The sequence below is a fragment of the Myripristis murdjan genome, chromosome 11 (assembly GCF_902150065.1).
Source record: "Myripristis murdjan chromosome 11, fMyrMur1.1, whole genome shotgun sequence".
Lineage (NCBI taxonomy): Eukaryota > Metazoa > Chordata > Actinopteri > Holocentriformes > Holocentridae > Myripristis > Myripristis murdjan.
In genome coordinates this window covers 13353387-13493748 of record NC_043990.1, presented here as the reverse complement: position 1 = coordinate 13493748, position 140362 = coordinate 13353387, and the positions used below count along the sequence as shown (strand labels likewise).

Here is a 140362-nt window from a genome sequence, read left to right as displayed (position 1 = left end):
GTCACCACTTACCCTGCAGAATAAGCTCTTCATGCGAAACATATAATAAGCTCATAAAATCTGATTTATTTTTAGAGTTTAAACGACCTGCCAAACTAACTAACTTACATTATAGAGAGTAGATAGACATAGCACCACCTGGAATGCCTACCATTAAAATTAAAACATTGAAATAACTCCAACAGATAACTAAATTACAGATTTAATACTATGAAAGGAACCTTTTTTTTTTTCAGAACAAGAACTTGTGCTTTGATACTTAAGTCCATTTTACTGAATTTCTATACTTATACTTGGGTAAAATTTTAACTGCTATTGCTACTTTTGCTTAAGTACTATTAAGTACTAAGTACTATTACTTAAAGTATCACAGTATTTTTTTTTCACCCCTGTTTTAAATATTGTGAGCAGATACCAAATAGTGTCTTTAGGGTTCAGGCTTGAAATCCATGCAGAAAAGCATATATACTTAACAAAAATATAACTGCAACATAAAACAATTTCAGTGGTTTTCTTAGTTACTGTTCATGTGAGAAAATCATTCGTTTGATAGCAAATTGTGCCGGACAAAAGTCAACAGATTTGTTCACTAGATTTGAGAGAAATAAACTAAAATGGTCTTTATTTTAGCTCATGAAACATGGAGCTGAGATTTTACATGTTGTATTGATGTTTTTGTTCAGTATTTATCGGGGAGCCTCCTGCGTGTTGCCTTGTGTGGTTTTAGTTTCCAAATCAGCACCAGACAGCATCTGGCTAAGTCTTTTAGCATAATTAATCTAGTTTACATCTGGAAGGACAACTGGGGAAGAACAAATGAGACCATCATGCTGCCGTGTTTAGATCTCTCACCTGTGTGACCTCCCTTTAAGTACATGTTGTCTTCAGATTATATAACACCTTTCTTTATCCTCTCCCATCCTGCTATGCTGTGCCTACTCTCCTCCTTGGGTCCCTCCGTTTGGACGGATCTCTATTATCTGTCGACCCATCTGTCACATGGATTTAGATAAATAACGGTGAACGTCATTGTTATGACTTTACTGCTTAATACTCCACCCCCCTCTGTGCATATTGTTGGGTTAAAGGGGTGACTTATTTGATATTTCATAAGCTCATAAGTATCAGAACTCTGACTCCCAGACTTGATTAATCTGGGATACTAATCTGCTGAATTGATATTGAGGACCATCACTCACTCTTGAAGATTAAAAAAGAACAGATAACCCACTTGGAATGCTCCCACGACGAAAATGTCAGCAACTGATACAATTATTAAGTGAAAAGTGGCACAACAATCATATTTATTCGACAGTGAGAATCATGTCGGCCTGATTTTTTGACATAAAGATGTCAACATCCAAACAACCCCACGAAACCACACATTTGCATGCACAAAAATGGATTTATACACACATGGAATGAGGGGTGGGGGGATGTCTGCTGTCCGATCCCTGTTGAGAAAACTCTGACAGATGACACACACTTTCCCTTGCTCTCAGCAACATCTGCAACTTAAAGTCTTTGCAGTCATTAAGCCCCGGGCTTTGAGGAAGATGTCATGACTGTGGACACCGGTAATACAGGAAAATACGGGAAAACAATAAAATAAATGCCTGAAAATGCACTGGATATCCATGGGTATTTGCCTCAAATGCTTATCATATGCGGGGAAGTTCATAACCTCTGCTTGAATCCATGGGAGGGGCTCTGTGATGCTGAGGCTGATAATGGATTGCTTGGAAGTTCATACAGACAGACCGGGGAGATTTGGAATATTTTGATCTGGACACACCGGAGCATAGTGTTGTTGTGTTTTCATGAATTTTTCTCTCAATTTTCGCTTTGTTTGACCTTGAGTCCTGAGTGGGAGCTGTTTCTAAATGAACCTTGTGTGTTTGTGCCACCTTAGAAGATGCAGTAGGATTTTATTGGGAAGATCGATCTATGTCTCAGGCAGATGTGACTTTCAAGACCACAAGATTTGTTACTGGGATCTTTGTAGAAATTGAAAAATAAGATAGTTGAGTACTTAGGAACCCAGTTTTCTCTCTTTCTTCTCAGCGGACTGGCTGGAAAGTGGAAAACTTGATTGCGGAAGTCCATTTAAGGTAAGGCTTTAAACCAAGATAAACTAGAAGAGTGCTGTGGAACTGGTGAAATAGGTTCACACAGAAAAGAAAAGAAAAAGAGAAAGAAAAACATTTTTGCAACTTAAACCTCAGCGAGCTTGGTGAATGAATCTCAATTACTTTGTTTTTAGATAAGCAATTTCATTTTAACAGCACCACTTCTTTAAAATGGATATATTGGTTTCACTTTGGTTGCATTTCAGATAATCTCCACAAATTCTTAAAAAAAATGTGATTGTAGTATAATACACAAGCAGTATTAAATCATAAGAGCGACATATGAGAGAATGATGTAGGTCTGTCCTCTGTGCTAATAATGACTGAGCCTCTGCAGTGTGATGCCACAGTGCTTCTCTCATTTGGTTTGGATTGTTTTCCCTGCCTCACTGGCCTCGTCTTATTCTGACCATCTGCTCTCCTCTCTTTTGTTCCCTGTCAACCCAAATCTCTTAAAAAAAGATTTGGTGACTCATCACCTATAAAACTTCCCAGCATGGAGCCCTCCCCCTCTTTGAGCTTGGATGGAGATGAGGTGAGCGACCAGAGCGCTCTGATCCCAACCAGAATGGTACCTCCACTTCAAGCCTGCCCTCCCCAGTGTGGCATACACCACACGGTCCTCACTGCAGTCGATCACAAGGTATGGCTGGACAGAACCCAAGCCATGGCCACGACTCCTTTATACAACGGCCACCTTTACGTCACACACTCACCCCATACCCACAGGAGGGCAGACAAACCAAAAGCCAACCAGAGACAGGACAGGAGAACAGAGAGAAGATCAGTGGGAAGTGGACAAAGCCCCAGACATGTGGGCTGTAATCAGCTGTGCAAACCCCAGAAGACAGGAGCTCACAGACTCCAGCAGAATATCACCTCTTTCACTGACATCCCCATCTCCCCCTGCGGCTCGCCGTACAAGGCTCCCCACAGGTCCCTCATCGACCTCAGCGACTCGGAGGTCAGAGGGGCGACTGGAGACAGAGCGGCTCGACTGTCGGGTAACATTTCCCTGCAGTCTCTCCCAGAGATCATCATCACCACCAAGGATGACGACTTCCCTCCACAGCTTTACAATGAGGCTTCCCAGTTTCACAAGGACCACGCCCAGTCCAAGGCTAAGGGCCTGCTGCCTGGGGCTGCATGTCCCAGTCCCAGTCACGGTCCAAGGCCCAGTCTCTGTCCCAGTACAATCCCAGAGCCGAAAGATGCCACAAAAGACGACCAGTACTGGAAGACCCACAGCATCGGCTGGCGGCTGGTCCGCAGGAGGGCCCTGTTTGAGAGGAGGCAGCGGCTGAATGACTTGGCCCTCGCAGTGGGGATATTTGGTGTGGTGGTGATGGTGATGGAAACAGAGCTCTCCTGGAGTGTCTACAGCAAGGTCAGCACCAGGGTTCAACCACACACACACACACACACACACACACACACACACACACACACACACACACACACAGACACACACACAGTAAAATCTGAGGGGCTGATGTATCTCACTAAGGCACTGAGCAATAGTTCAATAAAAATGGATGCAACTTTGAACTGCAAAACATTTTTTGGGGAAAAGAGCTGCATTGTACAACTGAAATAATCATCATGTTTTCCTCCAATACCAGTCACTGTTTTTTTTTTGTTTGTTTGTTTGTTTTAAAGTCTAGACTTAATTCATGCCTGAGAAATCAATGCTGACTGTCTGACAAAGTGAAAGAAAATATTTTTAATGGCTTAGTGATATCCTTTCATTGTTAGCAGTGAAATGTAGAGAAAATAAGTTTTCCTAAACGTGTTCAATAGACAGTTTGGTTTTCCTTTTTAAAAAACACATTTGAAGATTCTCCCATTAATACGCTGGTGGTCTTTATAAGTGAACTATATTGGGAAATTATCAGTTTCTAAAGGGTTCACATTCACAGTTGGAATGGGCCTACCGGGCATCGCGTGAGAATTTCTGCCTATAAGATCATGTTCATTAAATCAAGCAAGTGGATTATCTAAATGGAATGTATGTGATAGAAGATGAGGAGATTACAAGGGATCACCGATGCCATTTCATAGATATCCAGCTTTGTAACGGTAACCAGTCGTCGTTTAAAAATGATGTAACGTATACGTGCACGTGTGTCTGCGTGTGTGTGATCCACAGAGCTCCATCTTCTCTCTAGCCCTGAAGTCTGTCATCAGTTTCTCCACGATCATCCTGCTTGGCCTCATCATTGCCTACCACTGTTGTGAGGTGCAGGTAACTGGCCTCTACATCATCAGGTTGTTGTTGTTGTTGTTGTTTGTTTTTCCAAGTCCTCTCCAGTGACCTCATCATGCCATTTAAATGCGTAAGCCTCTCCGTAACCATCTGTTGCCAAGAATTACATTTGATCATCTCGATTCTGTTAAGAGTGAATTTCCGGTGTGCAGCAGAGGAGGCAGGACTCCAAACCCCACTAAAACAAACTTGATTTACATAGAAAAACACAACATTAAAGAGAGGGAAGGAAAAGACAATAAAACACAACAATGCCTATAAAACTTGCCATATTTCAGCATAGTAATGACTTTCTATGCCTATAAAACTGTAAAGAAATATGGAACAACCTCGATAACCTCTATACAAATACACTTCCCTTGTAATATAGTATATAACAGACCACACCCATACAGTTTTACTTATATTACAGTATAAAAACAACACTCTATACCAATAGGAACTGCCAGTATGGCTTGGAATTGAGCATGGTTTGGTACAGGGAAAAAAAACCTTCCAACTAAATAGATAAACTACAAAAAATAACAGTTTAAGAGTAAATGAAATGAAGTTAAATCAAAGTGAGAGGTAAAAGATAAGTATATTTTAAAGGCTAACGCTGAATTAAAAGAAAACAGTCAATAAAATTAGGCAAAAGTAAGAATCACTATGAAAATAGTTCAATTGAGCAGGATCGGTCATCAGCAGTGTCTTTGTCATTGGGCAGAAATTACGTCGTTAGGGAAATTAGTCATTTGCATCCGAGGCGTTTTTGAAAAATTTACAATCCATGGTTTGTGAGGTCACTCCATGGGGAACTTAAAGTGGCTTTCTATTTATTAAATGTCACCAAACCCCTGTTGAACTGATGAGCCCACTGTAAGTCTTTACAACACTTTGGCTCATTTTCACTGTGGTGTCATGAACATATTAATGCTCGTCTTAAATGCGTGCTCCTCATCCTCACTGGTATAGCTCTACGTTCAGGACAGTGGTGCAGAGGATTGGCGGATTGCCATGACAACTGAACGTGTGACCTTCATAGCTCTGGAGCTGGCGGCGGTAGCAGTTCATCCCTATCCGGTGGGTCTGCTCGCGTACTTCCAGCAGACCTCTGTGCGCCCATCGCAGAGATCTGAGACGGAGCTGGAGATCATCCTAGCTCTGCCCATGTTCCTGAGGCTGTACCTGCTGGGCCGGGCCATGATGCTGCACAGCCGCCTCTTCACTGACACCGCCTCCCGCAGCATCGGAGCGCTCAATAAGGTTGGAGGTCAATCCGGCTTTGGCCTTGGCCTCTGGTTTTGGATTTGGATAGTACTGTGGTGTGATCATGAAACTTGTGAAATTAAAAGGGGAACTTTTAAGAGAACTTTTGCACAGTTACAAGGTAAAATTAAGTTTTAGTTGAATAAAAAAAAGTGTGCCTGTGGGCAGGACTGTGTGATGTAATCTTTAAGGTAGATGACTATATTTAGGAATACCATTTGGGCCAAGCTTCAGTTCTTGGGGCTGGCATTTTCCTTTACGATAATCCTTTCATGTACATGTTTTTATGTCTTATGTCTAGGTGGGCCGAGAGGTCAGTAGAGGTGTGTCAATCGAGGTGTGACCATCACACTTTGGCTCCCATGAATTCCAGTGATTTGACATTCTGATTATGTCCCTTATTAGCTCTCCTATGTTTTTATACTTGCTTATCTACAGTTTTCTAATATCCGCCCCTCCCTTCCCTCATTAATGCTATTTAAGAGTGGCAAAAATAACCTTTTGTCTCCCCTCTGCAATACCAAACCTACTATCCATGTATCAAGCCAGATGGAGAACAGGCTTTTTTTTTTTTTTCTTTTTATCCCTCATGCCCTCTGTATTATATAAATATAATCTGACAGGTGCTCTCCTAAATACTGTCTTACTAAGTAGGCTGTTGTTGTTGTTAAAACTATGACATAGTGCATTCTGTTTGTGATCTTCAGATACACTTCAATACCCGCTTTGTGGGGAAAACGCTAATGCACACGTACCCTGGGACTGTGCTGATGATTTTCAGCGTTTCTCTGTGGATAGTGGCAGCGTGGGGCTTACATGTCTGTGAGAGGTATGTAACACTGAGTGAGTCTGCAGCTCAGCTACTAAGGCCTATATATCTGATGAATATAGATGCAAATAGTGGCATATACTGTACAGTATAATATGTTTAATTTCTGCAAAAAAAAAAAAAAAAAAAAAAAAAAATCGTGTTTTTCAAAATCACCTCTGGATACATTATCTGCTGCATTATCTGAGACACTGGCTTCTTTTATTTTTATCCTACAGACATCACAACTACAGGGATCTGAGCAGTAACTACATGGAGGCCTTGTGGATGGTCTCTGTCACATTTTTGTCCATTGGTTATGGAGATGTGGTGCCTCATACCTACTGTGGTCGGAGCATCTGTCTTCTCACCGGGATAATGGTTGGCACATGCGATACGACTCCAGTTCAAACAGCAAGCCACACTTTAATCTTTTCTTTGTTTGAATTTAAAACGATCTTTGTGTTTAAAATCACCCTGCACACAGGGAGCGGGCTGCACAGTCCTGGTGGTTGCGGTGGTTGCCAGGAAGCTGGAGCTGACCAGGGCAGAGAAACATGTCCACAATTTTATGATGGACTCTCACATCTCCAAGAGGGTAATTATCAGCAGACAACCTGGGAGTGGATACAAATTATGAGTTTATCTAAATTAATTAGGCCCAAAATGTCAAGAAAGGAGCACCCCAAGAGAGCCTCTGCAAAAACTCCCCCACTGGCTTGTTATGCAGCATTCATCAAAATGTGTGCAGAGCAACATAACTGGGGTTATGTCTGGCCAAAAGCTTGTAATATGCATTCAGACCTGCCTGGTACTTTCCATCTATGGTCATTTTACTCAGTGCTTTGCAGATCTTGGTATAGCTGTAGTGCAGCATGCCACATTTCATGGTAATCTGGGGATCAATTCAAGCAATGGGCCCAAACAAAAACTACCTCTCTGGAATGTTTTTTTTTTTTTTCATATTCTTTCACCAGATAAAAATTGCTGCAGCAAATGTGCTGAGGGAGACTTGGCTTATCTACAAACACACCAAGCTGCTAAGAGAAAGAGACCATACCAGAGTCCGCATGCACCAGCGGAAGCTGCTGCTGGCAATTCACAAGTAAGAAACCCTTCATCATTATTTATGCAGTCCCTTTATGCAGTCTACCGGCAATGACATTAAAGGTGCACATTTCAAAATCATGAGATGGGTTCCCCTACATAGACATTAATCTGAAACAAAGGACAAAGGACATACATAAATTATAGGGAGCACCTTATAATAGTGAGGTAATGTAAGCCTAATTGAAACTAAATGATCAACTAGCGTATGACCTCTTGAACATATTTAAAAAGTAACACGTACAAAGTATAGGTCAGACTTAGCTCCTGTAGCAGCTTAATAGTATTTTTTTATTGCTAGACTGCGCAGTGTGAAGATGGAGAAGAGAAAACTGGCAGACCAGGCCAACACTCTGGTGGATCTGTGCAAGGTAAGCGAGGCGAGTGAACACTGTGTATCTACAGAGCTGGGAGACGGGGGCAAAGCTGCTTTGAAAGCAAAGTTTTGTGAGCTACAAATTACTTCACAGTGGAAGGTGTTGAACTACAGCAAAGCTAGCCTCAGGAGAAATATAGCTTGGTTAACTGAGGCCACTTAGAAAATGTTGTTCAACTACTGCGTAAAAAACTGATGAAACAACAATGCAATACAAAATTATAACAGTGACATGCCACCAAAAAAAAGCAACTACTGAGTTTATTGAAAAATGTGCCAACTTGTGCACTTAAATATTCTGTCTGCAGGTCATACATACATAAAAATATAAATAAATAAAACACCCCAGAACTCAGTGAAATGTGACAGGATTGGCAGCTTTAGTTTTGTGTGCAATGTCCATCATTTGGCTGCCTGCCCTCCACAAATTGGAGCCTGGGTAGGAATATTATACCTAGCAGGATTACTCAGGATTACAGCTTAAAATAATTTATTTCTTTGCTTTCATGGTCCATGGTCGCAATATTGTAGCTTCAGAAGTTCACAACACCAAAAATTGACTCACTATGCAAATATGAATTTAGTTGAACTACCAGTTTAATTGTATGGCGTAAAAGTTGCCAACACTGCATATCTACAATACAGCATCCTTACAAAATGTCAGTACAGCAATATCTAACATCCCCCCATACCTTTTGTCTCTCCTACATGAACCAACATCACCACCACCGCCACCATTACGGACGCCATTCTCCATGCAGATGCAGAATCTGATGTACGACGTGCTGTCCGAGGTGCAGAGCTGCCGGGGAGACCTGGACACGCACGTGCACGGCCTGGAGAAGCAGGTGGAGGAGCTGAGGGAGGGCTTCAGGAGCCTGCTGCCCCTGCTCTCCAACACTCTGTCCACACAGAACTCCTCCATCCGCCACCTCCTCAGGGAGAGGGAGAAGTCTGAGACCGCCGGCACCAGCGAAGTGACAGGCAGAGAGAGGGAGGGCAGGACGGACGACGGCCAAGTCTCTAACTGAGGGTTTCAGCTTGAGGTGTATCCCTGGAGGAGTTGTGTTATTTCAGTGTGAAAGAGGCACTGCCCTCAGAAAACTGGACAGGCGGCTGCTAGAAACAAGGTGTAGACATACAATTGTGTAAATCTTTATTGTAAAATGTAGCTTTATTAGCAGAAGTACTTGATAAATAACCTGTAATATAGTTAATAATTTACTTTGCTCTTTTTTCAAAAAAAGGAGCCACTGTAGAATAGGGAAACTTTTTCTTTGGTGAAAAAAAACAGCCATCAGTTGATGAAACTGAGCCTTTACAAATAATGATTGAGCTTGTGGCACTAGATCACATTTTGAGACAAACTGTGTTGACTCACTTAAAGAATCTACATTGAGTTTGTTTCAGATGACAAATATTCCTTTTGTTGTTGTATGATAGAGAACTGTAAAAAAACAAAATCCATATGTAAACATAGTACAATTACTGTTAAGAAGCTTGCCTTGGTGTGAAATACATTGATGAACAAGAATTGTGCCCTGATGTTCAATGGCTTTTCCACACACAGCACAAAAAAAAATTAATAAGAACACACACAACACCGTTCCTTTAGCCAAAACAATATTTTATTAAGAGAGACAGAGTTGGAAGGTGGAGTTACAGCAACAAACTGATCTGTCAAGACGAACAGAGCAAGTCAGGTCTCGTGTCCAGATCGAACTGCTGGGTCTTGGCTGAGGCAGTGGCCACCACAATGGGGCAGGTGACGCTGATATCAACCGGTCCAATCCCTCCTCTCCCGTTCATCACCGGGGAGAACAGCTAGTGCTGCTTCCTCCTGAATGAGCACCCTGAGTGGACAGAGGAGGACAGCCACAGTCACACCACTGGTATCAAAAGGGAGGCCTTAGTGAACGGGTGCAGCACAGCCCCTATTGTTCTACATGCTACTGACACAAACCAGCTTCCCATCATGTGAGCGACTGTGTCAGTGTCGCCCCAGTGATGTTAAAACTTGCCACACATGGACTGTACACATTAAGAGGCTCTGCTGATCAAGTGTCACTTGATGTACAGCTTAAACAGAATACCAAAGAGTAAAAGTGTTTGTCAGAGCTCTAGAGCGGCTGTTTGTTCTCAGCCTTCGAAAGGGGGGAGCCAGCAGTCTAGCCCAGCCCTTCTGCAAACTGAGGTCGATCTGGCACTCGAATGAGATTGGAAAACCACGGTGGAGGCAGTCCAGTCACTTTGCAGTGCGGCCAACAACTTTACCAAACAGCTATCACATATAAATGAAACAGTAACTCAGAAAAACATGTCCGTCACACCAAGTGTACAATTTTACGCGCAACAGACACCAAAAGCTAGTTAAAAAAAAAAAAAAAAAAAAAAACACATTTAACTTGCTCCCTTTCATACAGTCTTTGCTCTGTGCCTGTTAAACTGTGTCCTGCTGGCCACTGTACACTCTGGCTGCAAAAACGTCAAAGCAAAACAATTACGCTGCACTGAACAGGTTCCCGAATGTTCTGCTGCCCTGTGCAAAGCAAGACCGTCTACACATCAACCCATGAAAGGTTCCCGCCTGGACTCTTTGACTTAAACTGACGACACTAAATGCTACTGTCAGGCGGCGACATCTGCCATGTCACCAAATGGCAAAACTTAAAACAAAGGCAGAAACTCGCTGTAGCGCAAGCAGGCAGTTTCATATCGAAACTAGACTTGTTCATCTCCTTTGGATGGCACAAAGCAATTATGTAACACTGAAAATGAATATTTTGGCTTATACTAGTGTTCTTGTAGGCATTCATTGCCTGATGTAGTGAGGAAATGACTTAGGTCTTCCATTACAACTCTATCTGTGCTGTACCAGTTTCTGGAAGCCAATTTACAGAATCAAAAGGGTACTGTGAGATTTTTGGTGAAAAGTGAGCATGGTTCAACTTAATTTTGAAAGGGTTAGGGCTTCCATTCAACCGAGTGAGCTCTAGAGCGCAGGATTTAGATTCATGTACTGTATCCCTGGGAAAAATGGTGACGACGGGACGATACTGACCCTCTGTGAGACGTGCTTTGCCTCCAGTGGGCTGACACAAGACTGTGGAGCAGCCGACACACAGCACCACTGTCTGGGCGTGGCTGAACACCGTCGTGATCTTGTAGCATCCTGGAAAGGTGAGAAACAAAAGTTAGAGAGCCCCGTCTGTGGACCCAAGAGACAGAAGTAACACTGCGGTGTATAAATGCCAAGTTTCTCACACAGCAGCCATTACAGATGTGTGATAAAGTGCAGTGTGTCTGGAGGTACCTGGACATTTCACATCCATAAAGTAAGAGTTGGGACTCTGAACGAGCCGCTTCTTCTTGTGCCTCCTCTTCTCCTCCTCAGGGGATGGGTGCAACAAGTCTTTTGCGAGCTGCCAGAATAGAAAAGAGACAATTAACACCTGAGCCTTAAAATTTCATGAGAAAACCGAGCGGCATGGTAGTTTTGTGGTGGATCATGTAAGGTGGCGTGAAAAACAACACCCTGTCCACCGATGTAATAGGATTAAGAGCAGGAATAAGGCCAATTTAGCGCATTACTTTGCTAAAAGCACCGAGATTTCAATGTAAATGTGTTCTATCTCTTGCTATAACGTGATGATCAAATTCTGTGGAAACATTTCGTGCTGCTCGGCTGGCCTACATTTCATGGATTAGGTAACGGTGCGCATTTTGTGCCATCACTCGCTAACAAAATGAAAATACTGTGGAGCCGATGCAAAACAGCAAACCCCATGATGTCGAGTAAGTCTAAATTATCACTGTCGACCCCATTGTTCCGAATGAGTTTGGTTACTAGAGCTTGTTTGGCTCTCAGTTCAAGTGTCTCCATGTTTGCGGTGTGTACGCAGCCATCTTGTATCACAAGGCGCTCGCAACGCGCTCGGATGTGGACATTATGCGACTAAAACTGTTACAAAAACTCGGCCTAAGCTCCCAAAACTCACAACGCCCGCTTCGCTAATGTCTTATGTACAAACTGAGCGAAGTGGAGCCCCTCAGTCGCCCCAAATGTGTTAGAAATGTCATTTTCCACTCGCTCCCGTACTCACAGGCATGTTGGCGAGGAAATAGCCGCTGCCGAAAAGGAGGCACTACCGGAAGCGAGGGGTTCATATCGATGGTTCCTTTGAATACGGACCGGAAGTGATGACTTTGAAAGGCCGTGGCAGACATGTTGGTGAGGTCGAAACTGCGCACGTACTTACTGAGTGGTTTTTGTTTTTCCTTTTGTTTTGTTTTGGGTTTTGTTTTTGTTTTTTGTTTTTTTAGGATGACGGGGGGCTTTTGTTATTTTTTTATTTGAGTAAATTCATTTCAACTCCATTAAGTATACATGTTGCATTTTTTCATTTGAACAGTTGCTGTAAATATAGTATAAAAATAATATAAAAATAAATGACAATGAACCACAGTGAACAGAAAATAACAATGTAGGGAAAAGAAAGAAAGAAACAAACAAACCATTAAACAAACAAACAAAAAATCTCCAGGGTCTGCTCACAAAATAAGCATAAATTTGAAATATCTAAGTCATCTAATAGTTTTGGCCAACTTGTGATTTCTGAGTTTTAAATTTTCAATAATAAAATATGTCAAGTATGTTTTAAAATCAGAATCACAACAGAAGAAAATCACATTGTTTTATAGCCCCGGGAAAAGTAGCTAGTCTGGAGAGTGAGCTTCACTTCAGGCGTGGCCCCTGTCCCTCGTCCTCTGTCTGTCCACAGCTGGGCTTCCTCAGTGGGTCTCTGAGGCTCATGAGCTCCTGTATCTCCACAAAGGACTCACAGGCAGGAGAGATGCGGTTTCTCTGTGGCGGGGATGAGAAAACAATTGAGAGGTAAATGCTGCTCCTTAACTACATCTTAGTGTATTAACAGTGGATGGCCAGACACACAATTAGGTGCAAATTGTAATTGCTTTGCTGTTTGGGCATCAAAACAGAGGTTGGTGTCAAGTCACTTAAAATCCAAATTCAGATTTAATTTAAAACTTCTCGCTCACTCAACAGTGAGTTTGTGTTTCCTTTGTTTACATTCCCTTTGTTTGGTAAAATTGCACATGTTGCCACCCGAGGACAACATTTGGTGTCAGCTAATGTAAAACAGGAATGCTCCATCATTAACACGGATGGAAAGAGAACTACATTATCCTACTCAAGTGGGAATGCTGTTACTTTCTTGAAATGTGTCTTGTAAATTCTTCATTATCTTTTTTTAAGTAGGTTAAAATATACTCAGAGTAAAAGTTATTTTAAACAAAACAGACACTGTTACGTATGATTTTCATATGCTCAGTTTCTTCTTTCTGTATTTACTGTTGTAATATTTTTGTAGGATTAATGCACATATTTACACATAATGCACATACTTTTTAAAATACATTTCTAATGCACACATTTTTACATTTATTATTTCTCTTTTCTATTTTGTATAATTTAATTCTTCTTTGAGCAACTGCAGCTCTGCAGTAAAGTACTTCTGATTCTGATTCAGAGGACTATACTTTTTGTGTCTTGCCTGAGAAAAAAAAGTGAAGGCCCAGACAACTGGCCACTTTAGGATGAGCCAGTTTCAGATGTGATGCTTTCGAAACAACAAAATACAATACTAATGCTAAAATGTATTTAAGTGAAAGTAATAGCACAAGTACAGTGGAAAGTTGCTCAATTATGTCAGTTATATTGTTAAATCGCCTGCACCCTAATAACGCAGTTTGGGTTCATATTTTGTGTGTGTGTGTTTGTGTGTGTGTGCCCCACCCTGCCATACACACAGCTGACATGAGTGTGTTGTGAGTAACAGACCTGGAGGCAGAGGCGCCGGAGGCCTTGGCCCTCAGGCTGCGTCTGCAAGATTGTCAGCAACAGAGGCAGCAGCTGCTTGGTTATTCTGTTTCCTGCACAAGGGAAAAAGACACAGAAAAACCAGATGCATTACATTTTTGTTAATTTAATGTCCGTGTTAGATTTCTTTTTTGTTTTACTTAGTATTGAGACTGATGTTGCGCTACAGCGACTGACCCGACAGGTTCAGGTAGGCGAGAGCCGTGTTTCCAGGCAGGATGACTTGGCCATCCCTGTGCTGCACTGCAGGGTCCAGTAGGGGGCTCTCTATCTCCACCAACCCCGTCTGGTGGTGGCAGGGGAGAGAAGCAGCACAGGGCATGTCGGTGTCTGTTCAAATCATATTTATTAGCGTTACAACAGTTGTGTTTCAGAGTTGAATTGTGTCATACAAACCTCATTAGGTAAAGCACTTGCCTTATCCTGCAGGAAAACAAGTCATTACGAAAAACAAAAGAAAAAAGACAAAAGATACAAAATTATTAAAAAATAACAGTTGTGTGTATGCATGTATACATTTACATAGTTTGATTGATCAAAATCAGTCTTGTAGTGTAGAGTCTTTTCATACCTCCGGTTCAATAGCAGATGGTGGTTTCTCTTTGTTCCCTAATTTACCCCCTTTTCCTCGAGGCATCTTGGGATCAGTGGCTACGAGACATTGAAGCAGACAGCGGTGAAACCATAAATATCTCTGCTGACAGAGAACAATGGTACAAGTGATTAACTATGACAGAAGCAATTACATTTCTTGTTAGTTTTTGGGTCTTCTTTCTTTCCTGTGCCCCCTGCTGGGTTGGCAGCCGGTTTCTCATCTTTTTTAGGTGTATCCTGCAAGGAAACAGATCCCAAGGTCATCTGTTACAAGGTTTACTGTCTCAGAGCCTTGCAATATGGGCACCTTTATAGTGATGCAAGTGGTATGTGGAAAGAAGAGGAGCAGTGCACCAGGTTTATGAGAAAGAGCAAAGGCATGTCATTGCAATTTCTTTTGGCTGTCCATTTTTCATTCTTTTTTTTTTTTATTGTTACCTTTTTTTTGGAGGTGCCTGTGTTCGCCCCTTTGCTGACGGCCCCACTGAGTGAAGTGCTGCTGGGAATCGATGTAAGTTGGTTGACGGGAACATGTTCAGGACTGACTCCCAGAGATGTCTGCAAAAATAGAGGAAGAGAATTAGAAGGTGTGTTAATATGTGTGAATAGGTTTGCCATGTGTTTGTTTTTATGTGTGCCTGTCTGTGTGTTTGTTTGTACTTATAACCTTATGGGCTTTAAGCCTTTTGGGATGAGGCCATTTCTCCACAGTGAGTCATTATGGAAGGGCCTCACTATGTCCAACTATTTGCTACCTAATGCTTTAGGGTTAAGATCAGAATTAGGATTAAGTTGAGGTGAGATGGCTTGACTGTGCACTTGCAGTTTGGTCCTTTTCCAGAAGCAGCTTCCTTCTCGCTATGATTTCCTCATGAGTTAGAGCAAACTCACCAAGTGTCTGAAAATAGAAATGGACAGGGAGCGAGGCTTTATTAAAATAGATAATATAATGCAGCATACAATAACGTGATTTAAAACAACTTAGCTGCTGATATAAATGTATTTTCTTATTAGTCTATGATGTAAATGGATACCACAGCACAGAGTAGCTCTCACTTTGGCCAGATGAGCAGCGCCTGTGTCTCCAATTCGATTGTTGGACAGTGAAAGTAAGAGCAACGCGCGATTCAAACGCAGGCCCTAGGAGACAGAACAAGATGTGAAATGGCGAAATGGCTGTCATGTAGGTAACATTTGGAGACGCAGATCCTGTTCTGGGTTGTACCTGTGCAATATACGCAGCACCTGCATCACCAATAGAATTGAACGCCAGGTTGAGTGACATGAGATTCTTGTTGGCAGACGTGGGTGTGGAGAGAGCTGACCCAATCAGACGCGCTCCCTCGTCTCCCATCTGGTTATGTCGCAGTGACAACTGAGCGAGGCTTGACGACCAAAGAGAGACGTTAAGCTGGTACACACATGAAGCAGGCAGATATGTTTGCGTGTGTGCTTGCAAAGCAGGTTCATTGGAGTGTGTGTATGTGAGTGGTATAATGTCTCAGTGACTCACACACTGTCCTCAGACAGGAGAAGGTGGTAACTCTGCTCTGGAAGAGGGTTGCCCTCCAATATCACACTCCTAACATGCACAGAAACGGATCAGGAAAACATTCATGTTTGATTCATCACATTCAACATATGATGATTCACCTTTCTCTACAACTGTATAGCTCTGAAATATTTTAAAGGAACAGTCCACCCAAACTACAAAAAAGACATTTACCCACTCTCCCCTAGTGCAGTTTATGCATCTAGGTAGTTTCTGTGTCTAGGTGATACATTAATATCTAATCGATATTGTGACATGAAACTAGATATCACCTGGGATTTTAGATATTGTAATGTTGTGATATGACATAACCCTCTTGTGTGTGAATATATAATGAAAACTCCAACAGTCAGCCCTACAGCATCCTCACAACACTGATTTGATCAAAAATATTGTGATGTTTGATCTTGTGCATATCGCCAAGCCTTAGTCCAGTCCCAGTACAACAAGACTGAATGGATATTGTTTAGTGGAGCTCACAGCGGCAAAAATTTACATGTGAAAAACTCAGCGGCAACAGTTCTTTCCAAACACAATGACACAGATGCCTAGTATAATCCACAGACATCAGGGGTGAGGGGTTTTGTTAGGGACAACCAAAAAACATCAGGTTTATCTATCTGGCCCTAACAGAGCAATAGAATATCCATCCAGCCTCACTGTATTTGATGAGCCTCACTCATCAAATCAGACTCAGCATCTGGGCAAATATACTGCACTAGGGGTAGATGGGAAAATATCTTTTTTTGTATTATGGGTGAACTGTTCCATTAGGACTTCGGGTCAAAAATAAAATTACTTTCTCATTCAAGGACCAAAGTTTATTTAAACGTAGTGAAGGTGCTTGTCATGTGGGGAGCCACCAACAACCCAGTGAGTCAGTTTCCAGTGTGAGTCATGAGGCTCCAGTCACCTGAGGTTGGCGCACACACACACTGTGTTCTTCAGAGAGATTATCATTCGATCCGACAGTCTGGCCTGCCACAGCCTGCAACACAGTGGATTCCCCATAAGCATCCTCAAAGCTAGAAAAAAATCTGATATACTGTATATTGTACAATAATGAAAATAAATAGATGTGTTGTCTATCATTTTATACACATTTCCCTATAATTCAGCAGAATATATTTGGTGTCTTTAGAAACACTGGGTTCTCCACTAAACATCTGTCGGCCTGAGCACAGCAGCATGCATTTGTAATACCAAACCCAGCGGTGGGCCCAGCAGATCTGAAGAGGTTAAATAAGCGAACGTCCAACAGCTCATCACTTACTGAAGGCTTTGCAGCTTGCTCAAGGAAGGAAGCATCTTGTTAAGCACTTGAGCAATCAGCTCGTCCACTTTCCACCCTGTGTTTAGGAGAAAATTTTGTTCTGTTACGTTCTTCTCTGACATCAGTATATACTGTTCACATCTGCCAGCACATAGATCGGCACTATAATGTGGTTCTATAATGAGATGTACAACATTTCTGCCCTATGTACAATGTTTACTGATGTTATATATTATTATGTTATAAATATCATTTTAGTAGAAACACCAATAGCTGGTGAATGTGGTAAAAACATGATTTTCAGAAATGAAGTGAAACATGAGTGACATCACAGATAAACTCAGATGAGGATGAACAACCTGACAACTCTAAATGTCAAACCAAAGTGAATGTTGTTGTGAGTATTTCTCTGTGGTGTTGGCTTCTCACCAAAAATCTTGATGCTCTTGACGCTACAGGGGTCTTCACTCTCCAGCTCTGCACAGAGGCATGGCTTACGCCACAGAGTCATAGCATTTATCTTGGACTTGCTGTTTTCTGAAAATTCATATGTGACTGGTGAAATGAGTTGAAACTGAAATGATGAAAATGACAATTAAAAAAGCATGGATGAAGAGAGCATTTAGGTAGAGTGTTACTTCTACAGAAAACAACTGTCAAATTAACTTAATTAAATTAATTAAGTTAAATTCTACCTAATTAAGTTAAATTAAATTAACTGAATGTATTAGTCAGCATTACATCTGCACCCACATCAGAGTTAATTGAAATGTTTTAGATAGAATACCCACCACAAAGACATATCAGCTGTGTGAGTGAACAAACTCCTATCAATAGTGATGGACACTGTATCAACTCTGTAAAATTTGTGCTGTACAATTTTTTCTAATCTTTGACTGATCAAGTAAAACTTGTTTACCTGTGTTTCCTCCATCAGTCTCTGACTGCTTTGCACTGACAGCTGGGATATCATTCATGCCCAGAAGAGCACAAAGCCTAGGGAAGTCAATCTCCACGTTACCACAGCACTGATAGTCATCTGGAGAAGGAGCAGGGGAGGCAGAATAGGGTTTAGAGAAATGACCGTACAAATCTCAACTACAATCAAGGCTGAAATGGGATGTATCGATGGCTGCAGCCTTGGAAATTGTAAGGTGGCTCACCAAAGGTCTGAGCAGGCCCCCTTTCGTCTTGGTTGGGTCCTTTGAATGAAAAGGGCACAAGCTTAATCAAAGGTTCCTGCACTCACTGCAAAGTTCCCATCGAGCTTTCCCCTTTCTTAAACCAGGGAATGGTTTACCAAGAGTGTGTGTATCATCGCTGTGACACAAGCTGCTGATTCAAAGGCGTTTCAGTGCTGACGTCTGCCAAACTGTCACCTTTTGACCAAATGCAGACAGGGTAGCCTATACATTTCATCTCAGCCAATGTAAAGATCATTGCTTCAGTGCTGTGATCTCCATTTCTAGGTGGAGTTTGCATGCTCTCTAATTGTGTATGTGGGTTTCCCAGACATGCAAGTTAGGTAGATGGGAAACTCAAATTGTCCACAGGTGTAAATGTAAAAATTAGCATTTTGGACTGGCAATCTGTCCAGGATGTTCACCTGCCCACTGCTTAATGCATGCTGGGATACACGCCAGCCCCCTGAATAGGAAATGAGAAGGTTTAAAAAAAAAAAAAAAAAAAAAAAAAAAAAAAAAGAATGTCCAATAGGCTGTTATCCTAAAGATAGATTAAAATAATAATAATTCAGCTTTTATAATGAGATGTAAAATACAACAGCGTTTCCAAAACACTCATTGACGTTGCTAGTTACTGTAACGTAACCTTAACCCTGAATTTTCATGCTTATGGGGGAAAAAAGACACCGTACCTGTAGTTTTCGATGGGTCGTCCTCGGCTCCAGCATTCCCCCTATCTGCCTTTTTGTTTTTTGCTTTGTCGGCTCGCTTTCCAGACATTTTCTCCTTCAGATAAAGTAAAAGAAAACTCGTCAGTTAGCCTGTGTCGATTCTGTGCTAACGTTAGCTAAGATAACCGCTACCATGGCAACCGAGTTCAACACCAGGGAGGTTGAATGAGATAAACGTTTCAACACACTCAGTTTGTGTGGTTTCCATCTTTTGTACGTGATAATGAGAAAATAAAATACATGAAAAAGCAATTAGATCGTTTTATGAGGACTATACTTTGATTTTATGTTTTAGACTTTTTTTTTTTATTATTATTATTATTTTAAAGTATCGTGGAAATGAGAAAATGCAGCAATCTCGCGAGACTTTCATGGTCTGACTGATCAGATTCAAATCAGTATCTAAGGCTTTTCTACCTGTCCATCCATTTAGTCAGTAATCTCAGAAGGCCAGCCTGGAGAGCTGGGTCTCGCTGGAGAGAGGGGTTCCTGTACTTTGCTGCTCCCGGTGAACGGCAGCATCCTGGAGCCGGCATGGGGTGGAAAACTTTCGGGAATGGCCACTTCGCACTTAGGAAGCTCTGGTGGGGCCTGCTGAGGGCCCGGCAGGAAGGAGAGCCACTCAGGGGCCACATGGCTGCTGAGAGGCACAGATGGCAGATGACAGCAGCTCAGAGCAGCTTCACTGCCCCACACACTTCTGATTTCATTTTAATTCTAGCTTCCCGTGCCGCTTCAACACCTGCATGTGCATTGCATGGGTACCTGCATGGGTACCTCAAGCGAGTCGACCGAACCACCCATCTGTATTGTTTGGGAAGTTTTGATTTTTTTTTTTTTTTTTTAGCTCCGTCATCACAAATTCACACTGACTGAGTACTCAGGATGTGGTTTTATCAATTATGGATCACTGAAATATGATTTGAACCTAGTTTCAAATATTTGAAGAACTTTATGTGTCTGTGATTTTGCAGTTTTTGCAGAGATTGGCTGAATGCTGGCACAAAATAATGTCCAAACTCTTGTAGAACTTCACTATATTGCAGTGTGAATGAGTCTAAATGTAAGCTCTATCGTTTCACAGAAAATTACCATACATGTGAGATTATTACACTCTATTCTGCAGTTTAAACATGGATTTGTTGCAACACTATACTAAATTAGATGATGAGCTCCTCTCAGATTTTCCCTTGAACACAAATTGAAAATGTTAAAATGTTACCATATTTTGGTATTCATCTGATTTCATAACACAACAAAAATTCTATTCACAATAATGTAGTGCTTTTTATTAAAAAAACAAACAAACAAAAAACAAATATAATATAAAACAAAAAGTAAAAACCAACAGCATTTTTTTCATGACTTAATAATCATAATTACAAACTTTCAACGAGTGGAAGAAGTTTTTTTGACAAACTGTACACATCACAAAATGTCCGCCAGTCTGCCATTTACAATGCTTGCATCTTATTTTGTGATTGTCTAAAAATAACTAAACAAATCACACAAAACACACAAATACAAGTACAAGCATCATACCATGACTGCTATCACAAAACGGAACCATATCTTATTTGAAAGAGGAAAAAAAAAGAAAGAAAAAAGACAAAAAAGAAAGAAAAAAGGAAAAAAAAAAAAACATGATATTGAGCTGACAGCTTACTTTTTGTTTCTGTCACCTTTTAAAAATATCATAACATTTTTATGTTGGTTTGTTTTTTTAGTGTTCAACACTTTGCAGCAAAAAACAAGGAGTATATTTCTCCTTAAAAGTAATATTATTAACAATAATCAGTGACAATGGTGTCATTGCGGAGTCACTGTCACGTCCCAATGCCTTCTGTGTCCGTTTGACATTCTTCTCGTTCATGCAGTACGTAGGTGAATTTCATTTATAGGCAACAAAAACTCAGCTTAAGTTTTTATGTCGTGAGGACAGGTATGGTGAGATTTTCTGGACAAAAAAACAAAAACAAAAAAACAAAACAAAAAAAACTCCTTTCCCTCCGAGCTTAAGTGTCTTCATTATAGTAATACAAACGGAAGAAATTATAATATTATCATTATTATAATAACCATAATACATTTAGGGCTGAGTCCTGTACAGTACAATAATAGACAAAATCCATTATCAAGATATTGCTTTTGGAGACACTCCTCATGTAAAGTTTGTATTTACATAACTTGGCACTGTACAGCTTCCCATTTTCTCTCTCCTTCCGTCAGTGTCTCAGTCTAGTCTCTTCTCTGTCAGTTAACTGCACTGGGACATTGCAGACTGTCCCTTCTTAGCAGAGGCATTTGGGGAACAAAAAAAATCTCATCGAATATCACAATTTATTTTAAAACATTCTCCATGGCAACCAGGAACATATTCTGAAGAGAAAAAAAGGAAATCTTAGGTCCCGTCCCTCCCAATATACAGTATACACCACCCCGCCCGTCTCACAGAATATAAGAAAATATGACCATCACGATACATTTCATGTTAAGTATTGTTTTTCCATAGTTTTCTTAAAACTGTTAATTGCCATCAAGCCCTTATTTTTTTCTCTTTTTTTTTTTAAAAACGTATATCTTCAAGAAATCTGGCAGAGTACAGACACACAATAAGTGTGTACGCACGCACACACTCACGCAAGGCAGTCGGGGAGCACGGCTGTCTAAGGCGTTACAGTGAGAGCCGGTGTTCCGCCGCCTGATTTAGTTAAGCTGGTGAATCATGTTACTTCAAAAAGAGGGGCGAAGCTGACTGCCTCACGAAAGAAAAAAAAGTTACTCAACAAGACACTTGACTGACAAAAGCGCACACTCAGTCTTCCCAAGGGCCCCCTCCCCTCCCTTTACTCTAAAACAAACACAGACCCCCGTCGTTTCTCTGTTCCTAAATGAGTTACTACAGTATAACAGGAAAAAAGATAATAGCCTTTTTTTAACTTGCTTTTTTCAGACTGCATCATCCAATACTGTGAGTGTTAGTGTGTTTTCTTTATAGATACATTACAGCTTCACAATATCCATGGTACCAAAAGTGCAGTTGACCCACCTCACTAACCTCCTAACCCCTCCCTTTCTCTCGCTCTCATTCTCCAAGTTCGTCGGTGTCTGAGCACCCTGCTCCACTTATGTTGCTCCTATGTCATTTCAGTCCCATCATGCATCTTCTGGCATTTGTTACAGTTTGTCATTACAACTAGGTCCCACTAGAGGGCACCGTTCTCCAGCATTCTCATCCCCCTATTGACTAAAACTCTCCTTCCCTCCAGCCATCCCTACTGAGTACCACTTGTTCCTTTTTGTGATGCTCACTGAAATTTATAGTCAGGGTGGAATTCATTTACCCATGTGTGCATGGATAACACCGCACCTTCAGTCTTCAGTCTGTCCCGTGCTCATCGCAGGCTGTCTTTGTATATTTGTTCAATGCATTTAAGTGCATGGGGTTATTTCTCCTATACTCATAAAAACACATTTTGCATCATACTACTTAAATAAGCAAGAAGTCTGGGTTCACTTCCCATTATCACTCCTCGTGAACCCTTAAAAAACTGTAATCGCCGTGGAATTCCTCACTTCCAGCCTCCTCGCCGTCTTGGTTTGCTTTGTGTCCAAAATGACAGTCTTGGAAGAGGTACACCTGAAGGCCCCAGGAGAGCATTGTGTTCCTTTAATGGTCAGATCGCCAACAATGCTCTCTTCCCTTCCTGCTGTCTTTGCATTTTCTGCTCCTTTCTCACACTGAGAAAGGTGGTGTGCTTTCCAGGCACATAGCAACACTATTTTCTGCCCACAAAATCACCAAATCCGAGTGTCCGTCGCCGTAGTCGTCGCCCCGCGCCCTCCTCCAGGAGATAAGTGACATCTATGGCTGTTGGAAGAACAAAGAAGAAGGGGCTTAGGAGCTGAGACAGAAAACAGCTGGCTCTCATCTCAAAAAACTTAACAGGAGTTAGAAAAAAAATGAGCCTTTCTTCTGCTACTAGTAAGCTTCCACATTTAAAAGGTACATTTTTTGAGTTCCCTAACCCTCATTTGTCTGTTGACCCATCCCTCTTCCCTCACCATTCTTGCTGGGTGTTCTGTGCAGCAGATCCAGCAGGATCTTGTTGAGCCTCTCCCTCTGTGCCTCCCTCCTTCCCAGTCCAGGATGGTGGAACGGTGATGAGGCCGAGGAGGAGGGGAGCTCCAGCATCTCCCCAACCCTCTCTGTTGAACCTTCCTCCAGCTCTTTCCGCTCCTCCGCCTCCTGCCCTTCTTCCTCCTCTTCCTCCTCTTCGTCCTCCTCTCCTTCCACTTGCCTTTCTGATCTCTGGGCCTTGCCAGTTAAAAGCGCAGGATCCTCCGAAGCCATGTCCACGTCATCCTCCACACCTCTCCCGTCTTCACCCTCAGGCGGGAAGTCGTCGCCCCGGTCGCAGGAGGAGCCGTCATCCTCGCAGCCTCCCGCTCCTTTGGGTCGTTCGCTCTTCCAGGCCGAGCGTCCCCCGTTCCTCTTGTAGTTGTCAGGAACATAGTGCGGCTGCGATAATGTTATAGGGACCATACAATGAGGGTCACACATTTTAAAAAACACAGAAAAGCATCTGAAACTCACTTTAACATGCTTTATGAAATGAACAACTTCCCTGACACTGACTTGGATTATCCTGATGAAGTAATCTCTGCTTATCCATGAAGGTTAAAACAAGCACCAATAAACTAATGAAAACATTCTGTGGCTCACTTTTGTTGATAGAGCAGATACATATGGATCATCCAGGTACTTTCAGGAGTAAAATAGTGCATCAAGTAAGCAGATACATTACTCACAACGCTGCCAGTTTCTCCTCACTTCTGTTAGCACTACAAAGATATTGATCCTTACCAATTTACCATCAACAAGTACAGTCAAATGTGCCTATCAATCAAAAAGCTAGACACATATTTAGATTTGGCTCACTGTCCAGTTCTAAATATGTACTTTGGATTGGAAACTACAAGTGACTATAGTGCGTACTTCCCACGTGTGATTTGCCCCATTTGTTTCTGGTTAGCTCTGCTCTCTTCTGTGTATCTGCTGGAACGTAGTACAACCAAGCGGGCCTGATAGGTGCTGCAGCAAACTGTGCATTACGCTGTAACATTATCTCTAGTCTTAAAATAGCTTTCAGTCTTTTGAAACCACTGATAGATCCCTGCATTCCAGCCCCACCCTTAAAGGACTCCCATCACTCTCACCGAGAAGTCTCTTTTGGGAGTCAGCCGCTTGGGGAAGTGGTTAAAGGCGTATGGCTTGGTGCAGACCGGGTAACGGTTACGATGGATCTTGTAGAAGAGGTGAGCTGACTTGTCCAGACGGTAATCACAGATGTACACGTCCTGCTCTTTTACACCCTTTGGCCGTCCTGTAGGAAGACACACATTCTCCATTAGTCAGGCATTTTATACCTTATGTCCTTATTTGTCAAAAAAGTGAGAAAGCAAATATCTGTTTTTTATTATTTGTCTGAATGTGTATGTCTCTGTATGTTGGCTAGAGCTCAGCTGGGGTCAGAGCAAAGTTGTCGTGTGTTTTTAACCTTCATTTATCCTGAGAAGGTTTGCTGAGCACACATCCTTTTGTTCTGCACTGACCTGCTTCACATTCCTACAGTTGCATGCAGTCACACCTGGGAGCTGACCACCACAAATGCAGTTTCTACTATTAGGCACTGAGCTGCTCCACTCAAACAATAGGGGGTTAAGTCCCTTGTTTAAAGGAACCTCAGCAGTAGCTGCTGCTGGAGGAAAGCTATTTACTTGCTTGCTCTTCTTATTTACAACCTATGAGCTTCATAGCTGGCCCCATACTCGGTTTGGTGTGTGTGAGCTGTTCTGTGTGTGTTCCCTCACCCTTGCAATACGTGTAGAGGTCGAGGACACAGCAGGTTCCCACCACAGCCTCTAAGGGGATGATCTCGTAGAGCGGCATGCGAAACAGCTCATTCTGGTAGAACCGCCGTGACGGAGAATGGTGTGTCTCGTGAGGACGGAAGTAGTGGTGGCCAAAGGCAAACCTCTCACCCCTTCACAGCACAAAACAACAAAGAAAAGAACAGCATGTTACAGACAGTGACAACATGAATTACTTTTAAAATGTGAAAAACTGTGTGTATTATCCTTTAGCTTATCAAAATGATTACTTTAGTTTACTCTTTTCAAATCCAGTAAGAATCGGTTTCAATCTTTGACCACCTAACATGCAAAATGAACATTCAAAATAAGAATAAGAATATCCCTAAATGCAGTGCTTAACTTTTCTTTTCTTCATTACTTATTTCATTTTCATTTTATTAGTTCTTCGTGCAGTCGTTGGCCATACTACACTCTGACTGACTTACTTTTCATTCTTCCAGAGTTTCTCAATGCGGAAGATGTCCAGTTTGTCTCTGTTGATGTGAGACAGGAGACGGTAGGACTGTCTGACCAGCTGGCCTTCAGGGGTGCGTCTGCTGTCTCTCATCAGATACACACAATCACCTGTACACAACACAGACACCGATGGGTTGGTTGATAAAATTTCATGAGGAACCGATCGTTTGATATTAATGTAGCTTCATGAGTACTGTTGGGTTTTAAACAGTCCAATACAGGAATTCTTGTTTATTTTCCAAACGTATTCATGGTTGTTTTACATTTAGCTTTAGGTGCTGTGACACACTAAGTGGGCAGTCACACCTGGTGTTTGTCATTGTAGTTTAAGAAAATAAAGACCAAGAACTGTCAACAACTCAAAGTATATTTGTGAACTACAGCAACCATTAGTCATTGCACCTCTGACACAGAATATGGCACTGGTCTGAGATTCAGTCATGCTGGCAGTGCCAACAAAAACTGAGCTAAATTTTGAAATGCAGCCTCCACCATATGCTGAGGAGTACCCTGTTTGTGATTAGGTGCATGTTGTATTTGCACACCAGAACTGGCTGTAGTCAGCTGGGAGTGTAACACTCAGCTTATGTTGCAGTATCAGGTGAGCTAATGCTAACCTTAGAAAAACATGAGATAGTGGGCCTGCTGAAGGAAATGTCAACAACGATGCAGCCCACTCAGTAAACTGTTTATTTTAGAGGCCTGAAGTTCAGATAAACAAATACAAAGAAAACATTTAAGCTTCTACTGTATCCATATAAAGATTTACATGTGTGAGTAGCTGATAAAGACTTCCCTTTGAAATATTATGATCTACTTAACAAATTTTTTTTTATCAAACACTGCTCTCCTTTGTTAAGTATCTATTAGCCTATGAGTGTTTGTTTCTGTACCTTGGTGTAGCAGCAGCTCATCTCTGAGGAGGCAGATGTAGTAGACAGAGCCAGACTGTGCGTAGCTGGGCTGGGGCAGCATAGGGACTTCCTTTACCAAGAACAACACAAAAGAAATGTTAAAGATTAAATGGAAACGACTGGCGATAATTACACCTAGAGAGGGCCAGTGGAAAGGATTTGATTTAAAGTGGTGGTTCAAGTGGTTTGCAGCATGTCAACTGAGTGTTTGAGGTCATACATTATCTTGTCAAAGTGTGAGGTTAACTTTACTGTCCTTAGAGGGAAACTGTCTGGACAGTTTGTGGCTGTTTTGAGGGAAGGGGAAGCTGACGTACCCTGTCCACAGGACGAGGGTCACACTGCTCACACAGGTAGTGCTCCACCTCCGTCTCAAGTCGCATGCAGTCAAAATGCTGCCACACCTACAATGACAAAAAAGACAACAGTGTTGATAACCACTTGTACTGCGTATCACATGGGTGTGTTTCATGCACCACCAGCACAGTATCAAAATAAAGGTAAAATAATACGACCCAATCAATCATTCACCCACTTGTAATGACTGTTATTTCTCTCTTCAAAAAATATTAGTGTTTTTAATACCAAACTGTCACTGAGAAAGATGTTGCATTGCGCTCAATCTACTATATTAAAATGATTAGAATGGGAAATGACATTTTTATTACACTTGCCAGGCAGGTGAATCTAAAATTTTCCCTGGTAACTTTTAATTTTTTACCAGTGTACCATTTTTTTAATGCTCTTTTTTAATGCTCTGCTAAGTTCTTAACCAAAACACAAAAGCATGATTTTTATTTCCCATTCTGGTGAGAAATTTAATGCTCTACAATCCATAATCAGAGCATGACCTCTTGTATTTACCTTCAGATATTTTTCCATTAAGTCAAATACTAAGATTAACAAGCAAGATAAAAAAAAATTCATGCATTGGTATATCAAGACTTGATTTTTATTAGTTATCTCCAAAAATGGTGGATTGTATCAAGAGATCCTGTTTGCACTTTGCAGTATCGTTAAGCTTAAGCCACCACTAACAAAGTAAGACCCATTCATCCTGGCTCACCACAAACCACTCGATTCAATAGGCGTAATCTGACACCACATTTCTTGCCTCCAGTCATTTTGAGCCTGGGGTTTAATTCAATCATTTTGGAGGGAAAAAAAAACAACAATTCATTTATAAGCCACTCTTTTCTTGGATAAGAGTGTGTGGTGTAGTCTGTAGGGCTAGCAAGGACAAACCCATTTGTATCAATCTCGTTCTGTGGGCTGAGGTTTGACTCATAACTTTGGTACTTTCTGAACTCAACTCCATCTATATTGGTGAGCCTCCCTGTTTTCACTGTCTAAAAATAACACACACAAAGGACCGACTGCATGCTCTCCTTTGGAGGAAAAATCTTTCTCCTTTTGCTATACTGACACAGTACTCCTTAGTTAGATGAATTCCCAAGAGAAATGCACAGCCTAAAAAGGTGTACACTATCAGTCAATGAGTAAAAAAAGAAATGATGAAAAATCCACTCCTTCCCACACTAATAAAACTGATTTTTTTTTGCTAAAATACCTCTGACAGCAGGCAACCCACTACTTCTTACCATACACTTTTCACACTGGATCATCAGGCCCTCGTCCTTGTACATTCCACATATGCAGCGGATGACGTCATCGTCTTTATCGTGGGAACCCGGCCCACCCCCTCCGTGGTGGTGATGGTGGCCGTGGTCCCGGTCCAGCGAATCAGAGCTGTCTGCCTCGCTGGCCGTCTCGCCCACGATCTCATCAATCTGGACGGCGGCCTCATGGCGAGCGCTGTAGTAAGCCTTCCTCAGTCGACATACGTCCCTGCCCACCGATGACTTCCTGCCGTAGTATTTCTGGTGGGAAAACGAGATAAGCACAATCTGAATTACTTAACCAAAAATAAATGTACAGGAAACTGGCTTAGTTAAACTGACACTGACATATGCATAGTGACACATGGTGCAAGAGCAACAGGACCTCACAAACAGTGTAAAGAGACAGCACAAGCCACAGAACAAGACTATACACACACACACACACACACACACACACACACACACACACACACACACACTCAACATTCAATCCCTAAAGCAAGACTAAAGACTGATTTGTCTGCAAGTCTGTGGGCAATTCCCTGCACAGCAAAGGTCAATGTTGAGAGTACACTGAAAAAAGGCATTCAAGGCAATGCTGTACACTGCCAAAGCTCCACTGACAAGGGTACACCCCTGAGCTCTGAGTTTAACAATACCCCCTCTTTCCCCTCACGTTTCTTAGCCTACTAAAAAGGACCTTTGGAGCAAAGGGTGAATCTAATTTACAGGTCCACTTCAAACCTCTGTGACCCTAAGAATACGCTCCCCTGAGAGGTTTCAAGTGGCACTTTTTTAAACTGCTAAGCCATACAAATGTAAATCAAAGGAGTCTGCACTGAGTGTGTGTGTGTGTGTGTGTGTGTGTGTGTGTGTGTGTGTGTGTGTGTGTGTGTGTGTGTGTGTGTGTGTGTTGGGCGGGGTGGGGGTTGACGAGAGAGTGTTACAAGCTATCATTTTGATTATAGTAGGATCTGGGGTCAGAAAATAGAGACTCATGGTGTTCATACTGCAGACATTTTTGTAGTGTGAAAAGGTCATGGAGTGGGTGCTGCAGCAACCTTGACCTTTTACAGTTTTTTTTTTTTTTTTTGCAGTCTTACTGTGTTTGACATCATCTGGTTTGTGACCAAAATATTTCCAAACGATACAGGATGATCCACTTACTTCTAAAAGGATTTCTGTCAAGATTTTGTGTTCTGACTCATTCAAACAGTGGATTTATCCATTATTACCCAATATTTGGACTGATGATATACCAGCTAACTTTTGGCAGTTTTACTATTGCGTTTCAAGTGTTAGAGTTATTTGTTTCTTCTGCTAACAACATGTACAGCTCAGTAATTATTGTTACATGCATGCAAACTCTATTCACATGGACTGGTGGATGTAAATACAGAGGAACAGAGTATATGCTAGGCACTCAGCTGTTGTGTTGCCTGCAATGTTCATTGTAAATAGCAGGGGAACATTAATGGGAGTGACTGACAAGACAACCTACCTCAGCATTGCGGAACACTTTGAGCATGTCGGTGTCAAAGGCCTCCACTGTCTTGTAGTGGCCGGTGAGGATTTGCTTCTCGATGGTACTCAGATCCAGAGGGTCGGACACCTTCTCATAGTATTGGCTGTTCCTGATGGCACATAAAAAAACAAGGCTGGCATTTACAAGAGTTACAACCATTCTTTTTTGGAGTTGGAATATCAATGAAACTGATACTCACATGTGAGATATGGCCTTTGGCACCTTATGAATTAATGACTATATTTATCTCAGGGGTGGACTCAGTGAGAATAAACCTCTCAACACCAATGATATTACCAACTGAGCTAAACAAAATAATAATGAGCAATGGTTTCTTTGACAGCCCATGAACATGTGACAGAATATGAAATTTTCCTAGCGCAATGTATTCTCTGAGGACACCGTACCCTAATATAGCCTTGTCGTAACACATTACAACTTGTGTGAACCAGACACCGTGTGAACCAGTCAATATGTGGGTTTGCACTTTAAAACATTTTTACCTCTTCCGTGATGGGAGGTTCACCAGCGGAGCAGCAAGGGTCTGGCCAGCTGAATCTGAGGTAAGAAAAAAAGAATGAAATTCCTGTCATCGGTATGTGATTTTACAATTTGGAGTGCATTATTATACAGGGAATATTAAATTGTGTACTGAAGCACTGACAGACATGTTTTAGAGGCCTGACTTGACCTCAGGTCAGACTAGAGGTCATTTATTAGAACTGTCATTCTGCAGGGTAAAATATTTAGTATTATGGACTAGGCTTACATACAAATCAATTGATAAATCAGATATTAAACTGAAGCAAGATGCACCAGTAGTGTTTTTGCACATGGTCTTCATGCCTCTTGTGACTCAACACTGGATAACTTGACAGAAACACAAACTTAACAGAAGCACTACGACTTTAATCTTACCTGTTTTTAAAGAGGGAAATGACTGATTCTGCAGATAAAAAGCTCTTCATTCAACATAATAATCAACATAAGAATAATAATTACAGCATGTTCATGTATGCTTACACACAGCTGATCTCCACTCGTCAGAAAAATGCCTTTAAATAGCAGTCAAGTAGCTACACTTGTCTGTGTGTGGAGTTTAGATACAATTTAGAGTATGAAACTACTGTAAAACTGTTTACAATAGAAGTGGGTTTAATAAAGGTTAAGTGTGTGAGTGTGTGTTGAAGAGTGTGAGTAAGAGACAGAATGAGTGAATAATCAATGAATGAGTATCTGAGAGCACATACAGATGTTTATTTGTTTGTGTGTGTGTGTGTGTGTGTGTGTGTGTGTGTGTGTGCGCACACTCCACCACATACAAACTCACCCTTGTAGCTTGTGATCATGTCACAAATCTCCTTGAAGATGTGTGCTAGGCGAGCAGTGCGTGTGACTTCCGTGTTTTCCTCTGCAGCAGCGAGTCTCCGTGTGCGCACTGACCGGGACGTCTGCAGCGCTGAGAACTGCGTCAGGAACACATCTGAAAACAGGACACAAGCATTAGGCATCAAAATGTATGTATTTACTTTGTTTTTAGCCATTTAATCACCTTTTTAAAAAAAAAAAAAAAAAAAAATCCACCCCTCCCCCATTTCTCCCACACTTTCTTCTCTAACACTTGTATAATGTGAGTTCTCTAGTAACGTTATTGTACAGTGAAAGCTCAATATTTTGCCCTTTTTGCACACACACCTGACTTGATGTTTCCATCATCACGGATGACCCCTCCCCAGCGCGTGTAGATGGACAGGCTGCTGGCATCCCTCTCTCTCTCCCCCTCTCTCTTTAGCAGCTCCTGCTTCTCCCTCATTTTCTCCCAGTTCCTCAAGAGAAATACTCGGTGCTTCAGCACAAAGTTCCTGAAGATTGAAGAAGAGAGACACAGGTGAGCAAAAGTATTCACCTTGGTCACACTTAATGTAGCAAATGTTTGGCTCTGTGATGGAAATTCATTTATGAGAAAATCTGTTCCTGCTACATCCCTGTATCAGTGATGCAATTACTTTCAGGGGATACGCTGCACAATTTATCGGCTTTTGTGCTGATTATCAACGTGGAAATCAAACCAAAAAAGTTTAAAGTTGTTTTGCTTTCTGCAATGTTTCCGGAGAGCCAGTGAATCAAAGTTCTGTTGAAATTTATGTTACAATATCATAATGAATGGCCATGCCTGATCAGTCAAGTGTCACTACATTTGAGCCACAGGATCCTGTTGTAGAAGCCTGCACGTTGTTTGGAGCAACATAAATGCATTACAGATTAGGTGTGGCCATGTGTATCAAACTGGACATACTGAAAGCACAGACACTAGCTAGATAGCACACTGAGCAAATGGTTAATATGCTAATACACAGTGCCACAACACTCCACTAGTTGCTCTAAAACTTCTGTTGAATATTGCTTATGTGTGTGTGTGTGTGTGTTTATACCTCTCTCTGTTGGACATGGGCTTCATAAGGTGAGGGTAAAACTTGTTGCTGTCACTCGACTCCTCTTCCTGGGAAAGTGAAAGGTGTGTTTAAATGTCAGCAGGAGCCTTAAGAGACCATGTCTCTGTCTTAATGGGGAACACCACTCAATACGAACTTCTTTTTCTTGCAGCCTCGGGCAATTCAGTCAGAATTTATCAGCTTGGAACTATTTTTATCCCAAAGCTAGAGCCAATAGATCTGACACTCTAAAGTGTGATATCATGCTGAAGCACAGTCTGGTGCTACTGGGAGACTGACTTTGTGGACACACTAACAACAATTGCCTGAATAATTACTGTACATCTAAGTTTAATATAATATTATCATGTTATAGTATCACCACCAAACCAAGAGGTCTAACCCGATCGCCAAAAAATCTCCTCCGAGTTACATTATTATCTTTTCTAATTCATTGTCTATAGAGCTGTATGTTGGTGTGACATCACAGACCACTGGGAGACAGGTCTTTATTGTTTCTGGCTATAAAAGACACAGGTGCCGTTTTCTTTTTCTACAGAGAATATAGGCAAAACTGTCCTAGGGCAAAAGAGTAACACAATTCCAAACTGAATTTTGCTGCCATACCCTTTAAGGTATTTTGAGTTGCTTTTTTAGAAACCTTGTGGCCCACTAAAAGTTCCTTTGAGACAAAGAGACACTCGTGCCCTAGATAGACATCACACCTGATATTCCACTAGGCAGTGCCAGACTTGGACAACCTTTCGGTTTTTCTTTTTTTCAACAGGGCAGCAGCTTAGGCAGAAAACGTGGCTTTCATTCAATTAAAAGCTTTACAAATAGATTACTATCACAGTTCACAAGTAAAAAATAAAGCCTCTGAATAAAACACTAAGGACACAAAGAACAGTTTAAAAACAGTATTTTTGATCAGTTTCTTAAGTATATTTTCTTCAGTCTACTTTGAATTTTAAGAATCTTTTGTCTCTTACATAAACTATTTGAGTTGCCCAACTAAATTTCAAGTGAACTGATAACAAGGTTTTCTATAATCTGAATGGTTTTTTTTTTCACTCACTCTTTTTTTGAGCTGGTGTTTGGACTTCCGCTTCTCCTTGAGTCGACCCAGCCGCCGAGTACCACCTGCTTTTCCAGGCAGGCCATTGACTCGCTGGCTCTTCCCTCCGATGATGCCCCGGCAGCTCTCCGAGCCGCACTTACACACTTGCTGTAGAGCGACACAGAACGTGAACAAAAAGAATTATGAAGAAGTTGGAGTTAAGAGTACGGTCAAAATAGGCTTGCTGTGGTCAGCGTTCTGAAGATCACATATCCAAAATGAAGGTAAAATAATAAATGTTATTCCTTGAAAATATATAGCTATACATGATCCCGTGAGGAGGTCAAAGATGTTTGTTGGTGCCTCACCTGTTCTTCTGTGTTGAAGGAATGGAAGTTGTAGTCATAGGTGAGCTCAGTGCCGCTGCTCATGTCCTTGAGAGCAAAGAGACCAATCCTGTACACCCCATTCACCGACCTGCGGGAGGAAAGTGACAGAGCACAAAGGAGGTGAGAGAGGGTGGGTGTGTCCCGTTTGTCTTCACTACCGCTTGTTTCTTATCTTCCCTTACTACCACTTCTCTCCTACCAGGGCGTAACTTGGAGGAGAGAAGTGAAAGGAATGGAGGAAAGTGAATCAGAGAAAGATAAGTCAACGGATTATGAAATGTGTTTACTTTAATCATCATAAAACTATGAGTGTATTACAGATGAAGTAGCCCCATCACAAACTTGTGCCAGAGCATATTGTTTTATTGCACAGTGACCAGATCACATAACACCTAGCCTATAATCTAAGGGCATATCAATATTTGCCTGTGATATTCCTGCAAGAAATCAAGCCTGGCAGTCTCGTCTGTTATTGTTGCTGATGTTGGCTTAAAATTTTAGTTAGACAGAGCACTGTGTATGTGATAGGGAGCGTGGAGGAAAAGAGAAAGGATAGTTTCATGTTTCCTCCACTGAAGCTGCTACAAAGGAGACGGTGAAACATCTTATTTTTGGTTGCTACAATAACTGGATAGAAAGATAAAGGGGCAAACATCAGATCCCAGATCACGGAGGAGAGGAGGAAGCATTTCCACGGTAACGGAACACACTCAGTCAATGAATGAATGAATGAATGAAGGTGAATGAGTGAGTGACAGAGTAAAATTACTGGTGGACACCTATTTCCCTCTGCATTTCCCTTCTTTATATTGAAAAAGTCAACACAGGCCTTCCAGCAACATTATGTATGTGTGTTTAAATATTCTTGTTGGTATGCCACATTATAATGCCACAATTAAGACATTTTATAACTGGGACAGAGAGAAAACGAGTGCCCTGGTTTTCATTTGTGCGATCTGGCAACCACTCAATACGTTCTAACCCCTATTTTCCTCTTTTGCAAACCAGGCGATACTCCGGCTTTTTGCCGAATGGAGAACACAACTCTATTCACCAGCCTCTTGATAATTTATTCCTTCTATAGGGGTAAAAAGCTGTTTCAGCGTATTGTCTTCAGGCGCTACAGCTGTATCTAAGGCCCCAGTACATGTAATCTCTCTTCTGTGACAAGATGGATGACTCGTCATGCTTTGTGCTGAAAATCTTCCATCCTTGTAGAGTCTTTTATTTCAGCCCAGCCTCCCTACACTACATACACAGGCACGGACGCACACACACACACTCAAGCACATACACACAAACATAGACCAGTGCCCTAGATTATGGGCTGGTCTACGCTGGAGGGCAGCAGGAGCAAGGAGACGTTTGGGTCTCTATGGTTGTTAGCTGTCTCCACTCAGATCCTCTGGGGTTAAATGGTGGTGGCACATGTTGCATTTCACTGTATACGGATAAACCACAACTAAATAAAAACCAGGTAGGTTTTTACTTGTGGCAGTTGGCAGCAAGGAAGCGTGCTTAATTTGCAGTTTATTTACCCCCACTGAGTGAACAATCCTTAACCGATCAGGAGACCTGCCAACTGTTTAGTGCGGTTAAAGGCATTTATCTCTCTGAATTCTGGCAGAGTGACCACAATGATCTAATCAGGTTACAACCACACAACCGCATGACAGGGGGTTTAGTTTCTAATTTACAATGAAGGGCACCTGCTGTACCTGCCCCTGTTAGGAGCTACCAAACAAGATACCCAAGACAGAGCTGCACGATATCCACAGAGAAATAAGCAGATGTACAAGGTCATTTTGTGGCTTGTCTGGCCTTGTTTATGTCTGAATCATATCATGACAGAATGATGATTTCTATGCTAAACATCAACTGTGATTGTTTTGTGGTCCTTTAATTCATAGTTATACTATTTTCTACTGTACTACTTTGATTCAATCTTACAAAGTTAATGTGCACAAAGCCCACTTCATCCACACGGCAGTCTTGTATCTGTCTGGATGCACATCTGTTAACTTCTGTGTGATCTCTGCTGTGTCCTATAGCTGTGCTGATTGAACAGCACAGCCACACAGCACCTAAGAACCAGGGAAAAAGCCAGGGAATACCTGACATCCTCAGATATGCAAACAGAGAGCAATAGTGAAATATCTCTTTATTAGGGTACCTGGTAGTTTAATTAATCAAATAGCTAACCTAATAGTTGATTACTACTCAGTATCAAAATAATTTAAACTATTTAAAGTATAGGTTATTTGGTTTTCCAAATCCTACTGTATTTACCACTAGAGACAACCACTGAATAATCAAGTGGTAGTATTTTCCATCTCATGGGCTCCTCCCACTCTCCCCTCACTACAAGCCAGCCACAAATTCTCATCTCCACTTGTTCCATCACTGCCTCTGCCTCTTTAGTTCACTTTCAAATAGACAGCTTAGCTGATAATATCTAAACTATCTGAATGTAAACACCGCACATCAAGGATTATCAACTGGTTATAACAAACACTAACAATTACCGATCTGTGCAGACTGTCCTGCTTCCCATAGAGAACCTTTCACCTCTACGTAGAGTTCAAGAGAAAGCAGCATTCCTACTTTCTCATCAGCATCAAACACAAAGAATCATTTGGAAATGCAATTTATCCTGGACCTCGTCTGTCCAAAACAGCTAGTAGCAACTGCTCATGCCCATGTCTGAAAAGGCTTAGTCAAATCTGGGCTTTGGTGAGCATCCAAAGCACCACAAGGACATCAGGATGAACTGGGGCAAAGCTGCCATGACACCCACCACTTCTGCATCTCACAGTTGGGCTCGCAGCTGTGGTTGATGAAGCGTGCCTCGTTGCCCATCCGGTAGCTGTCAATCACCATGCCGCTATCCAGGTTCAGACAGTAGTGGCCACTGTGGGAGAAGTACTGTTCCATCATTCGGTTCCTGAAACATAGTAGGAGGGTCAGAAGTGGGAAAAAAGATTGAAAAAGGAAAGGAAAAAGGAGAGCAAGAGAGAGAGGTCAAATATTATTTAAGGCTCCTTGGTGAACAACCTATATTTTTCTTCCTCCTCTTTCAGTCTTTTATTATTTTCTATGAGAAAAATAAATGATGTCCTGAACTGAGAGAGGAGGAGGAAGAGAAAGAGCTAGATAAAAAAAAAATGCCAAAATTTTTATATCTCTGCCAACCATCAAGATATTTTTGTGAATTCTATGTGGGTTGCATTACTTATGCAACATACTGGTGAGGGTGGTCTCCCTCACCTGAACTCCTGTTCGCTGACCACCTCTCCAAGGTACTCGATGATAAACTGTCCTGAGCGAAGGGGCTCCTTGGTGCGGATGCCCCAGCCCTTGCCCTCAGCACGGAATCGCTCCAGGCACTGGACCCACTCATGTCTCTGGATGTGCTGGTTGTCACACTGATCCCCACAAGGGCAAGTGCTGGGAGAGCACTCAGCAAAACTCATCCTGCAGTGAGTGGGGAATTAAATAAATGTAAATTGAATCTGTCAATCCACTTTCAGGAAAGTCTGAACAAATACGGACTGAGCTCTGATTCCACACAGAAAAACTGTCTGCTTGGCGTTTTATCCAAAGTGCGAGAAATTAGCCAGTGGAAGTGCGTAATTCTTTATAGGCCTGTGACTAGACTAGTGTGGACTGACAAGTGGTAGCCTAAAGCAGGCTGTGCAGTGACTAATAAGGATGGTTGTGAGTAAGTCTTATCAATGATCTGATATTGCACAATATCAGTCAATGTAACGAAACTAAAAGATTTAAATGAAACACAACTGAGATAAGTTATTTAAATTGACCATGTCCAATAACATAATGTAAACAGTCTGTGCTTGCTGGTTCAAGTGTCAGACTGTTTGGATCATTTGTCAACACCAAGATTACAAGCTTTGACCTCAAGTGGAAGTCTGCTGCCTAAACAAGCAAACTTTTTTGAAATTTTACACTACTACACTGCAAAAACTCAAAATCTTACCAAGATTATTTGTCTTATTTCAAGTCAAAAAAGTCTTATTTCTAGTCAAAATATCTCATTACACTTAAAATAAGACATGATCACCTCAGAAGTAACTTGTTTTTAGACAGTTGTCTCTTGTTTCAAGGGAAAATTTGCTTGAAACAAGTGAAAATTTGCTTGTTTCATTGGCAAAATTTGTTTCTTGTTTCTAGCTAATTTTCACTTATTTCAAGTGAATTTTCACTTTTTCCACTGGCAAATTTTGCCAATGAAACAAGCAAATTTTCACTTGTTTCAAGTGAAATTTCTCTTGAAACAAGTGAAAATTGTCTAAAAACAATTTACTTCTGAGGTGATCATGTCTTATTTTAAATGTAATTAGATATTTTTACTAGAAATAAGACATTTTTGACTTGAAATAAGACAAATAATCTTGGTAAGATTTTGCGTTTTTGCAGTGTACTACTACACCACTACATTTCCTACTAATTCTTCCCATTTCTGTTATTTACTTATCACCCACACAAACACATGCTATGCCATCTTGATCAATTTTAACACTGACTCTTGAAATATAATGAATTCATACTCTCTTCGATGGCACGGCTGCCGAACACCACATTTTTATGTGTTCATTTCCTTGTACCTGTTCAGGCAGTCATCAAGACAGCCCTTTTCACTGGGGTCCTCAGGAGATCTGCAGTTACACGTCGTTGTTTCATAACCGGAAAGAGGCTTCACATCCACATAGACATCTGTGACACGTAGATAGGATGGGATTAACACTTCACACTTACAGTTTCACACTTACACTATCATCAGCTACGACTTACAATCAGCTTGTCGTTGCAATATGCTTAAAGTCTTAGATTGCAGGGTTGAAGCCACAGCTCAAAGATAATAGATGTAACAAATAGTCCTGTGTTACATAGATTAAAGGGGAAATGCACCCACAAAAATCAGTCAGGCCCTGAAACTATGTTATGATATTTGCATCACTGGAACAAGGCTGAATACTTACTTGATCTGATCTTTTTATACAGGGGGACATCAGGCCTCTTGTAAAGCTGAAGAAAAAAAAACAGTGCAGTTAGCATAGAGTTGTTTCAGAGGGAGACTAATGTTTATGTGGGCTGGTATAGGAGCTCTTGCTTTTAAAACTAACCTTCGATCTTTTAATCTAAGTGTGGAAAAACACTAAAAACACTTAAGTACTGGACATGACTGATCACCTGATCATGTTTCCACAGCCACAAGATGTCATAAGGCAACTGGAAGTCAATGCGCTTCTGTCTCAGGTACTTCCCTGCAAAATGAGAGGAGGAGGAAAATCAGGATGAGGAAATAATACTGTTAAAGGAATATGGGAAGCAGAAGTCGCAGAAGGTATCCTGCTCATCAAATTTCACTACTCTTCAATGACTATTTCATCATATATAAAAAGACATGACAAAAACATTTCACTATTTCAGGCAAAAAAAAGTTTGCTTATGCATCATTTTCCATTACTTTACAAGGTCAAAAAAAGCGAATGTTTTAAATTCAGTGACTCCCAGATTTTCCACAACCACAGAAACCAAGAAACCCTTAATCCACAACTCCTGAGCCAAATTACTGTATTTATTGGATGTCAGAACACTGACTTAAAAAACTGACAGCGTATTCCGTGTAAGACTTACCAACATGGATAGGGGCAGGAAACAATCCGTACTCATGCTCCCCAGGTATGTATTCTAGCTTCTCTTTCTTCAGCTGCAGAAGCTGACTCCTTGGGCTACAAGAGAAAGTATAAAAATAGTAAAATGCCTGTGTGGGCAGATTATAAGCAGGCTAGAAAGACTGTGTATAGTATGTTAGCATCTAAAATAAATGTGAACATCAGCAAATTGTTCCTGAATATGATGGTGCAGCTGCTGGTTGAGGCAGGAGTTTTTGTTCAAGGTTTCTTTTAGACTCACTCCTCAGTCTTGTACACATCAGAGTAAAGCCCCGCCTTCTGGAACTTCTTCTTTGGAGGTCTGGCTGCTCTCTTCTCTCGCTGGCTGGGAATAGGCATGGGCGGAGCTTGTTCCCTGGAGACGGTGCCCGGGCGTTCCGGAGAGCAGTGGCCATCTGGCTTGCCTTCCATTGAGCTAAAAACAGAAACATGACTTGGTTTCTAGTGATGACTGGGGTTGATAAATGTTCCTATATATACCCCTGCTAAATTCTAAGATTAGTACCTGCTGCAAAACATACATTTCAGTGGCCCACACTTCAGATCTCTTAAAGGTTAACATGGGACCGTACGGTGAAAACTGGCTTACCCGCGAAAGCGCTGGAGCTCGTCCTGGGTGAGCCAGCCTCTTCCACCCCCAGCTCTGGGCCTCATCCCCAGGTTCCCCAGGTTCTCCTCTCTGTCCACCAATCGTTCCTCAGTCTCTTCTGCCTCCCCGTCCTCTTCCTCATCTTCTTCTTCCTCATCCCCATCTCTATCCCAGCGCTTCCTCTTTTGGCCTTTCCTGCGCTGGTCCTGGACTACCGACTCAATGGCATCCGTAACAGTGTCTCCCTCCCACCCCCGTCCCCCTGTCCCTCCACCCCTATCTGCGCCTCTGTCCCTGTGCCTGGGCTGGGTCACCTCCACCACAGGCGGGGGTGAGGGTGGCGGGGAGGGTAGCGGGTGCTTCCTGGGGCGTCCAGGGCCCCTCTTCTTCACCACGTTGTTTCCTGTACGAGCCTGTCTCTGCAGCTTCTTGGCACGCAGGATTTTGTTGACGTGGTGCAGGCTGTGTTTGGGAGGCTGCGCTCGATGGGAATGGTGAGGCAAGGAGGCATCCAGGCAACAGTCCTGGGAGGGGGAAAGGCATGAGGCGGAGGCAGATCCATGGGAGTGGAACAGAGAAGTTTGGTGGTGGTGCTGCTGCCGGTGATGGAGGGATCCCTCAGGACCCTCAGTGGTTGAGAGGCCACCACCTCGTGTCTGAACACCTGATGCTCCTAATCAGAGAAATACAGGGAGAATGAGATTATAATGCTTAAGATGTAGCCATAAGGTGCATAAGGTGTTTTTCTGTGTAGGATTAACAATAGTTCAGATAGTTATTAACCATGGAAGAGCATGTTAATTTGAGTTACAAATAATTTCCTGTCATTGTCTTAACTACTTATTAACTCCAATGTGGCAAACAAAACAAATGCTTAAAATCATTTACAGATATTGTTTTACCTAGATCTGGTAAGATCGGATGCAACTATTTTTTTTACTTTTCACATCAACCGCTGAGCTCCACAATAAATTATTCTTGCACTTGACAGTTACTCATGAGTAGCTTTGTTAAAAAATAAATCAGAATGAATGAAACTGCCATCAAATCATCTTGAGGGCCACAGTCACATCGTCTTTATAGCTTCACAAGTCTAATTTGAAGTAATTACATAAAACAGCATCAAAGACCACATTAAACCCATCAAAAAGCTATTTAACTTCCCATGCTCAATAAGATGGTATTTTCAAAAAAGCATTCAATGGTCGCTGAAGGTACACAGAAGACCTTTCTCCACCATTCACCATCTCTTCCTTGTTTTTCATTTCCCCTCACTCTAAAACCCTCATTCTCTCTTCTCTTTCATCTCATCGGACCTTTTTTTTTTTCACGATCTCTCTCATTTCCACTAATCTTCAGTTAAGTTACCACCCTTTGGCTTTATGTTCATCCCATCCTTTAACTTAACAAGTCTCCACCATTACTTTCTCAGTGTTTGCACAGTTTCCCCCATTCACATTATTTTTGCAGGCCCTTTTTCATCCTTAACTTTCTCAACTTCCCCTCCCTTCACTTGACCTCACAGGACTTTCTGTATAACTCCACATTCACATACCTATCTCTTCTATTTTCTCCTGTTGCCTCATTCACATTTTTTCTTGAACACCACTTTCACGCTTACCTTACTTACTTTCCCCTTCCTACTTCCCCTCCTTTTACATTAAAAGACTTGTCTTCACTTTCCATCCCTTTTACTGTCAGTGATGATCTACTGAGCACAATTCACTGAGCGGCCAGCTCTGCCTCCATTCCTTTTCTATAGGACGCAAGCAAATCACTGTTTAGGGCATGCTGAGATAGATTGCAGCGTGGCATGAGCATTCATGGGGGCAAAAGTTGAACTCAAGTCATCTTTTTGTAAATGAGCGAGGTGAGAACCAATAGATTTGGTGAATTCTTTCTTTTCTCTGTCTACATGGCTGCAACCCAGCTATAAATATGTCTTTTTAAAAACAGTTTAAATATTGCAATGTCATATTTTCCTATTATATATGTTTCCTATTACATATATTACATATACTTTCTCCAAACATATACTGCGGGCACACTCACGAGACATATTCTGCCTGCATTTTGCACAAAGGCTTTCATTCAACAATCATTAGGCCACAAACCCTGTATTTGTTTAATTTTACTGGCAGCAAGATTTTACATTCCCGCAGTCACCTCATTTACTGTGCAAAAGCGATGCCAGGCAAATTCATCACGTTCAGTGGATCATCACCATCTCTCTTCCACTCTCTCATCTCTTTCATCATTAACATTATTCTTATGCCTTTTTCATCCTTGGCTTTTTCACCCACCCCTTCCTACCTCCTTGTTTGACCTCACAAACCTTCTTCCGTTTTCATCTCTGCTCCTCTCTCCTCGTCCCTTAATCACCCTAGTCTTAGGTGACATCCCGCAACGTTGGCCATGCACTCCTCCTACCCTCCTTCAACTTTGGATGACTCTATGCTTCACTCCCCCCTCTTCCATCATATTCATTATGCCTTTCTCATCCTCTACTTTATCATCTTTTCACTTAAAAAGATTCTAAGTTATTCCTGCATCATACTCCTCACTCTTCCATTCGCTTGCCTCTTCGCTCATTCACACCCAGTCTTTTGTGTTGAACCTCATCCTACAGCCCCTCAATTACCTTACATTACACTCTTCACACCACACTACATCCATCTTCTCTCAACCAATGCATCTCTCCTCTTTAATCAATGCACACACAGTCTTGTGTACCAGTGCCTTAGCCTCCTGTACCTTCACAGTGCAGTCTGTGACCGCTGGATGACCCCATGTCCTGATCTCTAATCCAGGATTACTCAGGCTTGGTCTAAGCTGCGCCACACCACCTCAACAGGGACCTTCTCTACAGCTCTCCTCCTTACTCTCCCACACACACACACACGGACACACACATAGAGAATACTCACATGCAAACACACACAAACACAGCGCTGCACTGTGTGCACAGTTGTAAACATACACATCAATCTCAGTCAGTGGAAGTCACCCTGATGAAGCAAAATCGCTGCAGAAGCACTCTGTCTTGCCTGAGTGACATTAACTGAGCCCAGTTGCCATGTGTACAGAATGGGGATGTAAATAATGAGTAATTCAGTAACCAACCTCTGACTTTACCTAAACAAAAAGTATTTGATAATTTTTTTTCCAGTGTGTTTTTTTAATTGCATCTTTCATTGATGTTAGACTATGTGGAACAGCTTGACTGGCTGCACTGATTTCTCTGCATTGTATGATTGGTTGGTAAACAAACTGGAGGAAAATGGAGCCACATTAATCTGTCAGAAAAATAGCAGATTTTTTGATAGATAATTTCTGTCCATTGGGGGAAACGTCAATGAAAAAAGAAGGGACAGATTAACAACAGAAAACCTACTATCATCCCAAAATTATCCCAGGCTTTCTCCGTTGTATCTTCATACAGCGTGGGAAGGTGTGAACTGTGTTGTCTTAAAACAAAAGTATGAATGCCTCTAACTGGCAGAAACTGATGGTGCCACATAAGAAAAATCAAAAAAATGGACAGGGTTGAACTTTCTGTCTATCAAAATGGATGGATATCTAGACCGAAGCATCAGTTCTATCTTGACAATGGACAGCTGTCATTGAAAATAAAGTGAAATAAATGTGAATGGACAGACACAACTGATCAATGATGGCACCCGGCAAAGTTACTTGCTTAATATCACTCTTCTGTATTCAGAATATCACTTTATCTCGCATAGTTTTAACATGCAAATTTTTCATGGGAATAATGTTTTTAAGGAAATTTGGTATTCAGTACTTGTTTGCATCTTGTGAGTATTAAATTTCCAACAGGAAACCAAATTATTGTTTACATTTCTAATACTGAGCAACAGGACTGCTGTGGACTGATTTACGGAAATGATGATAGCCTGTTAACAAAACACTCACCCCAGAGTGACAAAAAGAGCTCTCTCAAAGAAATAAATTATCCACTGTGACCAGCTGAACAGTGAAACTGATGCTCACAGTGGAGCTAGTTTAAGACATTATGTGGGCTTTTCCTGGCAAGCCCTTAATCACTACTAAGGGCTACCAAATGTCAAAGACAGTGTACGCACAGGGGATGTCATTGCATCTTTCCAGTCGTTTTAAAGAATATGGGCAGTCCGTTCTCTTAAGTAACCTTTGCTCAGACAGAGGGACAGCTAAGAGGGCGAGAGACGTAAGACAGACTGTTCTAACAGCATCTATGGTTAGCCAAGGTACAGCCCACGTGGTTCCAAAGGAAAGGGTCTAAACCACCACAACATTTCTGGGTTCTCTGAAGGATTTTCAAGAGATACACAGGCTTCACTGGACAGACATCAAGCAAGGATTGAGTGCTGACTGCCATATGGCAGCCTTTGAAAGGGTTATTGCACAAATACAGTATATAGCCCTGGAATCACTGTAGCCACTAACTGATTGCACACTCTGCCAGTTCTACCACAGTTGTGCCAAGCCATAAAGCTCATCAGACATCATCCAATCATACTGAACCACAGAGTTCTTGGGGCAACAGAAACAGAACTATTTTTGGAACATGAATTTGGTGCACAATTGACTTCAATAACCTTCAACAATGTCAAATTCAATTTGGGTCGAAAGATTTTCTGTGCAGAATAGTCTATATAATTCCAAAGCTTATAGGACTACATAAATCACAGGGGATTCAATGCTGTGCAAGGAATCTCCAAGAACAAATTAATGCAAATAGCCTTCCAGCTGCCTAATACTCTTGATACTGGTTATTATAAATGCAGGTATTTGTATTTTACTTTTTTATGAACTATGCACTTTATATTAGTTTATCAATGGATGCTCTGCTGTAGCTGCCGTATTTATACAGTTCCTTTGTAATATCCTTGTGTGGATGACTCACCAGTCTCTCTCCTCTCTGCTGACGTTGAGCGGTCCTTCCTCAGTGTCCGGTCCATACGGGAAAAGCTGGAACTCTCCGTGGCTCCCCCAGCCTTTCTGCCCCGACCAGCCCTCAAGGTATTGCGGGTTAGAGCAGAGGCAAACAGATTTGTATGGTTTGGAGAATCCTGGGTTCCAGGCTCTATATCCTCCAGGGGTGTGAGTGGCTCCTCATCCTCACTGTCTGAGCAGCCTACTGGGTCTTCAGTCCGTCCATCTGAGAACGGTCCTTGGCTGGGTGCCACTTGACTCCGGGACAGCTTCGCATAGTCTGCCTCAGCGCTGCCCATCCTGAACCAGGACTCTACCGGGTGGTGGCCTTTTGTGCTGCTGCCCAGTGTAAGCCGGGAGGGCCCCAGACAAGACATGGAACTGTCTTTGCGCTTGTATCTCTCAGCAGACGAAGATGAAGATGAGGAAGGGGAGTTTGCTGAGGCAGCAGCTGCTTGCTTGCTGGCGCTGGTACTGGAGGAGTCTCGTCCAAAGCGGCAGCGCTGTAAGGACTCTGCCATCCCCACACTGCTAGCTCGTTCTCCTCTCACTGAGCCTCCACTATCAGAAATCCCTGCACCAGTCCGGCTCGCTGCTCCTCCTCTTCCGGCTTCCTCCCCATCCTCCTCAGTGCAGCGCTCTCTGTGTTTGTGTCTGTGTTTGTGTTTGTGATGCCAGTTGAAGGAGAGGTCAGAGGACATGGGTGGGTAGAGGACAGGAGACCTGCCTCCTCCCAGGTAATCTTGCCTTAGCAGCTTATGTTTTTTCTTGTGAAATTTGGAGGGGTTCAGCAGGAGATGAGAGGGGTGGTGGTGGTGCATATAAGATGGAGGAGGGGGAGGGGGGAATGATGGTGAGTGGTGAGTGTGGTGGGATGGGGCTGTGTGGGGTGACTGATGGTGTGGGTGGGGGTACAGAGCACTGGCTGGAGGATAGCCTCTGTAGTAGCCCAAACCAAGGGGCCCAGAGGAGTAGGGAACGCCATAGGAGGGATGATAAAACCCACCACTGGAGAGCGGGAATCCAAGCCCAGGTACAAAGGGAACCTCAGACATGGACTCTCTCAGTTTGGCAGGCCGTCCCCGTTTCTTCTTCATGTCTGGTTTACGGACATAGTGCAATGGGTCACAGGGGTATGCAGGATGAGGGGAGTAGTAGCCACTAAAGTTAATCCTGAAGATTGTAGGCAGGAGGTCCCTGGGTAAATAATGATGTGGTGGAGGTCCACCTGTGCCTCCTATGCCTCCACTGGCCCTGCTCCCTGCTCCTGGTACCCTGCCTGCTCCCGTTGCCATGCCTATCCCACTGCCCAGCCGGTGCCCTGTGGTACGGTGTGCTATCCGAATTTCACTAAGCCTCACCACAATCTCGTCCAGCTCAGCCAGAAAATCTGGGTCCTGCCGCCGGGAACGCAGCTGCAGATACTTCTTCTTGCGTTTCCGCTTCTGTCTCTTTAGCTTGTCATAGCCAGGGCAGCCATGGCTCCTGCGCTTGCACTTGTGCTTATGTTTCTCTTTGTGTCCCATGAGAGAGGAGGTGGGAGCTGCTGGGTGAGGCCTTCGGGGGTCAGGCGAGGACCTTGCCCCAAGAGGTGACGGAGAGGGAGAGGGATGTTCCATAAGTACAGAGGACGAATGCCGCCGCCTGCCTCTGGAATTAAGTCCCATCCCTGGCCCTATTGTTGAGCCCATTACCCCTGGCATTAATAAACCACTGCCCATCCCCGGTGGCATCCCCATTCCGCCCAAACCGCCTGCTCCTCCAGCCTTCTCTCCACGATCAGAGGTGCTGTTGTTGTCTGTTCCTATACCGCTGTCACTGGGCACAGTCTCCTCACTATGTGACTCACTCACTGGTGAAGGTGTGGCTTCTTTTAGCTCACTAAGGGGGGCAGGGGAGGTGGGATGTAGTGGCCGGGGAGGAGAGAGCTTATGGTAGTGGTAGTGCTGCCTGTAATGATGGTGATGGTGATGATAGCCACGGCAAGATGACTTCTTCTGGGAAGCTGCTGTAGCCACAGAGGATGACGAGGAGCCCAGCCCTTGGGTGCGAGGATTTGGAACTGAAAAGGTTGGGGGAGGGAAGGGAAATGAGTGATGGCTATGATGGGGGTGAGAGTGATAGTGGCCTCCAAAGTGCACTGAACCTGGCTCCACAAAACTGCCGTCACTGATGGGACTGTGGCCACCACTGGACTGAGAGAGGGAGGGGGAGGGGAAGACCTCTGAAGAGGAAAGCTGGTGTTGTTGAGATTGGGATTGGTGGTGATGAAGAGGAGAAGTGGTGTTAGGGGACAAGAAGGGTTCTGGGGGTGGTGTTGGAGCTTTGGAAGTGGAGCTGGTGACTGCTTTTGGTTTTCGGCCTCTCCTCTTCCCCATGTATATTGTGCCCTTTTTGCTTACATTGATTTGTGGCCCCAGTTTACCCCCGAAGGAAGCAGCCAGGGAGGATAATGACTGTGTTGCAGCTTCCACAGAGCCAACCACTGCACTGGGGGTGCCTCTAGGGGCATCCTCTGTTCTTGGGCCCAACAGGATTTGACTGAGAATGCGTTTACGCTTCACACTTTTCATCTTATTGATCTTGCCTATGATGGTTTTCATGATGAGCTGCCCGTTTCCTTTGCTGCGGAACCGTTTGTCTCCTGCATCCCCTGCCTCTGGAGCCAGCGTGGGAGGCTGACCCTCCTGTGGTAAGGTAGGGGGAAGGCGCTTAGGACGTCCCCGTTTTCTAGGCATCGGTTTGGGGGGGTTCAGGTCCACCTCTGGGTGAAGAACAGGGGGATCTTGTTCCTCTTTGGACTTCAGTAATGATGAGAAGACCTTGGAGGGGGGCAGTTTGTTAGGAGGGCGCCCACGGCTAGGTGCATCCAGCCTTGGCATTTTAGACTTCGGCCTCCCCCTTTTCTTAGGCTGGGGAGGAAAGAGTTGTGACACAGGATTTTGTGGCACTGGATTTGGTCTGACCTTATTTGGGTTAGGAGGCCTGCCTACAGGCCTTTTTACCGGCGGAGGTGTATCCAGGCTTGAAGATAAAGGCATGGCGGTTTTGCTCGGGTCAAAGGGACTGCCCTGGCCTGCTCTTTGAGTTTGGTTTTTGTTCACAACACGGGTCCAACGGGGTTTCCTACCCCTGCGTTTTTTTAGAGGTTTGCTGTCCTGCTCTGGGGGAGAGTCAGGGCATGAATCAGGAGAATGGTCTCTAAGAGGCATCGGTGAGCTTTCTCGGCCAGCAGGCTCTGGCGGTGAAGGTGCCCTTTGTCTCACAGTCTCAGGGGGGCTACTGGTCCGACCAGGCCGACTACTGTCCCGGTTTGGACTGCGTTTACTTGGGCTAGAGCTCTTCCCCCTCTCTACTCGGAGTGACTGATTACCAGTCCCCTTGTCCTTCCCCTCTGGCTTTCCTGTTCCTGATGGAGGAGGGCACTTGGTTAAGTCTCTGGGGTTATCCCTGTCCTGCTCCCTCTCACTCACACTGCTCTCCTCTGCCAGAGCAGGGCTCTCTCGTGCATGGTGTCCTTGGGAAGGAGCAGGGGAGCCCGGATGACTCACTGTACTCCCTGTCCTCTGCTCCACTGAGGTGGTGGAAGAAGAGGAGGATGAAATTAGACGAGAGGGTGAAGATGTGGTGTGGGGCGGGCAATGAGTGAGACGTGACTGTGGCTTAGCATTGTTGTTGTTGCTGTTGTCATTGCTGCTGTCCTTCGACATGGTCGTCAGGCGGCTGTTGCCATAGGTGAGTGCAGGGCTGTTGCTGCGACTGCTGTTGTTGCTACTGTTAATGTTGATGCTGTTGTTGCTGCTGCTGCTACTACTTGACTTCCCAGTCCCATCTGTGTCCTCTTTCCTTGGTGGTGTTAGGTTAGACAACTTGTCCGTAACACTGTCTTTGTTCCGAGAACCATAGGGTCGGCCAGGTGGTCGCGACACGGGAGGAGGCGGAGCAAGGTGAACAACTCTTGAATATGTGTTCCTATTGGCCATAGCCCTGTCTCGTTGCTTGGCGGTGGGAGCCATGAAGCCTGAGCTGGGGAGGGTAGGGGAAGGGGCCATTTTTGTGGGTTTGGCCGGTTTAGGGGTCTTTGATGGTGGACAGGTTGCTATGAGTTGAGCTAGTTTCTCAGTGACTGTGGGCGCTCCCCAACTTTGAACACCCCTATCCTTGTCTCTTTGACTTTCAGTGCTGTAGGTGTACTGAGGAGGTTTAACCCCTTCAAAAGTGGGTTCTTTTGATGCGGGTACTGGTGGAGTGGGTGAAGATGTCCGTGGGTTGGTTTGAGGAGTGGGTGTCTTCTTCCCAGAAGGGTGCGTTTTGCTGTCTGGTGAAGGGCGGTGAAGATTCAGGGGTCTCTCAGACGTGGTAGTGGCTGTTTTTGTGTCTGGCTTTGTGTCTGACTTGCATGCCATCTTTGGTGGCCCCTGCAAAAGAAGAAAACAATATGGAAACCCTTAGTGAGGACAATGACCATGATATGCTGTAGGTAAATGGAATATTATCATGAATATATTCTGTTACTAAAAGCTTTGCTCATTTGAACACTTAAGAAATGTACACAGATCAAGCTTTTTTTTTCTTAAATATTTTACATCATTTTCCAAGTCATGTGCTAAAGCTGTCAACTGATATCTACAGAGAAAAGTGTTGCAAAATCATGAGCAGCTTTGGTTAAAAATAACATCTGGCCCAAAATATGGCCAGCTCAAAGCACAACCTATCAATCAGCAATGGGTTTGGGACATAGAGGCCAATCTAACAAGCGTTTTCTTTATCCCTGTGCAAATTGCAGTTCATTGATAAGATTTTCTGTCCACTGCTGCTTCCCAGGCGTGCCTGGGGGAAAGCTCCTCTCAACTCAATAACACTTATCAGGGTCAGACTGGGGACAGCAAGGGAGAGCTAGAGAGAGGGGTCATGCAGAGGAGGGAGGGGGGGACATGGCTGGGCAGAAACAGAAGACAGACGACACAGACACAGGGAGATGGGAGGGGGCGGTCCATGATGGATAGAGACAGGCCAGCACAGAACACAAAGAAATCAAAAGAGCAATTTATGCTCTTTATCTGTGCAATAACATGGTGATTACTAGGGTAACCAAGTTGTGGAGCACTGCATTACCAACAACTGACTGATAATATCTTAAAATGGAAGCATAAATAACAGTGTTCCCGAGTAAATAAAGGCACAATTCATGAACATGTTGGCAGACAGCACTGAATATTCTTTGTTGGCAGCGTGTGCAGCCAGACACCTCTTGTGCAACTCCTAATGTTCTCTTTGGCTTGGCTTCTGTGTTTAACAGAAATATGTTTTCTCAATCGAAATGTATCAACCCTACATGTTTTTACTGCTTACCCTTTTAGCTGGAGCACTCCCATTCACTGAGGAGGGTGACGGGGTGGTAGTGCTAGCAGGAGGAGGAGCAGGAGGAGGTGGTGTAGGAGCTGCAGCAGAGGTGGTTGATGAAGATGGTGGGGCTGGTCTGTTGTTGACACAGGGACTCTTCTCTCTCTCTCTGCCATGTGGAGGACTCTGGTTCTGACTGCTCGGCCCATCACCTGTCACCCCTGCACGGTTTCCTCTTGCACCGCCTCCACGCCCTGTGTGCCTCACAGTGGCCCTGAAGGCTGGTCGACACACATAGTTCTCCAAGATCTTAGGGGGCTTTTTCATCCGCTTTGCTTGAAGGCCAATCTTGAGTTTGACATTGCCCTCAGACAGGCTGCTCTCTTTGATGGAGAAGTGGGACTGGTCACCACCTGCACCTCCAGGCCCACCTCCTCCTCCTCCTGCTGTAACAGCGGAGACTGTAGGAGCTCCCTCCTTCTCTCTTTCCCTCTTCTTCTTCTCCTCCTCTTCTTCTTTCTTTCCACCCCCTCCCTCCTTGTCTCGCTCCCCTGTAGGAGCACCTGTGGGAAGAGGGGGTGGAGTTGCAGTTCCCCCCTGAATCTTCTGATCCATCAGAGATTTAGGGGGTGTGTGGGATGACTAGGGAGGGGATGCTTAGGATACCAGGTAGAGTTTTTGTTAGGAGAAAGGCAGTGGTCCAGAAGGAGACGGGATAGGGATGAGGGGGGAAAAGGGGGGAGGGGGATAATGGTGAATGTGAAGCAATCCTTGTTTTGTGATGGCTGCTCTCCCTTCCTTGGCTGTCCAGCCCTCTTTCTCCGTCCTTCAGCTGTGAAAGTACACACAGGTAGAGAGAGGGGGGAAGGAAAAAAACAAAGCCAGAGATTTTCACATTAGTCATCACAACACAGATCATCAACCAAGCAATGACAGTTTAGACAGTGCACTACAGATCACAACATAAAAAGATAAAATGTCTCATAATGAGAGAGGGAAGGGAACAGGAGGAGGGCCAACGGTTTTTATCATCTATTTGGTTAGAGGCTGTCCTTCATCCTGTCTGGGTGACTTTTTACGAGGTGTTCGTCCTCACAGCCTATAACAATCTGTGACCCATTTACACAGGCAAGGTTGTACTACCCGAGAAATGTAACCCTTGCTTTTAAAAAAAAATCAGAACTGTCCACCTGAGATGTACAAAGAATACGAGGTCCAAAGTCAATGGCTAAATCCACACCGCCACAACATTCTTCCAAGGTATTATGGGATAATCTGCCAAATGAGCAATCCCTGAGCTTCCCTCATTAGATGAGTGAAAATGTGTCTCTGTAAAAGTGGCTAACCGCTCCCAGTATAGGCTAGTACAGCATCAGCAAAGAGCAGCATGTTTCTTAATTGTGCTCCTTAGAGGACAGCCCAATTCAATGAAGTCGTCTGCAGCTCCCCAAGGCCACTGAGTGATTTAATGCGGATTCGCCCCCAAGCAGGTGCTTTCTCTGGGTGAAGTCATTTGGAGGCAATTCAGAACTGTGACCTCAGCACATTGAGCCCTCTGGGACTAGACAGAGGATCCGGCCGCCTTTCCCAGCCGTCCACAGCAGCAACTGAGAGTAAGTGATAGAGCGTCAACGTGCCGGCGGTTTCTGTGTGCCCTACATTAGTGAAGAGCACTAAAGGAGCCACTTAATGGAGCCTTGGGAAAGTCATACAAGTCATCAAATCTGTAAAGCTTCCTGGCGAAAAAGATGACATCTGCTATATACAGAGCCTTACAACCAGGGCTGCACAATATTGGAAAAACCTGAAATTAGGATATCCTAATAAATATTGCAATATGGAAAAATAAAGGAAGTTTCACCAGATATATGCAGTGTGTTATTCAGGTAAACATATTAATTAGGCAATTAACACGCAGAATTAACAATCCGAATTTTCATCATTTGGGTATTTTAAAACGTCTATCCTCCTCTAACAAAACAAAAAAAAATCCCCCTCCTACTCCTGCCCCTCTTGGTTCAGCCCTCTGCCACCCCTCTGTAAATCAGCTTGGACTCCTCCACTTAGGTATCACATATGCAACTCTGACACCGGCATGGACAAGTGGAGAGAGAACAGGTGGAGAGGTATTTTGAAAAACAACATAAGTTTCTTAATAAACTTTACAAATTGTTTTCAGTGTCACAGTTGCGTTAGTTACATGTAATCTAGTATTTCTCATGATGTTCAATTGTTTAATCTGCGTGGTGGAAGATTAACAGGACTCCCAGCATGGCTAAGGATGGTAAAACTTTCAAACTCAAGGAACAAACTGATTTTTCGATATGCTGGCAAGATGTGCAGATAGATGTGGATTCTGCAAGTTTTGTGTGTGTGTTGTGTGATGAGTATTTCATACACTAGGGCAGGGAACAAACCTTGACATTAACTTTTTAACTTTTAACCAGCACTGCGACAAGGTGCCGCTGTTCGTATCAAACAGCAAAAACGTTGTAGCATGATGTGTTTGTTCATCTGTATTGCTTATCACTGTGCATCCTGGAGTGTGACTATTGCACATGCACACATTGTGATGTCGATGCTGAAACAATATATTGTTCAGCTCTACTTGGAAACATGCTTGTTTTGGATTACAATTGTGGGAGACAGTAGTAGCAATGGAGGAAGCTGCTTTTTTTAATTGAACCACACAGTAAAATGCAGCCCGATTCTTGGAGTCTGGCCTGTAGTTGCCCACGCCCTCTTCTCTGTGTTTACTTCAATTACTCACTCCATTTCGCCTCAAAACTCCAGACTCCCCCTTGCTACACATACCACACTCACATCACACCTCCCTCTTTTCTACAACACTCCATCAATCTCTGTGTTTTCACCCTTTTCTTTAGGCTTTTCTGTCCTCTTCCTCCTCTATTTCACAAACTTGGAAAGCAGTAGTAACAGCAGACAAACCAAAGTCACTGTGTTCCTACTTTAATCGAAAACACATTTCACCCGCCACCCCCCTACTCAGTTCCCTATGTCCTTCTCTTGCAGAGTGACAAATGTTCTCCTCATTCTTTTATACTAGCTGAACGCAGTGATACTAGCTGCTTCCACTACTCTGACAGCAGCTTGGCCAAAAATAAGCCGCTGTAGTACCTGGCTGTGTAAGAGACTGACACGAGAGTGGAGCAAAGCCTCTTGGGGAGTCAAAACACTCCTCTCACCTCTCAGGACTAACAAGCTGAGTCGAATTATTTACTGGCACTTCTTTCTATCCTGTAAAGGATCTGATGCTAAGCTGAGCCTCTTTCCGTTTTGTGAGCAAGAGTTCAAAAACCTTGATTAGCCCCGACACTAGAGCATCTCCTTTCCATGCATTGCATTGAGTTACTCAGAAAGGATGTAGGACACATTACAGTCATTTCACCTTTTACAGTCATACTGCAGTTAAAACTACCGGTTTTCAAGACATATATCTATCATGTCTGTCAATCTGTCTTTCAGTTTTACTGTCTGGAGTAATAACCAGAGGTTTAAGTTGCAACAAGGGCATATAACATGAAACCAACTGCCAGTAATGATTAAACATGTTCAGAAAAAAAAGTCTAGATAACTAAGAAGACAAGGAGCAAAGAAAACGGTGGAGCAGTTAAGAACGTAGTAAACAACTTCCCGCGCCCCCTCCCATTTCTCTCCTCCCCTTACTCTCCCTCCCTCCTTTCACTCCTTCCTCACTTTTGCACACGTTGTTCATAACTGCTGATTTCCCTTTGGCCAGAGGAATAGTATCCAACCCACCCCCAACATCATTCACATGAGGGCTGGCGTCTGGCTGCACAGCTCCATGTCATTTCCATAGCTGATTCTCCATCGGTATTAGCACAGAGCCTTTCTCAGGGGGGACCCAAATTCCTTCACTACTATTCAGTTTGTACAGTCCATCAGCGGATAACAATAGCCGCCATGAACTGCCTTAAACGGTAGGGGCGGTGATAAAGCATTAACATCAAAGCTAAACTTGCAGCAAGGCGAGGATGAAATAAACAGAACCGGAATGACAGGTGTCAGTCAGTAAATCCAGCGCCACCCACTCATCGCCTGTATGAGGCCACAGAAGTTCATGCCTTGTCCTAACTAGCTTGCTTATTTCCTATGTCTGGTCGCTAATTACAACAGAACGGGTCATAGGAGTATAATTTTGATTGCATTTGATTGTTTATGTTTGCTCTACAGTTATGCAACACATTGTTTATTTAACGGCAGTTTACAGCCAGGCAACGTAATGTGCTTTCGGTTTTATTACTAGTCAACACACACTTGACTCCAGATGGGCAACTCGTGCGTCTGCAGTTACTTCACGATTACTCTGATTTTTTATTCTGAGTAATCATATTCACTTAGTGCACAGTCACCATAGTTTGATAGCGCTCATTATAAGCCTACATGCTCTGCCACAAAAGCAAATTGGGGCTCAAAGGCATGCCCTTGCGATGGCTGAGGAGAGGCGAGAGGCTGATCCGGTGCTATGCGTGCAATCACAAAATAATTAAAAAAAAAAAAAAAAAAAAAATCCTGCTCCTGCATGCATTAGACTGGTGTTGATCGCATCAGTGATTCAGTGAGGCTACCACAATAAAATCAGCAGATCAAGTCAAGATGTGTCGGAATCTAGTTAGTTCACTCACCTCTGAAATTGTTCAGAAACGGTGTTCACATTATTTGGCTCTGTGTCCTCCCTTCGTGCGTATCAACATGGTGGCCACACATTTTATGTTCCAAGCGCTGATTTGCCAAAAAACCAAAACATGAAAAATGTCACACAGATTAGTTGTTGGTCTTGTTTTTTTTTTTTTTTTTTTTTTTTTAACTCTGATATACTGTACAGCTAGGAGTATAATACAGCCCCAAATCTGGAATGACTACCCGGAGTGGCTATCATGCTCCACGTCCTCAAGCTAGAAATCCCATAACAAATGTCTTTGTAGGCTACTGTTTTCACCACATGTGTTATATCACAGTAATGACCCTGAACGTTTAATACCACCTCATAACACTACACAAAACAGAGCTGCCAACTAAAATTTGGCTGTTAACCTTGCCAGCATGTAAATAAGTTTCAATGATGTGAGTAGACCTGCAACGTGCAATTCATTCGCGCAAATGTTTTCCAAAATAACGGGGATACAAAAAATGTCAAGACCACTGAGAAAAAGGGGGATAGCGTCGCTACTTGTTCCTTTTTATAACCCACGCAATGAGAAAAGGTCTGTGTTTATTTTGTTAACAAGCTAGTAGCTACCAAGCGTCAAATAATAGACAGGCTGTGCTACATTGTATCAATGGCACTGGCAGCGGCTAACTAGCCATCTATCAGGCAGCCTGGTGGAGGACAATTTACGCCAATTTCATTCAACACAAGCCACACTGTGTGTATGGTGCAAATCAATGGCACAAGCGTGTGGCTTTTCGGAAAATGTGGCGAAAATGACAGAAAAACACAAGACGAGTGAGGTGCCTTACATCTCCGTTACATTCTCGTACGCACTCGTGTTACTACATCTCAGCTACGACGGCTAACGATGCACTAGCAAGTCAGCTAAACCCAGAAACACCTTCCCCCCACGATGTTTCAAAGACAAACACACCATCAAAAACGACTAAATTACACGCACAAACACGCGGCGATTCGTATTTCGGTGGTATAACATAATAGATGCAGCGCTGTGTACGTTATTAAAAAAAACACCAACTGTCAACAAAATGGCGGCTGCGTTGAATCAACAGAGACCCGAAATGGATCTCCCTCTATTTCTTCTCCCTCGGCCCTAAAATCCGCGTTCCCTTACAGTAAATAGGATCCGTGATATCTCCGAGAAGGTCCGAAATCCTCCTCCGATACGCCGTTAGCTGAGCCTGGATGTGTCAAGATGGGCCTCTCGTTAATCGGGCCTCCATGTCTGCTCAGCCCGTATCGTTACTGTCAGTACAACACGGGCATTCTCAGTCCCACAGAGGAGGGAGGGAGGGAGGAGGACGGACCGAGGAGGAGGAGGAGGGAGGGAGGGAGGGAGGAGGGAGGAGAGTCGAGCAGGAGAGAGGAGGGCAGATGTCGGTCGAGCGCGGTCCCTGCGGTCACTGGTCACCCTCTCTCTCTCTCTGTGTGTGTGAGACAAAAATCTCAGTGTTTCATTATTTTACTATTTCCCGTTCCCACACACGCAGAGCTAGAGTCTCTCTCTCTCTCTCTCTCTCTCTCTCTCTCTCTCTCTCTCTCTCTCTCTCTCTCTCTCTCTCTCTCTCTCTCTCTCTCTCTCTCTCTCTCTCTCTCTCTCTCTCTCTCTCTCTCTGTGTGTGTGTGTGTGTGTGTGTGTGTGTGCTGGTATGCAACAGTCAACTGTCAGCCTGGCACCGTTTGCCCTCAACAGCGACAAGTCTGGACCACCGACCGAGGGACGGGGCCACTGACAACATATATGTGGAGAATACATATGGGAGGGCAACGAGGCGGAATCAATTATCAATAATTAATTGAATGCTGTTCTGTTCCACTATTCTGATATGTTGCGTTCCTCTAGTCTATTCCTCGACCACTGTTTCCCAATTCTGTTCGACTTATATCAATAATTTATTCATTTCTGTTTTTCTGTTTAATACTGATCTATGCTACTCCAATAATCTCTTTCATTCTGATTTATTCTAGCCTATTCCTCGACCACTTTTCATTGCTAATATTATTCTACTGATTTTTTATTTTTAATATCCCCCTCACTACTGTTTTCTTTTCTGTTCTATTGCCCCACTACTGTTTTACCTTATATTGTTATTCTGTGTTATTCTATTGCACCATTCTGGTCTGTTCCTCTAGTCTATTCTTTACCACTGTTTCATCATTCTGGTCTATTGTTTGTTTGTTTGTTTTTATTTTATTTTATTCATCCTACTGTTTTCTTTTATAAATTATTAATTTAATTTTGTTCTGTGCTGCTCTATGTTATTCCATTCCACTATTCTCTTCCAGTCGGATCTATTCTGGCCTATTCCTCGACCACTGTTTCTTAATTATCTTCAGTTGTTTTCTAATCTATTCCCCCACTGCTGTTGTGCATAATATTCCATTTTTTACTTTACACTGTGTTGACTGATTGAATGAAGCTAAATTTCACATAATAACACAGGTACAGTTCTTAAGACAGAAGACAGCCTATATGAATTAAAGGAAAAGGGTTAGAATAACAGTATAGCTGAGGAGCCTGTTTCCAATCCGGTCCCTTTAAGAAAGGATAGAATTGACTGGATCAGTGTGCAATATGAACTCTCTTCTATTCTATTCTGCTCTCTTTTCCGAGCCTATGCACAAGCATGAGGTCTACAGATGATTTGACTAAATAAATAAATAATAACTGTTGGGTATTAGGCAGTTACAACAACACAGACTGCAAAATACAACAGGCCAGTGGAATAAAAACACAGATTTACAAATATGCAAAAGCCTCACTGAAACAAAACTGCTATGTTAAACCAACATCCGACTAAAGGGCTCAAAAGACAAGTCTGCACAACAAAGTCTGTATCAGAAATGAAGGAGAAGAACGGAGGTAGAGAGGGAAAGGATCACAGAGTTAGGCTTTAATAATAGCTTTTTCAGATCAGTTGGGAGAATGAAGGCCAAAGAAGACTTACAAAATTGTCCTAGGAAGAGCCTTCATTTGGAAAAAAAAAAAAAAAAAAAGTGTTACTTCATAAATCTGTGAATTCCCATCATTTTTGAGAATCACCGGCAGCTCAGCAGTTATAAGTTCATGACAGCTGCGTCAGTCATTCAGAAAACCACATAAGAGGCCAGCGTAGCGAGAAGGACACAACACTTCCAACAACATCCTGTCAGCAAAATGTCGCGTCCATTTCTGTGTAGTGTAACTCAAGAGGCAGCACTGGAGTAGAAAACAAAGTTCTTTGGCAGAGTAAATCGAGTGGGTCTGAGAGTTAAAGCCACAAGTTATGATCATGATGCATGACGTGATCTATCATTTTATTAAACAAGCAGTCGACGTGGGGTGAAAGATGAGGTCTGCGGCGGTGAGCCTCTTGGAAGACAGAGACGGAGGGAGAATCCGTCGGCCCTGTTTCTCAGATCGCCTGCCTCTCCTGCTGCTCTGTCCTGATGGAGCGGTGATCTGGCGGCTCTGATGTGGGAGGGAGGCTGTTGTCGACGCCATCGAGGCTTTTACGGCACACTGGACAGGTATCATGCTGTGGGGAGGGAGAAACATTCAGCAGCGTGAGGCCCGGAAAGCGCATCAAGCTGCAGGCAAAATATCAGTCGTAAGAAATTATCTATGGTGCAGTATTAGATAACACTAGAACACCCTCGGGTAACAAAATATTTCCTATTTTATCTCTGAAGCCCCTGGGTCAGGATGCATGACATAATAAAGAGCCCTCCATGACAAATCTGATAGATGTTATGTAAAAAAAAAACTCCTCATACTTACGAGTTCAAGCCAAGGCACTATACAATCATTGTGGAAATAATGGAGGCAGGGTAGCTGTCTGACAGATTCCCCTAATGAATACTCCTCCCTACACACCGGACACTCCAGTCTGCAGTCTACGAGAGAAAAACAAGAAACACAAAGAAACAGGAAGAGTGAGAGTGCTTGTATATGTGTCAGGGCCCGAAAGAAAGATGGACTTTATTAAACAGTGGAAACAAAAAGCCTAGTCATGGGATTTTTAATGATTCATCACATGTGAAATGTGCAGGGGTGGGTGTCTAGACCATCACAGAGCAACACAGTGATACATTTGTAACACAGATGCCTGTCCAATGTGTGCGCTCCTTTTTAGCTGTTTCCACATTACCGACCCAATCAAACGGTGTGTGAACAGGTTTAGCTGCTTTTAAACACAAACTCCACATTCAAGCCAAACCCGTTCAGACAAAGCTCTGAGTTACAGGTTCTGGTATGGGACTGAGGCATGTCATCTAGGGGTGAAACAGCTCAGTTAACCCACGGTTCGGTTTGTAGGGTGGTTTTTGGGTCACGATGTCGGCTTTGGTTCAGTTTGCGTGGTACATTAGAAAGAGAGAGAAAAAAACACTGCCATTTCCTGGTATTTTCTCTGTATTTTGTCTTATTTGCAAAAATATTTGTCTCTTTAGACTATTTGAAACAAACATAAAAAGACTTTCAGCACATTCATTAATTGATCAGCTAAGTGTGCGGTTGTATGGCTTTCATACAGACACTCATGTGTCTGTAACACGGCACTTTTCATCTTCCAATTCAAAGTACAACGAACATTCACAGTCAAGTAACTCAGTCGCCCTCAACATGAGACTTCGTTGGGTTTATTGTGTTTTGAACAGGTTTTTTTTTTTTTTTTTTTCACATTTCTTTTTTGCACCCCTGATGCCATCCCATGTATGCATATAGTGATGATGTGGCCATGCTGGGAACCCAACCTGTCTGCTCTTGAGAGACACAAACTGTGGGCAGGGATGAGATCATCTCCTTCTCTGCAGGGGGTGGACCTGTGCTCTCCAACTGTCCCAACAGCTAAAGGAGTGGAATGAAAAAAACAAAACAAAAAAACAAAGGATATATACATAGAGGTATGGGATGGCAGGGATTGGGGGAGAGATGGAGATAGCCTGGAATGAAAACAAGTGTAAGGCAGAAAGAGAGTCCAGAAGAATGAAAGAGAACAAGAAAAATAAACAGCTTATAACTCGGTAACAACAGAGTGTAGGGGGTTGAATGCAATAACGTGGAAATGGGGAGGGAATGTAGTTACAACTCAGCATGCAGCCACAATGCCTGGATATTATCAGTGCTGACATCACTGACCTCTGTGATGACAGCGTCCAGACCTCCCTGACCCCACGCATAGTCCCCGGGGTTTGAGTGCAACTGTAGCATGCTAGACCTGACAGACAGACAGAGAGAGAGGGAGAGAGAGAGAGACTATCAGAAAAAAAAATTAGAAATTCTGAAAAACCAATGATGTGAATGGAAAATGAAAAAGCATTTACAGAGAAGCTGGTGCGGCGCCCGGGTTTCCATTGTTGGCAAATAGGCCAGCCAAGAACTGCTGCACAATCCTTCATGAGGCAAAGACAGAGAGAAAAGAAGTCTATTTTAGTGCACTTTCAAAAAAGACATATTTTCATTCAACACTTCCAATTCATGCCATGCTTTTATGATTTCACCTGGAGCTACTAAACCCACTGACAGAGGTATAAAGTTGTTCTCTTTAGCCAAAATGACTGAGCACAAGACCAATTACAAATGTATTATTACTGCATATATCAGCCCACAACTGAGCCTCAAAGTAGGGCTGGGTGATATGGCCAGCAGCTTTTTCCCACCCACAATATAACATACGTAGTCAAAATCTTGATTTTACAATTCAGCTATTTTTTTTGGATCTATATCAAACCTAAATTCCAATAATGGATTCATCGCCCAGCCCTACCTCATAGTAAGATTTCTGAAATACTCTTATATAAGATGAAAAATAATGAATTTGTGTATTTGATATGAAGCGATGAATTGGGTGTCCTTCAAAGAAACTCTTTTCAACACAATACACATAGACCAATCTTGTATTCTTGGCCTTATAAAGCAACAAGTGACTCAATATCGACTCTTCAGCTGACATGGACAACCACGGGTGGAACATCACCTTGAACAGGGACAGTATTATTTTGATTATGTGGAAAACATAACTCGTCATGCAAATTGGGGGTAAGACCCAATTACCCACATTTTGAAGCCAATAAATCTTAAATTCATTGTCACCATTACAGACAGCGGTATCACTTACGAAAGTCACATGAAAATGGGCTCAGCTATAAATGAATTATTATTTTATTATTTTTTGAGACTGTCCTAATACTGTTATTAATTCATAGTGGTAGCTGTTGGTCTTGCAGTGCTCACTAACTGGAGTTCACCTTTTTGTATCCTTGCACATCACAATAGACATGAAACTGAAATTAATATGACAGGACATTCACAGCAGATGTTTCAGTGTTAACAAGTGCTGATTTTCAGTGACAGCTACTGAGCTGACAAGTGTTGTTCTCCACATATAGAGCTGATATGGCTTTGGGGTGAATGTTCAATACAATGTAAAAGAGGTAAACAGACTCCAATGGGTGTGGACATCAGTATAAATACTGGCATAATGCTGAATTTCTCTCAGAATTTAACCAGCACTGCTGATTTTTCTGTGTGCCATCTCCACCCACCCTTCCACTGCAGGCATCTGCTCAGGCCGGGATGACCTCCTGTCCCGTCCAGGCAGGGAGGGAGACTCTGGTTCCCCCGATGATGGCTGAGGAGGACAGGCTTGACCTGCAGGTACCTGCTCTCCGGCATCTGGGCTGGACTCTGAGGCGGGGGGATGCGACAGCAGCGCCGAGCGCTCCATAAACAGCAGCTGCCATAACTTGGAGGTAGACCGAAGAAGCAATTGATCACATGACAGTGTAAAAGAAAGAGGATCATATTCTTTTAAACAACATTTGACTTGTGTAAGGACATACTTCTGAGAAGAGCGTATTTGAATCTTCACTGGGCACTGTGGAACTGTCCTCCAGGAAACTGGAAAAAAGAAAAAGAAAAAGTTTTCAGTTCAGTGGTTTAAAGTGGAATATGCAACACTTAAAAGCATATTGTCTGGTGAAAGCCTTGTATTCCCCCAAATCCCCCCAAACCAGGCTTGTTTACAGATTGAACACCATGTGATTAAAAAAAAAAAAAAAGCTTATCCTTTGACTGAGTTTAAATCATTAAAAACACACAAAATGTAGTTGCATGGTTTGCAATGTAATAAACTGCAGGCTACCTGGAGTCTTCTGTCACCTCCTCAATGAAGCCAGACTCACACCTGGGGCAGATGAAATCCTTGATGACAAAAAAAAAAAAAAAAAAAAAAAAAATTACTAACCAATCCAAAGTACATCTGACAAGGTAAACAGTCACAGTGATTTGCCTCTCACACATACACACATGTGCCTCACTGGTCTGTCATAACAACATACTGGTGCGCACTCACGCCCTCACAGAGTGTCAGCTGCGCGACAACTGTGCCACAGCAACAGTGGCTCCCACAGTGGGGTCCCGGACCTTAGGGACCCCTGAGGAGCGCTGGTTCAAATGCAAAATGAAGGAGCTTAATCTCACTATTATTTGATCCACTGGACAAAATGATTTTATAGGCTTTACCCACTGATGCCTCCCCAATTATAGTAATTAATTCCCCTAAAACATCTAAAAACATCTCCGTCAAACTCTTAAAAGAGAAAAATCAAACTGGCCTTCACCGCATTTAATCTATTCACGGATCCGTGACATGACAAAAAGTTTGGGAAGCTGTGCGCTGACTTGCCCGGCCCCTTCCTCCTTGCGTCTCGGTTGATAGTGGACGAGCTGGACACAAAGTCGCCTTCAGTGGCGCTTCTAAATATGGCAACACGAATCGCCAAATTTGTTCTCCTTAATGTTAAAGATCTTGCAGCTTCCTCGTGCTCACACTATTCTCACAACAGCAGCCGATTACAAGACCGCGTATTTTCCATAATTATCTCGCAGAATGCTTTAAAAAAAAATCAACCTAGTAAATTATAACTTTGCATGTTTAACGGGACGGAGCTTGTTTGGTGCCTTTCCGCAGGCGCAGCGATCACTCCCCAGGCCGGCACGGCGAAAGTGATAATAAACACACTCTGCTAAGTCACTCACCGGGAGTTTGGGGTCTATTTCACATTTACAGCAATGACAGAAAAACCGGTGTTGTGGTGTCGCGGCAGCCTCCGCCATCTTCACGGTAAAGCCCAGTCACTGACGTCGGTATGGTAGCCCACAGAAGTCTCAGACGCTTTCCTAATGGTCACATCAGGCCAGGAGGCTTCAGCGGGGATGACATGTCAGAAATGCTGCTCTGGATATATGCAAATAGCACCAGTGTCACTGGCACTACAACACTGCCAGTGAGCGAGTGTATATTAGTAACATTTTTGCATACAGTGTTACCGTTTAGATAGGGCGTATATAGACTCTAACAGTTTAAAAAATACAACTCTTTCAACATTAATGATCTGGACTCATTGCATTTTTCCAAAGGATGGATAATAATTTCCCACGAACATCAACTGCACTTTGGATCAGTGGCAAGTAAATCCAGAAGCCAAAAAGTAACAAGTTGCCAGGATGACATCATGGATGTTGTTTCCTTCAAAGAAGTTGGGGGTCGCCAGAGAATAAAAAATGTTTTCTGCATGCTCTTGTAATACACAGAGCACAGATCCCAGATAACTACAGTGCAACAGCATGCAAGTGCATCGTCTTGCTTACACTGGGCAGCTAAAGCATAAACACAGCAATAGACAACATTTACATACAGTATTAGGTAAGTCCACACCTCCATCTCTGAAAATCATAAGGATGTATTAAACTCATTAAGCATGACAATATTTTTATTAAACCAAGACAGTGACCGGCAATAACATAAGAACCACAAGCAGCAACAACAGAACAGTGAGAGCAAGAACAACACAACAACACACCTTCAACATTTTGCAGTTACAGTTATGACAGATTTTGGCAATAAGGAAACTTGGCATTCTCATTTGGAATAACAATAATAATAATAATAAAACAACTTGTTAGTTTTCATATAGGCAACAGAAAAGCAAGATTGGCCTGAACGGTTGAGCAACTTAACTGTGAATCAAATGTTATATAATGATAATGCTTCAGTGTTTACATACTCAATCAGCAGCTCCCTCCCATAACCTGTATATACATAACTCTCAATAAATCATAAAAAAAAAAAAAAAAAAAAAGGAAGAAGGGGAAAAAACATTGTAAAAGGAAATGTATCCAGGGAAATACTGCTGCAATACGTTCAACTTGGCACAGTTTGACTTCTCATACAAAACAAAATGAAACAAAAAAAAAAATCCCGCATCCAACACTCAGTATAGCAATACTGTATTTCATCAGCCGGTATTTTACTCTCAACATTTCATTGTTTTCACATCAACATTTTCCTCAACAAATACACCTTGACCAACGTCTGGACTTGGTGATGATCCTAACTTGTCCTGTACACCCTTTACAAATTACACAACGCCACCATCACCTCATGCACTTGTCTTGGAGTTTCAGTGGCCTCGGGGCACTAATATAGCCTCAGTTTTCCCTCATCAAACTCTAATCATCAGTAGGGGGAAATAAATTGCAAACTGGTCCTATATCAGCCTCTACCAGGGCACTCCACCACCTCTCATACCCTCCCAAACCCCTGTGGTCCCTCTCTATCGAGGTGCAGTAAAGGCCCCCTGGGCAGCGGTAGCAGCGGCCTGGCGCACAGCCTGATTGGACATGACTCCGGTGGCAAACTCAGCCTGGGCCTTCTGGAAGCTGGCATCGGTCTGCCTGTACAGAGAGTGGACCTGAAGAGGGGAAGAATGCAGGGCGTTGACACACCACACAAGCACCAATTCACCATCATATTATGCCCATTATCAGGGTGAAAATGATAGCCAGAACTTGATATTGGCGCTATTCAACCGGCTGCTTGTTACGTGCTGACAGCTCCGTGGTTGGTGCAGCACCGGGCCACCACAGGTGCAATTATTTGCCGAGACCGAGTGGAGAGTGTGAATACAGGTAGACAATTACACTTTTGCTCTCATCCCTCGTTTTATACCCCAACAAAGGCGACGTACCAGATCATGTCACAATATTTCCAACCTTACCTCCCTTCAGTCTCCCATTCTGTTTTGAAAGCACCTACTTGCACAACACGCATTATTGTACCAGCGTTATGTGGAAAATCCATGTTGTTGTCTGTTTGAAAGTTAGTATGTGTGAATGGCACATCTCCCTTTTCAATAGCTGGATCAATCTGTTTTTGATAAAAATTAGATGTGATAATTATATGACAATATTAACAGGGCTCCTACACATTTTCAGTTTTAAAATTCCATTTTTTTTTCAACAACTAATTTCCTGACTGGATTATTGTTCGATATAATGTACGCTGATAGTGGCAGGTCAACCAGTTAGGTACACCATATAGGTAAAGATGGTCCAACAAATTGTGAAATTATGCTTTTTAGAACTAGATAAAATTTATGGTGTACTGTAGTACATACAGATATTTATCTATTTTTCTGCCTATGAATCCATCTATTTATAGTAATTTTCCAGCCTTTTTGTGCAAAACATTGAGTTTCCAAGATCTGTGAATTATCAAAATTTCCATCCTCTTTCAGACTTTGCAGGTCTCTGCAGGAACACAGAATACATATATTAAATGGTGAAATAGTTTAGGGCAATTTGAGTAGCTGTGATTGGTAGGGGTGAGATGCCTTTTCTTTTGGTTACATTTTCTCCTGTTTATGTTAGGTGACCAGGTAAGAGGCCTGTACTGTTAGTTTTTAGATAGAAAGTTTCATATTTAGGCTTCATTTTGTTTGTTATTTGGCTGTGAGTTTGTTTTTGGTAGCATTTTATTTTTTCCTACTGAAGAATAAACCCACGCCTGTTTTGGACTGCATTTGTTGTGGCACAGGTCCTGTTTGGGAGTGGGGAAAGAGGGGGGTCACTTGATGTTATGCTCAGCTTCCCCCTAGGCCGGGCATAACATGAATTAAAGGCTTGTCCGATTTTTTTTTTCATCCCCTCATGTTTCATCGGGTAAGTTCAGTAGGTATTTTTACCTGTGTTTTTTCCATATTTCTATATTTTTTTCCTGCAGTGGCACTATGGATATTAAAATACAACCTTGTTTTGAGCTACTATCTGGAATATTCTGCACATGTAAACAAACTCACCTTCTTCAGCATGACAACACCCATGGCAGTTTGGGCAGTAAAGAGGATGGCATTGATCATCATGATCACACCGACGGGAACACTGGTCTTCAGAGCAGCCAGGCTCACAATCCACCCACTGAGGGCAGGAAAACAGAGAGACAACAAGAGATTCGTGAGGAAGGAAATATGTAATTAATGTCAAAAAGAAGGAGGGGACAGAATCTGGATGGATTTAGAAAGCAGTGTGATAATCATGTGGCAGCTCCAGTCCAAGTCAGTGATGTTTGGTTGTGGCTCATACCTGAAACCCCATCCAGGGATCCCAATGGTCATGATGACATAGACAACCACTTGGGCAAAGAAGATGAAGAAGAAGGCAAAGAAGTTGAAGGAACTGTCACTCCTACAAAAGAGCAAGCATATATTAACTCCCCTCAAGGCACACTGACTGAGGCAACAGTTCAGTTTCTTTATACACTTTCCACTGATCACAAATGTTGCCCCAGGCTCATAATCTCAACAACCGTTTGTGGAAGTCAGAGATGGTACACACCTGAAGGCTTTGTACACAGGTCTGTACCAGCAGACGAAGGAGCAGGGGGTGAATAAGAGGGCCCAGAGGATGGCGAGGCCCAGGCCAACACCACCAGAGGGGTCCTTGCAGAACATGGCCAAGGAGGAGACCAGGTTGAAGAGCAGTGTGCAAGCACTGACTACACAGTAGTGAAAGAGGAAGCCAGAGTAAACAGAAGGGTGAAAGTTTGTGGTAGAACAAAGATGAGATAGAGACAGCACTAAAAACCTAGCCCTAAATTCAATTAGCATTGACTCTGTGGACTTGTACAGTCTGTAGACTTGAGCTCAAATCCAGCCTTCCCTTTGCCCTTTCAGAAAAACACTGTTTTGATGCTGATGGTGGAGCAATGCTGATGACTGGACAGCATATGCCAATATCAAATGGCCGTCATGTCAGGATCTGTTCTGGCTGACTCAGCTAATTTCTGCATGGACTGACTCAACTAATTTCTGCATGGACCTGATTTCATCTCCCTGTTAATGTACAGCCTCAAATCCTTATGCAGCGCTCTTCTGGCCATTCCAAAGGCCAGATTAAATCTGTATCAGACTTTTTTTAAACTTACCATTGACTTGCTTTGTGCGATTCTATTGTCCTGTAAACTTTACAATCGTCTCTTTTTTAACCTTGTGTTGCCTTCCTACATTTGTTTTAATTTTGTGGATCAAATTTGTGTTTGTTTTTGTTTGATTGTTAGCAGTTTACTAAAAACAAACTTACAACTAAAAAGTGTATGAGACTCACTCCTTTTATCTTCACACATTGATCTTAGTGCACCTCTTTATATGTCTAACATATATCGCAAAAAAATGTCAAGTTGATTAGGTGCTACAGTGTGTAGCTACATAGCTGAATGAGGCGGGCAGATATAATGGTGCCAGAGATGAGGAACTAACAAGCCTTGCAGAAGCAACAGGAAGTATGACTATACTGGTCAAATGATGTTTACAGCACTGCTTTAGTTGCTACCAGCTCCACCTGTTCAACTGCCTAAGCAAACCACCTCTAATGAATCTGAAGACTTTGTTTTGTTCCACAGTTAACAAGTGGAGTTTTGAAAATCAGCATTTTTTTCCCCCATTCAATCCAATCAAGAGTTTCTCCCTCCAACACACTTACACCCCACCACTTGAGTAGCTAGAAAGAATAATATTAAACTGTGACACTGAAACACTCACACATCCGCTGGTAAGAAGTAATATAATAATGACGCGGGGAATGTGGCAAGTTGCGGGGAACTCACACATCCAGAAGTAGTACATGATGGTGACGGTGCGCTGGAAGTTCTGGCTGATCTCGAGGTTGATGTCCTGGTAGAAGCAGGGTCCCACCGGACAGAAAGATGGCAGCGGGGGCCAGTTGTTCTGACGAGCTGAAGGGGAGAGCAGGCAGGAAAAGTGACTGATGATGACGGTTTGATACTTAAAATGAATGATACTTTGCTATCTGGAAAAAAAATCTGCACACTGGATTATAGCTCCTAAAACTTTACTTGACTACCTACACCACATTTCAACCCACCACGGTCTTCATCAGGCAAAAAAGATGATCCTGTTGGGCTGAAAAACATTGCATAGGTAGTCAAAGAAAGTGTTTCAAGCTGTAATCCAGTGCACAGATGTTATTCTCTTTCTAATTCCATGTGTATCTTTATTCTTCACCTGGCCCAAAAAATGTGTCACTCCAGTTTTAGCCCTTTTATTTGTTTTGCAGGGGCTGAAATTTTAGAATGTCATTTGTGGGCAGGATGACCTCATGAATCAAAAAACAACTGTCAATAAGAGAGAAAAACAACTTTCTCCTGCTCTTTTAAAGACATATTGCATATGCAACACAAATTCAATTTCTGTACATTGAGTTCATATTTATAAACAAACCTTTACCTGGCATGACAGAATCACCTTGGACCCTGAACAGTATGGTTTGCAGGGAGCAAAGGTTAAGTTTTCTGCAATTAGCTCTACATCTTTACCACAGTCTCCTTTTACAACCAGTACTCTCAATTCTATATCTTTCTTTCACTTTCTTTCCTCCTCCACCACTTACAGGCTCCAGGTCCCAGGCTGTGTGACTCCAGCTCCCTCTCTCTCCTCTCCAGCTCTCGGGCCTTCTTCTCCAGCTCCTCCTGCTTTCTCAGAAGTTCGGCTGTGGTGGCATTCACTGCAGTCTGATACAGTAAGACACAAGGTTAGGGCCGGTACGGACTGGATTTTTTCTTTCTTCAGTGAAAAAGCCACGCATCACCACATTTTGGTACAACCACTGGAGGAGCAATAGGCCCATATCTCTAACTCAGCCTCCTAGCAGCTCAGAACAAAGGTTGGTCTGGAGATTTCCAGTGACTCTGAACACACTGGTCCTGGTTCCCTGTCTGTGTGACCCACTTTTATAGAGATACAATTTTTTGACTGCAATAGGCATCACATGACTGCGATATTGCGGTCATCCTCACAGCCCACCTCAAGTTTTATTAATGCCTCCGATCTGCATGTAAAGTTTCAATGACATAGTTTGCTCCTGTGTCCTAAAGTAATGGGTCAGTAAAATCCCAGGCACTGCATGTGTTCCCATGAGATCAAATGATGAAAAGGTGCACCAGAATGAAAAGTAAAACCGTAGCACTGAAATGAATAGTGAAACCATATTGAAAGTGTGAAAGTGAAAGGCCTGGAGGACACGTACCTGGGAGTTATAGGAGCCATAATTGCGAGGCTCGGTGGGTGTCGTCCTGCTCGGTGGGGTTTGTGCAGGAACAGATGGAGCGGAGGGAGAGGTGGCCTCATACGGCGGTGGAGGCTAGAAAATATTTGATGTGAATTATCAGTGACAGAAACCATACACCAATATGTTGACGTGAGGCACAACCTGTGAACCATCCTTTGTTTGGGAGCACAGCAGTGCATCATCACGTGTTTATTTCTTACATTTTTAAACACATGAACTACACAGGTGTTCAGTAGGCATACAGAAACACTATTTTTGTCCTCGGTCTCTCAGTGATGAATCAAACATATTTCTTACCCCGGTTTTATTGTCAAACGGGTTGTAGAGGTCCAGTGTGGCGTACCCTGTGTTGCTGCTGTGTTGAGTCACCGCAGGGTCCTAACCGGACAAATGAAACAAAGCTTTACTTCATCCTGACCTGTAATCCACTTGACTTGGCTCGCAGTAACAGAAGCCTTACTTGAAAATGCGCTTGGGCTCTGTGTTGTGTGGATTTTTCAATCAGGGTTAGGGTGAACATATTGGCTAAATATATTAAGGAGGACAGGCCTGCCACATCACATCACATGAGCAACAACACCCCTGCTGTTATGGCACATACCAACATCAGTGCCTGTCATCCAGCAAACAGCAACAAGACGCACTGACATTAATTCATGTTAGCAGTTCATCATAAATCACCTGGAACGGGTTGTGGTCGTCCACTGGATCAGGAAAGCTTGTGTACTTTGACATCCTGATGGAGAAGGCTTGGCAGCGTTTGACAGAGGAAAAACAATCGAAAGGATGTGGTTAACGATAAGATGTTCGCTGCTTGCTGCTCGAAATCTGTATTTTTGCTCCTTTTTTTGAGGCAAATCGCCGGTTCGTCTGCGTTTGTTTATCCAGTCGGCTAGCTAGCTAACATTTTTCTCTGGCGAGTTAACGGTCAGGTATGCTAGCTAACGATAGACCCTATACGCAGTTTTAGCAAGCTACTGTTAGCATACTCCGTAGTCAAAATAACCATCCACCCAGGCTGCCTGTCTCATGTGACAAGCCGCCATACACGGCAAAACCTCTCGAGTGGACACGGGTTAAATCTGCAGGCCGAGCCGCTCGTCGCATTCCCTTCCCTGGCGCCTTTTTCCTCCCGGTCCTCGGTGTCAGATCCTGCTTTGACGGGTGGATTTGCTCGCCAGAAGGTTTGCGATTCAGGGAAAAAAAAAAGCAGAGCCTCCTGTTCCAAATGTTTGTGATCCGGGAAGTACTCGGCTACCGAGCACGGAGCGCCGCGGTCATGTGACTGCTGCGGCAGAGAGGGACAAACACGTGGAAGGGGGCGTGGCGCGGCCGCCCGTGTTTGTTTCCTCCTAATAGATAAATAAACAGATAAACATGAAAAAATATCGGTGATGATTCTCCTCAGGGCTGTTGGAGCAGTTTGATGTTGCTTGAGCTTCAAGGACGCCTAAATCTGATGTGAAACACCTGCAAAACACTGTGCTGTCGCCATAATTAAAAATAAATAAAATATTGATATAATTTGACATTTTAAACGATTAATTAGTGATGACTACATTGTGTCCTTCCGCCAAACAGCAACCTATTGAACGGGCTAGTGGCTAGAGAACGTAATAATAGTGCATAATAACATCAGGTTAAATAAAATACATATGTGTTGCAAGGTGTTTATCTGATATTTCACAGCAGCCTCGCCCCTAACTCAGCCAGTCATACCTGAGCACCGAGGTGGTTTAATTATTAGCTCCTGAATTTAGCTGACACCGACTGTACAAAAGGTTAGGGGCCGATAAGGCTCTTTTCGTGAGGTACAATGATAAGATGAATCCAGGTGAGCCCCTCATTTCCAGCCGCAAAGGAGGTGAGAGAGATAAAGACGAGCGCGTCTTTAAAGCCTTGAGCCTGCTGAGATTAACTGGGCAAAAGCGGCTGCAACTAAATATCAGGAAGATGTCACTAATATTTTGTGCGTTCAGGTTAAAGTGTTCCGTTAAAAATAACACCAGAGGCTATAATGACCATGACTAACCATTATTGACTATATTTAACTAGCATAACTGTAATATAACACCATAATCATAATATTGTTAATCTGTGTAAATTGGTGTATCAAAATACACATAAATTCAAGAGAGTGATTCCAAATTATTGTGGCATCCTAAAACAAATAACAACAACAACAAAAAAGGAGAAGCGGGATTTATTTCTCCTCGCTTCCTCATATTGTCTTTAGTGCAATTACCGCCCTCCCCAGTAGGTGTCATTGTTGCGTCAATTCTTTGCTCAATGACTATGCGCGTGCGACTCTTTTCAATAGGCCTCTGAGGTGGGTGTATGTGCATGTGCATGTGCCTACCTGTTTGTTTAAAGTCTTTGTTTTAAATCAGGCCCCTGTGTGTTTGGGGGTCACCTTGTGTTTGACATGTCCCCCCATCTGTACATCAACAGTTTAATCTGAGTTGTGCCACAGTTTGCGTGCGCCTACATGGTGTCAGCACTCTGTCAGTGTTCAGGCCATGGCTTAATCCCCTGGTGCAGCCCAATTAGTTCTCTTTCAACGTCTTGGCCCCCAAGTCACGTGGGGTCACATGGGTGACTGAGGGGCTGTCATATGATAGTATTACAAACACATAGGTTAGACCCTCTCTCCTTCACACATACACACACATGCAAAACGCACAGCAGACCCCACTCCCCATCATTTATGAGCAGACTTGTTTAAATAGCATCGCCATGTTGACTCTATTTGTGTATACTTATATGCCCTTGTGTTGTGGCATCTGTGTTTGTCAGCTGCCTGTGAGTCATCATTTCCCATAATGGCCCTCTGTCATGATTGGTCCAGATGGCGCCAAGTCAAAAGTCGGTGTTGGGTGCCTCCCGGTCCTAAAACCACAGCATTCCACAGCCAATCAAGCGACGCAGCGCTCCATGACATCACTGCCTGTGGAATGAGCTGGCCTAACAGTTGTGTGTGGAAAGTGACCGGGGTAACAAGGAGGGACCGGGTGGTTTAAACTGTTCCAATGAGGATAATAATCATTCATCAAATGGGGCATTTAATCAGAATCTGGCACTTCATGGCAATGTGTGCATGTCGTGTGTGTGTGTGCGCGTGTGTGTGGACCATGCATGCTGGTTTTTTATTGAGTAAATGGCAAGAAACTTTCCATTCACCCCAGAGTGCAGTTACAGCACTGTGGTTTTGTCCGGGACAAACACACACACACACACACACACACACACACACACACACATACACACTAGCATGGGCTGCATTGAAGCCATTGAAAACATTCTTTCTCTCTATGAACTATATAAGAATGCACATGATAATTGATGTTGTTTAACCCGCACATACTTGGTCACTCACATAATCTTTCACTCACTCTCTCTCTCTCTCTCTCTCTTACACACACACACACACACACACACACACACACACGCACACACACACACACACACACACACACACAAAGACGCTCACATTTACCCGGTGAGGTTACTCAGAGCTCACAGCCTGGAGGAGGCCCAGCAGTCCCGCTGCTTGCTCAGCACAGTGCGTATAAACTGGGAAGAACATCAGAGGAGTTCTTGTCTGCTCACCGTTTGAAAACCTGGAAAAGCCATCACTGCTTGTGAACCGTAGAAGTGCTCTCCACAGGAAGCGCCTGAAAGACCCTGAAGAGCCATTTTTCACAGCCAGTTGAAGTCTGCCTGAGACTGAATCATGAAGTACAACAACCTTTAGGTGAACAGGGGCGTACGCCGTGTGGATTCAGAAGTCTGTTAAATCCATCATATTCTAGATGATGGCCCCGTCTCCTTATATTTTAAATATGTTAATATATTTTGTTTGCACCCATCATGTTGAAATAACAGTTTTGAGGGAGAGCAGCTGGAAGTCTCCCTGCACAACTTAAGTAGAAGTCACTTAACACTTTGTAAATGGGTGCAAAGCCAGGGAAGAAAGGGTGGAGGACGTTTTATTGAGCTCATTTAATAAGTAGGTACAGCTGGGGAGAGAAGCAGGGGGAATTGTACTTCTCCTGATACTTTGAAATTATTTTCTTATGGCTAGCCTCTCTCTTTCTCTCAGTCTTTCCTTACCACTCCCTACACTTTCCCCCTCGTCTTTGCCAAATGTCGCTCAAAGTGCCGTTTATAAAATATGGATGTCTTAAGGGGTTTGCTGAGACTAATTGGGCACATAGTGTTTGCGCTATGATGAAAGAGCACATAGAGGACAAGGATCAGAATGGAGGGATGGAGGGGGAGGAAAGGGTGGGGATAATGAAGCAAGTATGAATGGCAGATAAATGATGTAAAGCAATACACAGGATGGAGGACAAAGAGAAGGAGGTGCAGAGTTGGGGCGGCATAGCAAATGCCTCTTTAAATGGGAACATAGCTGTGGTTTCTCAGAAAAAAAAAATCAAGAGAAGGATCATAAATTCATATAAAACTGTGTGTATTAACAATCTGAAAAAACAAAGGCTTAAGATACTGTAACAAAGTTGTAAAAACAAGGAATGTATGACATCTCTATGTGCTACATAAAGAGTAAATGCAGCTTTGGTGGAAGAGCAGTAAGATGTACAATAAAACAAGCAATTACAGTGCCAGCATACGTTCATGTAAACTGATGCCTTTCCCCAGAGTGTGCTGTTTGACAAGATTTGACCAAAATCTGACTGCTGGGAAGAATGAAAGAGTAAATGTAAACCATACATGAGGCACAAAACAGAAGTACTGTGTAACAGTCCCGGAAGTTGCTCATTCTCTCTCATAAACTCTGGTGCACACAACATCCCCAGCGCTCATAGTCTGAAAGAAAACAGCAAAGAAAGACAACTGAAAGACTTTTTTTCTAGCACCAAACAGGAACATTTTACACATGCACCAAAATTGAAGCAGTCCTGTCTCAGTGCTGTAAAACAAATGCTTTAATTACCAGTATGAGCTCTCCATCATTGGTAAGTTCACGGGTCCAAGCTGTTTTGGGTCCATCCCCTTTTTGCAAAGTCTGCTCACAGCTGATCTTGCTGCTTGTCTCCCACTTTGGAAAACTCTGCAGGGATTCATACAAGAGGAGACTGACAGTGTACATGAATGACAGCTAAGTTTACTGAATCTTGCTGTGCTCTCTATCCAAGAAGGTGTCACATTTGACAACTGGGGTTCTAGGGAAAGAGAATCTATACACCACTGCTCAATATCCTCTTGCTCTTTTTTTTATTGAAGTCCACACCCAAAACCTGACATTTAAGATAAAATCAAACCTGCCTAATATTGTCTTTAGAGTCCTGGTGAGTTACGACTCTCAGGCAACTCTTAAGATTATGCCAAAGAGTGAAAATCCCAGGGAAAGTCCTCTGGTTGTGTCCTTAGCTTTAAGTGTACCAAACTTTATGGCAGAGGTTAGGTTTTGTGATAGCTACAGCTTGGCGTCTGGATCACTACATGCTATTACATTTTATAGGCCGTCAGAAGCTATGTCTTCCACCACTCACTCAGCATCAAGAAATGAAGAACAGATCCCAGTATTATCACCAAGAATGACTCTCGGGTTGCGCTGAAATGATTTCCATATGTTTCTGCGCAGAGCTCTGGCCGGGTTAGCTTTGCTGTCCTTGGCCAAACAGTCTACTGGTATGCACGTTATATAAAAATGTACACAAGAGGAGCTGCAGGGGAGTGATTTCTACCGTGCAGGGGCGTCCATCCACCGTGGTCTCGTTGAAGGACTGCCCGACGGTGAAGGAAACATGAGTGGTGCGGACGCTGGTGGACGTCTGGATGGACAGACTCTCTCCCTGCTGGGTGATTTCCACTGAGGGGCTGGAGGCCGCTGCCACCGCAATCTTCCTCAGGAACACATTCACACCTGACCGCAGGCAGCCGTACACAAACAGAGTGAACAGCAGGATGAAATCTGTGATGAAAGCCTCACTTGCATTGATTGAGTGGGTGCTGATTTATGAAAAATGGAAAGGATATCATTATAATTGTTTGGAGCCATCAACTAAAGGAATACTACACCCCAAAATCATGTGTTTTGTATAATTTACTCGAGTTGTCTTGGATGTTTGACAAAAAAAAAAAAAAAGTTTTACAAACACACCTCAGTGAGAATTAAGCTGCCACAAACTGCATCCAGTTTTTGTCCAAAGGGAGTTTCAGTGACTTCAGCACACAGCAGCAAAAAAGATATGAAAACGTGTGTTTCAGATTCTCAAACTCTTGTGCAACATAATCCAAGCTTTGACTCTGCATTCAGATGTTCAGCATGTCCCAAACCAATGTATTTTCACAACAAAAAATTGCTCAATAATGCACTTCTGGAAAATGCCCCATGCAAGAGCAGCTGTGCACGCTGGCCAGGAGTCCTGTTCTGGAAGTGGTTTATTTAACAACATTTTGGCAAAAGTACATGGGTTTAGGACACACAGAACACAGGAAATCTTTTCATCAGACATTCAAGACAACTCAGAGTGAGTAAATAATATAAAATATGTGGTTTGGGGGTGTAGTATTTGACCTGGTTAAAGGAATAGTGCACCAAAAGTGAAAAATTAAGTCATCATCTAGTCGACCCTATGTCAGTCAAAACTCCATTGAGTTACAATCAAGCCCCAAACCATTTAAGTCAACAGGGTCATGTTTTATAGCCCCATAAAAGTAAAGTAAACGAATAAAGTGCCAGTCAAACTTATATCTTTTCCAAACAGATCCTGGAGAATGATCCATGTGTTTTGCAGACTCTCCTCACAGACACTGCCCTGGTCATCGCCCACTGTTCAGATCTTGCCAATTTCTTGCACAAGGCATTGTCAGTGAGGAAAATAGAGGAGCTAATGAGGTAGATACTGGACTTTTGGACCCACAGTGTAATTGCTTGGCTATGAAATGCTTGGATTATGCTGCATATAATGAGACAGCTCCATTAACTTCAACAGTTACTCACTCACTTGGTGCTCCAGCAAATGTAAGTGGAGTTTTGACTGACAGGAAGGTCACGTTTCAGTCACACGGACACGTTACAGAATATTTTTCCAACATGGGCCAGACACAGAGAGAGACAACATAACTGGACCTGATATGTAGTGTAGACAAGATGCACTGCATAAAAACAGACTTGAAGAAAAATTGTACCAGTGTAGTGACAGGGGCATAATTGGTAGCAACAACGCCGTACTCACTGATGTGCAAAGTGCAACCAGACTGAATATCTTATACCAACACCCATGTGCAGATTAGCAGGGTGGGGTCAGTGGGGATATGATGCTCCTCTCCTAAAGCTTTCATTCATCCATTCTGAATGTGGAAAACATTGCAGAAAGGTGCTGCAAGCACATGAAAACTGCCTGACTTTTATCCCCTTGTGCCATCCATTGATTTCAGCTGCACCGGTTTCGGAGCAAAAGTTCAAGACTGCGCCACATATTTTATTCAGTTTTCCCTCAGCCAATTCCATATTTGATCATGGAATGGTATACCAAGTAGGCAACACACACACACACACACACACACACACACACACAGCCCTGGAGAGGGGTAGGGAGGGGGGCTCTGGGCATGATGGAAAGTCAGGCTGGTTGAGGGGCCCATTTCAAGGCTTAGTTCCGTTTACACTGGCTCTAATTACAAGCGCATGAGCGGGATCTTGCTTCAGATGAGCAGAAATCTAGTATTCTTCCACAGGCTATTTGTCTTCAGATTTTTAATGGATGCCACATTCTGCCCCTTCACTGACCTCTCCTGCTCCCTCTCTCTTTCTCCTGCCGCCTGCCCAAAGTAGGACTCATAACTTACTGTTCGCCTCAGCCGCATGTAACCCCTGGCCACTGACTGTAGGTTAAGAGGGAAATGCTGAACAGTGGAGCAAACAGGAGTCAGCCTTTTTAACCACAGAGAGCCACTTGTGCTCTCTAAACCCCCTGTGATCCTGCATCTGACCACCAAGTCAATGCATATCCATCTGCCAATGTGATGCGCCCAGTGACTGACAAGCCTTTGAGAAGCTGATACTTCCTGATTTTTTTGTCTCAACAGTGACCTAGATTTGGCTGTTCAGCTCTATAGTAGCCTATACATTATTTAGGTAACTTTCATATTGAGATCAAAGTACAAGGAGATGTTTCAAATTTGCTCTTAAAACGAAAAATATGAAAATATGATGTAAACTTTGCTTTGTTGTGACTTTGGACAAATGGTTCTGATGAGACTACCTCATCATTCACCTTTTCCCCCAGCAAACAAAATAGTCAGTATAGGCTACAAGCGCTGCAGCAATTAAAAGTTGATCGCTGCAGCAATTAAAAGTTGATCGAATAAAAATGTGCCAAATATGTAATAGACAGTCACTTACCCAATGCCTTCAAAAGTTCTTCAAAATTCTCCGAGGATTTCATTTTCCATTTGCCCGAGAAATCTGTGATTTCTGTCTCCATTTCAACACACACGGTTATCAAAACGACGATGGCAGAAAACAGAAATTTTAGTTGAAGTGCAGATCGTGTGTCATCCGGTGGTCCGTGTCTGCCTCTGTCTTGGTTCAGCTGGTTGGTAAAGCGGCTCCTTCTGCCTGCATCTGCGCTTCCATTCATTGGCTTATACCTCGGCCGGGTCTCGCTCTGGGCCAGCCTGTGCAGCCGGGGTGGGGTGTGAGGAGAGAGAGAGGGGGGGCTGCATGGCGTTCCCCTCCAATGCATCCTGATTCCACTGTTTTCTCCACCGTGACACTGTATCTCAGCCTGGTGACACATTTGGATACGAAGTGAACAAATTGTTGCAACATTAGATTGTTCAGAGTGTCAAAGTGAATTTACATTATCCAAATGTGGCAGTAGTCCAGTGAGTCTTTGATGATGATGATGATGATGATGCACAGTGGATTAGGATTGTGGGTGTCAAAGTAGGGACCTTGAGGGGCTTCCAAGGCTCCTCAGCAAAATTAGTAATTGTCTCATTTCACTATATTTTGTTAAGATAAAAAAAAAAAAAGTATCAGTGATTACGTCAACATTAAGTTGTAACCTCGCCATTTTGAATCTACTTGTGAGTGTTCAAGTATGACATCTAAACAATTTACTAATGAATAGGCTACAAATCAAACTATCTTCTCAGGATCGCTGGGAGAAAATCACTTCGAATGGGGGTTTGTGACTTAATGAAAGCCAACTTGGGGGTCCAGAACTTGAAAAGGTCTGAAAACCCCTGGATTAGGAGGCTAATAAGGCTGATGAAAGCGGCCTTCGACAGCGCCAGGAGAAGTGTTTGGGCCCACTTTACAAAACCTGGAAAACCAATGAGTGATTAACCTTTTCACTGCAAAACTTCCACCTTGGAGCTCTCCAAAGAGAGATTAAGACTTTGGAATGTGACATCAGATAATGTGGTTGAACTAAATACTTCAAGCTCCCAAGAAACGGGGGTGGAAAGTTAGAAATGACAGAGCAAAAGATAAAGCAGCTCCTATAGGAAAAGCCATCAGCATGAGATTACCACCCTATTAACCAATCAAACAACACATGGAGATATCACTTTACTCGTCAAAACAGACAGCTGATCCAAGTTGTCTTGTCTGTCTGCCTCTGGATGAATGACAAGCCGAGATCCTTTTCCACTCTGGCAGGTTTCATGTCTTTACATGTTGTGTTTGTACACAAACAGAAACCTAAGACACTGTTTACCTTTTCAGCCGTGGAATCAGCAGAAATACAAAATACCAAAATGCAGATGTGCACCATATGCTCCAATCATAATTCCTGTTGATTTGCCTCAAATACAATGTTAATGCATACTTTTATAATTTTGGAACAAGCCTGTTAATAAAATGAAAATTCACAGTCTTATTTTGTGTTGTCTTGTTGTGTTGCTCTCAGTTTGACTCTTTCTTAAAAATTGAACTGAACTGACTGAATGGTCATTAATTAATTAGACCAAGTCTTACAAAAAAAAAAAAAAAAAAAAAAAAAAAGTAGATGACTGATTTTGCGAGACATAAAACTGATTTTCCAGGCTACATTTTCTAACCACTTTCATGAATTCAACTGCTTCTCTTGATTTGCCATCGCCTTGTATAGTGGATTCTTAGCAGCCCAGTATGATCTGCCAAACAGATAAAATGCAAATGGAAATAGGACTCCTGTCTCTGGCTCTGCCCCAGAAGTGATACCTCATACCTCTGGAAACATGATAATGAAGTACATTCATCCAACAACAACAATGAAAAAAAAAAAAAAAAAGAGTCACAATAGCATCTGTGCAGGTTGTCTGAGCAGCCCATTGCATTCACATCTGCTTTCTCTCCCTGTGGCACCACTTAATGTGCCAGAGTAACTACAGCATTACCATAAAGCAAGTGAATTAACCTTGGACGCTATTTCACAGGAAGAACGGACAGATAAAAGTAGTTTTTAATGCAAAGTAGATGCATCCAGGCCAGCGTTCACCGTTGGCTGACCTCGGCCGGTGCAATTATCTGTCCAAGAATATGAGATTTAGAGAGGACGAACGCGCAGAGATGAGAGAAAGAAGGGGAGAGAGCCGGTGATGATGAAAAGACAACACTCGACACCCAATCCCAGTTTCTACGGTGACGGGTTTAGTTTCATAAAGCTGCCGGATTGTTGATATTCCCCTGAATGCTGTCTCACTTTACATGGGCCGGACCATGATAATAGCATAATGATCTGTGAAGAGTCAGCCGTGCACAATGTCCCACATGCCTTCCTTTGCCTCCTGCCTGGCACTGTAGGCCCTGAGAGTGAATATTAATTTGTCTGTCTGTCTGTCATTCCTTTGCTTGTTTTGTGTGTGTGTGTGTGTGTGTGTGTACTTGTAAATACAATATAGTGAGGACCAGGATGTGTTTTTAAGCAAAATAGTGGTGACATTTTTGGGAAGTGAGAACATTTTGGCCAGTCATCACAACCACAAAGCCAAATGCTGGTTTATTGGTTAGGGTTAGAGTTAAGTGAAGGTTGTGTTAAGGGTTTGGGTTAGGCTTGCATTGGTTATGGTTAAGATTAAGGAAAGGCTGTAGAGGGCTGTAAAAATGAATGGAAGTCAATATAAAGTCTTCACAAAGATAGAAGCACAAGATGTGTGTGTGTGTGTGTGTGTGTGTGTGTGTGTGTGTGTGTGTGTGTGTGTGTGTGTGTGTGTGTGTGTGTGCGTGTGGCTGTTGCAGGTAGAAGACTCATCTCTAAAACTAATATCATGTATTGATTTAATTTTTCCATCCCTGGCCTAACTTAACAGAGAATTTGTTAGATTTTTTGGATTGTCCTAGGATCCAGTGGATATGACCCATGGGGCAAATTCTTAATATCCTCTACAAGAGCAATAATCATAATTTTGTTTTGATTTCTTCCCACTCCACTTTCATCTGCAAAGCCACACGCAAATAAAAGAGGACATCAAGGATCAGAGGCACATCTTTGCAGGTCAACGTGAATTTTGGCTTTAATAAATCTTTGAAAGCATGCAAACACAAAACGTTCAATAAAGCACCAATGTCGGGGAGAAGAGGTCAAGTACGAGGGTAGTTGAGTGAAGCGCCACCTAGCGTTGATTTTCCGCAGGCTGCAGGGTTTGCACAGGAACGTTTGATGGTTGTTTCCGCCCGGCACACATTTCTGCAAGCACCGGCGTCAAGATGGCGAGACACCTCCGTTTCATCGCTCGGACGGTGATGGTCCAGGAGGGCAACGTGGATGATGCGTACAAGGCTTTAACCAGGTCACACACACCACATCTTTGTTAACATTTTAAAAACATTTTTATCACTGAATAAAATGTGTTCGTGGTACCCAGGTCCTAATTAGCCAGCTAATGTTAGCTAGCTTAGCCACCAGCTCAATGTCAAACAGCCGCAGCTGCGCAGTGATACAAGTCATATAACGCTTAATTTTGACATTATTTACATTTATTTTTTGGCTTGTTTGTTTATTTTAGATACATGACGTGCCTTTCTCTGTCCATGTGTGTATGGCAGGTAAACATTACAGTGAGAAAATAGTTACCTAACTGAAAATCTGTATCCTTAGCAACATAGCTTGGTAATATAGACAAAATCAACCACCATATTTCCTCTACGTCCATTTTGTAACAGTTCTGCCCTCGTAAGCTACGCACACACGAGATTTTTGATAAGCAGTCATTAGTAATATGGATATGATGACCAAAACAGAGCAGCTACAGTTACTATGTTCAGGAAATTGCTTCCCTTCACTGTGGTGCAGCCTCTGAAACCAGGAAAACACACCACTTATACCATATCACAATGTAATGGTATCCAGATCCAGAATCCCAGACGATATCTAGTCCCATGTCACAGTATTGAAGTAATATCCATATGTAGTCCAGGCAGAGGATATCCTGTAATGTAATCTGTCAGTCTGCTGCAACAGACTGCTCTCCAGTATACTGTCTTGCTGCTGTAATTGTTGAAATTAATTTGTACAGAGACAGTTGCAATTGAATAATTTCTGTTTTTACAGTTAGCCCATACCCCCACATACAAAAAAGTGGGGTTTCCAAAAAGGCCTAATGCAACCACAAAAGTGACAGAGAGCGAAAGTGACACACTGCAGTGTGTGGAAAACTTTTTATTACAGCCGTAAAATACACATCTTTCAGTGTTAAAGGCTAATGCAGAAAACACACACACACTCACAAAAACACAAAGGCTTAAACCTACATGCAGACTGCTTGCATGGCAATGTGTTTTGAGTTGCACTCTTCTTGCTGCCTGAGGGAGAGTGCAGCTTTTTGTGTGTGTGTTTTCTGCATAAGCCTATAATGCTGTGACAGATTTGTATTTTAAGGCTTCTGTACATTGCAGTGGTTTCCCTCTCCATCACTTTTGTAATCCATAGTCTCACACACCTTGTCATGGCTGGAGTCAGTTCTTTCTCTATTGGTCAGCTGAGGAAGTTGAACTTACTTAATTAAAACAGGAACTATTTTGCCCTTACAAGCTTCTAATTTACTGTACAGTCTGCTCTTCCTCTGCTATTTGTACTCCTTGTTCTCTTTTACACAGTGAACAGGGTGGATTGGATCTGACCTTAGTCCCAGCTGTTCACACCCTGTTCCTCTGTGTCTTCCAGGGTCCTGGGTCAGGACAGGCTCATTGACACTGTGAGAAGGAAGCGGTACTACGAGAAGCCCTGCCGAGAGAGACAGCGCAAAAACTATGAAAACTGCAAGCGCATCTATCATGCCGACATGGCCAGGAAGATCGCCTTCATCTCCAGGACGCACAGGCAGGATCCCTGGGTCGGATCTTGAGACGGAGTGTGATTAAACAGGACATTTTCTATGGACCAGTTCAGACAGGACCAGCAGTGGAAGAATAAACCAGAGGGAAAACAACAAGAACAACATGAAAATGAGAAAAATCAACAGACAGTCAACAGACTTCCGGGTGGTCACATCATTGTTTAAAAGTAAAAGGAAGACGTTACAATATTTTGTTCAGTTGCCATTTTCAGGTTGACTTGGCATTTTTCCTCTGAAGTCTAGCACATCTATTTGGAAAGGAGGGAAAAGTTGTGCTCTTTTGTTGTTGCTGTTAGCATGAAATCCATGAAATCTCGGTCAATTATATTTTCTTGTGTTTTTCATTTGAGATCTACCCACACAATCCTCAGTGATGAAAAACAATTAAATAATAAAATGATCATCATTTTCTGAGCATTGTTTCAGTTGTTGAAGAAATTCTTTGATTTGCTCTGGTTCATTATTTCACAAATTCTTCATCATTTTATTTCAGCAACAAAGTAAAACAAACAGTATTTAAACTGTGTAGAGTAATACAGACACAATTCAGTGTGCATACAGTAATATTTTACCAACATCTGGACATAGTCCTGAAAATAGTCAATATAGTATATAGTCCTGAAACAGTCAATTTTGACAGTAGATTAATTGTTTTAGTCATTTATTGTCTAATAATTCCAAGCATTTGATAATTCTAGCTTCATTAATTTGCTTAGATTTTCTTACTTTTCTCAGTTTATATTATAAAAGTAATGCCTTGGGTAGTTTTAGAGGTGAATCTATAGACAATTTATAGACAAAATTAGAACTGAATTAATCAAAAATAAAATAAAGATTAACAGATTAATATTAATAAAAAATAAATAATTGGAATAAATTGTGGCATGCAGCCCTGGTCAGGTATATCTCACAGAAAGTAGGTGCACATGAGTGTAGGGAATTTAAACAACGATGTGAGTGTTTTTGAGCCCTCTACACATTATTGAGGTCACCTCAGCACAGTGTGATGTTGATGTACATTCATGATGTCAAAGCTTGCCTCCTGCAAGCCATTTGGAGCGTGCCTACAGGACTGAGACACATCAACCACGCATGGCCTGTCCCACCAATAGCTTTCACCCCAGGGTGTTTGGATGTGTGTGCACTTACTTTACCTCTCCTCACACAGCAAGTTAAACATTTGCATCGGGATCAGCTTCTCTGTAGAGGTTACCAGGTCATGCTGATATCCTGTGCTGTGGCTTTGATCAGTAGCTGGCATTATGGGATGGGTGGGTTTTGGGGGATTCAGTAGGTCACCTATATTTTACACTGAAAGACATCTGATACCAACTCTGACAGCTACGGAGAACTAAACAGCTCTGCAGTATGTAGAATCACATAATCAGAGAGTTAAAACTAATTTAGTCGAATTTATGTGAAAAGGGAATATAGACTATGGTGTATCCATCAGTTCAGTGTCCTGTGACAATCATCGGCAGAACGTGATAAGAATGGGCCACAATTTTTTTTTTTTTTTTATTGTAACCTCCACATTCACATAGACAGCCTATTCTACCACCTCACTTCCAAACTGGCAGGCCACTGCTCCACCTCTTTTCGTACCACAACCCTGATCAGCACCACAAGCAGCATTCCTCAAATGAGCACAGCCTGATTTTCTGATTTTCCTGATCATACAAACCTCCAGTTGTGCAATGCAGGACACCCAGGACTGCAACACACAAAAAAGATTGTCCTCCAAAGCTCTCAAGGACCCAGTGACAATAATCGCTCAAGAAATGGCCATCAAAAGAGCATGACTCACAGTCGTAGGCCGAGCCACAGGATATATGGACCCCTTGGAGCTCTGTGCACCTTCACTGGAAGTAATGGCATCACTATTTGTTTTGAATAGTGCCTCAAGGAGATACAAGGGGCTCTGCACATCCAGCATGATCCAGGCTGCATAGTTTATCTCTGATGTTAAATCTCGTTCCATGGAATGGTATTAAACTGAGACAGAATGCTTTTCTCCTCCTCGCCCAGTGTTGCGCCCAGCACTCAATACGTTGCATGTCTCAGATCTCTCACCGACTCTTCCCCTCACTCTCAGTCTGACTCACCTGTCATGATCTGTTACCCATCCCTCCAGTCCCGTTCATTGAGCCCCCTTTGGGTTAGTGCAAGGGTTTTACATTCTCGAGATGCAAGATATCAGATTTTTTGCAGACAGCTGACATGCTGATATTTCTAGCTCTTTTGACCAATTGTTGATGCCAATACCGTTATGTACATCTTTTCAACTGCAGAGAACATCGAGTCTCTTCTGCAGAGGAATTAACACTTTATAATGCGTTCTCTTATTGTGATGGACCATTGGCAGATCCAGACATAAAATGCAATACTTTTCAAAATGTACACATTCACTGGGAAAAAAAAAAAAAAAAAAAAAAAAAAAACTGTTTCAATTTAGGTTATGTAAAATATACCATATTGATTTTTATTCAGGATGCATGAGGCAGACACTGATGATTATTGGTCATAACTGGTCAAGTCCCAATCCTTAAAGAAAAATAGCAATGCCAAGGCTACCTAACATGGAATGGAATCCTAATTATTTGGCTGCATTGTGTTTAATTGCAATAAATAACTCATAAATGTCATTTAGAAATATAGCATGACCTAACCGGACGGCTGCAAGGAGCCCATCAGCGGTCAAGCGGTCAGCACTGCAACATCCTCCCGTAAGTCTTTGTACGTCTGACGCGCGAGGCAATTTGCTCATGACACCTCTGGCAATCTTATTATCTCATTATGTAAGGCTGTATTTCAAAGCTCTTCATTTCCATCTCTCTCTCTCTCTAGCAGGCCTACAGCATGCCTCATACTCTCACGTCTGCCCCCACCTGTAGTACATTTTGATATAAATAATGCAGGGAAAATGCTTCAGAAGAACACAGCCTGCTCTAAAAACAGGTTTGTTTTAGAGAGCTGTTTCACAAGCCCGTCTCCTTTTTCCCACTGATATGAAAAGATGTAATTTTTTTTTTTTTTTTTTTTTAAATTAAAGGCAGGCTGTGTAGTTTCAAATGGGAGGGCACATTACGTTGTTTATTAATGTTAAGGATGAGGCTGAGAGAGAGAAAACCCCTCAAGCTCTTATATTTTGGCTATGATGGGATAAATGAGCTGTCCTCGACTCCTGAGTCATTTCTAAGATCTATTCTTTTGAGAACTGAATGGCATTCATCATTCTTTATCATATCATACCGAGGTGTTGTGTCCTGTCTTTGAATTAAATGACCCTCCTCCTCCTCAGAGGTTTCACTTTTAACAAGAAGTTGTGCTCTTCCTGCAGCTGCATTAAGCCTCTGATTATCTTTAGAATCAGTCAGACCCTGTTTTCAATGTCCAGTACACATTTTGTATGCATCAGTGTTTAGTTAGGGCCTGTCTGACCACCAGGCTTTTTAGCTGTATAAAACATGAAATATCAACCCTTTTGGATGTTTTGGATGACACTGAGGAGCTATAACATGCCCTTGATAATCTTCACAAGCTTCCCTCTCCTTTAGGGCCCTCAGCAAATATAACCACACCTGTAGCAGTGTGAGAACCAGTCCAGTCCATATGACATTTGGAGGGGAAAACACAAATTCCCACAAGAACTTTTAAATATAGGAGGATATTTAGGATGTCAACAAGAGGGACAAAGAAGTTCCAGACACATAAACTAGTGTATACTGTAATAATTTTCTGGGGGTTTATAGTGCTGGGGTCAAATTAACCCTAACTGGTAAAAAATGTTAATAAATTTGAGGGTAAAAGAGAAATTACAGAGCTCTGATAGGAACTGACGGGTCATGTCGAATCACATACACACACATGCGCACGCGCGCGCCAACATCGACATCGAATAGGATAAATAGGTGTATAAATATTTTATTGCAAAAGTCAGCTACGTCAATTTGACTTATTACGAGACATCCACTACTACGAACTGCTCGTGCGTTCGTGCCAGCGTCTGAACATACCCAGCCGCCGCGTGCCTCCTCCGTTCGCCACACCATCAACACGTGCGGCGGTGTGCTGCGGGACACACGCAATTACCGGCCAATCGGCGTCGAGAACAGCGCCGATTGGTCCCCCTCCGAGCCAATGGGAGGAGACGGATCTGCTTGGCAGCCAACCGCGGAGTTATGCGCAGCACGTGCCGCGGCCGTGGAGTTCTCGGTGGTACTTTTCGCACATGTCGGCCCTCGCTGGAGCAAAGAGAGCTGACAAAGTAAAACAAACCCGTGAGGAGGGGAAAAGGGAGGGAAAGAGAGCGGACGGGATAACGGGGCGAGCAGACAACGCGGTGGGAGCGCACACACGCCGACACATTTGGATAAAATAAGTTCTGCGCATTTCAGATAGCTCGAGTTGCCGTGCCTTAGTTGTGTTGTTTTGTCTGCCCGGTCGTCCGTGCTCGTCTGCCACCAGCTATAAGGTGAGAGCTCTGTCTGTCTCCTCTTCCCTTTGTTGCCGTCTGTCTTTGTGGTGCGAACCTTAAAAAAGATACATTGTTGTTGTCTAAATGACGTTACAGCCGCGTTTTTGTCCCTTCTGTGTTTCTCCATGTCCCCCGACTTTAATTCAGAGGTCAAATCCTGCCAAATTCCTGTTTTTATTTACGCACGTGATGATTATTATGCAGTATGTTATTAATTCGACTAGCTACAGATTTTATGTCGACTTGGACAGCTGTAAGTAATAGCAAAAGTGGTGGAAACAGTGGAAATACAAGCATGTATCCGGAATATTTATGATAGTAGTGTGTTTAGTAGCAGGTGGGTTTAGCAGTGTGTCACTTCATTGTTCTTGTTGCTGCTGCTGTTTCCAGAGTTGACCGCATGTCCCAAGCTGACGCAGATATCCTCTGTCCTCATATGACACGGGCGCACAACTACTAAGTACTTTATACAGGAAATGCGGGCACCCCCACCACACACACACACACACACACACACACACACACACACACACACACACACACACACACACACATACACACACACCTTCACTCACTTTCTGCTGCAGGGCATTGTACATTTACAGGCACCTCTCCTGATCATAATGGCCCACAGCTGTAGTCTCTAGCTTTGTAGGCTGGAGAGTGAATACTAATGGATAAATTCATTAACATGGGCATGGTGTTGAATAACAGCTGATTTGGACACACACGCATTCACTCCCCAAAAACAACCTTGAGAGAGTGTACCATGAAGGCAAGCCTCGTGTTTTGCTAAAAGAGACTCCCTCCCAGATCCACAGCAGGGTTTGTGTGTGCGCGTCCTCTCCCTCTTCATGTTGTGATGAGCTATGAAAATTGGTAGTTTGCCTGAATTGCTTTGTCTTGACTCTACATGTTGCGACTTGGGTGAGTTTTCAGAGATTGCAAGCTGCTGGCAGAGCCTTGCAACTTCTCGCCCTCCGAGCAACAAGCATGCTGCTGATAAAATGCTGCTTGATATTGACAAACAGATAATTTGGGGATTTTTTTGCTGAATTTTGAGATTGCAGGATGAGGTGTTGGAAAAAGAATGCTTAAAATTTTCTGAGTTAGAATTTAATGGATTGTCTCTAGGGCGTAACTTAATTTTGTTGGCTGTTGTTTCATCTAAAACAAGAAAATGTTACTTGATTAGTTGTATAGCCCGGCATTGTTTTTTTTCCTGTTGTCATTTTGAATAGTCGTTAATTGTTTTGCTGGTGGTTAGTGGTCTTGTGGAAACTGAATGGTGGTCTCCTAATATTTTCTTGAATGTGTTCTCAGCTCAGATGTCTGTTATTATGGTTACATTTGCCTGTTTGCTGTCTCTCTCATTTTTGCTCTGTCTCCCCCTTTTTTCTCTGTCTCGCTGCAGACATGAATTCATTGGGCAAATCTTCCAAATGGCCGTCTTATGACTCGCTTCCCTCTACCCCAAGCTTCCTCCTCAGCGAGAGTGAGCAGACTGAGGATGAGGCAGACATCTTCTCCTCTGAGGGAGAGGGGGAGAGTGGAGTAAGCAAGCCGTTCTCTGATGCCGAAGCAACGACACACTCTGGAAAATATTTTGCCTTCTCAGGTCATTCAGATCCGTCATACTGTGGCTCTGAGAAGGACCAAGCAGAACTCTGTCCTGACAAACCCAAGCACCGCACCTCGGCCCCGTCGCCCCGAGCCGCCACGCTGGGCTCATCATCAGCCACACCGGGAGACCTGGCCTTCGCTCAGAAAGTGAGCACTTTTAATTTGATTTAACCATCATGTATCTTATTTTTCAGATTGAACAAGGCAACACTTTATGTTAAGGTTCTCGTAATAAATGTTAGTTAATAGGTAGGTACTAAGGCCCTTATGCTTATCCACATTAGTAAGTGTTTATAAGACTTTATAACTGTATTCCAACTCTGATTCTTACTCATCATGCACATTTATTTTTTTTACCACAATAAAACTCAATAAACTCAGTAAATTTGTATGTAATGCTGTTATAAATAATTATAAGGCTTTTATTAATGTCCAAAAAGTCTATAAACTATTAACAAGAGTTATATAAAAGCTTATAAATGTGTTATAACCTAATATTACATGTGTTTTTAATGCTATTATTAATACACTTATATAGTCTTATTGAGACTTAATAATGTTAATAGCCATCTTATAAAGGACTTAAAGGGCCCTTATTACCTATTAACTAACTTACTACAAGGACTGTAATATAAAGCGTTGCCCTGATCAATAGAGCTCAGGAAGGGTTTGGTTGGCTATCTATCAATAAAATGGACGAGACCTGTGCTGCTCTGAAACTGATACGTTGTGAGAGGTGTAACACAAGTCTCCCTCTGCTCTGCCTCTGCTAGTGTGCTGATCTGCGCAGGTTTATCAGACCTTTGCTTGAGCTTCTAAACGGACTGAAAACGGGCAGATTTGACAAAGGTCTGTAGATTGCAACATCAAACATGATTATTGTCTCTTCAGATTTCACATGCTGTAACACAATGTCTGTGTTGTTCATTTGAGTAGACACTCAAACTTTATTTGTCATCCTTGGCAGGTTTAAACAGTTTCCAGCAGAGCGTCGCTACGGATAGACTGCAGAGGATTGTGGGGATCCTGCAGAAGCCTGACATGGGGTGAGCCAGTGAACGTCACTATTAATAAGTAGTTGGTCTAATATTTGATTGTAGTGACGGTGTTGTAGTTGTTAGTAAGAATCAGAGTTGTCAGTAATGCTGGTCTCATCTCTCCCCTTTTTTTCCTCCCCACAGTGAAAAGTACCTGCGAACCCTGCTACAGGTGGAGATGATGCTCAAAGTGTGGTTCCCTCAGGTGGCGTTTCAGTCCTCAGATACTCTGACCCAGAGCACCGCTTCCAGTCTCCCAACACGCTGGCACCAAAACCAGCTCCATATCCCAGTGAAGGTGAGCCTGTTCCTGGATTTTGCCTTTGTTACCGTCTGGCACTGCCGAATTAAGGTTGCATTACATGTCTCATTTGCCTTTCTGACCTTATTCTGCCACAGTAATAAATGATATTGAAGTTTGAGTGCAAGTGAAAACAAAAATGAAGGCACCACAAGATAAAAACAACATAATAGTGAAGTACTTGGATGAAAAGCATCACATAAAAGCAGATGAATTAGAATTGGCAGGATAATGAGTTTGCTAGCTTAGTCTCCTCAGTCTGATTATTCCTGTGATTGTTATCATGATAGATTTGTAAAGCTACAGTTGCTATTGTTGTTGTTTATTTTTAAAAAATTTTCCATTTCAGAAACGAAAGCTGAGCTGGTCAGACACTGACCCCGCTGGCACAGTCCCACCCCAGTATAAACACCATCAACAAGGAGATCTTAGGAGCTGCCAGGCCCCACAAGACACTGTTTCCACATGCCTGCCCGGAGCAGCTAAAAAACAGAAAGGTCCAGAGGAAGTAAAAGACGAACCAGACAAGGGCAACTGGGCATCTGGACATGAGCTGACACACAGCACTGGCACTTTATCCAGGCCATCAAAGTCATGTGGCAAGGAAGAAAATGAAAAATGGGAAAGGCTGGAGTATTCTCCCCCCTCCGCCGTCCTCCTGTCTCCCGGCGGCAGCCCTGCGACACAAGACGGCTCGGTGTCCTCAAGCTCTGCTGTTGCAACCGCTGATTCACCTTAGCTGCCCATCCTTGCTGCCACATGGAGGTGCCACGGCGTGCCAGACAACGTGATGGCAGGGGGCGGACTAGATGACATCAGAATAAATCTAGGGGAGGAGCTTGCCCTTGATGAAACAACTGTGCAAAGGCATGTCAATCAAGAAAAAGGGGGAGGAGGAGGAGGAATGCAGAGAGACATTCAGCAACACCTTATTACTCAGTGTAACATTAGATTACACTGCGCCCATTGCACTATATTATCATCAGTTCTCTATATTTTGTTGGAAAGGGAGTGTTACTTTTTTATTCATTAATGAGGTTTACTAACTAATAAGATGTTGGAAATACGTTCCATTTGTGATGTGATGAAGCAGTCTGTGCTCCATTTTGTATCTTTTTCATATCATGGAATAGAGACCTAACGGTGTAAGAAAATCAGAAATGGATTAGATTCCACCTTCCCAGAAGTGAAGAAGCTCACAGCGGCTCATTCGTGGTACTTTCACAAAGCTGTTTCTGTCGTCGTTGCACAGAGATCGTTGAAAAAGGCACTTGGAAAGATGAAAAAAGTGTTTCGCCACCTTAGTGATTGTATACCCTGCCATACTGTGGGCACTGACACACTGCCAAGAAGTGCCAAACAAAACCTTTTTTTTTTTTTTTTTTTTTTAAAAACACACCTTACTTTACAGTGACAGCTTCTTTATGAAGAGCTTTGTAATAAGCCTATTTGATCCTGTGTGAATAGGAATAGCCGTAGTTGCACTTTGAATACGATAGGAAATATTACACCGATATTAACGTCAAAGAGCGTTATTTATGAACGATCTGTGTTAAAAGCTTCAGTACTTGAAAACCTGAATTCTTAATGCAGCCTTTTTTTGAGCCAATGAGTGTGTTACATCTGAATAGACTGAGTGCTTTGTGACTTTGCTTATTGTCGTTATTTTGTAATCTCATCATTTGACACTGTAGATGTCAGGTGTCAAACGGTGTTTAAAAAGGATCTTCGATTGTTGCCAGATGTATTGTTCACATAGGTATTTCTCATCGCTTCAAAGTGGCAAAATGTCCTAAATGAGGTTCCTGTCATTAGGAAGGCCATGGACTGCCTCTGTGCCCCCCCACCCCCACAGCCCCCAATCCCCCCCCTTTTTTTAAAGATGAATTTGTACAATTGATTTGCCGTTATATTTGTCTGTTGTCAGTCTTGCTAATTGTGCTTTACTGTCGATGAGGAATATCATAGAGACATGACGACTAAGAACAAAACCTTATTTTCTATTTTTAGGGGGTATTGAACCACCGTATATGAATTATCATTCATGTTGAATGGCCTTTTATCCCTGGTGGCTTCTTACAAGTCCGCCATACTTACATGATACAGTCAGACGTAAACACACATTTGTTTGGTAAAGAACAACATCATGAGAAAAGTGTATCATTTGACTGAAGAATTATAAATTTAATGGCCACCAATGACCAGATGATTACTGACCTTCAGGTGAGCTTATTGTAGCCATTTCCTAGGCTGAGGAGAATTATTTGATGCCAAACTTTTGATGGCAACCTGCTGCTGTATATATGTGTTTTTCAGGCTGCACTGTCGTTAGCTTTGTCGTTTTCATTGGCAGTGGTTTATGTGTTGTTAAAAACAAACTTGCATTCAGGAATTCATGTGCTGGAAAAATAGCATTAACCTTTCTTACGCTGTTTCAGTATACAAGAAGTACCCGACAGAAAAGGTTTTGCTGTAAAAAAGGAAATAACAACGTAGGTATTTCACTGCTTTCATTTTAAACCGGGGACACTTGGACAAGTAGTTGTAAAATCTACTTTGCAGTTTTATTTGCCAGTTCTCTTCAGATTTCTCTTCAACCTTTTTTTTTCTTGTTTGTTTTTGATTTAGGGTAAGCCACAAAATTGTGTGATATTGTACTTAAATTTGTCATACTGATGATTGACTTTGATAAAACTGCACACGTTTTTTATATATTAAATGTTTTTGGTTCATCAAAAATGTGTTTGTTGATATCTGGTATGGAAAGCAATGACAGACATGGACTGTTTGAAAGGGGTCACAAAATTTGCACAAGGAAATAGGTCTAATAATGGTGATCTTACAGTTTAAAGTCTACAGCATTTATGGCATTTACACACTTTCTCAGTGAATTGAATAACCAGGCAGCCCCCAGTCTTATTATAATCATTTACCAATTAGAGATAGATGGATACAAAATGAACACTGGAGAACAGAAGAGGGACTGCACTACTTTTTGAAACAGAAGTTACAAGGAATTTAAAAGATAGATGTACTTCATTAATCCCAATGAAGGAAAATTCTTGTTTTACAGCAGGAGCTCGTCCAGACATTGTATAGAAACAATAGTAGACTACACAAAATTCACCTCTCAACACTACGAGAAATATATATCTTTAGAAAAGTTAAACACAAGTAACAAAACAAATAAGTGGATCAATACAAAAAAACAAGAAAAAAACGTACTACCCTTTAAGACTAATAAACAAATAAATATACTAAAATATAGTATCTACAGACCTTTCATCTTTAAACCTTTGCTTAGCCTACAGAATTCAACATGTATACATAAAATAGATGTATACTCATAATATATATTCCCTTCTAATATAATGTCCATGTGATACTCTGTGGCACTGGCTATGCAAAAACAATGTGACGCAGGTTAGGTATTAGATTGATTTCCTGGCGCGTCGCCTGGATTTTGAGCGGGTCTGTCTGCGGCTCCAGCACAAAACACTCCTCCTTCTCCTCCCTCTCCGCCCCCTGACGTCTGGGGCGTGGGCGTGTTTTCCTCCGACGAGCGCGTGTTGTGCACCTCTTGACAGGCCGCACATGAATCAGCTTGAACGTTTTCCAGGGCCAATGGGAGGCGCCGCAGAGCCTGCCTTCCACACCTCTGGGTGGCGCCATTTCATTTTCACGTCATGTTTGCGGAAACGTCACACCAGGCGTTTGGCCAGCAACGAGTAAACAGACGGAGGACGTCGCAAGACCCCAACTTTTAGCTTCTCCAGTGAAATGATGTGAATAACCATGGCATAAATTTGCGTTGCGGGTGTATTTTATCTGCTTTACAGAGGTAGACAGTAACTATACGCAGCACAGTCAGTATAAGCCTTTGTAACGTAACGTGAGCAGTTGGGCGCCTGTGCTCGGTTAAGCTAAGCTAAGCTAGGCTAAGCTATGTGCTAGCCGCGTCCACGGTTCATGGTGCAGGCAGACGGCGGTGCGGGCTGGCCGAGACATGGCTGCAGGAGCGGGCGCTGCTGGCGGTTCTCTGGAGTCCACGTTGGACAGGAAGTTTCAAAATGTGTCCAACACGATGGATTCAATCCAGGGACTGTCGTCGTGGTGCATCGAGAACAAGAAGTACCACAGCCTGATTGTTCGGCACTGGATGAAATGTTTGAGGAAATGTAAGTGTCTTAACCTCCGGTGGCTAACTCAGCTTGCTAATGTTAACAGGTGGACTCGTTGGTGTACATGGATTTGATTGGACGGATTAAAGTGGGTTTAAAACTGCCTTCTGTTTTCATTTGTTATTGCTAATTTCTCAGATTATACAATTAACCTACCAATGAACCCATTTACCCAAGTGTTTGTCACTGGTTAGGGGAGGTGCGGTAAGGCTAACTAACTTAACTTATTCATGGAGTTACAAAACGTGATCTCCTAATCATAGCAAAACTAGGCTAAATTGTCTAAACGCTATGTGGCAGAGAAACTAAGTTTAGTTAAGTTTAATTGTGTTGTTTTTTTTACCAGCTACCTGTTTTTTTTCTCCTAACGCTCCTTGTACTTTTACATTAATGGTTATGTTTCAGCTCCCTCCCTCCTGTATGAAATGCCCTTGCAAAAGCATTCATGCACTGTTATGAATTATATTGCGAATCTAATTGTTGCACTTAACTTGCAAACCGTGCTGTCATTCAGTGTTTCCGATCGGTAGCGATTTATTGTGTTATTGCCTTACTGACAGATTCATTTTGAAATGTCATTTGATTATTAAACTGTCAAAGCAACCAGTTTTCCTTGATTCCTGCCGATGCATTGGTTGCTGTGACAGATCCTAGCAGGAGGAGTGATGTGTGTTTGAATCTAGTTGATAAGCTACATATACAGGCGTAAAGTCCCATGCAGAGACTGTGGACCTGAACATGAACTTCCCTCCTTCCTGGAATTCAGAAAATTCAACAGATATAGAGGAACCTGACTGATTGCTGATAGAGCAGCCACAGTCAACATGTTTTTGACTTTTGTTGGGCGTCTGGTGTCAGTTTTCAAACCTATTCAAGTTCAGTTTTTTTTTTTTTTTTTTTTTTTTTACCTGTATGCACTGTTTCTCTTGAGATGAGTTGAGGCTCAGATCAAAAAGATTCTCTTTCTCATTCTGTCTTCAGATTTTGCTTTGTGTGTTTGTAGAATTGACTTTGCATGCATGTTGTAGTCTGTGAGCTTTGAACAAGAGATGATCTCTTGTGGATGTGGGTTCATGTGGATTTCAGCGTTCTTTTGCAAACTTGAGGCGCAAGACCTACTCAGTCAGTTCGATGAATATGTGAATTTACAAACATTTTCCACAGGTTGTGCTCTCCATTCCACAGCTGCAGTGTGGTCTCCTCTTTTGAGAACATTGTTTTCACTATATTGGCCTTGCTTTTACAGTGGTTTATTGGATTCAACAGATTTTCTTAGTCTGAAATGTGTTTCTTGCGCATTCGACTGACAGACTCACCGTACTGACTGTGAATACTTGAGTTTTGCATGTAGGTGTTAATAATGTCTAATAATTAGTAATCAGAAGTTATAAAGAAACCCAAGCTTTTAGTGATCATGGTTGAAGGGTTCCCCAAGGATGTATTATCTATTTTCAAGTCAAAGTTTTCAAGAACATATGAAAACTGATGATTTAATGAAGTCTGCCCTGCATTGTATCTTTAAGTCTGTAGTCTGTAAGTCTGTAACACCTCTAAGCTGAGTAGAATAAGGATATGGACTCTACATAGAGATGTTTTGGTAATGCAGTTCTTCAGCCATGCAGATGTTATCTGCGCCTCATGTTGTGTAAATGGATACACAGCCTTAATGATCAGCAGGTTCAGGGCTCAGGAAGCTTTTGGTTTTGGTTAAACATAGTTTAAAGGTCAATGAAGACTTTCTCTGCTCGTTTTCATCAGTTTGATGGGATTTTGATGGTGGAGAGATGGAGATGCGTCTGCAGAGAAACAGACTAGCTTCAGCTCACAGGTTTACTATTTCTATTTTTTTTTTTACTGCATCTTCAACTGCTTGTGGTGGCACACAAAAAATACACTAAAGAGACACTTGCATTCAGTTGATCATTAAGGAAGCCAGTAGTGTAATCTGAAGGAAGAGGTCCTTGTTGTTGAAGCAAATGAATGTGTGTTCATTAGGGCGATATGGGAAAACTCAAATATCATGATATATTTTGACCAAATACCTCAATATCGATATTGTGGGGATGACTTTTGGTGCTTTCATAAAATATTTATACAGTGAGATTTCTGATTAATATTTAAATTGACATTTTTGATAAGTAGGCATTTTCATTATCTAAAAACAAACAGCTAGAACAGTCAAGTAAGGCCAGAAAATCACATCACTTTACTGTAATGCAGCTTTTAAAACCAGGCAAAGACAACACTGATGTCATAAGATATCACGATATCCAAAATCCCAGACAATATCTAGTCTCACATCATGATATTGTTATAATGTAGATATATTGATTGTTGTAACTGATTACTTTTTCTCAAGATAACAAGCACTCTGTGGTCCTTAGCAGTTTCCACAAATTTAGGACTAGCAAAGCTTTTAATCTTTATTTTTACTCCCTCTCTGAGGTGTATATACTCAGTGTCTTAGTCCCGTTGGTTGATGGAAAACAGCAAACGAAACACCATCACTAGAATAAATTTGCCCTGGCTAATTTTCTGTTTGATTTGAGGCTGTTTTAATATTACAAGGCCAATGTATTTTTTTTTTTTATAATTTGTGTTCACTGCGACTGAATGCGATAACAGCATTATTATGGACTTCTGTGCGTGTTAGTCCTTCGGTAACATTCACTACGTTTACATGCACACAAGATATCGGATTACTCCAAACCCCGGTTTACTTGCAGTAAAAGTTTACAGCGTTTGACTTGATCAACTGTCCTGCCCTGTGAAAGTGGAGCTGTTGTCTTTCTTTCTCTCAGCTTGCTGTTTTTTTTTTTGTTTTTTTTTTGTTGCCATGACAGTTGAATCCCCCCAGAAACTGTGTTGTGGTCAGGTCAAATACAGTGTTTACTTCACATTTGTTCAAAGAACATCTTGAGAATTTTGCACAGATCAGTTGTGTATGTATTTTTTTCTGCTAGATGCTTCACACATTCAGATTCTCCGTCAGTGTAATAAATAAATCTGTTTACATTCTAACTTGCTGTCAGCTTGTTTGATAAATATTGTGTTTACTTGGAAGACATGGAAGTTGAGCAACCTGCATATGCTGTCCCGACATGAACTGTGCCATTTCCTGGACACTTTGATCTGCAGTGGCTCACAACATGAGGGCTTTTTTTATGGCTGGCCCTCATTGAGAGTCAAACCACCTACTCTTTAAAGGGATACAACAGCATCTTGTGCTGCTAGTCACAGCTGCCAAGGCGTTTTTCTGTAAACATGATAAATCTATTCAAGGTAATGTTGACTTAATCTTGAAATATTTTGGCATCAGTTTTGTATCGTTGAGCCAATACGTTGAATGTGATCTGTATCCAGTTGCTGCGTCACCCCTTGATCATACTTAATCTGTCAGTATTTGCACCCTGATGAATTTAGAGCTGCAACTAAGGGTTATTTTCATCATCGATTAATCTGTTGATTATCTTCGCAATTAATCAATTAGTTGTTTGGTCCATAAAATATCAGAAAATGGTGAAAAATGTTGATCGCAATTTCCCACAACTCAAGACGTCCTCAAATGTCTTGTTTTGTTCCAACCAACAGTCCACAACCCAAAGACTAAAGAAACCAGAAAACATTCACATTTGAGAAGCTGGAATCAGAGAATTTGGACATTTTCCTCTTAAAAATGACTCAGAACGATTAAACGGTTACCAAAATAGCAATTCATTTAAGAGTTAGTAAATTATTTGACTAATTTTTGCAGCTATAAATTAATTTATTTCAAATGATAGAATCAGATTTCAATACTTTTTGCTGATGTATTGCAGTGCAGTGCACATGTTGCATGCAGTGGACTTATTCTATTTGTACACTGTGTGTACACCACACCAAATGTTATCTTATCCTGTATGTTCTCTAGCACTTTATTGGGGAATCGCAATTGCAATAAAATTGATGTTTTAATACGGTAACACAAATGCATGAGGGATTTAGTTGTACACTGTATTTCTCTGCTGCTCTTTCTTTGACTGCCCTTTTGACTGCAAATTGAATATTACCTCAGTAATACAGAGAATTTTGTCTGATTCTGTTCAAATTCACTTTTGTTTTACACCACAGAGGCTGTGGTCAGGTTGTTTGGGTGGACGGTCTCTGTCAGCACAACCCTCTGCCTCACCAGATAAACTGATTCTGCTCTCTCTCACTCTCTCTCTCTCTCCTGACAGCTGATGCCTTACACAGGCTCAACTTGTTTTACCTCGCCAACGATGTCATTCAGAACTGTAAAAGGAAAAATGCCATTGTGTACCGCACGGCATTCGCTGAGGTGCTGCCCGATGCCTTCGTGTTGGTCAGGTGAGCTGTTTGTGTAGAGATGTGGTTTTAAGGAGTGTTAAGCCACACACCCCACAAAATACAATGTCCTGTTAGTCAGTGTCATTTGTCAGTCCCATCATGCTGAATATTTGACGTAGGTGTGGTGTTTGTGTTTTTTGGGTGTGTTGTCACATTTGTGCCTTCCTTCCTGTGGCTCTCGCTCTTTCCCACTCAGCTTCACTTCATCATTCCATGCCTTTGTTTGTTTTATTTTTTAAAAGCTATACCATGCTCATAAATAAAACAGAAAGGACCTATTACACAATATTAAAATGTAACTTCTCCCCTCTCCTTTCTCGTCTGTCGTCTCCCCTCTCTTCCCCTCTCATCTTGCCCTGCAGCACCAACGCGAACTCCAAGGTGGTGAAGTCAGTAGAGAGGATATTGTCTATCTGGGAGGACAGGGGTGTGTATTCGGGGGCGCTCATTGCTGAGCTCAGGGGTCACTTGCTGAAAGAGGAGTCCCCTCCTGAGACACCTGTGGAACAAAAAAGTGAGAGCATCAGCTTTTTTCTTTTGTTGTCTTTTGATGAATACCCTGGCTCAGTGCTGTCAGTGTCATCCTCTAAATCACCTTTAAAACACATTTCACATACAGCCTTTACCTGTGATTTTTTTTTTTTTTTTTTATCGATTTCATTATCCGTGTTAGCCTGTTTTTGCCTGCTGTATTCTTTTAGCAGTGTGTGCGTGAATATGTCCTGGGCGGGCAAACCCAGGCATGCTAGTGCGTGCCAAGGCCAGTCGCATTTCCATTGTCACTTCTGGTCTTTGATTGTACATCGGTGGAGTTATGTTGGGGCCAGTTTCCATGTGCTTATGGGCCATACAGGGTTAACCAGGGTCTGAGGTGGAGTTAAGGGTGGTAAGTGGGGAAATGGGTACAACTGAAAAGTACAGATGTCAGCACAGCAGCTCACTTTTGTTACAGAAACATAACGGAGAAAAAAAAAACGTCAAATTTCCCGTGTTTGCCGAAATGAGGACATTATGCAGTACATAGTGAGAGAGCTGACCGTGGTAGAGATCCAACGCACGATGGGACAAGTCCACAAAATTCTGAAAAAACTGAGTTCTCAGTACAAGGCAGTTAAAGCACACAACGGACACCGTCGTGTCCAAAGGAAAAAAAAACCTGTGGTGCGTATTCTGCAGTAGTGAGCCGGTGCCGGGTGTGCACACTTTAACTACTCACCCCCTACTTCCTACTCGTGTGCATGGACGGGACAAGACTGCAGAGCTATCGGCACAACAGTGGAAACGTGAATCGTTTTTATTCTCATGGCTTGAGGCTGGAGGCCATTAACACTGTCTGGCTCCAAGACAGCCCTAGCTCGCAGCGGTACGACAGTGGAAAGACGGCTCTTGAAGGACCGCGTCTTTAGCGGACGACCTCTGTGTAAGTGGAAGTACGCACTCATTTGAGCGCCACTGACGTCATATTAAAGGACAAAACAAGAAGAAGCAAGAGCAACAAGCAAAATGGATTCTCATGGATCGAGTGTACACTAAACACGCTGTCCGATTTAAGCCGTTGCAGCTACAGAGTTTGTGCAAATGTCTTTACACGGGAAGTGCATTGTTGTTTTCCTGTGGTTACAAACAATGACGCATTTGGTGTTTGCAAACCGATATGATGTACATGTTCCTTTGCATATAGAGCAGGAAGTGAGATCCTATCACTAGCACCCGATGCATGTGGAGACACATTTTAATGCCACATGTGAACTGATGTACTTAAAGCTATCTGTGTGATCCGATCACCCAAGATGACCTTCCCTCTAGCGCCACCAACAGGTCAAATTGTTAATGCTGCACATGAATATCGCAGAAAGTTGGCATTGTCATGAACTTTAGTTGTAACATTCATGCTATCTTGAGGATGATCCCTTTTTTAATCTGGCGACCCCATGACCTTCCCTCTAGCTGTAGTCGTGGCAGCTTTAAGAGATTTGTGACAGCATTCATGTTGGCTAGAGGATGAAATCTGACATTTTGAGTGACTTCATGGCCTCCCCTCTAGCGCCACCAGCGGGCCAGGCCGGGCATCTATGTTAGAAATGAGTTTGTTAATTTTATGTAGCCCTTCCTAGCTTATCTTAAACCATGCATGACGTTTTCATTTGTTACGTTTTTGTTTTTCATGTCTGCAAAACATTTCTTAACAGTGTTGTAAAACTGGCATAATGGTAAAATGACGACCATTATTTTAATTATATTGGATGCAATCTTTTTTTCAGCTCCAGTTGATTCTAAAGCAGCTCTCAAGTCCAGGATCGTTGCTGAGTTTGTGGTGAGAAAGAAAACTGATTTCAAGCTGACGTAATAGACACAGTGGAGATAGCAAGTTTGCCAGATAACTTAAAAAAATGTTACCTAATATTATTTTCTTGTGGTAGATCAGTTGAGCAAGTTAAAGAAAGACGTTAGGAGCTTTTGTAAAGAACTAACAATCTGTGAAAATGGACAGCAGCTATGAATGACTGATTTGGTGCTGTTCTTCTGATTTAATATATTTTGTGTATTGACTAAATCTCATTTACCTTTCTTTAAGCTTGTTCAAAAATAAATATGCTTGCAGAATTCTAAAGGAAAGTCTTTATTAAAAAAAAACACATAGGATTGCGCTTTATTCATCCTCCTCAGATATTAGTATTGGCTCTCTAAAGTGCCTAATTGGTTGACTTCCACTCTTGGATATGTGACTGGCTGTTCTCCGCTCTGTAGCCTCAGGCGCTGATAGATCAGCTGTCCAAGTATAAGAGCTCTCTAGAAGAGGTGGATCTGAGAGAGAAGCAGCTGGCAGCCATGAGGGTCGATGTCTGCAGTTCTGACGCCCTCAAGAAACTCAAAGGTGACTTCATCTTACACTGTTAACACATTTAAAACCCACTGACAAGCCCTGGAAGACACAAATGGGTCTCTTTAAGGTTTTTGTATGTTTTGTGTTTTTTTACTCGTTTTTGTCGGCCCTCCTAAAACCCATACGTGCGCTGATTCTTCCAGATAAAGCAGGAGGAAAGAAGTTCTCCAAGGACTTCGAGGAAGGAAGTGCAAAGCTCCAGGACTTTGTTAAATTCCTTGAACGGCAAAGCAAAGGAGGGCCTCCTCTCCTAGAAGCCCTCACTAATGCAGATATCTTCTATGAGATGCAGTACCAGGAGGTCAAAATCGTTGCTAATGTGAGTGACAGCTGAATTTGTGCTCATCTGTGTGATTCATGAGCCATTCATTCTTTCAAACTTATTCTTCTGAACAGTTGTGCATATTAGCTTTCATTTGAATTGTATTGGAAGAGTCATTAATATTCACGTCATTGAGTTGTAAGAAAGCTTTCGTGCAACTTCATCTTGATTGCAGGATAAAACAGGAGCAAGTAAATGCTTATATTTGATCTTCATGCCCATGCAGCTAAAAATTTGTTTACCATGCTGTATCCTGATAAACAAAACACAGTGGAGGAAAATTATGACAACACTGAATAGGCTGTGATTAACCAAAGAGGCAGTAAATTATTCACACTGGCATATTTTGACATTCTGTTTGTCTGTATTATTCAGAGAACCACTTTGGAGCGGAGTATGCTTACTCAAAAGAAGCTGAATCATCTCATTAGAATTATCAAGTTCAAATTAATTACAACTGTCTTTTTGGAGTGTGAGCAGAAGTTCAGTTTAAAGTCAGATTTTTATGTGCACTCCTTTCATGAGTCAGTGTTGCTGAGCAAGCCTTCATTTCCAAAAACAGCATATACAAAGGGCATTTAAAAAAGAAAACATAAAGTTACAAACACAACATATAAAGTTCTTTAAAAAAGGACCCTATAAAATGAAAGTACACTACAGAAAACAAATGTTATCCATAAATGTTACCTTTACTTTTGATTTGAAATTACAAAAACTGAATGTGTGAATCTAACTTGATAAGTTCCTTTGATAGTAAATTTTGTTTGTTTTCTGTCTGTCTATTGATGTTTTGTCACTTTGCCTTTCAAGGCCTACCAAACGTTTGCTAACCGGGTGTCCCACCTGAAGCGTAAGCTGGACAGCCTGAAGGCCACCTTACCTGACCTGGATGAGTCGCCCATTCCCTCACCCTCTGCAGACGCTCCCTCTCCAACAGGCTCAGAATCCCCCTTCCACGACCTGGAACTGCCCAAACCTGATCCGGATCTGGACGGATCCGCTATGGACGATGAGGCTGAGCCACCAGCCCCGAGCCCACTGTCCTCCCCTGGAGGATCCCCCAAACCCGCCTTCGCTGTCGGGCAGAGTGACAATCGTGAAGTGGAGGACATGGAGCTCTCTGAGGATGAAGCGGAGAGTGTGGTCATCATAGGTAAGGAGTGAGGTTGGTCTCTCAGTTCAGTCAGTAGGGGCTAAGTAGACAGGACAAGGCTTTTAAAAGTTTAGCTAAGTAAACAACAATTCTTGTTTTAATTACTGGTTTTCCTTGGCATAATTGTGTGGAAAATGGGTTAAATTACTGAAAATGGGTGGCATCACAGAAAAGCGAAGTGACAGGATCATGCAGAGGATCGTCCAAATTCCTGTTGCAGCCTCTTGATGCGTCTAAACAGTTCCCCATGAAATGCTTTTCACAACCAGTAGAGCCATCAAATCAAAATTACAGGCATTTCTACCACACAGAGAGTCAGTTATATAGCTATTTTAAACATCATTTCAGTGTTTCATGTACACTCTCCCTCTGTATTGGCTGAAGTATACTTTATTTATGCCTTTCTATATTTGTAAATGTCTTCAACACACTTGATGTGGTTGTGGGTAAAGGTTGTTTTTGCCCATTTAATTTACTCACATTGGCTCCATGTGCAATTTATGCTATTACGCAGTTCATTCTGTTTTTATTGCACTTAGAACAAGCCGTTTGCTTTTGATAAGATGAATATTTTGCCATTCTATTTTCTCAGCATTTCATGAATGAAAAAACACAGCAAGAAGAACTCAAGTTATTGCATTTAATGACACGAAGTCTTGATCTGATAGTATCCAAACATAGACCAATTTTGTGTGAAAAACTTGTGTGAACCTTCTTTTACATTTGTTTTCCTCTGCAGTTGAGGAGCAGGTTAAAGGCTCCACCAACACAGCAGTGTCCAGTGCAGTGCCTGATAAAACAGAGTCGTCAGTAGCAAAAGAGCCGCCTGTCACACACACCCCGTCCTCCACGGCTGCCCCTCCAGCCAGCGTGCCCAGTGTTGACCTGAGTAAAATTGGCTCCCTCCTCAACAGTTTAACTTCGGTTATAAAGAACACAGGTGAGTGCTGGTGGCCAGTCTGACCGTTATTAAAATTTATTTCTAGAGCAGTTTCAAAGACGAGTTACCAAGTGCTGTACAACTGCAAACAAATGAGCAATAATTGTGATTAACACCTTAACACAGTAACTGATAAATGTATTTGTAAAAAGCAAAAAAAAAAAAAAAAAAAATCCTGACAAAATAGCTGAGAAACTGAGAAACAGTGAAGAAAGTAGAGAGTAAGTGTTTTTATGACATAGAGGAGTTATGTACAAAACAATTTGTTTTTAAAGGAGATTTAAAAGATTTGAGTCTGATAATTTAATACCAATTGGCAGGTTATTCCCAGTCACTTTTTGTTTTTATCCAATTTATTCAGGAATATTGAACTTTATCTGTAGACTTCTGGCAAAGTTTTTTCTCAAGAGGGCCTGACAGATGTCCGGTGTAAACTGTTGTTAGTCCGTGGGTGTTTTGCTACTATAACACCTTCATGTGTTCCTGTAATATCACTGGTATCCAGTTCTGTGCCATCAGAAGTCTACAGTTGTTTATTCCCACCAAACACTTGGAAAGTTCAATATGTTGGCACTGTTCAGCCACACAAGGAGGAACAAATTAGTTAAAGCAAGGAGAGAAGTGTTTGGCTGGAACTGAGACCTTATGCATTATGGTGCTTTTGTGCACTGACAGCGGGTTATTTAAAATTTGCATTTGTGAAAGAACACAGTTTCCTCAAAATACTTCTAAGGACATCTTCAACTTTCTGGGTTCTTAGTGTTTAAAACACTTAAAAAGAAGGCGTCACGCTGCATCGTTCCACTTCATCCCAACATTTGAGAAACAAAACAATTCCATGGAGACTGAGAATTAACAAAGCACCTATGTTGGGCAGTGACAACTCATTCTCCGAGAAGTAGTGTGAAGATTTGCTGGTCATTAAATATACACAAGAGGACCTATCCAAAACCTGGAAATGTTGGTATTATGGAAGGATATGCACTCTTATTCAGCTCATAGCAGATAATGTAGCTGAATGAATGCTGTGCCTCCTTGATTGATTCCTATTAAAAGGAGCTGGCTGAGACCAACTCAAGAAATATTGATGAGACACGCTGAACTATGAAAACGACTGGGAATATCCCTGGCAATTGGAGAGGCCACACAGGGTGCACAGAAGAGGTGACCAGTCATCCAGTGGGCTGTCAACAGATGAATCTGGGAATGAATCCATTGCTACATGTTTTTTTAGCCCCCACGATAAATCATCTGAACCAGAGGGGGCACAAGGAAAAGTTGGGGGGGCAGGGGGCACAGACGGGTACACAAAGGGCGCTCCGAGACCTCTGACACAATTATCCAACAGCTAAGTGATCTAGAAACTGCTTTGTTGGCTAAATGCCTCTCTTGTGCCCCCCAAATATGCTGATCTGTTTATAACAAGGGTTGAACTGTTTAAGTTTTTTTCTGTTGTCAAATCAAGATTTTTTTTTTCTGCAAAGACTGAACACAATTTTCTCTGTGCACACTGGTCATCGAGACAGGGAAATAGTCACAAGCTGGCAGTAAAGTTAAGCTCACAAGTTTATTTATCCCCACAGTGACCAGTGCCTCTGCACAGACATTTTGTTGTTTGATTCAAGATAATGTTCAGTCTTTGTTTTCTTCTCCTGGTGCTAAAATATGCTATTCCAGTTTATCTCCACAACACAACCGGCCCTCGAAGATCTTTCCATTGATGAGTATATTGTGATATGCAGTGCTGACAAGTGGGGTGCTGTAGTATTACAAAAGAAAGACAGGAATCAACTGAGATTTCTACATCCCTTTGAGTTATGATCCCACACTTGAGTTCTCAGGTGAAATCAGAAACACTCTTGATTTGGTCCATTTTGTTACACATTGCATAAAATCCATAAAAGCTGTTAAGTGTGTCCTATAGTTTCTGGACTGTGTCCCTTCTTATGTATGGGACACATCTGGGTTTTTTGAGGACATTGAAGCTTATTGGTGGGATTCATGATTCTGATTTTTTTTTCTGTTGCAAGCTTGCAGACTACTTGCATAATGCAGTGTCCAACCCCTCTTTATGGCATACATAATGCAAAGTGTCCAACCCCTCCTTATGGCATACATAAGGAGGCGTTGGACACTTTGCATTATTACTTGAATTCAAGGGAACAGCAGTTGCCATCTGTGAAGTTACTTATTAAACTGTCTGAAATAGTTCTGATAAAAAATTCAAGTTTGAGAAAGATTTTGTTTTTCTACAGTCACAATTTGCTGTCCCCTTAGTCCTAAATATGCCAACTTGTTTATGGAAAGGTTTGAAGTGGATCATGTTTACAATAGCAAACCCTTATTTATTTCTTGTGAGGTGTTGATAAAGACACATTGATGACTTTACATATATCTATCTATCTATCTATCTATCTGTGTATGTATGTATATATGTATGTATAAGTATATAGAAAAAATGTATAAATATATATATGGGTAAACCTGAGGAACTAGAAGTTTTCAAGGAGCATCCCAACTCTAGATTGACCACTATTGCATTTACAGTATGTATCAATGTATGCACAGTATATACATATGTACAAAATGTATATTCGTGCCGTTTCTGCCAATCTTTTCCTGAAGAAAGCAGTCGTATTTTAGAACTATGATATAATTTTTCCTGCCTTTTATTCAGTAATTGATTTCCATTCACTCCGCTACGATATGAAAATGAACTTTCAGAGACATTCTTCCTTCACAGTCATAAAGTCGTCTGCATTAGTTTTCGTAAAAGCAGCAGCACTGTTGTGTTTTGATGACTTGAAATTGGGCTTAGTTGAACAGTTCCTCTGCTGGAAAATACCCCTCGGGGAAACATTTGCTTTAGAACAGCCAGCTGTAAGTTGTTTTCTGCTCGTTAGCGGCAGAACATTGTAAGGTACGTGTTTGAACGAAAAATAGAGGTTTTCAAGCGATGTGTTCAAAATCATATTGTGACACACAACTGCATCGATTCAATAGGTACAGTATATCAATTAATTACAAAAGTAAAGTTTGACCGATCAAATCCCAAGTGGTGAAACCAAAGAATAAAAGTACCCTCAAAACCACTGACTTTAATAGCTGTTGTCAACCAGGGCACTGGACAAGCCAGCAGGTCCGTAGTGCAGAGGTGTCTTCTCATGTTGCCACTGTTCAAGCAATTTCAACCAGCTATTTTATGTTTTGGCTTTTAACTTCTGTAACTGTAATAGAGGGAAAGCTCTTTTTCATATGATCTCATATAATGTGCCAAGTTCTCTTAAACTTTAACTTGGGATGGCTTAAATGGATATATCCAGCATCCATATCCATATATCAGCCTAGTAATTACACAGGCCTGTGCACACTCCATAGGGGCCTTACATGTTTCAGGGCATTACAGTGAGGCCGGCAGGCTTTTGAAAAATAGTCTGAAAACGCTAGTGTGGTGTTTGCATATTTGCCTAGCTTAATGTGAACATGAGCTAATTTTATAAGTTACTGTTGTAACTTTTCCGATTCCAGTGAGTTAACCTGCGTATCCCTTTGTCTCTCAGGACCGGTTACGGAGACCCCTGCTTCAGATGACATCTCTGGCTCCTCGGTAAAGACCATGCCACCTGCCCCCGCGGCCTCCCAAGATACTAGCTCTTTAGTCAACCTCCTTTCCCAAGTGGACATGACTCCTTCAGACCTCCTTGGTGCACTGTCCAAAGCCCAGGGCCAAGGCAGTAGCCTGCAGGGTGAGAATAAGTGTTTATTTGTGTAGATTGACATTAAATGAAATAATGATATAATTGCTTGCATTTTGCTGAACACAATACATTGAACATGTTTAAGCAGGGTGAGGGACACTTTATTATTTTATACCAAATATAAACCCTGTTTTTGAATTCAGTTAATGCCTTCAGTGACTCAGCAAGATGATAACACATTTTTATTTTCTACCTCTTCCTGTATTCCTCCCTCTTCTGTACTCAGGCCTCACCTCTCTTCTGAGTAGCCCAGCTGGAAAAGCCTCCTTAGACTCCTCCAGTACAGGCAAGATTCCTCCTTCTCCCTCCTCCACACCTGCATCAGCAGCAACCACCAAGAGCCTATCTCTCTCCACTGTTACATCTGTGCCTTCTCCACCCATTTCTAATGTAAGACACAACTCCAGCTCCCAAGCAGAGGCACCCCTCCCTACTCCCAGCTCAGCCTCTGCCCTGGTGCAGGCCCTACATAGAGATATGGAATTAACAACAGATCCAGAACCCCCTTTATCTAATGACAGTTTGGAGTCTAAAATCCACAACTTCCTGCAGGGGAACCCTGGTTTCAGTGCCTTCAACCTTGGTTTCTCAGCTGACCCAGTCCTTGGGGGTGATAACCTCAGCCCAGTAACTGGCACAGATACCCAGGATGGGACCCCAGTGCGGGACGAAGGTGGGGGCACTCCCACTCAAGATGAAATAATGGACAAGCCACAGGTGGAACCATTGACTTCCAACAAAGGACAGCTGTCCACCACAGAAACAGCTGCAAAATCAGTTTCTACCGCATACCAGAATATCACTCAACGGGACCCTGACAGTTCTCAACAACAGGGCCACTACCAGCCAGGTGTGGCTCAGAATGGGCAAGGCTACCAGCTGTACACACATGGTAATCAGGACCAGTCCACGCATGGGATTGCACCACCTCTTGCACACTACCCACAGATTTCCACACAAATGGCAAGGCCTGTGCCTGGGGAGGGAGCCCCAGGCAATGCCAGTAGTAATAAGACTGTTGAGGGCTTCCAGGCTGCGAATGAAGGGGATTGGTATGGTAAAAATTACCTAGAGGGGAGCACTCAGCATCCCAGAGGCTACAATGTGGCCACACCGGGAGGGGCTGGAGAAAACCAGACACCAGGACTACATCCATACCACAGAGACCAAGCTCAGCAACCTCAGGGGTTGGCCTCCCAGCACGGACCCCCTGCCTCCCTTGGTTTCTTTAAAAACAACCTCCCTCCTGTCCCCACATTACCTCCCCCTCCCGACGGCTTCGAGGCTCCACCTTCCATGACCACTACTAAGATGGTAAACCCAGAGCAGCAGCCAATGTCTAACCCAGAGACGGAGAAGTTGACAGGGGCCAGAGTGGACAATATCAGAGGTGGAATGGTGATTCATGACCATCAACACAAATCTATGTTCCATCATGATGATCCTGTGTATAACCGTGACAATCTGCACCGTCACCCTGATGATTTACATCCTCACCCAGATGACCCACGTTACCAGGAGGACCCTAGGCATTACCGTGATGCCCAGTTCCATCAAGATGACCCTTACCGTCGCCCAGAAGAACCGTACTACCAGTCAGCCAGTTCTCCATATCAGTACCACAGAGGGCAAGGGCGCCTCACTCCACCACTCTCTCCCTCAGAGGATGCTGTTTACTATGCCCACAACTACCCGCCACGCAGCCCATCTCCTCCCCACTACGGTCCTAGAAGACCACTGCCACCTCATCCTGAAATTCGTCATCCAGGCCCACGGCATCCGTACCGGCCTCCACACCCACCACACCACCCACACCCGAGGGGACATCCACGTGCACCACCATTTCCTCCGTTCCATGGCCCAGATCCGCGGTTACGAGGTAAACGTCCAGGTCCGAGAGGAGGGGGCCCAGCTGGTCCAGTCTTCCCTCCTAAAAGACCTCATCTGCCCCCATGGTACTGACTCGGCAAGCAGCTTTGAGCTCTGCAAAACACTGTGGATGCCAAGTGGCCCGGGTGTGACTTTTCAGACTGGTCATTAGTTTGTCAGTCACATCAGATTGAGATCTACAGTATGCTGTGGGAATGCACCGATGATATAAAAAAGGAAAATGTGGGTCGATAAAAGCAGAGATATTGAGCTGGACTTAATGAAGGTGGAGATCAGAGGGCAAGAAAAAGAAGATCAAGGATCGGTGGGATAAACAGTGGAAATCAAGATCTCTTCATGAAAAACGGCACAGAATATGAAAGAAGGTTAGAAGGTGAGAAGACTGACGCGCTGAAGTATGAAGACTGAAGATTAAAGAAAATAAGAGGTGGATATATATAATTCACTTTTATTTTTGTTTGTTCCAGTAAGAAACATTGCAGTAAATATGTAATTGAGCTTTCCTTTGACATAGTTCAGAGCGTGTGCATGGTATGCTTGTGTGCATGCTGTTGAGCATAAATCAAATAGTCAAAGACCATTGTTCATTTTTCTCCAGCTGTATCTGAAGATAGTTATTTTTGCTAAAGAAGTAACAGAGGAATGTAGATGATGCAATTTTTTTGCTGTTTTTAGTTTTTCAGTGAGAAGTTGTGTCCACCTCTCCCATTTAAATAATATTCCAATAGTTTTGGTAAAACACATCTCCTTAAAATTTGCTTTGTGTATGTTAACACAAAGTGTGTAACTTATAGAGTTTCTGTTCCTTCTGCAATACTCGTTTGTATAGGTGAGGAAATGAGTTCATTATTCCAACTGCGACTGTCATATTTGTGAAGCGAAACTTTAGTGCGCAAGAACCCTTCGGCGACAGTTTCACGTCTCGTTCAGTTTTTTTGCAGGAGGGTGGCAACAGGTCTAGTTGAACGGAGAGATAGGTGTTTGGGAAGATTTCTTTTTTTTTTCCTTTTTTTTTTTTTTTTTTAGCCTTCAACACCGACTCAGAAGAAAAGAAGTTCATTTTTTGGGCGGAAAGAAGATTCACGTCTCCAGCTACATTTTACATTGTACTGACTAATAAAAATCTGAGTTTGAAAAAATGTTGTTTTCATTCTTTCCTTTCCTGTCAGGCTTGGAATGTTGCACTCCTGCGTGAAACCACTGGCCATCACAAGCACACATTTCAACATGCTTCACATTAAACACTGTCCTCTCGCTCACCAAAAGATAAATGAGCATACGTGTCACTAAGAATTCTGTAATAGTGAATTAAAATTTAGTTGAGGATTAATGACTTTACACATGCTCCAAATTGATATTTTAATAATAAGCAGATTAATAACTGAACTGGCAACTCAGGTGGGCCATGTGTGATCCACTCTGCCTGTAAGGCTCAAAATAGTTGAGGTCAGCTTAACCACATCACCTCACTAAAAGATAGAAGTAGCCTTTAACTCATAGAAGAATGGGCACAAGTCAATAAACTGCATAACTTGAGCACAAACTATAAAAACGATAACTTTAAGGCTGCATGTTAAATGTTTTCTTTGCGCCAATTCTGCAACAGTTTCTGTTGTGTAAACGAGATGCGATAATTAAAAGCTGTTATTGGGCTACTTTGGACAGTGTGGTTAAAATTGTCCTCAGCCTTACTCAGAGTATGGTGATGTTGGAAACAGTGACTGTGACAGCTCTGGTAACTTAATTGCTTCCCCAAAAAGAAAAAAAATCCCTTGTTCTGTGTCCTGCCTCAGGCTCCCTGTCAGGTCAGAGCAAAGTATTACCTTGCTCTGCACTGTGGAGTTTGGAGGCGGAGGTGGATACCCTTTATATTGCAATCATAATATTCTCCAGAGTGTCCGTTTGATATCTACCAATGCAATTTAACAGGCAGCCTCAGTAGAGTACTGAAGTTTCAAAACTTGACAGGGAAGCAAGGGTGAATTCAGGCAAGGGCCAGTGAAGTCTTGTGATGTGAGTTTCCCTCAGACTGAAATATATTAGGTGGAGTTCATTGTACTTAACTCATTCTTCGTTGACTGAATTTTAAACATGTTACTGAAGAAATTTAAGTCTAGTGGATTTAGGGTTTCAAAATTAAGATCCAGTATAGTATATCCTCTGGAAATCTTGAATCAACCTTTTAACTTTTCTCACAACAATGTAAGCAGTCTTACAAAGTGTTGTGATATTTATAGGCAGCTTTGCTGCCTCTGCAAATTTAGGAAATAACCCAATGAGCAAGAATATTTCCCATTTCATCCATCTTAAAGCCTTGTTGCTTTGCATCCACTTCCCACTATTCCTATTTTGTTTAAGTAATCAAACTTGTCCCACACTATGCTACTAAAAGGCTCATTGTTTTTCTTAGGAAAACAGATGTTTTCCCTTGTGGCACAATGCCAAGCAGGCAACAAATTTGGACAATTCACCTCCACCCCTCTAAATTTCACATCTCCCCTCCAGGGGAGGGAGTGTGGGGAGGCAAACACTTGATTTGTACCTAAAACCCCTGAGAGCTGTGGCAGAGAGCAAGTTTGGTAGACAGAATGATCATCATGAAGCTTGTCTGTTTAATCTAAACCATGTCTTAAAAATAGGAGCACTCACCTGCAGACCATGACTTAGGCCTCATACCACTTGAGAAGGCTCTTGGACATTGAAAACTAGTGCAGTGGGGAAAGAAAGTTATATTGCTGGACTGACGCTCTAAAATCATTGTCCAAAAGTTAATTTAGGCTACCTGTTGACAAGAGCAGGATATCAATGCATTTTCTTCCTTCAACCCTTGGTTGCCCCAGTGCCTTGTAGACTAACGTAAAACAGTAAAAATTCGACCTCGTTTTTGTTGCTTTATAGGCTACTTCGCTTTCACTCACACAGCCGAACCTTTCCCGTATCTCCTTAAGGTTGAGTGAAGTTCAGTTTTAAATTAATTCATCACAAAGTCAAACTTGTAGCCGGTAGTGAAACTCTTGGTAAAATCTCAGCTGTGAATGCTAATGTGGCAGACTTCATATTTCAGCTTCGAATGGTTCAGTGTTAATCTGGGAGGGGTTTTAATTGCCTAACTCTCGGGTGAAATAAATAGGCTTGATTATTGTAGCAGATTTCATATTTTCCCCAATCACAGTTTTTGTCTTTTTGATACCAAAGTCAGAGTCCAATCATTTTACATATTGACATAATGCAGAAATTGAGCTGTTTTAGATCCTCATTGTAGGAAAAGAGTAATTAGTTTGAGAATAATTGGTGCATGCATCCTAGATTTTTTTTTTATTTTATTTTTATTTTTTTGAATAATTAAAGGCAGACAAGCGGTGTTTCGGCTCGTTGTTCAGTGACAGTAAAAGAAAACCTGCTTAAATAGTTGAGTCGGTTCAGGTGAGCCGGCCGTCGCCAGATGTCAGTAGATCTTCCCTAAGATATTTAGTTATATTCAGCTGCTCATTCAAACCGGCAGCAGCTGCAATATAAACAAAAGACAAACGTGATGTGCGATTTTCTTAACGTGTTCTGGTCGTTTTCGAGCGAATAAAAGCGAATTAAAGGGGTTAAATCGCATGTCAGTCCGCATTTGTTGGCCTGTATTAAAAGGCATGTTCACTCGTTTCCTCCTACTTTGTCCCCGTCCATCTGTAGAGGGTCCTATCACTGGATGCCTGTAGTAATACTTGATGTTTATTTGTTTATCCTCAAACTTATATTCCTGTGAGAGATCATGTTTTTTTTTTTTTTTATAGTGTTGCGGATTTTTTTCCCGTTGAATTTGCTAACTTCTTTCCTCTTCCAATCTTCTTGCTCTCTCCCCTCCCCCTCTTTCTTTCCACCCCACTACCTCCTCATCCTCAGGGAGCCAGAGCCATACTTTGATGTGTCTGATGTGATGTGAACCTTTTCCACTTGTTAACTGATGCAAGGGGCGATGCTGTGTCCTCTTTTGAAAACCCACCAGTCCCAGTGAAGTGCCTTCACGGTTTGACAGGAGGGCTGCACTTCAGTAAGCTGGCTGATTTTTTTTTTTTCCTTGAGAAACTTCAGAAACAATACAGTTTGGTTGATAAAAAAGTTGATATTGTCTTGTGTGTGTGTGTGTGTGTGTGTGTGTGTGTGTGTGTGTGTGTGTGTGTGTGTGTGTGTGTGTGTGTGTGTGTGTGTGTGTGTGTGTGTTTAAGTGGACCCACACAGGAGAGCAGAAAGGTTGAGACATACCAGTGGGAGTAAGTACAGCAAGGATGATTAAACACATCCAGTATTAAGACATATGTAGTTGGTCTCTCTCTCTCTCTCTCTCTCTCTCTCTCTCTCTCTCTCTCTCTCTCTCTCTCTCTCTCTCTCTCTCTCTCTCTTTAACTCACACACACACACAAATTGCTCACATTGCTCATAATTACTTGATATTCCTAAAATGGTTCATGAAATGTAGTTTTGTGCAATTAAGTGTTCACTTGATCATTTCAAAATAAAACAAGTTTTTGTTGTCTCTTGTTTACTTGTATATCGTTTACATAGCTGTCTGACAACCACTTGTAACCATTATTTATTTTATTTTATTTTTTAATCCTGTCTAGATCAAACTAAACAAGTACCCCATGATGACCTTTACTCCCTGCAGTCTTAGTCACTGGTCTTATACTGTATTTTTCTTTTGTATTATTTATTTTGGGTATTTACTATAGGCTGGATTAGTGGTCCAAGTCTCTTTCCTATTCAAATCATAATTTCCTCTTATTATGTGTAAGGGTCGTTATATTTCTATACATGTGTCACATCGTGATGCACTTAAAACACAGCAGCAACATTAATAAAAGCACCACTGCTATGATATGTGGTCGCTCGTCACCAGATGTCGTTGTTGGTTATGTTTAGAAATGGTGAAAAAAAAAATACATGCCATATGAAAATGACACATCACGTTGTCGTGGCGCAGATATGTCCATTTATACTTGTAAGATGATCAAAGCCAGATGAACTAAGTCCTTGAGCTTGCAGATTGGGGTTGAAGGGTCGAAGGCAGATAGGATTTAGGGACCGATGGCAGATGGCGAGCTACGAAGTTATTCTGGTCTTGGGAATTAAGGAGTGAAAGCCAAATCAGAATTGGGTAGCGATAGAGTTTCGCTTCGACAGGTTTGATTTTAGACGGGGGGGAAAAATAATTTTAAAAATACAGATGTTTGGTATTTCAGTGATTGCAGGAGCCCAGCAGATCGTGACTCTTTGAAGTGTGGAGGTGTGCGCATGTCGGGTGTGTGCTGGCTGCTGTCATGTGGGCTCATTGTTTACATGCTCGCCTGCTGCCGAGATTTCAATGAGGGCGTGTGTGACCTGTAAAATTATGATGTCTGCTTTGACGAGCGGACCGACAAACGCATCTTTTCCACGCTGAAAAGAATGGCGCACCGCAGGAAATGTGAGTCACGAATTGTGTACAACCATTTCAGCACCGCGGCCAGCGCCACAGCGAGAACAAAAGACGGATTTGCATCCCTTGATGTCAGGGAGCGTCTGCGTTTGTGCTGCCAGCGACGAAAACGAAAAAACAAACGTCCCCCGCCCCCTATGCCATCATATCCTATCTGTGCTTTTGTGTAAGTGGGTTTATTTACCATCTGGTTGCGTAATGTCCAACATAAAATAAAGCATCTCATTTGCTTCATCCAAAGTGCCTTCCAGCCTTATGAACACTTGCATTATTTTGAGTTTTGGTGGTCCACACTGTCTCATAGTGCCATACTCTATTCACTCATTTACTCCCTCAGAAATAAAGAAACTAACTTTGTCATAATAATAATAATGCTATGCTCACTTGAGAAAACAGCTGTGCACCTTTACACCTTTGCAAATCAAACTTTACTTCAGATTCACAAAAGGGTTCATATTCAATATAATAAGTTATAACATCTATTGTTAAAATAAATGATATACAAACTAAAACCACAACCTATTAGTATTCAGATAACCTTTTTTGTTCCAGTGGATGAAATTTGTCTCAGGTGTTGTGGCCACAACAGTGAAGAAACTGAAACAGTGCATGTAAACAACACACATCATTCAAGCTGTTCATTTGATAATGCACGCACACACACATTGTGGGGTAAAACATCAGATGTAACCCTCAGCATAAATCAACATCAACCACAACAATAGCAACAACAATAATAATAACTATAAAGAAGGAAGCAAGATAGTGTGGCATTTTATCACATAAGGCTACATTTAGATCATAACCCTGTGGCTTAATTTTTATTTATGGGGACAGATGAGCTCTTAAACCTGTTCAAATGCAATGTAATTATTCAGCATGACTCTTGGATATTTCTAACCTTCCTGGCTGTGTTTCATATAAAGGCTTTGAGTCCTTTTCCTGCCAGCGTGGTTGTCACGTTGCCGGGAGTTTGTGGACGGTCCCTGGCGGCAGACATCACGGCTCGTACAACCCAAGGGAGGGATGGAGCTGAGATGGACAGGGAGGGAGACACCGGCTTACGACGTCAAAGGAGTAGAGACACAGCGAGAGAGAGGACAACCAGCCAGACTGCCAATTCCCTCCAGTCCACTGAAGGGAGCCTCAATTTCAACACATCAGACCTCTTGCATTTAACCGAGCCGTTGGGAGATTTATTTATTTTTGTAGGAGATTAAAAAAATATATTTACAGGGGGCCTGTCAACAAAGAGCAGAAAAAACCCAACAAGCAGATCCAGAAAAACACGCTCATGCCGGATAAAGGACCGTCGCTGGATTTGTTACTTGTGTTGCCATAGGGGGGGTAGGCCTAACTTGTTATAGGATTCAAATAGGCTCTCACAGACAAATGAACTGAATAATTTAATTTTAATAACTAAATAATTGCGGGGGAAGAAGAAAGGCATCCACTGAAAATATCGATTCGCTGCTAGGAGAAGAACCACAGGTATGAATTTGACTTTGTTTTTTGTTTTTTTGTTTTGTTTTTTTGAAATGTGTGTGTGTGTGTGTGTGTGTGTGTGTGTGTGTGTGTGTGTGTGTGTGTGTGTGTGTGTGTGTGTGTGAATATGTGGAATCATGCTCGGGTCATTGTTGTTGTCACCCTGTCTTGACAAAGAGACCGTAGGGGTCTGTGTTGACACACTGTCACGTTACTGTAGCCCATGGGCTTGAGCATGGCCAGCAAACCTACAAATACAACAAAGGGATTGTGTTACTTGTTATTTAGCTATTGTGTGACATTAAACATATTTTTCCAGCCTGGTTTTGCCGCTGTAGACCTATGAATCATGATTATTGCCTGCTTAATATTCGTGGCATGCCAGGAATATTCAACTTCTAGGATCACACATTTTGTATGCTATCGGACTGCTACTGTTTATTGCCGTGGTGTATTTTCAAACATCATCAAATGGGAAATAAATGTTTAATTGCATATAAAATAAAATCAGTGTACTGTTCCTTTAGTGACTTAGAGTGAGTTCATAGTGGTCATATCGTACTTTATAGCAATTGTATCCCCTGTTATATCATTATAAATATCATTATAACATTCTTATTTGATTATATATATGATAGTTTTGCTTTGATTTCTTTATAGCTTTTTCTAATGGACTATAATAGGATTCTTATAGCTGCTTTTCATGGGAGGTTTCAGAAACTACCAAATTTTTTCAGTCTGTAAACCAGTGCCCCACATTGTCATTGAGCTGTCCCATCTGACTCTCCATCTCCTGTCCGCTCCACCTGGCCGCCCCCACTGTTTCTCCTCCCCAGACTTCTCAATGAAGGAGGCCGACGCAATCAAGCTCTTCATCGGGCAGATACCCCGGAACCTGGAGGAGAAGGACCTCAAGCCCATCTTCGAACAGTTCGGGAAGATCTATGAATTGACAGTGATAAAGGACAAATACACGGGGATGCACAAAGGTAAACCGGGTGTCCACCGTTTTTGTGTCACTTATTTATTAAGATTTTTGTCCCAGTGAGCTCCAGGTGGGAAGAGCTCTGCTGACTGAATATTGCATTGCATAACTCACTCGCACCCATTAGGCCTCTATGCTGGGGAAAGTAAATGATTTGAGCATTGCTCCTTTACGTTCTGTAATTAGGATGTTATTTCCAGTGAATTTCGGTGAAATGAAGCCGTTCGTCATTTTGCTGGGGAACCCTCTGGAGCACCTTTAAGGACCCCTGCTGGGGCCCAGACCCCTCTTCAAGCACCACTGATCTAGAAAAGCGGAGGTCTGTTATGGATAGGCCTCACTATGATGGGCAAAGGCCACATAGCAATATCCATTTTGGAAAATGATCATTTCCTGAAGGTATTTCTGAGGTTAAAAAAAAAAAAAAAAAAAAAAAAAAAAACAGTTTAGGCTGCACAAGTATAAGCATGTTGTCAGTCAGCCAAGACTTGGTATCCTTTTAAAAAGTTTGACAGTCTGTTTTCATTTACATTTTATGACATATCGTCAATAGTGTCTATTTTAGAGTAAACCAGCTCCTCACATGTATCCTGTATGCCAGATGGAGTCGAGCCTCTCAGTAGCACACTGACCTAAGCTGAATAATTGTTCGATAGGCGAGAGGATGCCATCTCTAATAAAAATCTGAGGGTGCAAAACAAAGACTGTTTAAATCTGCATAAACTATCAATCATTTGTGAGGCATATAGGCCAGGTGGTATCACTCCTCTAACACCTATAACACCTATTCTGCATACATTTACATATTCATGATTGGTGGGCCCTAAAGGTTAATGAAGGCTCTTTTCTATTATGTAGGACTGCATACATTTTGCTCGAACAGCGTGATATTAAATAGTCATTCAGACTGCTTATCCCTGAATAATCTGCACATATTTGGGATTCAGGATCTAATAATCCCACAGACTTTCAAGACTACTGGGACAACTGTTTAACAATATGCCAGTTGTTGATGTTTTTGTTTCAACCAGGAAGGGTAAGCAAGCCTAGATTCTTATTAATAATGATGGCCTGGTAAAAGGCATGTGGCTTTTTTAGGTAATTTGAAAAATTGTTGACCAAAGAAAACAAAATCAAAGCACCTATATCAGGTGACTAATTCATAATGGGCCAATAAACTCCAGCAGCATGTTTCAGCCTCATAGCTTTCAGGGCAGAAGCCTATTGATTAAGTTACAGTAACCAGGCACCACCGATACTGACATTATGTACTTATAAATAGCGTATACATATCTGACGTTTAAAAAACATATTCTCACAGTGCGCTGATCTCTCCTGCCCCTCTCTGTCTGCAGGATGTGCCTTCCTGACATATTGTGCACGAGAGTCCGCCCTCAAAGCCCAGAATGCACTGCATGAGCAGAAGACACTACCAGGGGTGAGTGTGTCGTCGTCGTCTCCGTCATCATCGCCGTCGTTAGAAATCCTCACACAGCTCACATTTACAAAGGGTGCAGAGTAACTTGCAGCATGCTACCTGAACGCTCAACACACACATGCACACACTGTGACGCTGGAAAATTAACTCACTTTGACATGCGGGCCTGACTTCCCCTTTAGCTGATATGCTCCAATAAAGGTCAGAGGCTGCTCTCCTATGTTTCATATGTGATGCATCCAGACATATCCATCCAGTTAAGGTCTGAGTCATCTTGCTACATGTCACGGGTCGAAAGAGACAGCTATGAGGCACGCTGCTGGAGTGACTTTGCCAGTTCTTTTTCTCTCTGATGTTTCTCTTCCCTTTCTCTCTCTCTCTCTCTCTCTCCCTCTCTCTCTCTCTCTCTCTCTCTCCCTCTCTGTGTGTGCTTCTGTCTCTCTCTCTGAATTCTAATCAAAGTTAAACCCGGCTTTATTACCATAGCCAGGCAGCAGGTGTGCTGCCAAATGACATTTACTGAGCTAAATATGACATGACAGCCACATCTCTATAATAACAGACTATATGAGAGACAAGGCGACAAGGCAAGGAATTATTGAGACGAGCGTGCTCCCGTGCACACTTGGCGTTCAGGCCGCTTCCTCTTTTGCTAACAAGGTTTTTTACCCCCCATTTCCTTGTGGTTATTTTTGAAATCTACATCGTTTACTTCTTTTTTTTTTTTTTTTTCTTAAGCTGGCAGCTCATGAGCTTAATATATGAGGGAGTGAGGGAACAAGTAACTGGTGTTTTTTTTGTAGTAGGCAGGGTGTTGTTGAGGACACAGAGACAGTTGGTGGTGGGGTTAGCAGCGGCAGCAGAAATCCCATTATTAGCATGACAGTAGTCTGACCTGCCTGACCTCTCGGAGGGGATCAGCAGGCCTGTGCCCCATGGCTACAGCCCTCTCTCCCCTGTCCATTTCCCCAGTGGCTCTCCTCCTCAGACCCTCTTACCTCTAAGCCTTGTTCGAGCATCCAGGAACAAGCTAAAACCCTCCTGTGTTCCCTTCAATCCTCCCCTCCCCCCCTTCTGCCCAAAAAAAAGAGAAAAAAAACATGAAAACCATCTTATTAGCTACCCCCACACACACACGCCCACGTGGACAAGAATGGCTTCCCACCCCTGCTACCAGCTGCGGTGTAATTGTCATCTAATTGCACCTGCACTGCCAAAGAATAATTAACTTTGGCATCTCAGGGCTGGGGCGATACAAAAGAAATAACATGAAATTGCAATTACAGGACCGAGAGGAGAGAGCTCAAATGAGAGCACACCTGAATGTCGGGGAAAGCTGAAGGATGTCATTAACACTCGGCATTCTTTTTCCCTAATTTTTAGCATTTCTCCTTGCTAGAAATGTTTACGAGAACTGCTTGTTTGGATTTTTTTTTCTTTTCTCCCTGCTCACAATAGATGGGAGGGTGAGGTGCATTTTTATAGAAGCTGTGGAAAGAGGCAATGATAGAAAGAAAGAATAGAAAGAAAACAAGAAAGAAAGAGACGAGGGAGGGGAGAACAGATGGTCGCATCGGAGTGGCACTCGGTCTTGTGTTTAATTTCAGGTGAGAGAGTGAGTCCATCTCTAAGTGAGAGGAGGAGGGAAATAGTGTCAAAAACACATTCAGCCGAAGGGGAGGGAAGAAAGCGAGAGAATGGCAGAGTTGGGTGGAAAAAAAGCAGGACAAAAAAAACCCAGCAGAATCACAGAGAGAATGTGAGGACATGGAGACAGGAAGAGAACAGCAAAGAAATAAAAAAAAAAAAATGAATCCCTGAGATTCTCTCCCAAGCTGCACTCTCATTCTGTCCTGTTTGGACATGTTGTACTCTTGTCCTCTCCGTTCTTATCGTTCTATCGCTCCACTATCTCCGGCGGACCGACTCCTGTTGCCAGGCCAATGTGTCTGGCTGGTCAGCCGTTATGGGGCCGATACAGACAGGAACTTCCACTCTGTACCGGACTGAAACAAACCACCTCCCAAACTTCCACCCCATGAACTCTGCACCACCGATTTTTATTTGATGTGTGACGTTTTTTTTTTTTAACGAAACCACAAAAGCGTGATTTCTGTGAGTCCTGTGTTCACTGAGCAGTATGTGTGCGTTGAATTGTGATTTGTTTTGTTCCATAGTTTTGAATGTGAAGGTAAAAACAGTCATAATGTAGAAGATTGGTTAATAACAGCTTCATATATAACATCTGACATTTTCATAATCTGCATACAAAGGCCTTCTCTTGCTCACAAGCTTTGCAGAACATCGGCAAAAGCCCCATTCTACTTTTTGTGTTGACTAGTCAGTTATGCTTAAATGAAAAAGAAAGAACCCAAACTGATTCAATTCCATTTTTTTTCCCAAGCCGAACCCGTGATCCAAACCGAACCGTGGCCTGAAATGCACCGTGAAAAGGCCGAGCAGTTACCTCCACGTGGTTCAAGCGTTCGTTTCGTACACTGTCCCCCATCGGCAGCGAGTGTGTTCAATGGATCACAATCCCCCGGTTTGCCATTGGAATCACATGTCCATATTTAGGGCAGAACCTTGCCTGTGGTTTATTTTTTCCTCCTTGTGTCAACACCTACCAGCGAGCGTGAAAAGTGAAGAACGTAGCTGTGTGTGTTTGTGTGCATGTGCAGTGGGGGAGGGGAGGGCAGGTGTTCAGACTAACATGGTTTAATGAAGGGCTTGTGTGCGTGTGTGTGTGCACGCGCGTGTGTGTGCACATGCATGTTTATGAATGTGAATATGTGTTTGCTGATCTTTGCGCGACCACGTGTGTGTTTCATCCAAAGATCTGGACTGAAGTTGAGGGGTTTATGAGATCTTTGTTTGGACAGCAAATCCACTCTCAGGTTTCGGCGTACGCTGTCTACTGTGTGTGTGTGTGTGTGTGTGTGTGTGTGAGAGAGAGAGAGAGAGAGAGAGAGAGAGAGAGAGAGAGAGAGAGAGAAAGAGACAGAGAGAGTAAAATCTCTGCCACCAGGCCCTCTGTATACGCCGTCCATATGAGAGGAAAGAGCCTGCTTTGAGTGGAACATCTGACTAAGCCTGACATTTACTCAGCCATAAGGACTCAGACAGAGCAGACAGAAGGGTTTTATCAATAGTCTGAAATAAAAGCATAGGCTAATAATAGCTTGGGCCCCATGCTTTTTACAGAAGATATAGGAGCTTACATCAGGCGTGGTTCCTTGGCTAATGATATTAAGTTATACTATAGCACCAGAATACCACATTTTATGCTCTTAAAGTCTTAGCAGACAATCCATTATAGACACATATGGACCATGCACTGCAAAAAAAAAAAAAAAAAAAATCACTATTTTAACAAGCTATTCAGTCTCAACTTATGTGTTAAAAATCTTGTTTTTCTGAAAAATAAATTTTAAAAATCTGCCAGTTAGATGAGATGTTTCCAGAACTGTGTTGAATCCAGTGTAGTTGTCTTGATATTGGTGGGCTGATCAGCCTTATTCCACCTTATTTCAACATAAAGATAAAAATTTCTGAAGCATGTCAAACTGCACAGGAAACAAGTGGGATTCCCCCATTCAAGAAGCAGATTTTTTTTTTTTACTTGTTTTGAAAAAAAAAAAAAAGATTTTAAGACTGAATGTGAGACTAAATCCCCTGTAAAGATGGAGATTGTTGCAGTATGTAAATATCTCCAGATTACAGCTAGTTTACTACTTTCTTGTAAACCTGTTGGCATTACAAACTTAGTAAATTCTGTCATTTCAGTCTTTCCGCAGTAAAGGTAGACACTGACGTACAGTAAAAAGTTAATGTGGTTAACATCCATGAAAACCTCGCAAAAATAGAAGACGGATGTCCTCCGATGATCTAAAAATATGCCGTTTAGACGGGAACATGAGCACGAATCCTGCAAACGTATTATTTCATGCGGCTGCCAGGTGACAATAAGCAGATAAACAACAGCCTCCATATGTAAGCTGTATGTTCATGTCACTCAGCCAGGGGGGACGATGACAATGATTAGTGCATCTCTGAGCGAGTGCGTTCACTTGATGGATCTATCTGGAGTTATGTGTGCACTCATGCATTCGTTCATTTACATATGTATGCATATCAATGAGCAGCGGGGACGGTGCAGGACAGGGAGCCTGGAAATAAAGGGCCCAGCCTCTGTACGTCACTGTGGGGCGACTGTAATGATGAATGCAGATTGGATTTATAGGGGTGGTAAATGGGTGTGAATTAGGGAGAAATTGGATGAATGAAGGGGTGGTGGGGGGGGGGGAGGTGTGAGAAAAGGAGGGTGGGGGGAGGGGAGGAAGAAATGAATGAAAGTTTGACATAATGAGCAGTGGGTGGCAGTAAGGTGGGGGGGTGGAGGCTGGTTGGGGGTGGAATGGAGGCAGTGCGTTTATCAGCTTAAATACAGACATCTGTTACGGAGGGAGATTGTGTGTTTCGGGGGGTGGGGTGCAAGTGTGTGTGTTGGGGGGGGCGGACGGACACACGCACAAAGTGGAACGAGGCGGTTGCCTTAAAACTCATTAGGCTCTTTGAACTCTGCGGTGCGGGACGAGTGTGTAACGTAACGAGCGCACGCTTGCCTATGTGGCGCGTAGACGTCGCACTGTGGTGGAGTTAAACCACGCCCAAGTGAAAGAAGAAGACGGGGGAAAAAAAAGAAAACTAGGACATGGACTCTATCTGTACACACACGCAGAAATCTGTCCATGTTTCAGTCCACCCCCCCCCTCTGCTCCACTGAGTGTAGTCAAACAACACTTGACATGAATATTTAACAGATGGATGAGAGGAAACAATTGAGAGTCAACTATTGCTGGAAATTTATTGTTTGATATTCAATTTCTCCACTTTGAAAGCCTTTTTTTTCTTGTCTTCTGACGGTAAGGCTAACCATCAGCTTCAGAAACTCTTGGCTCAGTCTTAGAGGGAGTATTGAACCGTTGCCGAGCTCAACTAGGAAGCAGCACTGGGAGCAGGGAGGCTTGATTGACGAGGAAGTAGCATTGACACTGACGACTAGGTCATTGATTACAGATTATTGAACTTTACAGGCGTAGCACTGTCAGTCTCTTTGTGTTTGATTGATTTAGTGACAGGCTGAACACATGAGAAGGTGCAGTCGCTCTACAGGGCTGGTTGTGTGTGTTTGTGTGTGTGTGTGTTTGTGTGTGTGTGTGTCTGCCTCTGCATGTGCGCATCTGTGTGTGCATCCGTGTGGAGAAACATTAACAGACCGCACTTGTGCTTCTCTGCTTTTGTGCCTGCCTCTGTTGCTTTGTTGCAACTCTTTGTGCGAGCCCGCGCGCATCATCTGTGTCTATTAATCTTTCTGCTTTTTTTTTCTTTCTTTTTTTGTTGTTTATGGCTGTGAATATAACAATTTCCACCTGTGCTTTTTTTTTTTTCCCCCGGGTGAATTCACAAGTGTGTCCCAGCATAAGTGCGCCTGTGATGGGGATGGAGAAGCGAAGGAGGCAGAGCGGAGACAGGAGAGGAGCGGAGGGGGAGGGGGGAGGGATGGGATGGCAGGTTGATTATGGTCGCAGGTCTCGTTGCCTGGAGACGGCGGGGACGAGGGATGCCATGTTGCTAGGCAACCGGCACGATGCAATGACCAGCGCTGTGTGATGGAGCGGAGGGGAGGCAAAGAGGGAAAATTGTCTTTGTGGCCCCCGCCCCACTCCACCCTGCTCCCCCCCTCCCGCCCCCCCGCCCTCTCCTGCCTCCCTCCTGTAAATGTTCTTGAAAGAGCAGGAGAGATGGTCTCTGCTGATATATTTACCATTCAGAGTGGCTGCTTTTCGGGGCCAGACAGGCAGAATGGATTGAAATCGGAGAGAAAACAGGCGACAGAGATGTGTCACCGTCACACGGCAGCTTGCTATAGACTTAACACGGCAGGGTTGAGTGGAGGGTATGGAGATTATCAGCTGCTCTGTGGTTCATAATCGTGAGGAGAGAGAGAAAAAAAATGTGATTATCAAGGCTATGCACACTCTGGCTGTGAATGATCCTCTATCTAAAACACATTTAGCGTGCTTTAGCAAATCAAAAGGTGGTTTATGTGCATTTACATGGGAGCGAGTGTGACTCCTCTGTGCGTATGGACTTTGATGGGATGGGGTCAGGCATTATGGGGAAGGGGTCGAGCTGTGATTTGATTGGATAATCTATGGATTTAATATCGCATAATCCAAGCGAAATCCCCTGTGGCATCACAGAGGGAAAGATTAACTATGTTTGGACGTGTGCTCATGTTGCTGTGACCGAGGGAGTGCGTATATGTGAAAGACTGCCAGCAACAGACCGTATATGCGCGTATGTGTGAGAACAATTTGTGTTTATTTAGTTGGAGGATGAGTGTATGTAACATGACTGTGTGTATTTGCAGTTGTAGCGGGGTGAACAAAAAAAAAGAAGAAATCAGATCAGAAAAAACACACTGGCAAAATGGGCTGTTGATAGGGCAGGTTTTGCCTGTGTGTTTTCTGTGCACAGTATGTGACTGTGTTTTTGTAAACAAGCCTAAGAGAGATAGAGAGAGGAAAGGGGAGGGGAGGAGTAGGAGGAGGAGGGGAGAGAGCAAATTACTGTAAAGTGTGTGTTAGTGGTTTAGGCTTAGAGGGAGATATTTTTCTCTCGGCTCCTACATCTGCTCCCGAGGCAGCGCCAACATTCAACAGGCACGAGCCCTCGTCCTTTTGTTTTTTTTTTTTTTTTGCTTGTTCAGTTTCTTTCATTTTTTTTTTTTTTTTGTTTGTTTTGTTTTCACCCCTTTCCACCCCCCTCCCTTTGTCACGCTCGCACATCTAATCCCGCTATCTTGCGACCTAGAAGTACCCTTTATCCTCCTCATTTGTTTTTCACCCCTCTCCTCTGCACGTTGTTCAGGGCAACCTTGTTTACCTGCTGTGGGTTCTCATCACAGGGTTGTCATGACGATGGCAGTGTGAGCGCAGACTCCGTCAGAGGAGCAGGGCTGGTTGCTGTGCCGATCTGAAGTGGCACAGCCTTGATGGCCTCCCCTTCTCACTGTTCCCCCTCTTGTATATTCTAATTCCAATCTCCTGAGCCATCTGCTGTGCTTCTCCTTATCACAGCCGCCGCGGCCTCGCTGTTTGTCATTCAACAGTGCTTTACAGGAAATATGGGCCGCAGGATTTTTACAGTCATCACTCAAACGTGTCACATAGAACAACTGACTCGAGGTTGTTGCAATAATCGATTTCAATTCCTGTCTAATTCCTGTGGAAGGCAATGCATTAAACATGACACTTGATGAATTGTCTTTTTTTTTTCCCCCTCTACACAGGAGTAGTGCCTTTCATAAAAACATGACATGTGCCGTTTGTTCAATGCTTTTTTTTTTTTTTTCTCCAAAGCACCTTCCATAACCAGGAGTGCACACCTTTTGGCCCTTAGTAAAGATTACGGTTCAGCTGTTGTTTTCCCCTGATGTTAAATTTGAAAATTACAATGCCACAACATACTGAGAAACTGACACTTGAAAAAAAAAAATCTCTTTTTAATGGAATGTTTGAATAAACAAAATAAACAAAGAGAATACAGCAAAATAAAAATTAAAAAAATGAGAGGGATACTATCAAACAAAATGAAATATTTTTAAAAGGTGCACTATCAAATATTGCCAAGAGATGATTGACATGAGGACCCTTTAGACTCAGCTGTCAAAAACTATGGAAATAAGCTCATAACTAGCCATTAAATTACCTGCTTTTTCTATATTTTTTTTAGCCGGTTGAGTCTAAAGGGTCATTTCAATCAATGCCTCAATTTTCCATGTACCTTTTTTTAAAAAAAAAAAAAAAAAAAAGTTTGAGAATAACCTTTTTCATATCAGAGAGGGAAGACATAGACGTGCCAATATCCGATATTGAAAAAAAAAAAAGGCAGGTATTAGCCTGATATTTATCAGTAAACCAATAAATCAGTGTAACCATCGTAGAGATAATGTTATTTTGACTGCAGTCGGATAATTTAGCATATAATTTGATAAATGGGGATCACTGCAGAATACATGTGAGAAGACAAATACTCCACTATCACTCAAACATAAATTGATATTCTCTGACTGCGGGGCGGATGCCTGCGTTTGGTTGACTGATTGGAAGATGGTTTTGAGACGCTGCCCCCCCGTCCACTCGGTCATCCTATTAATTGGCGTAATCAATTGGACACTCTCCACGAGGGGACGCAGGGGCCCCTCGCAGTGGCCGCTGGTGGTATCTGAGGTGGTGGTACGGGTGGTGGCGGCGTGGAGGCGGTGGTGTTTGAGCATGCTGGTCCCGGCGACCGAGCGTGGCCACGGCACCAATCAATTCTGTCTCCTGGTGACCGATCACAGCGGATCAATCAGTGACAGAGGATCAGTGACTGGCTGAAATGTCACCGGCTCCATAATTAAGACCTTCATTAAGCCACAGTTAACAGAGTGTCACTCTGTTGTTCTCGCCAATAACCCCCCTCCCTCCCCTCCAACGCACACACACACAACCTCTCTGCCTCTCTCCTCTTCTCCTCCCCAATCTCCTTCAATCCCACCCATCTCCTTCTGCCTCCTCTTGTTCTTTCTTTTCGTCATTTCATTACGCTGTACTGCTTTTCTTCCGTGCTCTATACATTAAAAAGTGGAGGCACTGATGTGTGCACAATTCTATAGAGGGATTTGGTCAAATAATGGGGGGCAATTGTGGAGAAGTGGGGGAAAAAAATGTCATTTCAGCCGCTTGGCTTTTGATGAATTATGAAAAGGTCGCCTAATTCCTCCTCTCAGTCGGCTGTGCGCTCGCTGTCTTCTTCCTCACCGTTTCTTCCTTGTTTTCTTCTCAGGTTGTATTCGTTTGTCTCTCCACCCCTCCCATTTTTCCTCCTCCCCTCTGTCTCTCCCTCTCTGTCAGGCTCAGAATCTCTCACTATTCTAATGCCGCGTGCTCCTGTAATCCAGATTAGCCGGCGAGTGTTCTTAATCTTATCACTTCCCCAATCCCGCGTGGGTGTGTGCTTTTCCTGGTTTTGTGTGATAGGGGGAGAAGGAACGATAGAGGGCAGGATTAGAACAGAGTGACTCTGAGAGACAGGAGGGAGAGAGAGAGAGAGAGAGAGGGGGAGAGATTGGCTGCACAAACTGTGAATGTAATATCACACATATCAGTGTCACCCACAGACAGCTGGAATAGAGTTGGCAAAAAAAAATAAGGAATGGAGAGCAGTTAGCGAGTGAATGGAGGAGGCTGATTGGAGGACAGGACTTCAAAGAGCGAGTCGCCCCACATCACAGCCTGTCAGATGACAACAATGCACCCGCCATACTCGCCAACATGCACACATGCATGCAGAGAACGCCACATACAGTATGTCAGTATTACGTCACGTCACAGCGCCACGTACACACACCCACATCTGTGTGCATGGACAAGTTACATGCTTACATATGAAGGGGCTTTCTGATTCATAAATTCTGCTGATGATTCAAATGATTCAATCTGCTAAAGGAAATACACAGAATGAGTCGCTCTGATTTTTCTTTGCATTGAATCGATTCATTCATGATTCTTAAAAAAAAAAGGATGTCATGTTGATCTAACAGAATACTATGAATTGCAACTTTTTGTCCTTTTTTTCACATTTCAAAAGAAAAACTGCAGTTTAACTTATATTATTGCACGTGTTTTATTAATGCGTAAAAAATCTTCTCAACTTTGAATCATGACTTACAAATGGAACTGAATTGTTCCAAAAAAAAAGGAAAATTATTCCTAAAACAAATCTAGCCATCTAGTGAATTGTGAATAAAACTGAATTGCGTTTAAGCTAATGATGCATAAAGTTGTGTTTTTCAAGGTTTCAGGTTTTGTTTTTATTTTTGGACATCAGTTCATTTCTCATGCATGAGCACTGCTCTCCTGATTGTTGTTGTATCAGTGATCGGTTCCCCTGAGATGCATGGAAACGTGTAGAGTGACCGTGCTGTGTGGCCTCTCTCTTTCCAGATGAATCGTCCAATCCAAGTGAAGCCGGCAGACAGCGAGGGCAGAGGGGGTAAGAGACACCTGTCCCCACCCAGAGCCACAGCACCTGTCCAAACAACACCTCCATTGTGCTCAAACGCCGCACACACTGCCAAAAATGTCCGTCTTGACAAGTCAGTTAGTTAAGCACTGAGCATTCAAATTTTGTGAATGAATGGAAGGAAATTATAACAATTTCTCATTTTTTCTGTGCTGTGTCAGTGCAGCTGCATCTTGATATTAGTAAATAAAAATTGCTAAGCTCTTATTTCTTGGATCAGGTGTGTAAATTCAAAAGCTAAGTAATAGGAAGAACCTAGAAGGAACTTGTGCACTATAAAGAACAATGTCAAAAAGACAAAGTGTTTTGTTTTATTGCGCTGCTGTGACAAAAAGAGCAAAAACGAAAGCTGCAGAAAGAAAATAGTTTGACAGTGATGATGATGGTTTGTTGACTGAAACATTTTATTTTATTTTATTTTATTTTTGCATGTTTTTGGTCCCAGCAGCACTATAGAATAAATCCTTTTTTGTACTTTTGGCATCAGTCGGCATCTTTATAATGTGCAAGCTCCTTCAAGGCTTCTTTTTTCCCGTGTATCTTAAATTCAGGCAGATCACTCCACCAACATCAAGATAATCTCACCCGATCCAAGAAAATTCCAGAAACATTACCATCACAAAATGGCACAATCTCATCCCATTTTCTCACAATTACATTTCCTGACTTGTGAACACAGATGTGTGCTTGTCATCGACACAACGCGTTCACACAGGCCGCGTTTCAGAGCCGCAGCAGCTTGGGCAGCACGCCGCTTCCTCTGACTACGCACGGTGACTCTCACTTCTGACGAGGCAGGAGACCCACCTGTCCTGACACCTACAGGAACTAGTCTCATCCTCTCCGCTCACTACAAACAGTCACCGTGTTATTTGAGAGTGTTACTACACAATAGCAGAGCGATTCAGTTCAGACTGTTGTCGTGGACTTGGGAGCTGCTTCTGTGACAACACACAGGGTGACAAACATTTGAGTCACCGCCAGATGCTGTTTGTGTGTCCCCTACATCCGTGCTGCTGCGCTCTGGTGGCCATCTGAAGTACGGCAGCGCTGATTTTAATGATTCTGGGTTGTAGCTCGCACGTTATTTGTTGCCATTTCTGTGTTATTCCTCTATGTATGAATGGTGATGTAGCACTTTTTTCCATCTTTTTTCTCATTTTCACTGCCTGCGCCACCGAAAACACGACTGCCCCGCCCTTTCGCTCACATTACCCATGCACATTATCCTCTTTTCTACCCCATCTTGGCGATCTGCTTCCCCTCAGAAGACAGGAAGCTGTTTGTGGGCATGCTGGGAAAGCAGCAGGCGGACGCTGACGTGAGAAAGATGTTCGAGCCGTTCGGCAGCATAGAGGAGTGCACGGTCCTGCGTGGGCCCGATGGCACCAGCAAAGGTAGTGTTACTTACTGTATGCCTCACACACACACACACACACACACACACACACGCACACACACACACTTTCCACTGGGAGAAAATTACCCAGAGTATAATTGGATTAGCCAGAATAAATTCATATTTGTCCAGTTGTAAGTGAATGGAGTGATGATTATCTCAGCGCAAAGATGATCTTGGGAAACACAAGTTTGCTCTTACGCTCTACCCTCAGCCGTTTCCAGCAGACAGAATGTGACATAACTCTCCCTCCGCCCGCAAAACGGGATGAAATTATGGCAATTTAAATCGAGATCATTTCAGTAAAAGTGGAATTTACATGACTGGGTGTTTATATTTGCGCCCCCACCCTTATGAATTAAGCCTCCGGCATGGCAGCAGTTTTGCATTATCACTCATCACAACACAAATTACAACAATGCTAATGATATTTGGCGTGTATATCAAAGTCCAGCGACAGTTCAAACATAGATGGTAAATTTTTCTGTGTTTGTTGTATGAGGCATGACTAATGGTGCTATAGGTTTTATGGGTCATGGCTAATGATGCGTTTGCTGGTTTTACGGGCCGTGATTGATGAAGCAATGAACGCTTTGTGGACCATGCTTAATGATGCCACAGTAACTGATGAAGCATTGGATGTAAGATGGCTCTTAATGTATTTTTAAAGGGAAGCAGTTTCTATGTACTGTGTGTGCGAGTGTGTGAGTGTGTGTGAGTGTGTGTGTGTTCCTGCGAGGCCACGTTGTAATGGTGTGTCATTCCATGTAGGATGTGCATTTGTAAAGTACCAGAGCAATGCAGAAGCCCAGGCCGCCATCAACGCTCTGCATGGCAGCCGTACTTTACCAGTAAGTCTCCCCCCCCACACACATGCAAACACACATTCACACCCACAAACGCACACACACACACACATATTGCAGCCACACACTCTGTCAAACTCAATAGCACACACACACGCAGGCACACAATTGCTCCAAACCCAGTCATTTAGACACTTAACATGGTGACTCAGCTAATAGTCACCACTTCTCCTTTCTGTCCCCCACCTCCACACACACACACACACACACACACACACACACACTATATTTCATCCACAAGAGAGGACAAAATGTTTTTGAAATGTCCTTGTTTCCTCCTCCCTTTGTTCTGCTGCATGTCATCCTGCAGTGTGGCGAGCTTTAGACTGACGAGATCCAAAGAGGCACGACAAACGTTTCTACCAGTTGTTGCTGTGTTTATTTGTTTAGTCTATTTTTCTGGTTATTGTTGAATATATAATGGAAATAGTTAAAAAAGAAAAAAAAAAAAAAAACAACCACGCAAACGGCTGACAAATTGTTGAGCGATCATCTCTGCAAGCCTCACCTTTACGCTGTGCAGTAATATTTCCATCCGTTTTCATCTCACCTCGCCCGCTGAGGCCCGTGGCGGCGTGAAAATCGGCAGAGGGACGGAGTAAATTATTTTCCTCCGTTCGCTTCGCAGGGCGCCTCGTCCAGCCTGGTGGTGAAGTTTGCCGACTCGGAGAAGGAGCGAGGGATCCGGCGGATGCAGCAGGTGGCGTCTCAGCTGGGAGTCATCAGTCCCATGACCCTGCACCTCGGGGCCTACAACGCCTACACACAGGCCGTGAGGAACACACACACACACACACACACACACACACATCTTGGCTACACTCATTGGCTGCATGTGCTCCACATACCACGAGAACACCCACAACTCAAACTCCTATCGCATGTACCTACTACTGTGTGATAAATAGAATCGCTCTCTTCCTGTTTTCTGCTCTCTGTTTTGTTTCTATCCTTCATCTCTCCAATCCCGTCTCTCCTCTGCTGCCGCTCTTCCCTCAATCTGCATTCCCATCCCTTCCCCGACATTCATCACGCCCTCTCCTCCTCTCCTCTAGCTGGTGCAGCAGCAGGCCCTGGTGGCCCAGTCGGCCTACCTGTCTCCTGTTGCCACGGTGGCGGCTGTTCAGATGCAGCAGCTCGCCGCCCTCAACCCCAGCAGCATCATCGCCACGCCGATCGCATCCATCACCCCCTCCTCAGGTAATGAGAGGCGGAGATGTCTGCCACGGCTCGCCTTGATTAGATTTCCAGGTTGAAATATGAGTATAGATACACATGAGGAGGTGGACCTTAGAGGACAAACAAAACAAACATCAATTTAAAAAAAAATAAAAAATGTTATAGCCTGCTGTGATTTTAGCCATGTTGGCTTTTTTTTACAGAGAGGATAGAAAAGACAACAAGATGGACAACAGGGATTAAAGGAGCAGTTCACACAAAAGGCCAAAAAAGATAAACCCTGATGAAGACTTAGATGAAAAGTCAATTCATGCTGGTCTGTTTAGTTGCCTCGCTCAAAGAATAAATTACTGTGCTTCATTCAAAGACAGAGCGCCTTAGTTTTTTTTTTCCATGGTTGTCTGCATGACGCAAAGATTAGTATCAAGCCAGACTTATAGGATTTTATCTTTTGGACTTTCACCTGCCACAAATAAAGAGCGCCTGTCATATGAGCCAATAGAGCCGTGCAGCACTTCCTCCTGCCTTCGTATAGCAAAAAAGATATTTTCCCACTTGGATCGAGGTAGTTTCTGCGTGATTTGGTGAGGTTTCCAGTCTGCCACCATCCTCTCTGTCTCCCCTCACCTCGTTATAACACAGTGTTCCATCTTACAAACTAAACAGCAACAGCTCTTTACAAAAACAATGAAACAACGCAGCCAACAGATACAGAATATGTATGTGACATTGTTGTATTATAAGGACAAATGTCTAACGCTGAGGCAACTTAACAGGAAATTTGAGGGAGTTCTGTCAGGAGAAAGTGATCTTACAAGTGCTTTTAAAAACGTCTACAGGTACCAGCACCCCGCCATCCATCGCAGCCACACCAGTTCCTGCCCTGCCTCCGCCGATCGCAGTGAACAGTTACCCCTCCGTACCGGCTCCACCCAACGGGCAGTCGGCCACTGAGACCCTGTACACCAACGGGGTTCATGCGTATCAAGGTACGGCCGAATCAACACCGCAAAGGAGCCTCATTAGGAAGCAAAGGCCGTCCGTGCGGTTGCTGTTTTGAAGTGGCACTCCACGGATTCATGGGCTTGTCTGCTTTGTTGTGCAGCAGCGAAGGTCTGATCAGGAGGAAATGAAACAAAAGAAAGCAGTAGATTGAATCAAATGTTAATTGGAGCATGCTGATGTGCCCCAAATAGCATTTAGCATGTTTTTGTTTTGTTTTTTTGTTTTGTTTTTTTCATATAGCAGTTGGTGATGATGTGTTTTATTGTGCCACAGCTCAGAGTCCTGTCTTGGACCCCCTGCAGCAAGCGTACACAGGCATGCAGCACTACACAGGTGAGGCACACAGCAATTCACACTAACTCAGTGCAACGTGTGATCCAGTTAAGTCGATAATTACCGTTTATATATAGATATGCATTACTATGTACATGTATTTCTCCCACCTCTACTATTATTGCTATGCCTCCTACTAATAATACAGGAGAAAATGAAGAACCTTTAGTTGCAGTACTGCTCAAAACCTAAACTTTAATCTAACCTCAGCATAATTTAATCTCTGTCAGTACAAAATAACATGGAAGATACACATACAACGTGTGTGCAGGGCTGGGTAGGCCATTTAAAACATGTGCTCCATTACAATTACATTGTCAAGACGGTAATAAGTCCAGGATTTACCCACATTCATTATTTTCACATTATTTCGGCTTATTTGAGATATAAAGGTAGTGAAAAAGGTAAAAGAAAAAAACAAGTTTCCATACCATGTTTTGTGAAGATGTAGCATGTCTCCTGCTATAAAAGCATGTCCATAAGTAATCCTTGATTTTTTTAATGAGCATCTCTGATCAAAATACATCCGTTTTTTTTCCCAGCAGGGTTTCGACGGTAATGAAACTCCTGGGAAAGTCATGGAATTTGTAAATGTGCTTTCTGGGCCTTGAGATGGTTTTCAAACTGCTAAAATTTTCCGGGAGTCCTGGATATTGTAGTATAATGTGATATGATAGTATAATTATATTCTCGACAAGACAAGCTACAACCTGAGAGGGGGAAACATTTAAGATATTTTTATTTCCCCATAATCAGCTCTCATATCATTTACGGAAACCGGCCAGTCAGAGTCCATTAGCTGTAAACGTTTCCTCACTCATTACACCACAGTCATGAAAAAGTTATGGAAAAGTTATGGGACGGTTTTTGGAATTTAATAGGCAAATACATGTTGAAACCTTGTTTTAGGTAAGATCATGGTCAGATAATGAATACAGTTACTTTTTATGTGTTTTAGAAAACATAACAGTGTTAGACGCATTCTGTTACCACCCAACACTAAATTTGTTTCACCGGCAAGTTCCATCCAAATGAAAAAGAAGCACATAAATTATAACTATGTGGATATACTGTGACCTTCAGCCCTGCCGAATGAGTCATACAAAGTATATGTAAAACATGTGCCAGGTTTGGTCTGTTGGAGCAAATCTGTAGGTGGGAATCCTGTTGCGCTGCATCAGATGTTCTCTCCGGAAAGTAACAGTTTGCTGTGCTCTCTCTCACCCCTCCTGTCTGTTTACCTGCTCCTCCTCTCCGCCAGCCACCTACCCTGCTGCCTACGGCCTGGTGGGACAGCCGTTCCCCCACCAGCCCACACTAGTGGCTCAGCAGCCACAGCAGCCTCAGCAGCTGCAGCAGAGAGAAGGTACGCCCGGAGAGCTCAAACACCACATGTGGGTTACAATATCTCAAAAAAAAATTTAAGGGATCGCATCTGTGAAAGTGACAGCATTAGTATGACCTCATATGCTTTAAAAAGTGTTTTCATTTTGTTCTGCCAGTCATTTTGCATTGAGCACATCCGCTTTTTTCCAAACTATATATGTCACACTTTTGAATGAAGGTCTTAATTCAAAGTCTTGCCCACAAATTTCAAACCAAGTAAAGGTGGATATTTTAATATGTGATTTTTGCCCTCTCCCACTCTTTGTGCACTTGATCACATCCAAATTAGGGGCTGTTACAGTCCTTGTCCATAATTTTGACTGGTATTTCATTTTATAGAGCAATTCAGAGACTATAATTTTAACAGATTAGACTCTAATGTGCAGTATCTTATGGTCGCTGGTCTGTAAGTGATTCCTCATCAGTGCAGTGCCCACAGTATGGCCGAACAAAAGCCCCTTACCTCTGCCTTGTCTTGTCATATCTTATCTTGCGTCTTCTTGTCTCGCCTCGTCTCGTCTCACCTCCCCTCGGGGCTCTTCTCGCTTTCCGCCCAGGTCCCGAGGGCTGCAACATCTTCATCTACCACCTGCCCCAGGAGTTCACTGACTCAGAGATGCTGCAGATGTTCCTGCCCTTCGGGAACGTCATCTCCGCAAAGGTCTTTGTCGACCGCGCCACCAACCAGAGCAAGTGCTTTGGTGAGTCACAGTATGGAAATGTAACGGAGGGGGTACCTTCTCACATGGTGGTGATGGTTATTTTTATCTTATACTGTTTACAGCAATCGTATTGTTGTGTTTTCCGGATGCAAGAACAATGTTTTAACATTTGCCATTTGATGAAAAAAAACCTTTTCCTCGATGAGTGCCACATTTTTTGGCGTCAGTGGCCCCACATGGAATCAAACTCCTAATCCTGCAGTGTTGGTGCAATGTATTACCCACTAAGCTTATCCCAGCTGCAGCGAAGTATTGTCATCTGAGTCACCAGGCTTTCCATATTTGTAATATGTTTATAGGTGTTTTACAATTCTAACAAAATTTGAACACACAGAAGAGCAAATTGCAAAATAAGATCCCCTTCACCAACCCACCCCTCCCTCGCAAACCCAGCCCACTGCTTATTCAGTAGAGCAAAAGAACAAACAGATAAACAGATAAATAAGAAAGATATAGGCTGGTATAAAAATAAAGAAGTACATAATAAAAAAAAACAATGCAATAACTACTGAATGTGCCAAATGACTCAAATGCACTGGCTAAAATGCCCTGGATTTTAAATATGATGCCAGAAAACTCCAGATTTTTTTCAATGTGTGTTTTTCTTCAAATTAAACAGTATTTTCTCAGGCAGGTATGGAGGCATATTTCTTTTATCCACATAGAAAAATTCAGGAGGTGAAGATGATTTCTACTCAGTGGCATTGCATTTTTTTGGCAACTAGAAGTGCTGTAGGATCTAACCTATTTTGTTCTTGTAGTAGAGATTCATCCCCTACCAATGTAAGCCTCGAGTCCTAGGCTACAGTCACTGTGATGAAAACTGGAATGACATCCAGAACTGTATTCCAGTGTATCTCCACATCACCAAACTTTACTGTCTCTATTTCATTCATGTATTTTTATCCGAGCAGGAATCTCTCCATGCCATGAGAAGTTTTGATTCCTTCTTCCGTTGTTTCCTCCTCAAGGTTTTGTGAGTTTTGACAACCCGTCCAGCGCCCAGACTGCCATCCAGGCCATGAACGGCTTCCAGATCGGCATGAAGCGGCTGAAGGTGCAGCTGAAGAGGCCCAAGGACGCCAACAGACCTTACTGAAGGAGGTGAGTATCACGACGGAGGTGAAGCCAGAGGAACGGGATGGGGAGGGACTGATAGAGAGCCAGTGGGAAATATCAGTGAAACACAGTGGATGTAATTAAAATCTAAGTTATTCTCTATTTGTCTGTAGTTTCTCAACATGTCAGTAGCCCTTGATTAATATGAGTGAAGTGACAGCATTTTAAAAATACCATCAGTTTGAAATGCATTATCAATGACAGTGCAAAGGATATCTACGTTCTTTACTAGTGATTTCTCATTTATTTTGCTGGATAATTTGCGTGTTTACCATTCAGAGTAGATGTTACACAGCTGAATGTACTGTTTAACAAGTGTACTGTGATAGGGATGAACGCAACTACTGCTCGTCATTAATTTTTATTTTACCTTTTATTTATTGTTTTTGTGCTGTGTCATATGCCATTTTTCCTGAACAAAACATCACACCACTCTCAAGACTGTCCTGTCCATACATATATCGTGGAGACTGCGTCGCTATGGCTACGGTTGCCTAGCAACCACTAAAACCTCCCCCTTCCTCTCACTGCGTTGTAAGTTAATTGGCCTGTGTTGGTTGCTGTGGCGATATTGCCTGTGATGGTTGCCATTAGCAATTTTTATTTTGGGCCGTTGCCTTGATTCACCATGCTCAACTGCATGGCGAGTTACTGTGGCGACCATGAACTGTGTTTGGTGCGTTGTGAGTTTCCTCTTATTATTTTGTCCTGGTTTTAATCCTTGCAAACACTGATCAATAAATGTCACTTTACCTCAGAGTTTGTAAGCAACTGATTATCATGACAAGCTGTTTTTCTTTTTTTTTTTTTTTTTCTTTTTCTTAAGTCCAATAAGAGTTGCATAGCCAAAACCAAATTAGCCTGTTGGGATTTACTAGTCCATCAAACATTAGAATTTTTTGCTTTTGGACTTTTTTTTTGCTTTTGATTAGTTTCCTTTTTGTTGTCTGTCATGATTATCATTCTTACATATCCCCTGTTTAGTTGGTTGGTGTGGTAGTTTCGGTGAGTGCGGGGTTTTTGTTTCGTTGTAACTCAACTCCAAGTGATTTTGTGCCTGAACTTTGTTTGTTTTTTGTGAGACTGAAAACGTACCGAACATGTCCCTATATATGGTTCACAACTTGTGTGTGTGTGTGTGTGTGTGTGTGTGAGTGCAAGAAAAAGACTGAATATTTAATCTTGTGTGAGTGTTTTGTGATGAGTGTACCTCGAGACAAAAAAAAAAAAAGTGCTTAGTGAACGTGTGTGTGTGTGTGTGTGTGTGTTGTACCAAGACACTAATTTTTTTTCCTAGAAGGTTTTGGGTAAAACTGTATGGTTAATGTGACACGTGCTGCTGGCTGAGGAACTGCATTCCTCTGTAGGAATTCTGGGTTATGAAGATTTTTTAAAAACAGACAAACAAACAAACAAACAAACAAACAAAAAAACCTAAAAATTGAAAACATCTCTTACGCAGCCGCCTGCATCTGGTGGATGAGTATAATTATCTTCAAAAACATTTAGTCTGAAATCTTACTTTGCTTGGACACTGCAGTTAGGTGAATTGATGAATACCATTAGAATAAATAATAATAATAATACTAATAGTAATTGTTCACTCATTGAATTTGGTATCTTGAATGGCATTTTAAGAAACTGTGATTTGTGCACAGACTCAGACCCCCACCAGAATTCCTACTGTGCATGTTCTGAATTAATTTGCCTGCCAAAAGAGATGAGACAGTATTTCATAAGAGCGTGCATACACTTGCAGCAGTATGGTTGTCACCGTTAAAGTTGCATGGACACTAGTTAATTACTGAGATTCCCCCGAGGCATCAGTGCAAGCGAGTGTGTATTAACAGATACCACACCACTTCCAGCCACTAACACAACTCAGTATGTGCGTTTGATTTGCCTTTTTGTTTTAAATCACTTTTCTCTCTCTGTTTCTCTCTCTCTCTCTCTTCCTCTTCACCTCCAGGGGAACGTTAAGAGTTCAATCAAGAAACCACTTGGGATGTCCCAGCCTTTTTGGTTGTTTTACCAACCGTATAGCACAGGAGCAACACTTCACAGAAAAAAAAGAAAAGAAAAGAGAAAAAAAAACAGTATCATGTGTATGTGCTTAAAAAAAAAAAAAAAAAAACGACATCGACAAGAATATTATTGACAACAACAACAACAACAAATACATCGACAGGAACAGCAGCTGCAATGCTGGAGGTGTCAGGAGCTCCGGGTTCATACTGTACCATTCCACAGCTGGATTCACTTATATTATGTACATACTCTATTGTCAGCAACAAGATCTACATGTTAAGAAAAAGCATATCACTGATGTTATTCTACTGAACAGGGTTCTACTGTATAGTGTGATTTGTCGTCTAAGGCCAGTCTGCGCGGATGGAGGGGACAACTTTGAGAAAAGAAAATACTATTCTGTATGATTACCATTGGTAATATTGTTATGTAGAGTTAGTTTTATTATTTAAAAGTAAATTAACAACATGGGGTAATTGAACTGGAAGAAAAATGGGATTCCCTCTCATTGTACTGTATATACCTTGGTTTTAAAATGGAGTTAAAGGACTAAAAACTTCATAAGTTGAGATTCCCTGCTGCCACTACTTTTAGCATTGACCTGGTGGGAGGAAGGGCCGGGAATTTTTCTATCTTGATTTTTTTATTGCGTTTAATTTATTTGCTAAATCAATTTGATGAGGGGCAGACGTGACAATTTCTTTTCTTTTTTTTTTTTTTAATTTCAGAAAAACAGAGGATTCCTGCAGTCTTCAAGACAATGAACACACTTATTGTAGAGTTTTTAATTACATAAATGTACTTATGGAAGTAAAAGAGGAAAAAAGGAAAAAAAAAAAGAAAAAACATAATAATGTTTCTTTATTTATTCTCTACAATCGCTGTTTTAAAACATATGTCTTTAAAGAAAATAAAGTACGATTTAGAAAAAAACAAGGAGAAGGTTGCACTGTCTGCTTTGTATAATTATATCCAGTGATTTACCCAAAAACAGCCTCTATTGTAAATAAGTAAAAATCTGAAATGACATTTTTTTTTGGTTCCTTTTTTGGACAGAAATCAAAGACTAAGGCTGGATTGGAAACAAGTGATCCAGGGGAGTTTGCTGCTCTCTGTAGGAGCTACAAAGTACTGTTTTCCTTTAGGACAGCTGGTCTTGGTTGAATATGACCCTATGGAGCCATATGAGCAAGGTTTACACTGTAATTATAGGAAATCCAATCTGAGCTACACATACATCATCCCCTTATCAGTATCACAGGAAAACTATAAACCAGACTGTAAATAATCATAGGAATATGATGTTGCAAAGGAGAAGAAATATATATACTGTGATAGTGGCCTACAATAACAGCTCATTTGACAACTACACATAGACAGAGAGTATATTGTGTAATTTTTAGTGATTTTCTGTTGCTGTTATTCAT

The 140362-nt window shown here is 42.5% G+C and overlaps 11 protein-coding genes and 1 non-coding gene across 16 annotated transcripts; 5 read left to right on the top strand and 7 right to left on the bottom strand.

Moving 5' to 3' along the window:
- Positions 1-1516: 1516 nt before the first annotated feature.
- LOC115367360 (small conductance calcium-activated potassium channel protein 1-like) lies at positions 1517-9481 on the top strand. Its single transcript, XM_030063051.1, has 10 exons — positions 1517-2111; positions 2592-3516; positions 4279-4374; positions 5350-5640; positions 6351-6472; positions 6691-6832; positions 6939-7049; positions 7429-7556; positions 7860-7929; positions 8696-9481. The coding sequence occupies exons 2-10, from the start codon at positions 2626-2628 to the stop codon at positions 8963-8965; spliced, it is 2121 nt and encodes a 706-aa protein (XP_029918911.1). The 5' UTR covers positions 1517-2111; positions 2592-2625; the 3' UTR covers positions 8966-9481.
- A 62-nt stretch (positions 9482-9543) lies between these two features.
- rps27.1 (ribosomal protein S27, isoform 1) lies at positions 9544-12132 on the bottom strand. The gene is made up of 4 exons (XM_030063062.1): positions 12038-12132; positions 11248-11356; positions 10996-11106; positions 9544-9787 (listed from the first exon to the last, which is right to left on the bottom strand). The coding sequence occupies exons 1-4, from the start codon at positions 12041-12043 to the stop codon at positions 9759-9761; spliced, it is 255 nt and encodes an 84-aa protein (XP_029918922.1). The 5' UTR covers positions 12044-12132; the 3' UTR covers positions 9544-9758.
- Positions 10066-10195, bottom strand: LOC115368455 (small nucleolar RNA SNORA35). Its single transcript, XR_003929034.1, has one exon. It is a non-coding gene; the product is annotated as a small nucleolar RNA SNORA35 (small nucleolar RNA).
- A 537-nt stretch (positions 12133-12669) lies between the features above and the next one.
- On the bottom strand, positions 12670-19216 carry lrrc71 (leucine rich repeat containing 71). Its single transcript, XM_030062950.1, is given in 17 exon segments — positions 12670-12798; positions 13795-13886; positions 14011-14119; positions 14230-14256; positions 14405-14484; positions 14580-14664; positions 14866-14938; positions 15216-15325; positions 15484-15567; positions 15653-15812; positions 15941-16009; positions 16893-16967; positions 17253-17328; positions 17682-17789; positions 18172-18291; positions 18416-18454; positions 19129-19216. Coding segments are annotated over 17 exon segments (1524 nt in total).
- Positions 19217-21700: 2484 nt separating this feature from the next.
- On the bottom strand, positions 21701-56041 carry ash1l (ash1 (absent, small, or homeotic)-like (Drosophila)). The gene is made up of 27 exons (XM_030063047.1): positions 55894-56041; positions 54733-54829; positions 50075-50897; positions 44694-49140; positions 39788-40460; positions 39440-39613; positions 39161-39255; positions 38714-38787; positions 38503-38548; positions 38128-38236; positions 36770-36976; positions 36300-36446; positions 33482-33590; positions 33132-33281; positions 32054-32121; positions 31317-31483; positions 30952-31104; positions 30125-30179; positions 29598-29730; positions 28076-28354; positions 26792-26878; positions 26454-26544; positions 25530-25668; positions 25042-25214; positions 24388-24554; positions 23233-23689; positions 21701-23038 (listed from the first exon to the last, which is right to left on the bottom strand). The coding sequence occupies exons 3-27, from the start codon at positions 50678-50680 to the stop codon at positions 22947-22949; spliced, it is 8898 nt and encodes a 2965-aa protein (XP_029918907.1). The 5' UTR covers positions 50681-50897; positions 54733-54829; positions 55894-56041; the 3' UTR covers positions 21701-22946.
- A 1737-nt stretch (positions 56042-57778) lies between these two features.
- Positions 57779-62914, bottom strand: rnf115b (ring finger protein 115b). The gene is made up of 9 exons (XM_030063982.1): positions 62800-62914; positions 61904-61962; positions 61602-61659; positions 61305-61504; positions 60084-60152; positions 59899-59977; positions 59514-59607; positions 58540-58655; positions 57779-58297 (listed from the first exon to the last, which is right to left on the bottom strand). The coding sequence occupies exons 1-9, from the start codon at positions 62875-62877 to the stop codon at positions 58175-58177; spliced, it is 876 nt and encodes a 291-aa protein (XP_029919842.1). The 5' UTR covers positions 62878-62914; the 3' UTR covers positions 57779-58174.
- A 601-nt stretch (positions 62915-63515) lies between these two features.
- scamp3 (secretory carrier membrane protein 3) lies at positions 63516-70455 on the bottom strand. The gene is made up of 9 exons (XM_030064167.1): positions 69865-70455; positions 69481-69561; positions 69142-69255; positions 68506-68626; positions 67703-67831; positions 66436-66595; positions 66184-66285; positions 65901-66018; positions 63516-64514 (listed from the first exon to the last, which is right to left on the bottom strand). Exons 1-9 carry the CDS (start codon positions 69916-69918, stop codon positions 64377-64379), a joined length of 1017 nt encoding a protein of 338 aa, XP_029920027.1. The 5' UTR covers positions 69919-70455; the 3' UTR covers positions 63516-64376.
- Positions 70456-73688: 3233 nt separating this feature from the next.
- On the bottom strand, positions 73689-77754 carry crabp2b (cellular retinoic acid binding protein 2, b). The gene is made up of 4 exons (XM_030064299.1): positions 77558-77754; positions 74895-75073; positions 74141-74257; positions 73689-74013 (listed from the first exon to the last, which is right to left on the bottom strand). The coding sequence occupies exons 1-4, from the start codon at positions 77637-77639 to the stop codon at positions 73963-73965; spliced, it is 429 nt and encodes a 142-aa protein (XP_029920159.1). The 5' UTR covers positions 77640-77754; the 3' UTR covers positions 73689-73962.
- Positions 77755-80784: 3030 nt separating this feature from the next.
- mrps21 (mitochondrial ribosomal protein S21) lies at positions 80785-82899 on the top strand. Its single transcript, XM_030064298.1, has 2 exons — positions 80785-80934; positions 82308-82899. The coding sequence occupies exons 1-2, from the start codon at positions 80852-80854 to the stop codon at positions 82486-82488; spliced, it is 264 nt and encodes an 87-aa protein (XP_029920158.1). The 5' UTR covers positions 80785-80851; the 3' UTR covers positions 82489-82899.
- Positions 82900-86713: 3814 nt separating this feature from the next.
- On the top strand, positions 86714-91298 carry ciarta (circadian associated repressor of transcription a). The gene is made up of 6 exons (XM_030064251.1): positions 86714-86953; positions 88371-88726; positions 89353-89428; positions 89547-89625; positions 89761-89914; positions 90267-91298. Exons 2-6 carry the CDS (start codon positions 88373-88375, stop codon positions 90654-90656), a joined length of 1053 nt encoding a protein of 350 aa, XP_029920111.1. The 5' UTR covers positions 86714-86953; positions 88371-88372; the 3' UTR covers positions 90657-91298.
- A 2313-nt stretch (positions 91299-93611) lies between these two features.
- Positions 93612-114273, top strand: rprd2a (regulation of nuclear pre-mRNA domain containing 2a). 2 transcript variants are annotated; one of them, XR_003928948.1, is made up of 12 exons: positions 93612-94095; positions 98316-98445; positions 98808-98959; positions 100707-100759; positions 101194-101320; positions 101473-101648; positions 102462-102804; positions 103544-103744; positions 107305-107490; positions 107729-109819; positions 113284-113431; positions 113607-114273. XR_003928948.1 is itself a non-coding variant. In XM_030063592.1 (10 exons), exons 1-10 carry the CDS (start codon positions 93924-93926, stop codon positions 109462-109464), a joined length of 3276 nt encoding a protein of 1091 aa, XP_029919452.1. In that variant the 5' UTR covers positions 93612-93923; the 3' UTR covers positions 109465-110531. The 2 variants fall into 2 exon arrangements, 1 of the variants encoding a protein (XP_029919452.1); XM_030063592.1 differs by lacking the exons at positions 113284-113431; positions 113607-114273 and having other exon boundaries at positions 107729-110531.
- Positions 114274-115277: 1004 nt separating this feature from the next.
- celf3a (cugbp, Elav-like family member 3a) lies at positions 115278-139751 on the top strand. 4 transcript variants are annotated; one of them, XM_030063817.1, is made up of 14 exons: positions 115278-116347; positions 117178-117330; positions 118682-118764; positions 128820-128868; positions 130170-130295; positions 131069-131148; positions 131792-131935; positions 132219-132363; positions 133182-133331; positions 133621-133680; positions 134942-135046; positions 135624-135767; positions 136760-136892; positions 138877-139751. In XM_030063817.1, the coding sequence occupies exons 2-13, from the start codon at positions 117186-117188 to the stop codon at positions 136885-136887; spliced, it is 1359 nt and encodes a 452-aa protein (XP_029919677.1). In that variant the 5' UTR covers positions 115278-116347; positions 117178-117185; the 3' UTR covers positions 136888-136892; positions 138877-139751. The 4 variants fall into 4 exon arrangements, with proteins under 4 accessions (XP_029919677.1, XP_029919675.1, XP_029919676.1 ...); XM_030063815.1 differs by having other exon boundaries at positions 133588-133680; XM_030063816.1 differs by having other exon boundaries at positions 130167-130295.
- Positions 139752-140362: the final 611 nt, after the last annotated feature.

Coding starts and splice junctions, on each gene's coding strand:
- LOC115367360 (XM_030063051.1), top strand. CDS start 2,626: ATGGAGCCCTCCCCCTCTTTGAGCTTGGATGGAGATGAGGTGAGCGAC. Junction 4,375..5,349: donor ACCACTGTTGTGAGGTGCAG/GTAACTGGCCTC, acceptor TCACTGGTATAG/CTCTACGTTCAGGACAGTGG. Junction 5,641..6,350: donor GCATCGGAGCGCTCAATAAG/GTTGGAGGTCAA, acceptor TGTGATCTTCAG/ATACACTTCAATACCCGCTT.
- rps27.1 (XM_030063062.1), bottom strand. Junction 11,107..11,247: donor TATGGATGTGAAATGTCCAG/GTACCTCCAGAC, acceptor TCACCTTTCCAG/GATGCTACAAGATCACGACG. Junction 9,788..10,995: donor CAAAGCACGTCTCACAGAGG/GTCAGTATCGTC, acceptor CTGTCCACTCAG/GGTGCTCATTCAGGAGGAAG.
- ash1l (XM_030063047.1), bottom strand. CDS start 50,680: ATGGATCAGAAGATTCAGGGGGGAACTGCAACTCCACCCCCTCTTCCC. Junction 38,549..38,713: donor GGCTGTGGAAACATGATCAG/GTGATCAGTCAT, acceptor TTTTTTCTTCAG/CTTTACAAGAGGCCTGATGT. Junction 25,215..25,529: donor AAACTCTGGAAGAATGAAAA/GTAAGTCAGTCA, acceptor TGTGCTGTGAAG/GGGTGAGAGGTTTGCCTTTG.
- rnf115b (XM_030063982.1), bottom strand. CDS start 62,877: ATGGCGGAGGCTGCCGCGACACCACAACACCGGTTTTTCTGTCATTGC. Junction 61,660..61,903: donor GAGGTGACAGAAGACTCCAG/GTAGCCTGCAGT, acceptor TCTTTTTTCCAG/TTTCCTGGAGGACAGTTCCA. Junction 59,978..60,083: donor GGCGCCGCACCAGCTTCTCT/GTAAATGCTTTT, acceptor TCTGTCTGTCAG/GTCTAGCATGCTACAGTTGC.
- scamp3 (XM_030064167.1), bottom strand. CDS start 69,918: ATGTCAAAGTACACAAGCTTTCCTGATCCAGTGGACGACCACAACCCG. Junction 66,596..67,702: donor CATGTACTACTTCTGGATGT/GTGAGTTCCCCG, acceptor ACTACTGTGTAG/TCAGTGCTTGCACACTGCTC. Junction 64,515..65,900: donor GTGTTGTCATGCTGAAGAAG/GTGAGTTTGTTT, acceptor TCCCCTCTTCAG/GTCCACTCTCTGTACAGGCA.
- crabp2b (XM_030064299.1), bottom strand. CDS start 77,639: ATGGAGACAGAAATCACAGATTTCTCGGGCAAATGGAAAATGAAATCC. Junction 75,074..77,557: donor AGAACTTTTGAAGGCATTGG/GTAAGTGACTGT, acceptor GCCTGCGGTCAG/GTGTGAATGTGTTCCTGAGG. Junction 74,014..74,140: donor ATGATGGAGAGCTCATACTG/GTAATTAAAGCA, acceptor GTTTTCTTTCAG/ACTATGAGCGCTGGGGATGT.
- mrps21 (XM_030064298.1), top strand. CDS start 80,852: ATGGCGAGACACCTCCGTTTCATCGCTCGGACGGTGATGGTCCAGGAG. Junction 80,935..82,307: donor GCGTACAAGGCTTTAACCAG/GTCACACACACC, acceptor TGTGTCTTCCAG/GGTCCTGGGTCAGGACAGGC.
- ciarta (XM_030064251.1), top strand. CDS start 88,373: ATGAATTCATTGGGCAAATCTTCCAAATGGCCGTCTTATGACTCGCTT. Junction 89,626..89,760: donor CTGCAGAAGCCTGACATGGG/GTGAGCCAGTGA, acceptor TCCTCCCCACAG/TGAAAAGTACCTGCGAACCC. Junction 89,915..90,266: donor AGCTCCATATCCCAGTGAAG/GTGAGCCTGTTC, acceptor TTTCCATTTCAG/AAACGAAAGCTGAGCTGGTC.
- rprd2a (XM_030063592.1), top strand. CDS start 93,924: ATGGCTGCAGGAGCGGGCGCTGCTGGCGGTTCTCTGGAGTCCACGTTG. Junction 101,649..102,461: donor AGGTCAAAATCGTTGCTAAT/GTGAGTGACAGC, acceptor TTGCCTTTCAAG/GCCTACCAAACGTTTGCTAA. Junction 103,745..107,304: donor TTCGGTTATAAAGAACACAG/GTGAGTGCTGGT, acceptor TTTGTCTCTCAG/GACCGGTTACGGAGACCCCT.
- celf3a (XM_030063814.1), top strand. CDS start 117,186: ATGAAGGAGGCCGACGCAATCAAGCTCTTCATCGGGCAGATACCCCGG. Junction 128,869..130,166: donor AGACAGCGAGGGCAGAGGGG/GTAAGAGACACC, acceptor GCTTCCCCTCAG/AAGACAGGAAGCTGTTTGTG. Junction 131,936..132,218: donor ACAACGCCTACACACAGGCC/GTGAGGAACACA, acceptor CCTCTCCTCTAG/CTGGTGCAGCAGCAGGCCCT.